Source organism: Castor canadensis, chromosome 11, assembly GCF_047511655.1.
Source record: "Castor canadensis chromosome 11, mCasCan1.hap1v2, whole genome shotgun sequence".
Lineage (NCBI taxonomy): Eukaryota > Metazoa > Chordata > Mammalia > Rodentia > Castoridae > Castor > Castor canadensis.
In genome coordinates, this window is record NC_133396.1 from 25,778,412 (window position 1) to 25,902,347 (window position 123,936).

At 44.9% G+C, this 123,936-nt stretch overlaps 1 protein-coding gene and 1 pseudogene across 1 annotated transcript; both read left to right on the forward strand.

Annotated features, from left to right (window-relative positions):
• The first annotated feature begins 7,027 nt into the window (after positions 1–7,027).
• On the forward strand, positions 7,028–45,717 carry Igf2bp1 (insulin like growth factor 2 mRNA binding protein 1). The gene is made up of 15 exons (XM_074048921.1): positions 7,028–7,466; positions 8,643–8,703; positions 30,982–31,030; positions 31,460–31,511; positions 34,341–34,404; positions 36,673–36,954; positions 37,730–37,864; positions 38,772–38,894; positions 39,614–39,749; positions 40,678–40,800; positions 41,166–41,285; positions 41,963–42,037; positions 42,811–42,942; positions 43,267–43,380; positions 45,252–45,717. The coding sequence occupies exons 1-15, from the start codon at positions 7,292–7,294 to the stop codon at positions 45,342–45,344; spliced, it is 1,734 nt and encodes a 577-aa protein (XP_073905022.1). The 5' UTR covers positions 7,028–7,291; the 3' UTR covers positions 45,345–45,717.
• Positions 45,718–63,930: 18,213 nt separating this feature from the next.
• LOC109703158 (heat shock cognate 71 kDa protein-like) lies at positions 63,931–65,514 on the forward strand (annotated as a pseudogene).
• Positions 65,515–123,936: the final 58,422 nt, after the last annotated feature.

The following is a 123,936-nucleotide window of genomic DNA, read 5'->3' on the forward strand; positions in this document are numbered from 1 at the left end:
AGGGTTTATGAGGATCCCCTCTTGAGACTGTTTTCTGACTACATGACGCCAAGAGAACCAGGATGGCAAGTGACTTTGATGGTTGCCAATAACTACCTGGAACCCTGAATGGGAAGGACTCTGAGGCTGTCTGAGTAGACACAGGGTGAAGACGGTTGACATTGGGCACAAGACTGTCACATGCACAGAACTAGGGGGCAAAAGCCCAGCCAGCCCCCTTGGTTGCTATTCTTCATGTGGTCTTTTCAGGGACTGCATTGATGGTATTTTACCAGTGACTGTGGTGTACCATATCTACTTTTAAACAGCACTATCAGGCTGAACATAGCATTTTATCTAAGCGTACTGGCCATATCGTCTCAGCTAGAATCAAAAGATACTTATTCAATATGTTTTTGTTGGACACCTGTTAGTGCTGTGTTAAGATTCCTTGGGTGACACATAGTCTTTGCTCTCAAGGATTTGGTACATAAAACACTAAAAGCAAAATTAGTTTTAAGCAACATAACACGGGGAAAATGATACAAAAAAGTCCAAGTCTCTAGGGAATGTTCTGCAGTAAAAGCTAGGCTGGGAAACGAAGGGTGAAAGAGCCCTGGGGTTTGAAGCATCCTGGGGTTCTAAAAACTATACCGTGTTTCCCATTTTGGTGTATAAAAGAATTCAAGTATCCCTTCCCCCACCAGAAATAACAGAATGCTAACAAGTTAGTGATGGTGGGAAAGGAAAGTAAAGAAAAGGATAAAAAGTGTGGCTATTGATTAAAAAGAAGGAAGAAATGAGTTGAGGGGGTGGAGGATCAGGAGAATAATGAAAGGGGGAAGAGAAGCAACAAAGAAAAAAGAAAAATTGAAAAGAGGGTAAAGGTAAAGGGGGAGGAGGAAAGGAGTTGATAGTGTCGGGAGCAGGAAGAAAAATGGAGGAACAAAAGGAGAGGGGGAGGAAGAGAAAGGGGAGGGGCAGGGGGAGGGGCAGGGAGGAAGAGGAAGGGAGGGAGATGGGATTAGGAACCTCATTTGAAAGCAATTTAGAAAGAACTCTAATATTTGTTTCCTACACACTTTATAAGCACATTTTAGAAATGGAAAGAAAAATCATTAAATAAATTATCCAATAATTCATCAAAGAAACACTGATCAAATATTTTCAGGTTACGTTTAAAAGTAGAAATTCAGCTGTCATAATAATTTCTAAACATTTAGAAAGTTTATGGGAGAGGTGGTGGGTGAGTCAAAACTTTCTAGATTAACTCATGAAAATCAGAAATCACTTATCCTAATTTAGTCAAACAACCAGTGTTTAAAAAAAAGAATATATATGTATGAATATATATATATGAATATATATATATATATATATATATATATATATATGTTTAGGCTGGATTCTTTTTCTTTTACCATGATTAGTATATGAAGATAGATTGAAGTGTTTTTAATTATTTTTTTTTTCTGGTGATGAGATACTAGTGAAATAATAAGTGCATTAATTTTTTAATTAAAAAAAGCCATAGCAACATTTTTTTTCTTAAGAATTCTGAAGTATTTGAGGCAGCTACTGAAAAAAAAGAAGAAGAAAGAAAATCTACTAGGAGGAAAATAATTAAGCATTTCAGGAGAAAAATTTTAAAAAAGCAAACAAAAATAATTTGGTTTTTCACTAGAAAAATTCTTTTAGTCTTAAAATGTAAGATGTTGTATATCTGGACCTGAATTAACTTTATGCAGTTTGACATTGTAACAGATTCATTTTGAATTAAATTAATTTAGATTCTTAGAAGATATGTAGATTTCAAGTACAAAATTATTTCATTATTTCCGTCTTAAATATTATTGGGATATGGATTCCTTCTCCTTGCTTTTCATAATTTATTTTGAAAAATAACATTTGTCTTTTCTTGAATTGCACCATTTTCTCCCAAATGAACTAGTTTGCATTTTGTGCTGTAGGGAATAAAAAAAAAGTGTTCATTATCTTTTAATCAAATGATTTTGGACTTAAGAAATGCAAAAGGCAGTAACAGTGTATTGTGAAGATAGTTCTTTCTTTATTTGTCAACAGGAGCTGAGTGCAGTAAGTTTAATTTACTAACAAAATGAATCTGGAGATACACATTTTTTTAAAAGTTTAGAATAAAATTTGTCTTTCTTTGACTTAAAGTTTCCACATTGTAAACCTGAGCCAAAACAAAAAATTGAGAGCTTTTGTCACATACACTATGTGACCTACAATAAAACAAATGATTGTTTAAAGTTCTTTTTTCTTCTTGAGTCCCTCTATTTCAAGAATAAATGCATTTATTTTTAAGGTTTGAAACATACTGAATGCTTTTGCATCAGTAATAATTTGAAGGAGGAGAATTTCCTTTTCTGGTTATAGTTCTCTTACATTTTATGAGATATCCTAAACACGTAATTATCCTTATTTATTTGACAGGAGAAAATGCTGCATTTGCTTTTAAACTGGAACTAATTTACACTTTCTGAAAATTTATAGGCATTTAAAAGAACTACACTTCAAATTGCAGGAAGAAACAAAACATCCCAAGGCAGTAACAATGAAAAAAACAAGCAAACAACAAAAAATAAGTAAAATAAAATCCAAACAAACAAACCCATCCCCCCTCCAAACTCCTTTGAGAGCTTTGAAGTCAAGCTGTCAGGAAATGTGAAATTTTCTTTTACTCTAATTTCATAGCAATCATAGTTATTTCAAAATTGATTGACTCATTAGAAAACACAAAATAAAAAATTCTATTTAATGTATTTCCCTTCTGACTGCTTTTCAATTTCTGTGTCCTTTCTTTCACAAAATGTACTACAATTTTAAGACAGAAAAGTCACTCATAAATGTTAGATTTAAAATATAATATATATTTTTGGGGTTTATCCAAAGGAGTTAATCCAAAAGAGGAAGCAAAAAACATCCCTTTTGCCCCAAATCATCTCTTTTGCACTACTTACAAAAGTAACAAAGTTGTTGTAACATATGTATTCAGAAATAACTAGTAATGATTTACTTCTATGAGCCTGAATAAAAATAAGAGTTATGAAAACTTTGGGGCATGCCAAAGTATTATGATAACAGCAAGTGAAAAAATTCAGATAAAAAAAGATGACAAAATGTAAAACTATTACAAATGGAGGAATACTGGAAAGAAACATTTAAAAGTAAAATTGATTTTGTGTGACAATGGTGGAACTGCTGATTTTTTGTAATTGATTTTTTTCATTTTTTACTTCCAATTTTTAAAAAAGTTTTTATTTTCTTACATTTTTTTTCCTTGTCTGCTTTTATTTGTCTTTCACATTGGAGGAAAATGGACCAGAATCCTATCTTTAAAATGGAGTCAAATTTCAGGGTCTGTGAATTCAGAGGGAAGTTGAATTCTGTAACCAGAACAAACATTTCTCTAGAAAAAATGAAGGAGGAGAAGGAAGAGGATAGCAAGACAAAATATAATCAGTTATCATTCTGATTAAAGAAAGAACAAATTATCCTGTAGCTGTATTCTTAACTCTTACACAAACTAAATTTTTTAATATAGGGAAAAAAGCCAGAAAAAAATACAATGTTCCCCCCCCCCAAATAGTTGTCTTTGAAATGAAAAACAAAACAACACGAGAAAAGGAAGAAAAAGTGTGGAACTCCAAGTCTGCCCATTTATACCCCTAACCTAGGAATATGAGTCTTGACAAGAAATAACCCTTCTTTCAGGTTGGTTAATTTTAGTCCTGGGCACACTCAGAAGGGAGGGATGAAACGTCAATCAACACCACTTTAGTTCCCCCCCACCCCAGCCTAAAATAGCCAGGTCACTGAGACAAAACCTATGTGGGGGCTTCCAACTGTAGCTCACCCCCTTGCCTCTTGTGCTCCTTACATACAGAAGCCCTTTGGGGGAGGTAGAGAGGATTAAAATTCAGTGAAACAGCTGATTTTTAAAAAAGAATTAATCAGTTTAAACTGAGCAATAATTGGTACATTGTTAATTAAATAATTTTAAAGGATTTAAAAAAATACATTGTTGAAGTAAATTTATATTTTCTCCTGTACTGTCATTTAAAATACATTAAAAAAAACTGATTAGATTCAGCTAACATTTAGACTATTTTATATTTAAATGGAAAAAAGCCAACCTAAAAATGAGCTGAATTCAGTAATTATTCTTTAAAATTTTGACTCTAGGATAGTAAAAAGTAGGCTACATTTTGCAATATCTTAGAAGTCTGGATAGATGCTTTTCTTTCTTTTTTTTTTGGTGAGTTGTAACTTGCTTTTGTTTTAGGGAAATATTGATAAAGTAGTAGATATGTCCCCTAGGGAGATAACCTGAGAGGTTTTTAAATCAATACCTAAAGATTTAAGCTAAATAAAGGAGCTGGGGTGCCCTGCCTAGTTACCTTTTTTTTTTTTTTGGTCCCCAATATAACAGAAAAGATTAAGAGATTGGGCTACAAAGCCTTTTTGAGACTATCTTTTAGCTCTTTCAAAAATCCACTCACATCACTAAGAAAAGTTCCCAGGCAACAGGTCCACATACTCTAGCCAAGAAAATTTTTTTCTGCAGTGTAACTTTCCTGAATTCTTTTTGCTCTGCAGTTTATCTTGTTTTTCATTTAAAAAAGTGTTGAGTGCCTACTACGTGGCAAGCACTGTTTCCAGCTCATTGGTTTGGTTTATTTTAAAATTATGCTTGTGGTCCAGAGCTGACAAAATGTTAAGAGTCAGACACAGTGGGGAGGGTCGGAGGCGGCGTGGGGGCAAAGACGCAGATGTCTCCCTCCCATCTTCTCAGATAGAAAACATTCATTTTTCTACTCAGTAACTAACAGCTTACAGTATTTTAATTCCTGTTGCTTCCTGGGAAGAAAAATGTCACAAAAACAAGAATCCGTCAAACACGTGGCAGGGTAGAACAAAACGCTGATTTGGGAGGGTGGGTTTTTGAAGGTGGTGGAGATAAAGGAACCGAGTTGGAAGCTCTCCCCCGCCCCCACGTCCCAACCCCATTTCTTTTCAGCGCGCCGGGAAAATGGGGAGGGGGACAAAGGTGCTGGATATTGTCTTTAAACTCCTGACTTTTTGAACGCAATGATTTCATCCGGCAGAAGGGCGGTGAGCTGAAGTCCGAGTTGGCTCACTGACTCTGAAAACGAAAAATATTAAGAATAAAAAAATTCAAGGCATTCACATTGGTGTAGGCAACACGTGTTACGGACTCAGCCCGGGCCGCAGGCGACTGAGACAATGGGGTCGGGACGGGGGTGGGGTGGGGGAAGAGGAGTGACCCCCTTCCTCACCTGCCCTGGCAACACGCGTGTCCCAAGCAGAATCATCCTCCCTCCCGCAGATCCTCAAGTAAGATCCAGCACCCGCCCAGTTTAGGGGAACTCCAGCTTTCTTGGGGACAGACCCCCCCCATTATCCCAGCTCGCTGGGTGAGGGGGCTCCAGGGTCCCCCGGCCGCACTCTCTGCCACCCCCTGGCGCCATCGCAGCCCCCGCTGCTCGAAACTCGTTGGCCTCGCTAGCCCGGGGCTTGGGATCCCGGGATTGCGCGTGCAGCGCGCGTCCCGCGCTCCGCCGCGTATCCGGGACTCCGAAGCGCGCGGCGCGCTGCCCCCTCCCCCACCGCCCAGAAGGGGTGCGACCGCCCACGTGTCGCCCCTTGCCCAGTCCAGTCCTTCCCTCCGGTTCCCGGAGCCTGAGGATCCGGAATGAGTTGGTCAAAGCCGAGGGAAGGGACCTGGGCGCATTCGCTTCCCCTCCCCAAGAACGGCGGGGGGAGGGGACGTCGCCCCCTCCCCGAAGCTCCCGCCCCTCGCTTCCCCGAGCGCGGAGCGGAAATTACCCCCTCCCCCCCGCGGGTCTGACCTGGGGACGTGGGCGGGGCTTCGGCTCGGCCCCCGCCCTCCGCCCCTCTGCTGCCAGCCAGAATCCTGCCCAAACAAAGTTCCGAGACCCAAACCCAGCGCTTGGAGAGCAGCTGTCAGTGTACCTGGTGGAGCGGGCGCAGGGGACTCCACCTGTCTGTCCCCAGCATCAGGGAAGGAATGGGGGACCATTCGGATCTGCACCCGGTCACTCCCTCCCTGAGACCTCCCCCCTTCGGTTAGCTTGGGTTAGCCCTAGCGACCACCCCTCTTCCTTCTCTCCTACACTGCCTCTTTTCCTGGGGTCATCTCGGGCCGAAGCTGCGGGATCCCCCAGAACCCCGGAATGTTATCATTTAACAGCCTGACTCCGGGTGCGAGCCACCCTTCCTTTCTTGGGGATCCCGATATACGATTTCTAGGGATGCCTCGTTCCCAGCTGCAGTCCCCTCTCGTGTTCCCAGCTTCCCGGTCCCGCGCTCGCAGGGTCCTCGGGTCCTGGACCCCGGAGGCGGGGGAGTCTCCTGGGGGTGTGGCGGGGTAGGAGGAGAGCCCCAATTTTAAAAATCCTGGGAAAAGGCGCCTTTTTAAATCACCGCCTCATGCGACCCCCTCCTGAAGACCCCAGAGTCCTCGGCTTCTCTTTGTCTATCTCCGCCGTCCCTCGGCTGTCAGTCGCTAGCAGTTTATTGGGGTGGGGTAGGCAACTCAGTCCCCCAAAACGAATAAAGAATAATCTTGCATTTTACTCTTAAAGACAGGGGAGATTTGGGGCGCCACCACCCTCCCCCCAGTTCACATTAGGGTGGGAGATGGGTGGGGGCGGGGCGCTTCCTTAGGGGCCAGGTTCTTGCAAAGGGGGAGGGGGCGAGGAGAGCTTCGGGGACTCTGCCCCTACCGTCCTAGTTTACCCTTGGGGTGAATTGCATGTCCCCCAAAATGGGAGCTTGTTGACTTTGGTCTGGCTGAAGGGCCAAGGGGCCCGGTGGCGTCGGGGGTCTTCCCTTGCAGGGTGGGTGGGGGCTGTCACCACGTGGCTTCGCCTTTTTTTTTTCCGCTCCATTTTTTTCAAGTCGATTTTATTTAGAGGCGGCGCCAGGGCGGCCGCGGAGAAACGTGACACACCAGCCCTGTCGGAGGGGGTTTCGGACCGAAGGGAAGGAGCCGCGCTGCGTCGTCCGCCTCCCAGCGCGCCGCGGGCACTTCTCCCGGGCTCTCCCCGAACTCTCCCGCGACCTCCGTGCGCCCTCCCGCCGCCCTCCCCGCCCCGAGCTCCGGACAACTTCAGGGGTGGGGTGCAAAGAAAGTTTGCGGCTCTTGCCGCCGGCCTCCCCGCCTCTTGGCCTAGGAGGCTCGCCGCCTGCGCCCGCCTGATCGGCCTTGCCCAGGACCGCGTCCTGCCCCGAGATCGCCACCATGAACAAGCTTTACATCGGCAACCTCAACGAGAGCGTGACCCCCGCGGACTTGGAGAAAGTATTTGCGGAGCACAAGATCTCCTACAGTGGCCAGTTCTTGGTCAAATCCGGCTATGCCTTCGTAGACTGCCCCGACGAGCACTGGGCGATGAAGGCCATCGAAACTTTCTCGGGTAAGAGCGCAGCCACCTCCCCGGAAAAACCACAACGAAATCCCGGAACAACGGAGACCTGCACCTCCTCTTTCCTTGCCCGCCAACTCCTCTCTTCCCCCTGGGCCTGCGGGGCTCGGCCTCAGTACCCAGCCTCGACCGACCTCCTTCATCGCCCCCGCCCATCCCCCACTCTTCTCCCCTCCCCCCCTGCACAGAAATATTCGGGATTTCCTCCTCCCCTCCTTCTTCCTATCGCTGCAAGCTCGGGGTTCCCATTTCCCTCCTCCCCACCGACGGGGCGGGAGCCCCCATTGGCAGTAGTGGAGGCGGCGGTTTTAAGGGCACTTAGACCTCGGCCTGGGCTCTATTTCAACGTCCTGCACCTCCCTGTCCTCCGATGGACGGCCCCCCCAGCTTGAACACCCCCATTTCCCCTTCCTCAGCCCTAGGCCTATTCCAGGCGTGGAGGGAGTCATCGCACCGTCTCCGATCTCCCCGATTTCCGTGGGGGAGTGCAGCCCTCGAGCAGGACATGGAAGGAAGGGGCTCCCTTCTCCCGCCCAGGGCCTGGGGCTTGAGCCATTTTGAAAGTGGGGCGTGAGCGGGTGGCGCGGCTGCGGCGGCGGCGCCGGGTCGCCATGCTGCTTCCCGAGACGCCGAGGCTGGGCCGAGAGGCGCGCTCGGCGGCCGCGAGGGACCCTCCCCGCCCGGCCCCGCTCCTCTCCCCCCAGGTCCTCGGCTTCTCGTCCAGCACCGACAGGTGACCGTCCTGCCGCCTGAAGCCCTTCTCCGTGGGTCCACACAAAAATAAAAGTTTAATTCTGCACTCCCCACCCCACTTTCTGAGAAACGGGGTGCCCTCTGCTTCTGGCTCCTCCCCACGTTTGGGAGCCGAACAGGCAGCGCGTTTACACAAATGCGCTCCTCGCACCTTTCCCAAATCGGTCCCCAGAAGGATCCATTCAATTAGCCTCCGTGTTAAACAAAACAAAAATTAAGGAAACAACGAATTTATAGATTCCACCGTTCCTAGAGCAACCTTTTCCCATCCGGGTGGGGAAGCCACTGTCAGAATTCCTAGTAAGGTCTCGAATCCCAGTTCTCTTCAATTGCCTTAGTGTCTTTCCTTTTCCCACCCCCAATCCTGTGCACTCTTATTCATGTCTGTTTCTCCCCCCCCCCCCCAATCTTTAGGGAAAGTAGAACTGCAAGGAAAACGTCTGGAGATTGAACACTCAGTCCCCAAAAAACAAAGGTAGGAAAAAGCTCTTCTGGGGGGCTGAGAAGGCAGTGTTCAGGGGTCCATAGTGTCTCCAGTGGAAGAAACCCATTACTGGTTTTTCCACCCCCCCACCCCAACTCCGGATGCTGGGGGTTGGGAGGGAAGACTGGCCAAGATCTTGTAATGGGTGGTTTACAGCTTGTTTTAAAAAAAGAAAAGGGAAGAAAAGTAAAGGTTGGTGTTAAAAGATATTACTTGCAGAAATTAAAGGGAAAATAATCAATAGGCTAGAACCTTGCGGAGTTGGTTCAAAGTGTAGGGCCGTTTTTCTAGGAAAGCTTAAAATTTTTGAGCAAACTCATGGCGGTGGAGATTTCTGCAACTTCCTAACAGGCCTCATTTTCTCTGTTTTTCCTACCCTTTCCGCACCATAATTCTTAAGTGGATTTAGGGGAGGCTTTTTCCTATTCCCTAGGGGATGTGAAATGAGCTTCCGGCTCCCCCACCCCCAAGTCCCTTATGCTCGTGCTTTATGTATATTTCTGTAACAGGCAAAGACATTTTTTTGCTGTAGATTCCTACCCCCAGACCCTCACTTCTTACATCGCCCCCCTCCCCAGCTGGCTATTCCAAAGAATATGCTTAGGCTGTACTATCCTTTTCGAGCCCCCCTACTCCACTCCTTCAGCCCATTGTTACCAAGGGACCATCTGGGGTGAGAGCTTTGTGCTCAGGCTGTGAGCAGGGGCTCTTTGGAGGGTCTAGAACTCCGTGGATGAATGGTGTGTGTGTGTGTGTGTGTGTGTGTGTGTGTGTGTGCTGTGTGTGTGTGTGTGTGCTGTGTGTGTGTGTGTGTGTGCTGTGTGTGTGTGTGTGTGTGTGTGTGTGTGTTCGTTCCAATACCTCTATCCTCTCTTCAGCAAAATGGGGTATCTCCATCACGCTTCTTGAAAACTCATGGTGGATTTGAAATCTTCCATTGAAGTCTGAAATCTTTCTTGGAACTCTGGCTGGGAAGTGTAACAGCAGTCTTTCTCACGTCAGACTTTAAACATGTTGACAGTGGAGAGTCTTGTCTCTTGTGGCTAGTTGGAAGCAGCCCCCCAGGAAATCTTTGATCCCTTGACCCGAATTTCTGCTGTATTTCAGAACAGTTTCTGGCCTCTTCTGGGTGGGACGGTGGGGGGTGGGATGGCTGTGTTTTTTCAGGAGTGCTTAAGGAACCTATAAAGTTTAATGCAAAATAATTTGTTTGGTGGTCTAACTTGAGACATTTGCAACCATTGTACCTATAGATGATCAATATGTCTTGTTACTATGTTTATAGAGCTTGTGATTTAACCGCAAATGTTTGAAATACTCTTGTTATTGGAAAGGCAATTAGAGTTACAAGTAAAGAGGCAATAAAATTGGAAAGAAAAAAGAAGTCTTATTTATTATTTTGAAACATTTCCTAAGGCTAGGAATAGGACAAATGCATTGACAACAGTAGATTTATTGAGAAGATTATGGATATTTGAATTGAAAGCTGAGTGTTGGTAAGAAATGCCTCAACAACTGGAGTTCTGAAATATGGGGATTTTTTTTTTGCTCTTGGATGGCTTAAATTTTAAAGGGAATAAAGTGAAAGCAGGAGAAATGGCAAATGTGATGAAATGGAACTCAAAACATTTATATTTTAATTTTCATGGTGCTCTATATTTATGAATCTTTCTCCTCTAGCCATCTGCTTGCTTTAAAGCCATTTCTAGTCTCCTTGTTCCCTCCAAAATGCATTACTGAGAGCTCTTTTGAGTTGTAATGGGGAGGGGATTTATGAGAAGACTGAGGGGAAAAAAAAAATCTCCTTTCCACACCCATACTAAATTAGATCTTTTGTGTGTTCTCCTCCTTCCTGAAATAATTTTTGAGTACAAACATTGAGTCAATTGTCTTTTTTTTGGTCGGGGGGGGGGGATAGTGGTGGTGAGAAAGGGACTTCATTTTTCTAGCATGAATCAATTTTTGAAGTCCCAGGATTTAAAAAAAGAATTTGTTTTCATTAAGTCAGTTTGCTCTATCATTTTGTGTTCCTTGAGGAAGCATGTGGTATGTGTCTTTAGTCTGTGTCTGAAAGTGTTCCTTTCAGACAGTTTGTTTGTTACTGGCTTTCCAATCTCATGGATGTCCAGAAGAGAAACTAGTTAGCTATGACTAACATTCCAGGCAAAATGAGCAACTGCACACATGTAGTTTGTGTATATATACTCTGGTGTTTTCACTATTAAAATAGAACTCTTCTTGATACACTCAGTTCCAAATGAATTATGGTTTAAATTTTTGAAAAGACTCATAAAAACCCAATTACCTAAGGTTCTTTTTTTTTTTTAAATTACTTTTAAAAGAGGGAAATCAAACAAAAGATTTATTACAGAAGTTACCTCTGAGCAGCTCTGATTTAAAAGTATTGATATATTTTGTTCTTACTTTGAATCTATTTGATAAATATAATTTATACCTTTTTAAAAACTCAAGAGAATGGACATGGTATTTAAACTAGAAACAGCAAATAGTTTTGAATTTTTAAAATTTGTGAGATTAAATTTTACTGTCATCTTCCCAAACTCCCTCTTAGCCAGTGTTGGAATTTGGTTAACAATTTTGGTTTTTTGTTGAGAATTTGTATATGTCCGATGTCAAATGTTGGTACAAAGGAGAAGAACCAAAAGCAGTTTTTTAAACGGTTGTGGAGAGCTTGTATGTTTTCTTCTGAGAAAAAGTTGAGGCAAAGAGGTGCCATCTTGACTGAGACTTACTGTGGGGAATGATTTACTTTTTAAGAGAATTAAACTTGCTATACTTGCCACTGAGCTATGCCTTTTTTCTAGAGGAATGTGACCTAAAGACAATTTATTTACTATATCAACTGGTGTCATCAAAGGTGTTACTGTTAAAAGAAAAATGAAAGATGCACTATCTTTCTAAGTGAAATGTATTGAACTTAAACAGCTTTAAATTTGGTGATTGCTTTAGGCAGGTTAATGGTGATTCTTCTAAATTGACTTAAAAATGAATTGTGTTAACACTTTCCTAGATTTCCAACTATTAAAATGAGAATCAGTTATATACTCATTCATGTAAGTGAAACTCTCAAAAGAGAATGTTTTAACTTGGTTTCTATTTTATAGTTTATTTTTCTGCTGTTAGCAGCTTTGAAAACCTGTAAAGGGTTGTCTTGTAGATGGCAGAAAATATTTTCAATTTTATTTAAAACAAAGATTTGTAGAGAAATAATTTGAAAAAATACTTGGATAACCAGATCTTTTCAAAACAAGCTAACATTTTTGCTTTCAGAAGTAGGTTTGCATGAAAAACAACAAAATAAAAAACCCAACTGGTCTGTGTTGGGGTGGTCAAAAACAAGAGAGTAAAAAAATGCATGGTAATTATGGATTAGTATCCAAATCAAAAAGAAAGTTAACAACTCTTACAAGGTGAAACATATAGGTGACCAGTATTCAAAAAGTAAGTTTAAAGTTGAAACAATTTATGAGTCTTTAGTAAAAATGTTTTCAAAGTAGGTTAGCTTTTTTTTTTTTTTTTTGCTTTAAATGAAAATTTTCTGCAGTATTTGGAGGAATGGTGGAAATTGGGGTTCATTCTCTTCATTTTAATTTCTAGCTAGAAATTAAACTTTACAAATTAATAAAGTGAGTTTTCTTCATTGCTAGGAAAAAAACCCAAACAAACCAAAAAACCCTGAGTGTCTTAATTTGGTGGTCAGTTTTTCAAGACAAAACTTTTCTAAGTGGCATTTGACTGTCCTTTGGAAACTGGAGGTTTCCATAACCTCCGATTTTCTGACCCAAATTAGAAAGATGAAATTTTACTCTGATGTCTTCTCAGATGGAGAACTTTCTAGTAATGAAGGGGACAAGTGACACTTCTCATCACTGACTTATTCAAAGCGTACTTAGCTATTCCAAAGGCATAGTTTGATGGCACAGTCTTTGGTGGAAAAAGCAAAACATTCTATAATCATGTCTCAGAGATGAAATACATTAGCAATCGGAAGAATCTTGATTCAAAGATTCTGGGCTTCTAATCTTTTAAATTACCTTAATATGTGTTATTTAAACCCATTTTATCTGTGGGGGTACTTTTAAGGCTTTTTATTTTATTTTGTTAGAGAACTTATTATGTATCCTGTACTTTAATGTGTAACAGGCAGTTGACAAAGATGGCATTGACATAGGAGAATGAACATACACTTTTAAAAGCATTTTTTAAAATTTCAGATCTGGTGTAGTTGAGCGAGCAGCAAGTAAGTGCTACTTGTTGAAGTTTGAGATTTTTGCGTTGAAGAAATATCGTTTGGTCATACCTCTGTTGATGTGTGTGTGGAGTGTGTGTGTGGTGTCTTTAGAATGAATGAAGCAAAGGCGTTAAGAACTGACATCCCCCTTCTCGGTCCCAACTATTAGAATTTAAATTCGACCTTGTTCACTCCCCTTTCTCTTAAGAGTCTTAAAATGTGGCTAATATCTTCCAGAAAGGGCAAGTTAGATTTTGGGATGGGGGTGTTAGGGAGAGAAGAGGGGGAGACCCGGGAAAGAGAGAGCTAGACAGACAGAAATGGGTGATTAATTGGGGATTGGGGTGCACTTCCCACTTCCCTTTAAAGAGGAGCGACCGGAGGCTCACAGTTACCCTCGGAGTCTAGGTTTAGGAGACAGATGTAGAGTTAGCGCAAGTCAAGACTATTTTTGCTTTTGGAGTTGACTGCCTTCCCGTCCCCCTTTAAAAAAAAAAAAATGGGGGTGGGGTGGGGATGGGACAGGGAGGGTGAAGAGAGGCGGCGGGGCTGGAGGCGCTGAGTGGAGAGCTCTGCCGGGCTGACCCTGCCCCTGCCCGCCGGGTTGCCCAGCGCGCAGTCCGGGGTGGGTTCGCTCTGCAAGGGGCCGCCTGCCTTCCTCCCTTTAGCCCCCGGCGGAGAACACCCGCAGGCTTGCCTTCCCAAGATCCCCGCCTGCGCACCCTGGCGGCTTCCCCAGGCTCCTCTGCTACCGGGGCCATAGATCCTTTCTGAGACCTTTCCATTCTAAGGCAGAAGGCCAGCGGGTGTCAGTGTGAAGTGAAAAGAAGAGAGTGGTAAAGAAAATAGGAGAGAGGTGGAGAGAAAATGGAGGTGCACGGAGCTCTTCATCTCTCCCGGTAGCAGAGTCCCCTTGGCCTGGGGAATGGATCTTTGGAGAGCCAGCAGTGTCCATTTGTATAATTTGTAATCTTTGCAAAATGGGCTGTGGGAGTACACGTCCCAAGGGCTGGCCGAAACTAGCAGGGAGTTACAGTAAGGAGCGGTTCTATGGATTGCATTTATGTTGTACAAGATAGACAACAGGTCTTCCATTTGGCTTTCTGTTAGAAGAAACTTTTGCTCTCATTCATTTCCACTTCCCCCTCCTCCCTTATACCTTTTAAAAAGGCCTCTCAAAACAAAAACAGGAGGAAATGGTCTGAGGAAACATGCATCTAAGCAAATGCATGCTCATTTGGTTATTGATAATTCTACAAGATAGAACACATGGGTGCAAGAATGGATTGCCAGCAGGAGGATGTTCAGTCCCCAGTTGGGCACTCAGTCCTCCTAGAACTCGGAGAATCCTGGAGGCCTTGAAAGAGGACTATGTACTTGTTAGTAGATGGGAAGGGGTCATCCTAGTAGTGGAATGTATTGCACAGCCAGCTTTGGAAGACCTGTTTTCTACCTTTTTAATACAGTTCAGCAGGTTTGCAATGAATACAATAGACTGGAATGAGCTTTCTTCTCCCTAAGCACAGACCACTGAAATAAAACGTGTGTTGATTATGAGAAAATAGGGGAAATAGGTCTGGATCTCATAATTTTAATACAGTTGGAGGGAAAACCTACAGAGCAAACACCACAGAAATGCAGGTCTGTTGCAGAAGTCCCTCTCCCAGGCTCATGGCTGGCCATCAGCAAACTGCTTTCAAATGAAACACAGGGAAAACAGCTGGATGATTAAAATCATTTTTGGCTGGATTATCCAGTTACTTTCAAGACTGCTTGGGACAAGTGGCATTTTGGTGGTTGGAAGGCATATAAGGGACGAATCTGGTAAGATAGCTGGGAATTTTGCTCATAGACAAGGGTGGCAGGGCATTTCATTCTCAACAGAGGAGGCTAGAGAAGTGAGTGTCTCCATTTTGTCTTTCCCTCTCTGCCATATGTGTACAGTTCCTTAAGAAAAGAGGGTTAAGGAGGATTTTCAATTTTTTTGTTTAAATTTTGAATTTCAGTTTACAAATCAATCTTGAAATAGCAAATGTTAAGCTTGAGTGAAATAAGATTGCATAGTTTGGTTTTGTTGATTGGGTAGAGTTTGAATCTTTTAGAGGCAAAATCAGTTAACTCAGAAGTCTTTTTTTTTTTTTTTATTTTTGTGGTGCTGGAGGTCAAACCCAAGGATTCAGAAGTTTGTTTGTTTTTTTTTTTAAGATGTTCCTACATGTAAAAGGTGTTCATGAGGGTCCAAGTTCTTTGGATTTCCTCGTGAGATAATCTTTGTTTCACTGGGGATCATTCTTAGGATACAAGGAAGGAGGAAGCCATCCCTGGCCCCTCACTCCCCCTCTCTAGGTGTTGTCTAGAGGAAAGGTCTTCCTCCCTGGAGATCCAGCGTTTAAAAGCAGGACCTCGATTTCTGGCACTGTAGGTGCAAACAGTATATAGCAGCTATTATTATTGCAGTATTAATGTTTTAGACATTGACCTTGCTGCCACCTGCTCTGGCCGGTCTTTGTTTCAGGCTTTACAGTTCTCTGCTCCATAGAGAATTGGACTTCATGAGAACTGGAACCGATCAAGTGCATAGGTGCTTGAAAATGTTTCCATGAGAAGTTCTGTTATTGGACTATCTGTGTAGCAGCTGGGTGTACTTATCTAAGGGACAGGAAGGGTGTTTAAGTATACTTACATAAATTTAGCATGTATTTGATTTTTATTTATTTAGGTTTTTAAGACAGGATCTCACTATAGCCCAGGCTAGTCTGGAACTTGCTGTTTAATCCAGCTGGTCTTGAACTAAGGATCGTCCTAGGCATGTATTTTATATGGAACAATGATGGCTATCTAGTTGAAGGGATCCTTGCCTTAAGAACTGTACCTGTGTGCTGAAAGCAAAAGCCATCTTTAGGAAGCGGGAGATGCTCACCAGTGCAGCCCTCCACAACCTCTACATCCCCCACATCATGGACCCCTCTATGTACCTCTTCCCCATCCTCTCCCACAGAAGGCTTGGAGAGATTGGGTAAGCATGGTGGAGAATGCTAGATTGTTCATTAGGAGAAATGGGCCTTTTATTATGTCGTCCTTGACTCTCTTAACCTTGGGCTAGGTTCTTAACTGAAATTTTGGGCTGGGAGCATAGCTCAAGTGGTAGCACGCCTGCCTAGCAGCACAAGGTCCACAGTTCAATCTCCAGTGCCACCAAACAAAAACAAAGCAACAACAACAAAAAGTCCTGAAGTTTCACAGTTTAGTGTCAACGGTGTATGTAGGGTAGAGATATTGATACATGGGAAACCACCTAAATCTGCAGATGAGGAAGGTGTAGTAAGAATTCAGGATGATTAGGTATGTTGATCTTTTTTTTGGGCAGGACTGGGATTTGAACTTAGGGTTTCATGCTTGCAAAGCATTCGTGCTCTACCGCCGCTTGAGCTACACCTCCAGTCCAGTTTGCTCTAGGTATTTTGGAGATGGGGGCCTCTTGAACTATTATCCAAGATCTTCTGATCTCAGTTTGCCAACTAGCTAGGTTTACCGGCACAAGCCATCTGTGCCTGGCAATGTTCTGTTCTTGGAAAGTCAATAAAATGGGCATTCAGGAATTAGGGTGACTGAATATATCTTCCCCTCCTTCCCCAGCTCTTGTAGTGGTCTCACATTCTCTCCTGTCTCTTGGTCTGGAAATAGCCCCCAGAGGTGCACTCAACCTACTTTCATGCCATTTCCTCTTTTCAGCCCTCCTGCTTAAAGTGAGCAAACCAGTGCACATGCTGGTTGCCTACAGCCCCAGTCAGGGAATGAGGCTTGAACCTTCTCTTACCGGGGTGGGGAGGGGATGGGCTTCCAATCCGGATGTGGTTTTTGGCTCTTTAACAGGCTTGTGACTTTAATCAGCTACTATAAAGGGTTTTACAATTAGTTTATGCAGAGTGATGCATTTGGCATTGCTTGGGGCTCATCAACTTCCCATTAGGTTCTCTGAGGGGGAGAAAATGAGGGGAGACAGGAACTGAAATGGGGATTGCTGGGTGAAGGAAACTTGTTGAAGATGTCCATTCAGGGTTAGAAACATTTGTTCTACTTCCCCCTGGAGGTGTCCAAGTCACTTGGGAGGAGAAGTCCAACTGTAATAAAGACCAGTTGCTCTGGCAGGATTTGGAGACAGAGCCCTAGATTAAAGGACAAAGATGATTCTTCACAGAGGGTCCTGATTCTTGGTGTCTGCAGCTGTGTATTCTGAGCAAGGACAACAGAACTAGGATGTTGGCTGGGGAGGCAGCAGCAGCAGCAGCAGCAGCAGTAGTGTCATTGTCTGTTTCTTCCCCACGCCCCTCCACTGGGGTAGAACCCAGGGCCTTGACCTCAGCTACATCTTCAGCCCAGGGTCCACTCTTTGAATGTCCTGTCCATTCCATTCCAGCAAGTTTTTTTTTTTTTTCAGTACTGGGGCTTGAACTCAGGGCCTAGGCCTACACTTTGAGCCACTCCGCCAGCCGCCTCCCCCTTTTTTGTAATGAGTTATTTTGAGATAGGGTCTCGTGAACTATTTTCCGGGGCTGGCTTTGAACCTCAAAACTCCTGATCTCTGCCTCCTCAGTAGCTAGGATTAATTACAGGCATGAACCACCAGTGCCCAGCTCTAGCAACTTTTTATTTAATGTAAAAGAAAAATCAGGTCTGGGGGAGTGTAGCTTTTGTAGAGCGTTTGCCTAGCATGTACAATGTCCTGGGATCCATCTCAAGTGCCAGCAGGGAGAAAAAGAAAAATCTAGCTGATTGAAGTTACCTTCCTCTGTTTATTACCATTTGATCCAGAGATGATGCCACTTGGGGCTTTTTGGAATAGGGTAGAGGGATTCCTGTCTGAATGAGCCCTGTGTATAGGCAGAATGGTCTTCACAAACCCCATAAATCTCTGAAATAATCTTTGTTTCACTTTCCTACCCTTGCCCCTCTTGCTGGCCATCTTGAATGAGTAGTTTCCTTTCTTTCTACTTCTAACTATAACAGGAATGTCACCTATCTAGTCCCAAGTTCCTTTGCTCTCCTCTTCAAAGAAAAAAATTCCACTGTCAGCAACTTTTGCCTGAGGGTATGTGACGTGTACTTGCTTACCACTCAGTCATTGGCCATTAAAGAATTAAAACCCTCAAAACAAAAAGCTATAACCAACATCCCTGTGAGAAAATATTTAGCAAGATGGTGCTGACTTTGTGACAGCTTGCATATCACTGCAAAGATTGGGGCCTCTGACCGTGCATTTGCTCCTGCATGCATTCATCTACTTTTACGTGATATTTCCCTTGCCAGATACTAGAAGTATAATGAGGAATAAGTGAAAGACTTTCCTCTTATAGTGGATATAGAAAGGACTATATTTTATTAAGTAACTTTTCCCTGAAAACTTTAGGTTTTTCTCTATCGTTTATTCAATTTTGTGGGACTGGGGTTTGAATTTAGGGCTTTATACTTGTAAAGCAGGTGCTCTATCACTTGAGCCATACCTCTAGCCCATTTTGCTCTGGTTTATTGGAGGCGGGATCTCACGAACTATTTGTCCCTGATCTCAACCTTCCAAGTAGCCAGGATCATAGGTGTGTGAGCCACCACCTCTTGATCTTTTCTTTTCTTTTTTTTTTTTTTTTTAATAGATGGGGGTTGGGGGGCGGGCTCATGCCTATAATTCTAGCTACTCAGGAGACAGGAGGATCAAGGTTCGAAGTTACGCGGGCAAATAGTTCGTGAGACTATCTCGAAAAAAACCCATCATGAAAAAAGGGCTGGTGGAGCAGCTCAAGATGTAGGCCCTGAGTTCAAACTCCAGTACTGCAGAACAAACAAACAAAAAACCAGGGATCTTGTGGTGTGCTTAGGCTAGTCTCCAATTTCTGGGCTTTGGCTTCAGACTCTAGAGTAGGGACTACAGGCTCATTTTAACATTCCCAGGGGTGATGGGGGGAATCTGACTTTAAAAACATCACCAGTTTTGCTGTTTCCAACATGGTGTTCACCTCTTCATCGAAAAGGAGAACCTTCACCTGAGCCCTCTCCCGCATTGAATATTTTATTTATATAGGGTTTTTACTTAGCATATTGGGCAGGCATAGGGTTGGTTGAGAGGGAGTCTCACCTAAGAGGGAGGAACAGGACAAAGTCCTGGCCTTCCAGTGTTTTCCTTTTAGATCCAGAAAAGCTGTGGGGCTGCTGGAGGCCCTGGGGATTAGGCACTCAAATGAGTGGCACACAGCTCTGGAGCTAAGACACTGGAGGGAAGAGGAGAGGAAGGGAGGCAGCAACTAAGCTGGTTTTGGAGAATATAGCAGAAAAAATAGAGGCGGGAATTAGGGCGAGCCTGGAGGGCAACAAGGAGGTATTTGTGGGAAGAAAATTCCTCTCCAAGAGGGGAGTGGAAAAGTTACAGGTAGGTAGGGCAGACCCTATTTATTTCACCCCATTTATTTCTCTCATTGATGATCATCTTTGCTCCTGAGCACTGTGGGAGGTGGTGAGGATAAAAACACCCTCTATAATGATAGCAAGCTCCTTGTAGACCTTGGCCCCACGACTTTACCAAAGCTCCGTAAGAACCCCAAAGATATTCTTATTTTCACTAAGAAACCGAGGCTCTGTGTGGCTCTGCGCAGTGCATGAAACTCAGCCAAGGGTCTGAGTAGGAGTGCTGGCACTTAAAAGTTTGCCATTTTGTCTTCAAAGTGAGCTCTCTTAGAGGAGGGGCTAGGTGATCTCTTAACACTCACTCAGGTTGAGTCTTTTCTTGAGTTTTATTGAGGGAGCATAAGCTTAGCAAATAGAAACACACCCAACATGCATTTGTCCCTGCTCTGTGCCTCCTCCCTCTCCAGGCTGAAGGAACCTGAGATGGATGGGTCCCAACCTTCTCCCCTTGTGTGGGGGACTGAGATGAAAAAGGGGATTCTGCTACTGAAATAAAACAACCCAGAGTGGGTTATTGAAAATGCTGGGTTGGGCCCCACCTGCTCTTTCCCCAGATATATGAGCTGTGCCCCTTCGTGGGTCTGTTTCCTCACCTGGTCCCTTCCCAACTCATGAAATAAGGTGGGTAGCTATTTTGAGGTTGTTTTTGGTTTTTGGCGGTACTGGGGTTTGACCTCAGGGCCTTATGCTCCCGCTCTACCATACCCCCAACCCTTATTTTGAGTTTAAGAACTTCCACCCTCTAACACTTCTAAAAGGCAACAGGGCTGGGGCTAGAGTTTTTGATTGATTCACTACTCCTGCTCCCCCTTTTATTGGTTTGGGTTCAACCCTGGGGAAAATGGAACTTGGGTAGGGCAGGAATTGAGATGCTTCCTTTCAGGAAGGAACATATAGGTGACCTTTGTCACATGCCTACAGAATCATAATTCATAGCAGATACATGTTAGATTCTAAGGAGCAAAAAGCTAGTTACCTTTTTGTCTGGCAAGCAGGAGCAGGCTACATGATGTAGTGGCACTTACTGACCAGTGCCACCTTGGGTTAGTCCCTTGACCTTTCTGAGCCTCCTTTCTGACCTGTAGAATGGAAATAACAATATTCTTAGTCGCCCGTGGTGATTGAGCTGCCCAGATCGTGGTGATTGAGCTGCCCAGATCGGCCACTTTAGGTTGTTCCAGGTTCGTAGGAGCATGTGTGCAAAAAAAAAGTAAACTCTATAGTATTGTGCAAAGGTGAGTTACTAACAAAATCACTAATTGATGACACCCCAAAAGGGCTGTCGAGTAAGGTCATTCTCACCCCTAAACCTACAGGATGACTTTTCTGTTACAACTTCTCTGTAGAGCCTCCCGGAAGGCCTTGGGGACTTGGCGGGGCCTGCCCCTCTGCTCCGCGCCCCCGCCCCATCCCACTCCCAGGCCCCAGTTCCTGCCTTCTCAGTGGGAGGCCACCCCAGCCCGGCCTTGCCTCCTCCCGCAGCCCAGCCGAGGTCTCTAAGGAATGTCGCCTCCCGGGCCATTTTCTCCCCTCCAGCTTCTGCGGCCCCACTTCCAGCCCCTTCCCGGCTCCCTACCCCCAACCGGTTCCCACTTAAATGCTTGCAGGCCTGTTCACAGGCGGGAAGCCCCCTCCCCCACAGGACCACCTCAGTCACAGCCCTGACCACAGGGAGGTCGGGTCTGGATTTATTAAAGGACCCCGGAGGGGGAGCCTGCCCCGCGCTGGCTGCCTGGCTCGCTGTTGGGGTCGGGTTTCGGCCGGTGGCTCTGGAGAGTGGGAGAGAGAGAGACAAAGGGCAAAGTCCTGGTCCCCACCCCCACCCAGCAGCCCCTGGCGCGGGTCCCCTCCCCCTCTGGACCCTGAGCGGGTAGTCCAGGGCCCGTCGGGCCTCGCCGGACCCTCTCTCGTGGCGACTTTCACACCTAACGCGCAACCTTGTAGCGGAGGGACTTGGGGACAACCTCGTCCCCCTCCTTGTGCTCTGCACCCGCGGCCCACCTAGCGCTGGGGTGGGAGAGAGTGCCCAGCCTTCCCCCGTTAGGTGAGGGCTGGGGGAAGGGGCGCCCGTGGGGCTCAGGCCTGGCCTCTCAGCTGCTCGGGCCTTCTCAATTGCAATTGGCCTTCACCAGGACTCCCCTCCTCCCCCCCAGCTGCTGCCACCCTCCCCCAGCCTCAGCTGCTGCCGCCCTTCCCAGGCACCTCTTTCTCCTCAGTTGCCCTGACTGCTCGGCTTTCCATCTCTCGCAGGGAGAAAGGCTGTGTGTCCAGGCCTAGGTCCTCCTGGCTGTTACAGACCTGCCCCTCCTTCTGGTCAGGGTGGGAGAGAGCCATCTTGGAAGGCGCTGGCTGGTAGTCCTGGTTCACAATCCCTGGACCAGGGAGAAAGACCTCTACAAAGAGGGCATTTTTGCCCCCACCCCAAGCCAGACAGAACTCAGGGTGGATATCCCTGTCAGAATCTCTGATTCTGACTAAGAACTGCCCCATTAGGGCCAGGAGGAAATACCCAGCTTCCTGAAGCCTCTCACTACCAACAGGTCTTTGCTGGCATACTGGAGGAGAGACAACTGAAGCTCTTAGAATAAATAAAATTGCAATTATTATTATTATTTTTTTTATTGTACCGGGACAGTCTCATCCTTACACAGGGAGCAGGAAAGATTGTCAGCATTACTATAATCCCTTAGGGTCTTTTCCACAGGGTGGAGTTGTGAGTTGCAGAAACTTGATTTCTTTTGAGGCTGTCTGAGTTTCCATGCTTCTCAGAGCTCCACCTCAAAATCCTCATCTTGAGCTATGCTCTTCACACTTGCCTTTCCTCCTGAGGAGACTCCCACCTCTCTGCTTCCAGGGCATCCTCCATGTTGCCTTCCCAGCAGTAGCCCCATGCTTAGTCAGGTGCCAGCTCATTTGGCTCTTTGGCTGCCTGGTGAGGTGCTGACATATGCACTGGGTGGCTGGGAGGACAATAGCCAACCCAACATCTCCAGGTGTAGCAGGAAAATGCCCGAAACTCTTCCAATACCAGCCTGAGGATGGAAAGTAGCATCCCTGAGGGCTTGCCATCTTTGCCTTCACCAGGAAGGCTCTGCTTGTCGCTTCCATTTGTCCCTGTTCTTTAGGTTTCTTCTTCTTTTTTTTGTTTGGTTGTACAGGGTTTAAATTGTGGACCTCAAGCTTGCTAGGCAGGTGCTCTACCGCTTGAGCCACTCCACCAGCCATCTTCATCTTTTTAAAAATGGTTTCTTCTGCATATCTCACCCACAGATACTCTTCTCATTTTCCACTCTTTAGCTGCACATGGCCAAGTTAAGAAGCAAGATCTAGACAGAGAGCAAGGTGAAGGGAGGACTCTCCAGTTGGCCCATGCAGTCTTGGGATTTGCCTGCAAAGAGATTGGCTATCCCAGAGCTTCTGTTTTGGCTTCCTCTGGCACTGCCCAGATGGGCAAGGAAAACAAAAAACCTTCGGGTTTTCATGTCAACCCATTTACTCCTGAGATGAGTGAATTAAGCTAAGTATTAGTGGTCAACCAAGGCTTGCTCTCTCCACTGGTCACACCTTTGCTTCCTTGCCCTCCCTTGATCTAGCTGGTATGCTGCACGATAAGAACTTGTGGTGACTAATCTTTTCCCTGTTTAACAGATCTCTGACAGCCATCCAGCCATATTATAGGGTAGTTAGCTCTTCTGCAAATTAAATCTTGTGCCCAAATTAGAGCCGCATGCAATAAAAGCCAGTTGGCACGCATTTAGCCATACAGAATATGGGCATTTTTCCTGCTCCTGATGTTGGGCTGTACAGTCTTCTGCTGTGTATTAACGCTTCTCTTTGTACAGAAAGCAGTGCACTTTGAAATGAGCACAAACTAATGTGGAAGAGCTGAGTGCTAGTCCTAACCCCAACTCACCCAGTCTTTTTCCTTCTCTCTTTGCCTCAGTTTCTCTGTCTGTGAAATGAGTGTGTGTGGGGGGGGGACTGTTTAGGATCCTCTCAGCCTTGAGGGGCTGCCTCTTCACCTTCCTGCCTCAAAATAAGAATCTGATTTTCTTCAACTGAAACTTCTTGGTGATTAGGTGTGTGCGTGTGTGGTGGTGGTGGTGGTGGGGTGCCTGTAATAAGCCTGGTGATTCCCCCTACCCCCTCTTTCTTGACTCGATTAAACATAGGAAGAGTCCTTCAAGGAGACAGAATAAGGATTCAGCCCAGAGTAGCTCCTGGAGATGGCCTTTTCCTTCCCGTTTATTCCCAACTTTCTACTTGTTTGCACAGGAGTCAGGGTACACGTGGGATTGTGTGTGCCACATCCATTTAACAGACCATGTGCACAGGGTCATGGATACATTCCAGTGATGTCTGTGCTGCCTAGTAGCTGCTTCTCTCTGGCTTTCTTCTTGGTGGTGGCATCTACCCTGCCCAAGTCCTACACCTCCCTATAGGTCACCGTTTTTCAGTCTCTAGCCCTAAGCTTCAGCCACCCGACAGCCCGCCTGTCTGGCAGTGCTGCCTTTGGATCAGCCTGGCACTGAGCCCTAGGCATAGGGCCAGCTCCTCCTCCCTCCCGGCCCCGCCCCCTTTCTCAGCTACTGCCCTGCCTGAAGTGTGCCAGGCCTGCCCCCATCAGAAGTTTTACTGAACAGTTTATTTCCAGAAGATCCGTGGTGATCTTCTGGAAAAGGCAGAGGTGGGCATTTCAGCGCAACTTCCCAGCTAGGTGACAGCTGGAAGGGGTTCAGGTTTGGTAGGGTGCTTCTGCTCCCATGCCAGCTACATAGGACCTTTTTATTGAACGGTCATCTGAATCACCCCTTTCTCAAGGCAGGGGCCCAGTGGACAGTCCTCCACTCCCCAGTGAGCCTTGTCCATTCCCTCCTCATTCTAAGTTAAACCAAACTGGGGTCCCCCACTGGACTGGAAACCCCATAAGAGCAGGAGCCTTGCCTTGCTTGTCACCATGTGCTCAGCACCCACCGATGTGCAACTGCAAACCAGCCCGAGCCACACATGGAAGGGTTTTTGATTATTTTTTTTAAATCGGGTCTCACTGTGTAACCCAGGCTGGCCTCAAACTCTTGAGGCTTTTGTATCATAGATGTGTATCACCATGCCTGGCCAGGCATTCTCCCACTTGAGCCACTCCACCAGCCCATACTTTTTTTTTTTTTTAAAAGAAAGAAGCATGCACTACTGTGCCTACTTGAAATTAGTCTTAAAGATATTTTAAACTCAGTATGTCAAAAGATTATTCCAACACGAAATCAATATAAATAGTATTTATGGGAATATTTTCTTCTGTTTTTTGGGAGTGGGTACAAAGTCTTAGGAATCCAGTGTGCATTTTATTTTACACAGCCCATTCCAAAAAATCAGATGCTAAGTTGTGTGTGTGTGTGTGTGTGTGTGTGTTTGGTGGTACTGGGGCTTGAACTAAGGGCCTCACACTTGTTAGGCAGGCTCTCCACTACTTGAGCCACGCCACCAACCTGTTTTTATGGTGGATATTTTCAAAATAGGGTCTTAGAAACAATTTGCCTGGACTGACTTCGAACCTCGATCCTCCTAATCTTTGCCTCCTGAGTAACTAGGATTATAGGCGTGAGTCACCAGCACCCAGCAGAAATGAAAATTCTGTTGTTGGGCTGGTGGAGTGGCTCAAATAAATGGTGGAGCTCCTGCCTAGCAAGCATGAGACCCCAGGTTCAAACCCCAGTACTGCAAAAAAGTCTTTAGTTGCAGTAACTACATTATAGGTGCTCAGAGGCCACTTGTGGCTACCCAGAGGTGGACAGCACATCCTTAGTGCATGGTAGCTGCTGAGTTAACCTCTGTGAAGTGCATACGTACAGCAGCTGGACTCTTCCAGAAGCCTGGAGGAAAGTGATTGTAGCCAGTTTCTTGACTGATAAGTAGAAATTGGTACATGTGAGGTAAGTGAGCAGCCTGGTGTGTTCTGCAGGTTTGAAACATCTTTGATGTGCATTTGTTTTGGGCAGTACTGGAGTTTGGACTCGGGGTCTTGAGTTTGGCTAGTACTGTACCACGTAAGCCACACCTAGCCCCCTGTTAAATCACTCTTGCAGCATCCTAGTTGTAGCATCAAGCCCACTCGCAGTTTAGCATGTATTTTACTTTATTTTTTCTGCAGTGCTGGGGATTGAACACAGGGCCTGGGGCACACCAGGGAAGTGCTCTTTCACCCAGCTACACTCTTAGCTCCTCAGGTTAGCTGTTTCTTATTGCTTGGGGCTACATCTTCGCTTTTAGAGATACCTGTAGAGTTGGCTGAAGACTTGGACATCATTTAAATGAAGTTCAGCTGGGTGCTGGTGGCACATGCCTAGTTCTCAAGACCCTATCTCGAAAAAACCCATCACAAAAATGGGCTGGTGGAGTGGTTCAAGGTGAAGGCCCTGAGTTCAAGCCCCAGTATTGCCCCCCACCAAAAAAGTTCAATGTGCAGATGTGGGCCTTTTAAACCTTGGGCTCATAGATGGATTCAGTTTTCATTAACCCTCAAAGTCTTGAACTTCTGTGCAAATTGCTTGCATTTTTCTGGTGAAGAGTGTTCGTAACTTTCATCACATTCCTGAAAGAAGTTAATAGCCAGTTATTCAGACCATTAAGGCACAGAAAATCCCTCTAATTAAGAAAATTCCCTTCTTGGTAGACAGGGTCGATCCCTGTCTGGGGACACAGAACCTTGTAACATGGACTAATCCCACTGCTTGTTTCTCAGATGTGAGAAACTGAGGTCCAGAGACTGGAAGGCCTGACTTGCCGGAGAGCTGGGGAGCACAGGTGGAGGCAGAAGCCTGGCCTTGGAGGGGTGCAGATGAAGGCCCTAATCTGAAGATTCCAGTTTAATCCTATTTTTGCGGCAGCTGAAAGTTCAGGCTTGACTCAGGATTGGGGCCTGTGGGGATTGGGCCCCAAACTTGACAGGATTCCAAAAACCTGCCATTGCCTCCCTCCTCCCCACCTTCAACTGTCTTGCCCTGCCCTGGCCCTCAGGAACTCCTCAGATTAGGGAGGAGAAGCCATCAAAATGATTGCAAGTGGCACCTTCCCCCCTGGGGAAGCGGGGAAGAAAGAGGGAGGAGTAGGTTTGCGAAGGATAAGAACCTTACAATTCACAATATGACTTAAAAAGAATAACGATTCTGTCTTAATGATATCAAACCAGTTCATGTTGGGTGTACCATAAAATGAAAGTATGCTGTTGGAAAAAGATGCTAATAGCTTAAAGAATTGTAGGAGAAGCCGGCCACTGCCTATAATCCTAGCTACTCTGGAAGATCTGGTTCTAGTTCTGGAGACCCTATCTCGAAAAAACCCATCACAAAAAGGGCTGGTGGAGTGGCTCAAGGTGTAGACCCTGAGTTCAAGCCCCAGTACCACCAAAAAACAAACAAACAAACTTATAGGAAGGATATTTTGTTTTGTGGGATTGCAACACCCACGCGGCAGGCCCACTGCTAACTACTACGCTTAGTTTTTTTTTTGTGATATTGGAGTTTGAACTCAGGGCTTCACATTTTCGAGGCAGAGACTCTGCCACTCAGCCAATCCTGTTTTGTGTTGGATTTTTTTGTGACAGTCTTGTAAACTATTTGCCTGTGCTGGCTTTGAATTGAGATTCTGCCTCCTAATAGCTAGATTGCAGGCGTGAGCCACCAGTGCCTGGCAGCAACTCTTAGTAACATTACGTAGGTCTAACACTACTGTAGTTTAGCAGAAGGCTTTTTGTCTTCTATATGTCATCAAAAACATAGCACAGGCTCCATGGAAAGAGACTGGGCTCAGATGGGTTTTGAGTTCAAATCCTCACTCAGGCTCATAGTACTTGTGTACTTTGGAGAAGATATTCAGCCCCAGTTTCAGGGCCAGGGCCTTGGTCTGTGAAACAGGTTTATGGGAAATGAGAGGGTTATAGGAGATGATACTCGGAATCTTCCTGTAAGCACTCATAAATGTTCCCTTCAACTAAAGCTTAAGTGAGGCTCTTCCCCAGTCGTGACCATTTCCCTTCCACTGCAGTCTTAAGTTGGTGACACTTCTCTGAACCCTTGAGTGGAAGGATGAGAGAGCTTCCGGCCCAGAGAGAGCTCCCACCCTGGTCCCCTTCCTGGGGCCCAGCCCCCTGAGTTTCCTGAATTGCTTGCTTTCCTAAGTAGCTCCTTATACTGTTGCAATGTTTTTTGTTTGTTTGTTTGTTTTTGGCGGCCTTGGGGTTTGAACGCAGGGCCTCATGCTTGCTAGGCAGGCTCTTGAGCCACTTTGCCAGGCTGCAATGATGTTCTTCCTCTGCTCTTTCATGAATCTTCCCATTTCTGAAGAACAGCTGCTTGGTCTCCCTGGCCCTCCCATCGCCAGTTTGGTCTAGCAGCATTTGCTGTGTCTGGTGAGCCGCCCTCTGAGGAAGGGCCTGATCTCTGTCCTGTGGACCAGGGCAGGAGAAGGACACCCAGAGATCCACAGGCTGTTGGCACCCAGTGAAATAATTTGGCTGCTGCAACCATTGCTTTTGTGGCTGTTGGTGACAGTTTCACTCTTTCAGTCAACAGGTTTTCAGCTGCTGGAGGGTGGGGAAAGTTAATAAACCTGTGGGAGTTCTCTTTGCTGATTAGTGCATGTTGGGGTTTGGGTACTCTGCACAGGGCAGGGAGAAAGCATTCAGGGTGTGGTGCCCTGGTCTGGAAGGTGAAGTCAGGGGACTCTAGGCAGTGGCATTTTCCCATCAGTACAGAAGACTTTAGATTTTTCCCAACCCTCCTGCCAAGTGGCTTGGGCTGACGTAGTGGCTTAAGTGGTAAGAGTGCCTGCCCAGCAAGCGTGAGGCCCTAAGTTTAAAACTCAGTGCTGCCAAGTGGCTCAGGTCAGCCCTACCTCTTGCCTCTCTTCTTGCTGGTGGGGACAGCAGCCTTCTGAGGACTGGGACTTGGATGGAGCCTATTACACAGGCAGTCTGCTTCACAGACCTTCTAAGTGCTAACAAAAGCCTTAGTAGTTTTCACAGGAGGAAATCAAAGTAGAGGGAAGGAGTTAGGGAGATCTTAGCCTCCAGGATTCCTCAAGTTGTCAACACACCAGTGTAGCCCAGTCCACATTGGGACTCTCATACCTGTTTGAGGAATGAATGAATTACCCAAAGGGTCCCAGGCAAGGGGATGCAGGTTACAATTCTCAGCATTGCCTCATGTAATTTGGGCCTGAATTGAATCAGATTGCATTATACTTAATAGACACTAGCTAGGCCAAGGGTTTAGAAGACAAAGGCCCTTCCTGGACTCAGCTCTTCCAGGCCCTCCTTCCCTGTTGTGTTTTAATCAGGGCTGGGGGCTTTGCTGAAAGAAGACATGGGAGGGGCATAGAGTGGGTTCCCAGGGTGGGGTGTGTGCCCTAGAGGGGTGGAGGAGGGCTGCTAAGGATGTCTTTTCTTTCATTGGTTGGGTGCCCTGCCCTCCTCCCCCTCCCTCTCCTGGAACATTCCAGACATTCCAGACGATCTGCCTGCCATTGCTTTCAGGATATGGATTAACATCCCAGCAGAGATTTGATTTCACCACTGCCATCCCTCTCCCCCTGCCTTCACTGGAAGAACTCCCCTACTAGTGGGTGTTTGAAGTGAGAGGGAAGTTTTGACCTTTGACCTTAGATTACACTAAGGGACCATCTTGAAAGAGCACACTTCAAACTGGGCTCCTGCACTAGGGTTGCTTTAGGCTCTTATTTTTGGAACTCTCAGCCAGGTACCCCCATCTCCCTGCCCTTTGTCCAGAAGGGCTTATCCTGGGGGGAGGGGTGTCCTGGCCTAGGTGATTCCTGCTACCCTGTTGAGCCAGGTCAGAGCTCTCAATCTTCCAGTGATGCAATCATTTCTTTCCCCAGTTCTCTACCTGTTTGAAAATAGTGCATTTGGTCTATTCAGCACAGTGTGGGAAATTTCTCACAAGGGCAGATGTGGAACTTCCTCTTGGCCAATGAATTGATCCACTAGGTGGCCTGATGGGATCTGCGAATCTGGGATTGGACCAGTTTCTGATACTCATTATACTGTCTTACTGTTATCTGACCTTTTTTGGTTGGTCATGAACCAACCAAAGTGGAGGACTCTGTTCACCACACATCCTCTTTTCCCTTAACCTATTTCATTCCAGGAAGAGATTTTTCCTTCATGTATTTTGTGGATAAAATCTGCACACTCAGTTGCAAAGCTACAACGGATCTTAGACACCCTTTGCTTTTGTTTGACACCTGGAGACACTTGTGGTCACAGTGGTTGAGAGGACTGGCTCAGGACAGACAAGCTTGACACATTTACAGTTAGAACGTGGCATCTTTTTCTTTTCCCAAAGCTGGACAGAGCGAATGTGGTCCCCATTGCAAGTCAGTGGGACACTGAGGCTTGAGTATAAGTGACTTAATCAGACTGAACAATCAGGGTAGTTTGAGTTTGAACTGTACTTTCTTGTTTTCTACTACAGTTTTCCTTCAAGCCACTAGAATTCTGTTGGACTTTGTCCTTGAACTAATTTTGTGATCAAAGACTTAAATTACAATTGACTAACACATCAAGTCAATTTCAGTGCCTTCAACTCATGGATTAGATTATTGATTTGGGTGGGGGGCAGTTGCCCTGGGAGTTCAACCTTGAACCTGAAGGCTTTTCTCAGGGAAGATTACGTTTTAGGGGCATTTGAAAGGTGGGGAAGAGAAAGTATAGCTAACTGGGAGGGGAAGGTAGTCCTGATACTGTTTTGTGCCAGGGTTAATCACTCCCCCTTTAGTATCTACCCATGCATCTATTGTTACACTTGAAGGACTTACTTCCATGCCTTTTGCTAAGCTCTTTACAAATATTATCTAAACCACCTACCACCTGTGAATAGGTATTATCCCTGTTTTACAAAAGAGGAAACTGGGCCTCAAAGAATTTAAATAATCTTTTAAAGAGCAGAGCCAATAAGTGGTTTAAATCCACATCTGTGCCAGGCGCTTAACTGTGCTACATTACCTGGCTGTAATTCATTGCACAGTTCTGTTTCCTCACATCGTGAGCACCTCCAGCCAGACTCTTTGTTTTTGTTTATTGCGGTGTCTCCAACCTCTGAAGCAGTAAGGAGTATGAGGTAGGTACCAATTAAATAGTTCTTATATTAACTGTCTTATCTAGCTTTGTTTTCTAGTGCCTGGGACAGAAAGAACCAAGTGGGAAAGCTAGAGGCAGTTGGGAATTGTGCTCAGAATATCTGATTCTGAATTTTCTCTGGTAGTGTTGACAACTTGGTCTCTGAGGTGAGGCACCCCAACTCCAAATCTGTATGTCTAGAAGGTTGCCATTGTAAAGGATTGGGGTTTGGCTCATGGTAGAGTCCTTGGCTAGCATGCACAAAGCTGCCCTTGGGTTCAATCCCCAGCAATAGGGAAAAAATTACTAAGATTTTGGTGTTGATGAGTGTGAGCAGTAGGTTAGGGGGATAAAAACTGGTACAAGGGCTAGAAACTGCCAGGACACAGGCACCTAAGTCACCCAGAACTTTAACTCTGATTTCCTCTTTCAGGAGTCGAAAAATTCAGATACGAAATATTCCACCTCAGCTCCGGTGGGAAGTAAGTGCTTTTTGGGGAAGCTTTTTGTGGGGTGGGGTACTGAGCCTGGACAGAAAGTCTGGGTCAGCCTCAGTTGACAGAAATGACTGGAGAGCCCCCCATGGGTCTGAGGTTGGCTGGATCTCATCCTCACCCATAACCCAACTTTTTGGACTGTCCCTATTTAAGGAGTTGGGAAGGGTGTTCCTTGAATCCTAACATGTGGTGGTGTCAGAAACCGATACAGGAACCCAGTCAGTCCATGTGCTTCCAAAAAGGTCTGTAATGCAGAGCTCAAGTACAAAAGGACTGGCTGATGTCACCATTAGGGTTAGGACCTGAGAGAGCAAACTGAGAAGCGGTAATACATAGTCCCCCAGATGGTTCTGCCCATGTCCCCAAGGTTCAGACCTGGGGTGCTCAGACTCCCTCTCTTCTCCATGCTCTCAGGTACTGGACAGCTTGCTGGCTCAGTATGGCACAGTGGAGAACTGTGAACAAGGTAAGACTCCTGCCTCACATTGTTCCATGATGAAATCCACTGGAAAACCTGGATAGAATGGAGATACCAGGCTTGGGGACCTGGATTCCTGGCCCTAGTAATAGTTTAAGAGTGGAAGTTGTGCCAGGTGTTAGTAGCTCACATTTGTAATCCTAGCTACTTGGGAGGCTGAGATCAGGAGGATTGAGGGTCAAGGCCAGCCTAGGCAAATAGTTTTCAAGACCCCTCCATCTCCAAAATAATCAGAGTAAAATGGGCTGGAGGTGTGGCTCAAGTGGTAGAGTGCCTGCTTTGCAAGTGTGAAGCCCTGAGTTCAGATCCCAGTCCCACCAAAAAAAAAGGGGAAAAGAATGGAAATTATGTATTCAGCCTGAGCAAGTTCATAGCTCTTTTACTTAAATCTCTGCCTTTTTAGAGGCTCTGATTGGCAGGTACATATGACTGATCAATTTTTTTAAAAAGAAGGGGTTTTATTACTTAATACAATTTGATGAGTAGGCAAAATCTTTGAAGAGTGGGCCCAAAGAAGGAAAAACACAGAATTTAGGTCATAGAAAGCCATAATTTTGAGGTTTCTTCATTACTAAGATTATAAATTCTTTAAAGATGAACTAAGCTTGAATAAAATGGAGTGGTTTTGGTTGGACGTAGGTAGTTTTTTTTTTTTTGGCAGCACTGGGATTTGAACTCAGGGTCTCACACTTGCTTGTCAGCCACTCTACCACTTGAGCCATTCCACCAGCCCAACATAGGTAGTTTTTAGATAATTTTTAAGTCAATGCATGCATGCATGCATGCAAAAAAAAATTTGCCTATTTGTGGGGTGCTATGTGATAATTTGATACATTTTGTAATGGTTACATCAGGTTAAACCTATCTCCTCTTTTGTCACTTTATGGTGAAAACATTGGAACTCCTTAGCCTTTTGAAATCTCTAGTAGAGTTTCATTCTATGTGCAGTGACATAGACGATCTTCTTTCTACCATCTGACCATAATTAGGATCCACTCACTGTTCAACCTCTCCATCTCTCCTTCCCCTACTATTCTCCCAGGCCTCTGATAAGCACCATTCTACTCAATTTATGTGAGATGAATTTGTCTTTCTGAATCTGCTTTGTTTCAGTTAACATAATCTCCAGTTTTTTTCTGTTGCCCGGACTGGTTTTGAACTACAATCCTTCTGATCTCTGCCTCCTGAGTAGTTAGCATTGCAGGCGGGAGGCACAGGCACCCAGCAGGACTGGAGTTTGAACTCTGGGCAAAGCAGGCGCTCTACCGCTTGAGCCACACCTCCAGCCCCTTTACACTGGTTATTTTGGAGATGGGTCTTGAGAATTATTTGCCTGGGCTGGCCTTGAACCTCATTTTGCTCAGGATTATTTTTGGAGATGAGGGTCTCACAAACTATTACCCTCAAACTGAGATCCTCCTGAGGTCTGGGTAGTTAGAATTACAGGTGTGAGCCACTGGTGACCGGCTGATCTCTAATTTTTTTTTTTTAACTCAAGACTTTTAGCTCACATTACTGGCACTCTACCTCTTGAACCACACCTCCAGTCCATTTTGCTCTGGTTATTTTAGAGATGGGGTCTGTTAGGCAGAGGTGTTTTGGTTAATTCTTGTATTCCCACTAAAGAAAGGATTTTTTTTTTTTTTTTGTGGTGCTGGGGTTTGAACCCAGGGCCTCACTTGCTGGGCAGGCACTCTACCACATGAACCATTCTTCCAGTTCTTTTTCTTGGGCATTTTCTATATAGAATCTCACAAACTATTTGTCCGGGCTGGCTTTGAACCCCATTCTTCTGATCTCTGCCTCCTAAGAGGCTACGATTCCAGGTATGAGCCACTGGCTCCCAGCCTCCCAAAGGATTATTATTTTTGCAGACTTTCACCTCTAAGCTAACAGACCCTAGCAATGAAGTCCTGAGAGGGGTTGTGACCAAGCAAGCACTTAATCCTCAGGATTGTAGAGCCTTGAATCAAGCCAGTTCCTCGGGAGCCCAAATTCACAAGACTGATGCTTAACAGAGGGCTAATTTTATCAAAGTGAAAAATATTTGCCCCAACTGCTTGGAATTCTATCACCAGATGGCCAGCGTCTTGTCCTGTAGGAAAGAGTATATAGAGAGATTACATGAGAGCCAAAAGTCTGCTCAGAATTACAGCTGAGGACTTTGATGGGAGTCAAAGTGTTTCGACACTGATGGTCCAAGTGTGTCCAGGTCCACTGCCAGCATGTTTGCAATACTCAAGGCAGGAAATCCTCCCCTAGCAAAGATGCAAACAGATTTTCTTCCCCCTTTCATCTAGAATCCACTCCTGTCAGCCTGTTTAGCCAGATCTTAGTACACTTTGGTCAGTGTGTCCTTGAGGCTATCTAGAATGGATTTAGGTGTTCCCAAGGCTCTTCAGCTCTATTTCTTGGGATATTTACCTCTATAAATCGCTAATCTCAACCAGTGTGTTGATTTTTAACTAGTTTAACTTTCCAAGGGTAAGTTTGCTTCCCCTGGTGGGGGTGTTTGCTCTGCTGATAGGGCAGCCACACCCTTTATTCCCACTTTTGGGGGGCTGGGAGGAAAAATTCTAGGAAAACAAAGGATATGCAAGGAAAGGTTAATTTGAGTTTTTCAGTGGCTCTGGTGAACGGGGCCTCAGGAAAATTGATTTTGACTTTTCCTTCCAGCGTTTCACAAACTCAGACAAGTCTGCTGGATGCCTTCTTGACCTCAAAACATGGGAAGCTGAGGTGGGGTGTGTGTATGTGTGTGGGGTTCATCCTGCAGATTTCATTGCTCTAATGCTGGCCTGTTTGTTGTCCCTGCAGTGAACACAGAGAGCGAAACAGCAGTGGTGAATGTCACTTATTCCAACCGGGAGCAGACCAGGCAGTGAGTGTCGGGGGTGGGGCGGGGGAGGGAGGATGGCTCCGTGTGGGGTGCTGGGAGCTGGGTGCCTCTGCTTGGTTGGACAGGAAGACAGGGGTACGGTGAAGGGCATGTGGTGGTGACTCCAGGCAGGCTGGAGTCCCCAGCTGGGTTCTGATACTGGCTCAGCTAACCCGACTCCCTCAAGGTCTTTTTGGGGTGCGTGCTTCCTTTATGTCCTATGTTTCAGAGAGCTCAATAGTTCAGAAACTCTTCAGGATTGATAGCAAGCATATGCTGAAGGGAGGGATCCCAAGCCCTCCCCAGCTCTACTGGGTCTCTGGTTGCCTGGGAAATGCAAGTCCTTTGCTGTGTTGACGGCGCCATCTAGTGTTTATGATGAGGAAACTACTGCATTCAGAAAAGGAGTCTCGATTTAATGCAGGACCAGACATCCTATTGCAGGCATGTGGGTGGGGGGGAGCCTAGCTGATGCTCTCCTAGGATCCTTTCAGTTCCACCATAATTACTTGGAACAACTATGCTTCTTTACCACGGGTACAAACAGCACACATTTTACACATTTCCCCTTTACATCCATCTCTGACACTTTATAGGGTTTTGCCACAAGTTGCTTTTGATGGCTTTCTTGCTTCTTAAGCATGCTGCCTCCTCCAAACTAGTGATACTTTGTGAAAACCCACCACTCTGTGCCTACTGTTTTTGTGTTAGATGTGTGCCTCTTGGGCTCAGAATTTTCTAGAAGTGCCTGCTCTGGCCTGACTTTACAGATCATGTCAACCCTGGCTCAATGCCTCATTGACTATTTTTGTGTCTTCCCCTCCGCCTCCTTCCTCAGGCTGGCCTTGCACTCTGTCCTCCTGCTTCAGCCTGTTATGTGCTGGGATTACAGGCTTGTATCACTGTGCCCAGCTTTCATTAACACTTCTAATAGTGCCAGTCTTGAGAATGGATGGGCTTGCCTTCTACTTTCAGTCTTTGTCCTGATTTATAGACCTCCCAGATATCCTTGGACTCCAGTCTCTAAGAAGTAAGCAGACCATCCTGTCACTAGTCCTACTTCTTTTGCATGGAGTTTCCGTAGCCACAAACAGTGCCAGACTTAACAAATGTAAAGAACAAACACCTTAGCTTGTCATGTGCTTTCACAGGTGATTGTCAGATGAATCCACTATGATAACTGAAATTGACAGGGTAATACTAAAATTCAGTGTGAGGAGATGTAAGGGATCCAGACTAACCTTAACAATCTTGAACATCCAGACTTGAAAAACTATTTTGAAGGTAGAGTATTCAAATCAGTACATTATGGGCATCAAGATAAGACATCAAGATTAATGGAACAAGAGATTACTTGAAGTTGCTTTTTGTACAGATTAAAGAATAAGAACATTATTGGAACAGGATCCAGAGCCTAGAAATAAGCCTGTACATTTATCACTAAGTTTTGTTTTTTTTTTTTTTTTAAATACAAAAGTGTTAAGAAAAATCGAATGGGAAAGAAAGTCTTTACAGAATGTTGCCAGGGAAGTTTGATATTTTCATGCAAAAAGATGAATTTGGACCCCCCCCTATTTTGTACTGTTCCCACAAGTTAACTCCAAATGGATAACGGGTCTAAATATCACAGCTGTAAGATAGGCAGGGCAAGCTTTTGAGACAGAACTAGATGAGGTTGTGAATTGCCTAATATAAAACTAGCAGTGCCATAACTCAATTGAGTGTCTTTGCTCCATGTCTCATTTGGGGGGAGCTGCCAGGTAGAATGAACACATTTGATACTTCATACAGAATTGTCAATCTCTTCTGACTTTGGTTTCATTATAAAATTAGGGTTTTGTAGTGATTAATACTTGGTTTCCTCAAGCCTTGGTAGAAGTACCCAATCTAGAAAGTGCAAGTGTCAGCTTTGTTTAGCCACTTCAGGTATGTGGTACTCTCCAAGTGACACAAGATTTGAGTTTTACAGCTTGGTCTTACTTTTTAAATCAGGACCACTCTGTGCTTCTTAGTGGATTGGAAGCCACCTTTCTGATCAATAAATCTCACCCAAATGTTTGGCATTGATGTATTAACTACTATTCTTTTTTGTCTTCTGCCATATAGACTGGAATGTTCCCTAAATAATAGGTGGGATGGTGAACCAGAAGTTATCTCCCTTTCTTCAGTGTGTTCCAAGTTGTAACGCAGTAGAGTGCTTTTGTACAATGAAGGCACCTGATGTGATCTGCTTGGGTTGGAGTGACCAGTGGTTGTTCTCTCTGTCCCCAGAGCCATCATGAAACTGAATGGCCACCAGCTGGAGAACCATGCCCTGAAGGTCTCTTACATTCCTGATGAGCAGATAGCACAGGGCTCTGAGAATGGACGTAGAGGAGGCTTTGGTTCCAGGGGTCAGCCCCGCCAGGGCTCGCCTGTAGCAGCAGGGGCCCCGGCCAAGCAGCAACAAGTGGACATTCCTCTTCGGCTCCTGGTGCCCACCCAGTATGTGGGCGCCATCATTGGCAAGGAGGGTGCCACCATTCGCAACATCACAAAACAGACCCAGTCCAAGTGAGTCTTGGCAGCTGGGAAAGGACGGGTGGGTGCAGGGAACTGGGTGGTAGCAGGGGAGGCCTCCTGGGAAGCACGCTTGGGGCATGAATACTTCCTCTTAAGAAATATTACTAGTACAGTCAGGTCACTGCTTCCGGTCCTGCCTCCATGGTAGGAGTGGGCAGACGAGAGAGGATTTGGGGTACACCATGGATGGCAGTTGCTGGGTTTTAGCAGTGGACTATCATTAGCAAGAAGGGTTCTATAGTTTCTCCTATAAAGTTTCATAGAAAGCCTCCTCAAGCAAATTGAGTATTGTTGAGTCAGCCACTTCTTGGTGCTCCATGGTGTCAGGAACACTTATTGGTGGTCCTCCATCACTGGTGTCATTATGCCCCATCTCCCGTCCTAACACAACCATCCCTTTACAGCTGACCATTGTGCTCTGTGGGAAAGAACAGGTCATGTGATGTCTTTACAGTTGGGGCAGTGTGGGACAATGTGTTTTCCTGCTATCTTCAAGGGGACATGATGAAATCAAGGAAAATGTGGCTTTCCACCCCCGGCCTGATAATCCCTACCCTAGTGTCCATGTGGCACATTGCACTCTTGTCCTCAACCACCACCTCAGAAAGACAGAGCCAAGAGTTCACATTTCCCTGGCACTTTTCTTCCCTTCCTAGTTGTGCACTTCCAAGAAGAGTGGATTCTATGCCTGTGACTGAGAGGTGGGGGAGCCTGAAGACCAGGGTTGCTAGTGACAACTAACTGACTTTGTCTTTGTGGTCCTCAGGATAGATGTACATAGGAAGGAGAATGCAGGTGCAGCTGAAAAGGCCATCAGCGTCCACTCAACCCCTGAAGGCTGCTCCTCAGCCTGTAAGATGATCTTGGAGATTATGCATAAGGAGGCAAAGGACACGAAAACGTAAGGCTCCAGGTTGGCTCTTCAGGGACTGTCATCTCCCTCCTCCAAACACACTAACTTTGTTCCCATGCTGTCCTTTTTTTGATGCTGGGAATTGAACCTAGGGCCTCTCACATGGCAGGCAACCACTGAGCTACATCCCCAGCCCTCACCCCAACTTATTTACTTTTTGGTGGCAGGAGAAATGGGACTGGGATTAAACACGTTCTCATTTTTGCTCTGGCTGTTTTGGAGATGTGGGCCTCTGCTTCCCAAATAGCTAGGATTACACGTGTGAGTTACCGGCAGTGGGCCAACTGACACTTTTAATAGCAATAATACAGAGATTAGAAGGCAGTCAAAAACTGTACAAAAGTAGAAACTGGGCTTGGTGTAGCTCAGTGGTAGAGGGCTTGCCTCCCATGCAGGAGGACTTGGGCTTGGTCCCAATCAATGCAATATTTACATTCAAAGATGCAAGGAATCTGTTTACGTACATTCCTTTGTGCACTTGCCCTTTTTTGATACAGCTTTATTAGAGTTTAATTGATATATAATAAATCATACTTTTTTTTTTTTAACCTGGCTTAATCACATGTGTTTTCACTACATTTTCCAAGCATACAGTTTGATGGCGGTACTGGGGCTTGAACTCAGTGCCTTGCACTCACTAGGCAGGTGTTCTACCTTGGAGCCACGCCTCCATCCCGAATTTGCATAGTACCTTTTGAAACCACAATCACAGTTTCTGCAATCCACCCTCCTCCTTCATTTCTCTGTCCTAGCAACTGCTGATCTGCTGATTTTTGTGAACTTCTGACACTTGCCCTGTAGTTTGTCCTGGAAACCCAGTGTCAGGAATGACCTGATGTTTGAGTCTCCTTGTTGCCAACATTAAAGGAGTTCTTGTCCCCCATTTCTTCCCCAGGGCTGACGAGGTCCCCCTGAAAATCCTGGCCCACAATAACTTCGTGGGGCGTCTCATTGGCAAGGAAGGGCGTAACCTGAAGAAGGTGGAGCAGGACACAGAGACAAAAATCACCATCTCCTCGTAAAGCTCTCACTGGTTCTTCTGTTTATGGGGAGCTGGGGAATGGTAGTTCATCATAGAGCCTTACACCTGCTTGGGGTGCTATTACTGCTTGTGTAAAAATAACCATAGAAGTGGCGAACATTTTTATCTGTAAGGGCTGGAGCTTACTCATCCCTGTGGCATATGGGATGGGGGCTGTTGAGGGGGCTGCCTCTGTTATCTTCCCATTCTTTTCCTCTGCATCTTGAGAAAAGCCTGCAGCTAGGAGCCTGGGCTTCAGGGCTTCAGGGCATCAGGACTTAGCCTGTCTGCCATCATGAGAAGTATATGGACCTCGGTCTTTTCAACCCATGTGGTGGGCTGCCTCTGTGGAATAACCAGTGAAGGTTGTGGACTAGCTGTCTGTGAGGGCTGTGCCTCTCCATTTCCCCAGGCTAGCCTGTTGGCGGAGTAACAGCTTGCCAAAAGGTACAAGCAAAGAAATTACCTTGAGACATCAGTGAAGCAGGTGCAAACCTCTTTCCTTCCCTTTGGGTCTCAATTGGGGTATTATTGTCTCCGTGCACCATCCTCCCTGCCCTGGTTACCAGAGGGCCCTGAAGGCCCTGAAGGAGATGGGGAATTATTTGCCAAAAGTTAGACAGCCTGTAGAAATGGCAGCCCTGGACCTTGGATGGTCTTGGATGGCCTGGTCCTGTGCTGCCAGTGAAAGCTTAACCTCCTTGCTCTTGTGCCAGGCTACAGGACCTCACCCTCTACAACCCTGAGAGGACTATAACTGTGAAGGGGGCCATCGAGAACTGCTGCAGGGCTGAGCAGGAGATCATGAAGAAAGTTCGGGAGGCCTATGAGAACGACGTGGCTGCCATGAGCGTGAGTGCTAGGCAGGGCCCCACTAAACACCCTTCCCTGAATCTGAGCAAAGCAGCCATGGGTGGGGTGATTAACCTGTGCCCTGTACTGTGTGGCTGGTTATGTTTTTGGACCTGAACTCACCTGAAATGGGCTTCCCTCCCCTTCCCCACTGCTGGGGTGCTGGGGATCAAACCTAGGACCTCACATACATATACTAGGCAAGTGCTCTACCTCTGTGCTACAGCCCCAGCCCCAGCCCCAGCCCCAGAAGCCTCAACCAACCTGGCTGCTTGTCATTCTTTTCCCAGCCTCATTCCTAAGTTGCATTTAATGATCAGGGCTTTTCACGTGGCAGTGGGGGTCCAATCTTTGGGGTTTGCATAGTTGAGATGCAGTTTGGGGTCTGGAGTCTTGTGATCGTCTTGTAGAATGTAGACCCTCATTTTCATACAAATGTGCTGATCATGTGTACCTCTCCCTTTCCCCCCATTGGAGATCGAAGCCAGGGTCTCTTCAATTCTAGGCAAGTGCTCTACCACTATGCTTCAGACCTTCATGTGCACTGTAGTAGAGAGAAGGCTCATAATTTAATCGAATTTTTAAAGGAGAGTGAGGGTGGGGAACCTGACAAAAAGCTCAGAACCACTGGAGTCAAGGGGAGCACCCCAGCATCAGTGGAGGGAACAACCAGAGAGGAAGGGCAACACAGCTGGTTGCTTTTTCTGATTGGAGGTGCCAGTTCTTATTTCTTTTGAGAACATCACTCAATTCTACACCCCAAGGAAGACCTTAATGTCAGGCAAGTTTTTATGCAAAAGCATATAATTCTTAGGGTTTTGTCCCACTCCACCTGGGGGTTTCCCTTTTTGGTTCAGCTAGGGTCACATACCAGGGACCTCTAGGTTCTGAGGAGCGAGCTGACCTGTTTCTTATCATTCTTCCCCAGCTACAGTCTCATCTGATCCCTGGCCTCAACCTGGCTGCTGTAGGTCTTTTCCCAGCTTCGTCCAGTGCAGTCCCACCGCCTCCCAGCAGCGTTACTGGGGCTGCTCCCTACAGCTCCTTTATGGTAGGTGGAAGATCTTACTACAGGGGGTCCCCATGGGAGTTTGGTGTTCTGAAAATTGGCAAGGAGAAGGAAGGGAGGTTTTGAAGTGCCCTCTTCTGCATGGCTCCCAGGCACTGTCTCTGACTGCTGTGGGGAGCCCATAAGGGGATGCTGCCTGGATGTTGGCAGCAGTTTCCCCTTCTTACCTGGCCTCTTTCTTTAGCCCTGCTGGACTTAGGAAGAGCCAAAGGGCTTATAGCATCCTTTGGCAGCCCAGGGTGAACGTGGGCACCTGCACCCCTTCCTTGTGGCTGCAAGGTAGCAGGGTAGAGGAGCTCCTGGGCCATGCCCTGGAGCCCTTGGTAAGGAAGCTGGTGTCTTGGCAGCAGGCTCCAGAGCAGGAGATGGTGCAGGTGTTCATCCCCGCCCAGGCAGTGGGCGCCATCATTGGCAAGAAGGGCCAGCACATCAAACAGCTCTCCCGATTCGCAAGTGCCTCCATCAAGGTAATTTGCTCTGGGCTCTTTCAGGATCCGAGACATGCTCCAGCTTCTGAGAGTGCTTCATGTTCAGTTAGGGGCCTTTCCCCATGGTGTCCAAGTCCTCTTTGCTTTGACTTGCTCAGACCTCTGTGGGCACCTTTAGTGCTTCTGGGTTTCCACACTGAGCAGGAAGCAAGACTGTAGTGTAGAAAGAGAAGCAGGTTCTGTTACAAACTAGCCTGGGTCCCAGTCCAAGCCTCAACCTGTTGCCCACCAGGGATACAGAAGGACCTGAGCCTTACTTTTCTCATCAGTAAAATAGTAGGAAACCATGTACACGTCACCTTTCCAGGATCCAGGGGATAGAGGAGAATCTGTCACCATACTTCAAGTTTAGCCATCTCATCTGAGTCCCTGCCTTTTGTCAGGATTCCACTGAACCACACTCTTCCCCCTGCCCCCCAAAACTGGGAGGGGCAGGGAGAACCTTCTGAAAAAGTGTCACTAAAGCAAGTCCTTCTAGTTAACCTGACTATGCCCTTGTAACAGTTCTGATGTTCACAGCAGTGATTTGGGTTTTGAGGTCATTGTTCTTCCTCCCCTGGGCAGTGGAAGGGAGGGTGGTGGGAGGAGACTGGGCAGAATGGAGATGGAGAGGTCTTCCCAGAGGGTCCCTCTTTGACCACCTCTTTGCTTTGTAGATTGCTCCACCTGAAACACCTGACTCCAAAGTTCGAATGGTTATCATCACTGGACCCCCAGAGGCCCAATTCAAGGTCTGCTGTGTACTGATATTCCAACTTGGATACAGGGGAACTGAGGTTGGGAATTTCCCTTTTCCCAAGGGCAGGAGAAAGATGGACAACTTTCATTAGCTGTCAGATTCTTGTCACATCATTCAGTATTTTCTGCAGAATATATACATGCAGAATTGCTTCCAAAGAGCATGAAACTTAATTTCTATTGACTAGGTCCACACCAGGAATATGGGATTGAAATCAGAGGTCTTTGCATTTGATGTCAAATTCCCTTCTCCTTTATGTTCCTAATATATTCTTAAATTCTTGAACATCCGATCAGACAGCCAGAACTAATAGTAGTCTAACCTTACCTGTGTGTACATAGAGAACTGGGATGGCTTTCTGGAATTGCCCAGCAGACCTGCACTCTGCCTGACTCAATTCGTTGCCATTCAGGGTCTTAACATGCTAGTCATTACCATGTCCAGATAAGTGCAGTCATCTCAAAACACAGAGGCTTGGTTTGTAGTTAATGAATTTATAGTCATTGGGAAATAATGTGCTCAGTTACTCACAATTCATTATGTCTTAGGGTGTCCTTTATACAGATATGGGGGGATGTTGACAGGTTTCCAAGCTAGGCTTTTCAACCACTTGCCTTAGGTGGTTGATCTATGTTGGGGGCTCAGGCCTGTGTGCCAGAAAAAGTTAGCCTGGTATGTGGGGCTGCACTTGTGTTGAGCTGGGGCTGCTCTTCCTTTGACTACAAATAGATGGCCTGCTGATTAACAATGGCCTCCTCTCCCCAGGCTCAGGGAAGGATTTATGGCAAACTCAAAGAGGAGAATTTCTTTGGCCCAAAGGAGGAAGTAAAGCTGGAAACTCACATACGGGTGCCAGCCTCAGCTGCTGGCCGGGTCATTGGCAAAGGTGGCAAAACGGTGAGTCCTGTCAGCCAGGTTGAAAGCTCCAGGCCTTGATCTCCAAACCCAACAGCTCTGCTCTGGCCTCTGCTCCTCTGCCCTGTTCCACTGCAAACTCACTATTTCCCCACTGGCTTAATTCTTCTCCCCATGCTCAGTGCCTGACTCTTCTCAGTCCCACGCCCCAGTCCCACCATGCTTTTTATTTGTGTGCTTTGGGAGTTGAACCCAGGGCCTTGTGCATGCAAGGCAAAGTGCTCTACTTCTGAGCTTCACCATCCCCGGCCCCCCAACCCCACGCTTGCATAGTAGCACCTTGAGCTCCTTTCTGGTCACCCCCAGGTGAATGAGTTGCAGAATCTCACAGCAGCTGAGGTGGTAGTACCGAGAGACCAGACCCCAGACGAGAATGACCAAGTCATCGTGAAGATCATTGGGCATTTCTACGCCAGTCAGGTACATGCTTTCTCCCATCTCCGGTGGTTTTCGGGGGCCACAGGCAGAGAAATGAGGACTCCAGAGGTTGATGTGTGTGACCTACACATTTCCTGTGGCTTCCCCATGTCTGCTTGTCTCTGGGCTGGATCGGACCCCAGGTTCAGGTGCAGGAGTGGACTGTGCAAATTTATTCCTCTTCAGATTCCCTAGGCAAAGGACAGGTTTCACGTATAGTATGTGTTACATATAGCTATTGTATGTATTATGTTATAGATAGCATTATGTATATTCATAGTCTGCTGTCCCTCTCTAACCCTCTTATTTTTAAGGCAGTACTGCGGTTTGAACTTATTAGCAGGCCCACTAGCTTTTGAGCCATGCCACCAGCCTTTTGCTTTTATTTTTAGAATAAGGTATTGGCTTTTATGCCTGGGCGAGTCTGGATCACGCTTCCTTTCCCTCAGAGCTGAGATGACAAGGCACGTGCTGTCACGCCCAGGTTTTTTTGTTTGTTTGTGTTTTAAATTAGTCTGGCTTTGAACTGTGATCCCCATCTCTGCCTCCTGAATAGCTAGGATTGCAGGTTTGTTCTGAGTAGTCAGGATTACAGGTGTGAACCACTGTGTCCTGCTCTTCTCTAACCCTTTGTTGCACTGGGTTTATGGAAGGAAGTCTGTATTCCGTGTCCAGCCTTGTTCTTGAAATAATAGCCATAGTAATGACTGTTTTCATATGCAGCCTCTTGGGTTTTTCCAGAATGACTGCTTCTTCCTTAGTTCCTGTCTTTCCCCTTTCCCTTCCCTTTCCCTCTCCCATCACCTTTTTGGAACTCCTCATCCCTGCCCTGGGCACCTGGGAGGCTCCAGAGCTTGGAAATCAAGGCCAATTGCAGGTTCAAATTTTGCTCAATTTCAGCAAGGTAGGGAAAGGGTGATTGACAGTTCATGGACTTCTCCTAAAGTTTAAAGCACTCCAGAGTTAAAACTAGAAACCAGGACTAAGACTTGAGCACAGTCCTTTGCCACCCTAGACCTACTTTCTCTTTAATCAAACACTCTGTTTATAGAAAGGACACATTCTGGTAAATTCCTATAATCTCAATCCTATTTTGCAGTTAGTATCTCTTGCACAGGCCTGCAATCCCAGTACACAGAAGGCTGAGAGACAGAAGGATCATAAGTTTGAGGCCAGGCCACATGGTGAGACCCTGTCTTAAAAAGCCAAAACAGCTGGGTACCAGGGCTCATACCTGTAATCCTGGCTACTCAGGATGCAGAAATCTGGAGGATCTCAGTTTGAGGCCAGCTCAGGCAGATAATTTTTTGAGACCCTATCTCAAAAATACTCAACACAAAAAATGGAATGGAATGGTTCAAATGACAGAGCACCTGCTTAGCAAATGTGAGGCCCTGAGTTCAAACCACAGAACTGCTCCTCCCACCAAAAAAAAAAAAAAAAAAAGCCAAAACAACAACAACAAAGCATTAAGAAGGAGAGAGTAAAGACTATTCATTTCACAATGGAGTTTATTATTGACACTTTCTTCCTGGATATTTACTTGACTAGTGGCTCATGATGGTATCTCCTAATTTATCACTTTGGGACAGAGCCCCAGGAGCTCCATTTGGGGTTAAACCTTATAAAGGTTCAAATCCCACTAGATGGGGCTATACTACGTTTGTCCTCCCTTTCCTGCCCATCTCCTCTTACTTGCTGTATTTCACAATGGATGCTCGGATTCTCTGGAGACAGGAACCAAGGATCACCCTGACCCTCAATCCTCCTCTTACCTGTATTCCGAGTCCTGAGTGCCAGTTCTGTTTGTTCCTGGTGTCCTGAGTCTCTCTCCTTAGAGGTCTCCCCTTCCCCCTTTCCCATTCTTTCTGCAGATGGCTCAGCGGAAGATCCGAGACATCCTGGCTCAGGTGAAGCAGCAGCATCAGAAGGGACAGAGCAACCAGGCCCAGGCACGGAGGAAGTGACCAGCCCCTTCCACTGACTCCAGTACAACAGGGGGAACTGGAGAGTGTGCTCTCCCAGCAGGCCTGAGAATGAGTGGGAATCAGGGGCCCCTGGGCCCGGCTGGAGATCAGGTTTGCCCACTGACTTGAGAAAGATTTTCCAGTGAGGAACCCTGATCTCCTGGCCCCATCCACCAAACCAATTGGCCCAACACAGTTCACCCCTTGGAATGTTACCATTGCAATTCTAGCTCAGGGTGCTTTTAAACGTGGATTGTAAGGAAGAGCTCTAGCCCCCCACCAAGAGGGTGGGTCAGACCCCAGTGGGGAAAAGAAATAAAATTTCCTTCAGGTTTTTAAAAACCTCAAAGGATGGTTTGTTTCTTGACGTTAATCTTTTCAGCCTTCTTCTCCCTTCTTGGTTATTGATTAAAATACCTCCATTCTCAGAACCCTGACACCACTTCTTTCTACATTCACACTATTTTATCTGAACTGCTATAGAAAAAAAGGGAACTAATACATTGCGTTGCTTACAGTATTGACTGTGGAGAAGACCTGTCCTATAGTTAAATTCCAAAGACCAGTCAATAGGAAGAGCAAGGATGATGAAAGAAGGGGGCAAAATGGGGAGAGAGTTGATTAAATATATATACCAATCCACGTTTAAAAGAAGTGCCCTTGGGCTGATTTAGTCCTGATCTGCCAGTTGGCAGAATTGGAATTTGCCTGCCTGCTGGGGCTTCCCCACCAAGATGGCCCACCACATTCACACCCCTCTAACCCTTCGGCTCACATCATTGTCAGGTGCATGTGGGTGGCACCGAAAGCTCAGCAGGGTAGGGGGCTAACCACTGTCCCTGATTCCCACCATTCTCAGGCGAATTTTATATTTTTTTAAAGTCTATTTTAATGATTGGATATGAGCACTGGGAAGGGGGCATGAACTCCCCTTGATAAAGTCTGAATTCCATGGAGGACTTGAGCGGCCCAAAGGTGCCCTCACCCCAGCCCGTTGTGCTCCTATAGGGCTGGCTCCCAGAGGCAAGGGTTGCGGGGTCCTCTCCCCCCACGGCACTGCTTTGCTTGGTGGTGATGGGACTTGGAACCCGACTGTGAGCTCCTGATAAAGCTGAAGTCCATCATCTGACCAGTTCGGTTTGTTGGAGAGTATCTGCTTGTTTTTATTCTAGAGGAGTATTTAACTGACGGCTTCTGCCTCCATGAGTTACGGTTGTGATGAAAGGTGTGCCTAGGGACGAAATTCAGAATGTCAGCAGCATTCTGCACAAAAGGGTAATAAGCTTAATTTATTAATTTACCAGGCTCAATAAGATCCCGTTGGAAGGAAGTTTAGCCCTTGTGGAAGAACAGCAGCCATCAATTAAATGAGGTTAGGCCTCCCCTCCTAATACTGTACTGATTGTTAATGCATATTAGCCAGGCGGTGCACTTTAGCTACCCTGGACAATACTATCAGGTGTGCTGGGAAGGGAGGAGGGCCCTTTCTGCATGTGGGAAAAGCTCATGCGTGGAGTCCCCCTCCTTTTGACATTGCAACAACAGTGACAACAAAACAACCATGACGTGTGGGCAGAGTCAGGCAATGCTGTGTGCAAAGTAAACTACCTCAAGGTATGAAGTTACCTCACAATTATTTTCCTTTTTGTTCCCCCAAACCCTGTTTTTTTTTTTTCTTCTTCTTTCTTTCTTTTTTTTTTTTTTTAATTTTTGATCTTTTTTCTTTGCGGCTTGCTGATATTTTATATAAAAAAAGAAAAGCAAAGCAAAAGAGAAGCTGATAGTCTTGAATATTTTATTTTTTTAATGAAAAGAAAAAAAACGAGAAAGTTATGTTTCATAATTTCTTACAACATGAGCCAGTAACCCTTCAGGAACTCCCTATGGAGAACAGGCCCTGTGGGGAGGGCAGCAGGGCTGGGCCCTGGGGAGGAGGCTGGGATGGAGAAGGAAGGCCCAGGTTTGAGGATTCCAAGGGGTCCAGCATGGAGCATTGCGAGGCTCTGATCTCTGACCTTGGAGCACCTGCTGGACTACTCTGCCTGACAAGATTAATAGACCTGGCAGAGCCTTGGTCCCCTTGGGACAAAACAACACTGTCCAAAAACTACCTGGCCCTCTGGCCTCCTTCTTCCCCACTTTGGTTAAACAGCATCCCAGCCGGTTATTACCATCAGTGGTGCTGTTGTGATGTTCTAAAATAGTGCCTCCGTTTTATCGAGGAGAGAAATAATAGCTTAAAAAAATATACCATTTTAAGAAGAATCTATATTTCTCTATCTAAATATGGGAGCCAAGATTCCGTTCATGGGAGAAAGATAAGGTCACCCTCTCACCCTCAGAGAGGCCTACCTGTTTTGTCATTGCAGTGTTTTTGTTTTTATTTTTTATTTGTTGGCAGCTGTGTCATTTCCACGCATCTTGCTATTCTTAGTGTATATCCATAGACCAAGAGCCACACAGATCCCTGGATAATTGCCTCCTCTCTGACTTCCTATCTTTTGTAGATTGATCTGATAGGTTCTAAAAATGGACCCACAATAGTTAGGGAGTTCTTGATTTTAGGGTGGTGGGTGGGCAGGATAAACAGGGACATGATGGGGACAACTTTGTGCTGTGGTATGATCTTAACCACTTTGTCCCCATGATGCTTCTTCATAGCCCTAGAACTACCTAGCCCAAAGAGAGGAGAAGCAAGAAAGCATTTAGGGATGATATCAGGCCAATAGGGTTACGCCTCCCTCCTGTGCCAAACACAAAAAGGGTCTCCCAGCTTTCCATCTCTGGCTCTATATGCTTTGTTCCAAAATGAAGCAGATAACATTCAGACATCGGCCATTTAGTGATTTAAAGTGGATTTCCAGCAGCAAGCATGCTTTGATATCTGGTTCAAAATGATCATTAGGAAAAGAAAAATCCCACAGTACTTGAAATGTGATTGTTGCAGTGTTGAGTTCCTGCGGGGCCTGCTCCCTTCATACCTTAAGCCTGAGTCCTTTTCCTGATTCAGCTCCCAGAGGAGCCCGGAAAGTGTGACAAGGGACTGGAAAGCTTACTTGGATTGGACAAGGCCCCAATCATCACTGATACTTGCCCAGTAGGAAGATCGTGGAAGTGAGGTTACCAGACAGCAAAGGAGTGTGTGCTGGTGGCTAAGGGGTAGTGGGAGGAAGAACCTGTCTTTGGTCCTCCTGTAATCCAAAGGCCAGGTCTGTGGGCAACTCCTTGCCTTGCTCAGCACCTCCTTTATTTCCCCATCCTTGGTGAGATAACAAGCTATTGTGAAAAGCACTTGGGAGATTTGGATGGTTTTGCGAAAAGCGACTTTTTTAAAGAAAATGCTTCTGTGCTTTAAGATATATATGTGTGTGTGTTGCATATATATATATTTTTATGAAAGGACCATCTCTTTAGGATCTATTTTTAAATTCTTTGAAATACATAAAACACCAAAATGGTTTGATTCACTGACTGACTTTGAGGCTGCATCTGCCAGTTACACCCAATGGCTTTAATCCCCTTTGGGGTCCAGTTGCCTTTTACAGTTTGGGTTGTGGACTCAGCTTCTGGGAGGGGTCTGGGTAGGAGAGAACCACTTTTCAGAACAGGGAGTTGTGTCACCCTTCTACTCTTAACTCTCCTCCTTCCAGTCCTTATCAGGCTTCCCCCGCCCCCGCTCCACGACTTTTTTTTTCCTGAGCTCTCTACTGGGGGAAGTTGGGAGCTATTCTCTTATTTATGCCTCACAGTTGGCCGAAAAGACCCCACCATAAAACTTGAGGACTCTGGAGAGGGATGCTCCAGTTAGTTCTAATGTGTCCGTTTTCCTCTGTGCCAAAGACAGACAGACAGAGGCTGAGAGAGGCTGTTTCTGAGACAAAGCAGTAGCCATCTTTCAACATCACCCCCAGCTGTCTGAGGGGGAGAGGCCTAAGGACTGTGTGAGCTAAAGACAGGTCTCCTCCCCTTTGAGTCTCCTGGGGGACTTGGGAATGGTGCTTGCCAAGGGGTAGAGAGCTGAGAAAAGGGGGTCCTTTGGCTCCCAGTTGCACTTTGGGCAAGGAGGGCAAGTTGAGGACTCTTGTGTGGGACTGCTCTTGTCCCCTTTCCCCACTGCAGAGAGCACTGCAGAGTTCCCTTCAGGCCTGGCAGACTGGCGGTGAGGAGGGGCCTCAGTTAGCTCTCAAGGGTGCCTTCCCCTCCTTCTACCCCAGACATACCCTCTGCCACACTGGGAACCAGCAGTGCTACTAACTACCTCAGAGCCCCAGAGGGTGCCGAGCCTGAGTCCTCAGAGGAGATTGCGCCTCTAGGTAGCCCCTGCTTCCTCCTCCAGTGGGGTCTCCTCCTTTCCCCTGAAGTGTTCATGGGGAGAGCCTAATGGCTTTGCCATTCAAACCACAGGACTGTTTTGCCTGTTTGTTGAAAACCAGTAGAAGGAAAACCACACAGTCTGACATGTAATTGCAGGAAGATTGAAGAAAAACCCTTACCAATGCCAGGGGACGTAAAAGCCATTTTCCTTCCAGATATTTGGAGGTTTAGATGCAGAACGTATCCTTGTATTCAGATGTAGAGTGACACCAGCTGAAACTTCCCTTTCTTTCCTTTGGATGCTTCTTGACCGGGGTACAGGGCAGGGAAGAGGCCTCATCACTCAAGGGGTCTGAGCAGATGGGCAAGAGCCCTGGCCCCCTGGCCCCTGCATACCTCCTCAGGCCATGGTCTGATGGCGCCATTACTGACGCCCTAGTATGGTTGAATCCGGACTGACAAGACAAAAAAGAATTTTTTTTTTTTTTAATGAAATAGCAGGATGCTCCCTGGAGCATGTGTTTTGAGCAACCACAGGTAAATGGATTAACTACCTCAATCCTTACAGTAAGATTGGAGTAAGGGCAGGAATTCGTGCATAAGGGTATGAATTCCAGCCAAGAGACGTTGAGGCTTGTGTGTGCCACAAAAGGTTTGTCTTGGGGGATCAGGCAGGCCTGCCAGGATCCCCACTCATATTGGTCAGGTTGGCAGGGCTGGCCGTTACGTCCCCTTTCTGCCTTCCTCACCCATGTTTCACCCCTTATTCTCCAGCTTGACCCTCTCACCTGCATTAGCTTTGTTGGAGGACCAGGTGGCAAGGAAAGGATCACCTCCCTTTGACATAGAGGACTGGCTGGAGGTGAGCTCTGGGGCTTGGCCTGGAGCCTGCCACCTAGCTTCCAAGTCAAGAAGCCTGGGGAAGCCAGAGCTGAGACCTCTTCCACAGGGTGTCTTGGAGTCTTCCACCTCCAGTGGATCCCTTTCTGTCTTCAAGGGGACAGCTGGCTCTGGGAGAAGGGAAGAGGTGGGACAGGATCTTTTTCCCTGGGAGAGTCCAGGGGCCTGGTGGATTCACTCAGGCGGTCTTTGTAGTAGGGGAGCTCCACTGGGCAACCCAGCCCCTCCCCACCCTCTAATGGACCTCCTCATAGAAACCCCATTTCACTTTTGTTTTATCTACCTCTTAGCAAAACAATAGAGAAATTAGGTAGTGGCAACTCCACTTGCTTAGGTTAGGGGGGAAAAAGATTTCTTTTTTCCAAAGGAAAAAAAAAATATTACCTTAAAAATACTTTCCAAAAAATTTAAAAAAAAAAAAAACCAAAAAAAATTTTTTTTTTTTTAAAAGAGGGAGACATTTTCCAGTGACCACTGGGTTGTTTTTCTTTCTTAAACTTTTCTCTTTTTTTCCCCCATAAATAAGTTTCACTCTGTGGCGATCTTCTTCACTTAAGATAAGGCAATAGCTGTGAACAGGTACAGCTTTTCCAGCCCGCCCCTTGGCTTGCCGCATCCTACCCCACCCATTCCCACCAGGGAGATCTACATGTGCTTCTCACCTCTATGCTCCCAGCCAGGTGACTTCAGTCCCTCCCCCCTTTCCTCCCCCACCAGGAACACATCCTGTGTGTTGGGGATGCTTAAGTCTTAACACATCATTTCCTCTGTGGAATCTGGGGGACCACTTGAGACATTTCTGTGCAAATTTTCTGTGAGCCAGTGCTGGTGAAACTGTTCAAAATGAATTTCAGCAGCCGATGAGTTAGCATAGTGGACAAACATCCTCTACCACCATTTGGATTCTCACCTTTCTCCAGAATCTTCATCCTGGTACCTGAAACCAGAGTAAGTCAAAGGAGCCCCTCCCCTAAGGGAGAGTGATTGACATGCAGCCCTGAGACATCACTTTGAATGAGAAATTGATGAGTGCAAACATTAGGGGGGGGCTGGAGGGCCATTACTGCTTGTGACTTTTAACATGAGTGTGTCCGAATTCTGTAATTGCGGCAACTTTGAGAATTGTATACTGAAATCTGTGCCCTTCCTCCTGCCATTTCATCTGTTCTTTGCTTTGTTTGGGGGGCGTGGGGGGCAGCTGGCTCAGACTTCTGGAGTTTGTTCTTTCGATGGATGAGCACTCCAGCTTTCTTCCCGGTGAAGGTTGTTTCAGCCACAAACCAATTCATTCTGTTTCAATTTCAAAATAAAAGGAAACTTCTATTGAAAGCTGTTTCTGTGTCTTGGGGATGGTTTTTGGGGTCTGGAAGCTGAGGTGCTCACATCCTCAGGTGTCTACCCTAGCATGAGAGCCCTGGTTCCCAGGGACCTGAGTCACACAAATACAAACTGGCAGTTTTCTTACATTTACAGAATGACAGGGTTTTGCTTTAAAATGCGCACACACACATACTGGGGTTTGAAGGCAGAGCTTTGCACTTGCTATGCACTTGTCCTCCATGCTCCCAGTACCAAGGCTGTGGTCCCAATCCAGCTTGTCCCACTTACAGTGCTGACTTTCCATTTCCTACACTTGAACCTTTTGAGGAAGCTCTCCTTTAATCTGGAATCTTGTCACCAACAAGGGAACTTTCCCACATTTCCTATCTGTGATGGTTAGCCTAGATTGGGTTGAGAGGCACCTAGGAGATGAGTAAAGCACACCTCTGGGTATGTCTGAGGGCATTTCCAGAGAAGACCACCCTGAATGTGGGTGCCACCATTCCAGAAGCTGGGGCTTTGGATGGAATAAAGGAAGCCATTCTCTGCTTTCTGGCTTGCCATGATGGGAGCACCCCTGCCTGGCTACACCCGCCTGAGCCATGATGGATTGAAGTCTGAAACCATGAGCCAAAATAAATCCTTCCTTTTAAGTTGTTTTGTCAAGTATTTTGTCACAGTTGCAAGAAAAGTAATTAATACACCATCTCATAGCGAAAGTAGCCTTCCTGTTCCTCCCTTGCCAGGTCCTAAGCCTTCAGTCTCTCACTTGTCACTGCACCATTCCAATGTGCCAGGTAAGACTTTGATTTATTTCCCATTTTTTTTTCCCCCATGGATTGTCTGGTTTGTCAAATCTCAACCAAAACTGCCAATTACACCGTGCCATTCCAATTAGGTCCACTTTTGAGTTTCTACTCACTGGGCTGGTTCCTGGGGCTCATCCCCGTATATGCTTCACCTGTGGGAGTGGGACTTGAGGCCACCGAAGAAGTGGAGTCAGCTTGAACCTGATACAGAAATGGTGCTGGTTCTGGGAGTTGTGGTATGTGTTATCTGGGCTCCCTGTTGAGGATGTGCAGCGAGGACATGACAGTACCAGCAGGTTTCTTGGTCCATCTTCATCTTTGGATAATCCTGCAAAGGGAGGGAAAATGGATGAAACTTGTGATTGTCATTTAAGGGTCACAGAAGTACGGACTACAACATGAACCATTTGTGTAGGTCCCAAACTAGACAAGGGGGAGGTGTGCTCCCAGCTCTGGAGGGGTGGGGGTGGGGGCAAATGGTCAGCAAACCAATCAGTCCTTTTGGGGAAAGAAAGTGCCTCTACTTGTGCAGAAAGCATGGTACATGGGTGTGCTCTGGAAGCAGCCGATAGCAGTAGCTAACAGCCCCATCCAGCTGCCTCCCAACTTCTGTACTGCAATCTGCCACTTGCTGCCAGCCCAAGAAAATAATGCTACCGACAGTGGAGGGAAGCCATCCAGAGGTGAGAAGACCATTTTTTGCTGTTGATGCCATCCATTCTCACCCTGTCCCAGGAGCAGTTTAGCCACACAGCCTTCTTAACCTTTTTAATCCTTAACCTCTGGAAAACAGCTGCATCAGGGAACTACTTCCTAAGCTATGCTTTCGTACTGCCCTAACTTCCTTCATGCCTTCCTTTGATGTAGCTGAAACATAAGTTTTGGGCTATTTATGGCATCCAGAAATGTTACCTGCCCACAAGAAGCTTAAGAGTCTCACGGATAAGGACAGCTAAGGAAACCTTTGCATGTCCCAACCTGCCAATGCAGACCTATTCACACAGGAGTGAGTGATTAACCACCTGGGCAGGTGGGTTGGAATGGCTGAGTGGGCCAAGAGTTCTCTAAAAAGAAGAGAGTGATTCATCTTTGTACTGGAGAATTTAGCACATGGCCTGGCAGGTAGAGTAGGTGAACAACCCATGCTGAATGGAAGGTACATATGGATCAGAAGTTGGTTATAGCTGGAGAAGAGAGAAAAGCTGAGGCAAAGGAGGATGGCAGAGGACCTTCAAGGCCTAGTGCTCTAGGTTATGGGTTGTCAACCAGCTGAAGTATTGGAAGTCGACACAGGAGTTTATATCAAAGATCCTTTGGCACGTGGTGGTGAAGTGGAATGGTGGAAACCTGAAGAAGGGAGGCCCGTTAGTTGCCTCTTACAGAGGCAAGAGATGAAGGGGCTCGAACTACAGACATTATAGGCAGTTGAAGAGGCAGGAACGTGTTGAAGAGACTGGAGAGGGGACATTTAGAGGTTTAAGAAACATGAGCTGGGCACACTAGTGGCTCATGCCTATAATACTAGCTACTCAAGAGGCAGGGACAAGGAGGATTGTAGTTCAAAGCCAGCCTGGGCAAACAGTTCTCGAGACCCTATCTTGAAAAAAAAACCATCACAAAAAAAGGGCTGTTGGAGTGGTTCAAGGTATAGACCCTGAGTTCAAACTCTAGTACCACAAAAAAAAGAAAAGAAAAAAAAAAAAGAAACAGATGGACTACAGTGGTGAAAATAGGTTTATTGGAAAAGCTAAGTTCAATTTTGAACACAAATGAAGATAATCTTGAAACAATGGAAACTATGAGTTCCTATTATATTTTTCTAAGTGCCAGGAAGTATGCTAAAAGTTTTCATGCATTGCCTCATTTATTGTCCAGAACAAATCATGGACTAGTTAGCTTTGTCTCAATGCTATCTCTCTACCTCTCTGCCTCTATAGTTTTTTTTTCTTTTTCCTTTAAGATAGATTTTTTTTGGGGGGGTAGTAGGGTTTGAACTCGGGGCCTACACCTTGAGCTACTCCACCAGTCCTTTTTTGTGAAGGGTTTTTTTGAGATAGGGTCTTACAAACTATTTGCCAGGAGCTGGCTTTAAGCCATGATCTTCCTGATCTCTACCTACTGCTCCTGAGTAGCTAGGATTATAAGTGTGAGTGCCTGCTTTGCAAGTGTGAACTGTGTTCAAACCCCAGTCCCACCAATATATATATATTTTTTTTCTTTTTTTTTTTTTTCCATGGTAGTACTGGGGTTTCAACTTAGCCTCATGCTCAGATGCTCTACCACTTGAGCCACTCTGGCAGCCCTTTTATGTGTTGGGTATTTTAGAGATAGAGTCTTGTGAACTATTTCCTTGAGGTTGGATTTGAACCTCGATCCTCCTGATCTCTTTCTCTTGAGTAGCTAGGATTATGGGCATGAGCCACAGATGCCCAGCTCTTTTTTTCTTTTCTTTTTGTGGTGCTGGAAATGGAACCCAGGGCCTCATGCATGCTAGGCAAGTGCTCTACCACTGAGCTACCCTCCCAGCCTTTTCCTGTCTCTTATAAAGACACTCATTGTGTTGAGTCATGCCTCAGTGGAAGAGCACTTGTCTAGCATCCATGAGGCCCTGATTTGGAAGCCCACCTTGTAAATGAATAAATGAATGAATGAATGAATACACTCCTCTCTGGATTAATCCCCAGTCTAACCCAGAATGATCTTGACCTCCCAATCTTTACCTTGATTACATCTTCAAAAACACTTATTCCAAATCAAGTTGCATTCCAAAGAACCGAGGGAGGTGTGTCTTTTGATCTTTTGACTCTAGGTACTGAAGCGTTTGATGACAAGGGATGCAAGATATCTAATGGTTTGTGTTTGTGGTTAGAATTAGAGAAAAAAAATGACCTCTTAAAGCTGAAGAAAAGCACACTGTACTGTGGTTGTCATTTTCTGACCTATACTATTGGGAACATCCTCTGACCATGGCCGTGGCCACAGTTGAGGTCCTCCATGGGGATCAAGAGTAGTCAGTTATACAAAGATGTGCTGAAGTCCACTCTTGCAACAAGTGGGAAAGGAAGGACATTAGAGGTTTGGCCAAAAGTCCCATCGGCTCCCCAGCTGTAGATAAGGTCACATCAGTTGCGTTATGAGGAGTAGAAATCACTCAGTTGCTTAATGACTGATCCCTGTTCTGAGCCAAATAGCCACATCCTAAGCATTGATGACACAGGTTTGGAGAATAACAGGTAGGGCAGCTCAGGCTTGCTGCAGTCGGCAGGTCTGTATCTGCACAGTGGAAGATAGCTTCCCCAAGAGGCTTCCATTGCCTGACAGGCCTCCATGGGCACCAGCAGGGGGAGCTTTAACTTCCCTACTAACCCTACTGTGGTAGGTCTACATTTTTTCTTGTGATTTGGATGGAACCCAGCGCCTCTTGCATGCTAGGCAAGTGTCTACCACTAAGCTATAGATCAGCCCCTGGCCTGGATTTCTAATATATGACTCATCAGATGATGGGAATCACCAGGGTTAAATTGACCAATTGAACAATTGGCACCCCCGGACTATCAGGGAAAATTAAATCCAGGAAGCCATTGAGCTACTGAGCAATAAACTTTGAGATAGAAGCCTGGATATAGGCCAAGGTAAATGTTTTCATGCTATAAGGAGAAAAAGGAAATAAATTGGAAGTCTAGACCACAGGACAACATAGACCTGACAATTATTACAGGGCATCCTCCCAAAAAAAGAGATAATGAAAAAGACCTTCTCATGTGGGAAAACTATCAGAGCATAAGGGGCTACACCATTTAAAGGTCAGGGCTGTAGCAGGGGAGGCTACCTGTGGCCAGCTTTGGTGTTTATTGTTGATCAGGATGGCATAGACCTCTTTGCTGACTCATGCTATTTGGATAGGACTGATCTAATGGTTTTATGTTATCTCTTTACCCAGACATCAACTCCCTTCAAGGACAAGCAGGACTAGGGCAGAAGCTGGGTTCCCTTCTCTAAGGAGAGCCAAGGCCTTAATGTTGGTCAAGGTGGGAACTTGACTGCAAAAGGTTGCTGAATCTTTTCAGTCCTGTTGGCACTGAGATTCAAGTCACTTTGGGCTAGGAAGCAACCATGGACATAGATGGAAAATTACTTTAACTGGATTTTTAACTAATGTTCAGATTGGGCAATGGATTGATATAATTCCTCTAGGCCAATGAACACTCAAGTGGTTGTCACCAACACTGCTTCTGATTGGAAGGGATGTTCCCAATGGACAGAAGCCAAAATCAGAATGGTGGTAGTGGGGTAAGTAGATTATGGGAGCCCACTAGGCTTCACCAGCCTGGTCTCACTACTATGAAGCAACACAGGATGCTGGGAGATGGTGGGGGAAAGGAAAAGAGGCTACTGTACTGACCAAAGAGCTAATGGAGGAAGAGGTGTTTAGGAATGCTTAAAAAATGAGATAGCTCAGTGGCACAGCATATGCTTAGCATGTGCAAAGCCCTAGGTCTGATTCCCAGCACCATAAAAAAAGAAGGAAGAAAGAAAGAGCTGTGGGCATGATGTAGACAAGGAATGGACTTTGATGTGACAATGGAGATGGGGTGAGGTACACAAATATTGAATTGAGACTATTTGGAGAGTGACTGGCTGTGACCATCCCCTTTGATAATGTCAGTAGGGATGAGTAGCAAGTTCTTGGTCTCATCAAAGAAGGAATTTAGGGGCAGACACACAGGAGTTTTTAACAGTGCAGCTATATTTAAGCAAAAGCTAGGTTTTATTGAAGCAGAAGTGATTGCATAGTGATAGTACACTCCCAAGGAATCCAACAGTGGGCAGATTAACAAAGTAGTTAAGTGGCCTGAGCTCCCAGTCTTAGGTATTTTTATGGATTAGGTTTAATGATTATGTTAATGATTGTGTACATAATTGGACTTTACCACAAAATTGGAGGGCATTGCCAAGAGCCAGGGAACGGAGAGTAGTTTACTTAATAAGGTATCCAAGATGGTGATTTGAGAGGAGATGGGTACATGAAACCACAACTATTACGAGATGCAAATGAGGCCTCTGGCTAGCCTTTAGAGTTGGGGAAGTTTCTGTTAGGGTTTTGCTGGGGACCATTGGCTGCCATACTAAAAAGTAACTCAGTTGTAGTCAGCTGTTACTCCAGAATAATGGTGGAACAAAATATTTAGCAAAATGTACCCAGATATGGTGCTGCACCTGTTCCCGGGCTCCTTTCTGTTATTATTATTTCCTTTCTACCTGCATACCCATATCAATAAGTTCAATAAGAATCTAAAGTTGACTGGGTGCTGGTGGTTCACACCTGTAATCCTAGCTGCTCAGGAGGCAGAGATCAGGAGATCACAGTTCAAAGCCAGCCTGGGCAAATATGTGAGACCTTATCTTGAAAAAACCATCACAAAAATAGGGCTGGTGTTGTGGCTTAAGGTGTAGGCCCTGAGTTCAAATCCCAGTACTAAAGAAAGAAAAGAAAGTTGTGATGGGCGTGGTGGTTCATGCCCATAATCCCAGCACCTGAGAGACTGAGGCACGAAGATCCAGAGTTCAAGACCAGACAGTTACAAGTTGGAGACCTGCTTGATCTATATAGTGAGACCCTGTCTCAAAAAAACAAAGGTTGGAGCTGTAGCTCAATGGTAGAGCACTTGCCTAGCACACACAAGGATCTGGGTTCCATCCCTAGGCAGACAAACGACATGATCACAGAGAACTGACTATTGCACTTAACAACATGAAGTTCTCAGTGGCATCTCTACCACCTGAGTGTCCTTCCTGCGTGCCCACCTCAGTATTCACAAGACCCTTCCTTTTTTCATCCTCCTCCACCCTCCGTGGTGGCTGGGAATCTTCCTTAGCCCTCCTCCTGGCTGTAAAAAGTTGGGGCGTGGAGCTTATTTTACCTCATCAGTCTCTTTCAGGGCAGGGTGGAGGTACTTTGCCAAGATAGCTCTCTCAAACAAAGCGTTTTCTATGTATTTGATTTCAGACAATTTCATGGCCCAAAAGCCATGTCCACAACCCTTTGATGCTTTTTCCTGTAAACAATATCAGATACAGGACTTAACAAAGGGCACATTATGAAAGAATGGCTAGAGTGGTAGAGGGCTTGTCTAGCAAATGCTGGGCCCTGAGTTCAAGCCCCAGTACCCAGTACCACCATCACCAAAAAAACCCGGCATATTAGATTTCCGTGGGATCATGCAGTCAATCAGGCTAGCAACCCTTTGTCTAGCTGAATAGATCTGCAGGCACCACTTTAATCCTTCCAGACTTCTGAAAGTGGTGTGATAATTACACTTTCCATTTAATCTTTGTCCTAAGGCCACGTGGTAGACTGTTAAAATGGCCACAAATTCCTCCAGTTGTTCTCTGCACACTCCTTTGCATTGCCCTTTCTGATAATCCTCATAATGAGAAGTGGATTCTATTTCTCACCCTTTTTTAAATACAGGTTTAACCAGGTGGGTTGTTCTACACTAGCTTAGTGAAGAAAGCAGAGACTTGAAAAGGGCTTGCCAGCCAGACACCGGTGGCTCACCCCTGTACTCCTAGCTATTTGGGAGACTGAGATTGGGAGAATCTTGGTTTGAGGTCAGCCCTGGCAAATAGTTTATGAGACCCCCATCTCCAAAATAATCAGAATGAAATTGACTGGTGGTATTGTTCAAACCTTGAGTGCCAGCTTAGCAAGGTCAAAGCCCTGAGTTCAAACCCCAGTCCCAACGAAAAAGAAAAGAGAGAGAGAAAGAAAGAAAGGAAGAAAAAAGAAAGGACTTTTCTTGTCTCCATTCACTCATGGTAGATCGGCTCGTTGACTTTTTTTTGGCCTGGTCTGAATAAAAGTGACTTCTTTTCCTTGTGAGTTTCTTCCTGCTTGCAGGGCTGATTTACAGACAAGAACTTGGTCATATCTCAAGTCACAGTCAAACATGTTTGATGGTGGATGACAACTTGCTCTTCATCAAAGAGGTTAACATTGAGGTGCTGGTGGAAAAGACTTAAGTAAAAGAGGTGAGGAACTCTTGTCGCTGTTTTCCCGCTGCCAGTAAGAGAAAGGGGAAGCTGAGGGTAGGGGAGTCCGATCACGTGGTTCACCAGAAGGTCTGAGCACAGTGTGAGAGAAAATAAGAAGGTAGGAGTTATCACCACAACAGACCAACCCACCAATCCGAATTGACTTTGGCAGTACTGGGGTTTGAACTCAGGGCCTCACACTTGCTAGGCAGGCACTCTACCACTTGAGCCATGCCCCCAGCCCTCCAAACTGACTTTGAATGGCAAGATGTACTTCTTGCCAGAAATGCTTTGCCCTTCTAATTCCCATCAGCCTAGATTCAAACGAAGGTAGAGGTGACAATGAGTCCAAAGGAGAAAGTCCTTCATTAGCCCAGGGCAGTTTCTAATTGATCTGGGTGTGCTGACACTTGGTGGTGGAGAGAGGCCGGGCAGGTGCAGCTCAAGGCCATCCTGTGGACAGAAGGCCCCAGTTTTTGCCTGCATGCTCTCAAGTAGTATTTCCTGCCTATAGGAGGGGAGCACACCTTGACTAAGCAGGGTATGGAATCAAGAGATCTGTCTTCCTTCTGGACTCTGTAGGTGTTTTTCTCTGGGTGGGAGGAAGGTTTTAGAGAAGATCAGGAATTGGTTACACGGGGGTCCGGCAGATATGTGGCTTCAACCGCTGCAGCAAAGTGGAAGACCTCATCAGCTGCTCGATGGTGTCATCACCATCCCCTGGGTCAGTGCCACAAGTAGTTTCCAGATAGTTTTTGGACATGCTGCTGACTTTCTGCATCCCCTTGCTGGCTGTGGATGCATGCTATGCCTGTGTGTAGGGCAGGGCTCAAGGGCCGGGAAACACCCTCCAGAGAGACCCTCAACCAATGAAGGATGGGAGTTGGAGAGAGATACCCCAATTTTCTTGCTGTTTGGTGTAATTTTTTTTGAGACAGTCTCACTGTGTAGCCCAAATTGTCCTCAAACTGAGATCTTCCTGCCTCAGCCTTGTCCAGTGAAGTTCTGAAGTTTGTTGCACACATTTTCTCAAAGGGACCCCAGCGAGACTGAGTTCCATGCATGAGTGTGTACCCTCCTTCGGCTTCACTCCCTTCCCAGTCTCCCCTCCCTACTTTCTCACAGTTTTTTCTGACTGCTTCCCAAATAAGTCAAATGCAATCAAATCCTTACCTCAAGAGTTTGCACTTCAGGAACCCAAAGTAAGTCAGCAAGTGGTACTGCAAGTGGCTATTCCATCTAGAGATGGAATTCTGGTCCTGTGGCTGGAGGTGGGCAGGACAGTGAGATCCTGTCTACCTCAGCATTATATGGACAAAAACTCAGCTGTGGTGGGTAGGTGGGATGAGAAACAGTCATGCAATCCTTTGGCTCTTGAAAGATTGGAAGGCAAAGTGAATGTCTAGATTGGTTGGAGCTGGGTGCTGGTGGCTCACACCTGTAATCCTAGCTACTCAGGAAGCAGAGATCAGGAAGATCAAGGTTTGAAGCCAGCCCTGGCAAATAGTTCGTGAGATCCTAGCTCAGAAAATCCATCGACAGTGCATATTCCATAGGCCCAGTTGTGAAGTGACCACAGTGGAGACAGTCCTCTCTTCCCCGGGTTGATTCTGCTACTGTGTTTGCAAAGTGCTTCACCTGCCAACAAAAAAGAGTAATAGTAAGCTCCTGAAATTCCCTGGGGAAGCAGCTGGGTATCCGAGGGCAAGTGGCTTTCACAGGACCCTTTTCCATCATAGGACAACTGGTGGGGCAGCATTTTGTCCATATGGGAATAAACACAGGTCTGGGTTCAGATTCACCTACCCTTCAGGTCGTCAGTCTGAGTTCCTTTTTATGGTCTTATAAAATGCTTCATCCGTCACCACTGTGCCCCATGACACATGAAGTGCCAACAGTGGGCACACTAGGTGGAAAGGAAGCATGAAAAGGACCCGCTCACAGAATTCCTGGTCTTTGCAAAGGATGTACATACCACTGGTGGCGGCACACACCTCGTGTTTTAATCCACTTTCTGCTGTTATATCCAAATATCACAGAGGAATAATTTATAGACAATAGAAGTTTACTTAGCACACAGTTCTGGAGGTCAGAAAGTCTAAGCGCATAGCATCTAGAACGGGCCTGGTGCTGAGGAAGGGCTATGGAGCGCATGCAAAACAGAGAGAGGAAGTGAGGCCCTTATCCTTTTGATCAGGAATCCACTTCCACAAGAACAGCATTAATCCATTACATAGTTTGGATCAAAAGCCCATGTGGTAAAGGATTGGTCACCAACACTGCACTATTTGGGAGGTGATGGAGCCTTTGGGAGGCAGGGCCTAAGTAGAGGGATTTGTGTGTGTGTGAGGTACTGGAGTTTGAACTCAGGACCTCACGCTTGCTAGGCAGGTGATCTACCACTTGAGCCACTCTAACAGCACTTTTTTGTGTTGGGTGTTTTTGAGACAGGGTCTCTGGAATTATTTGCCTTGGGTGGCCTTGAACCGTGATCCTCCTGATCTCTGCCTCCCAAATAGCTAGGATTACAACCATGAGCCACCAGTAGTGGTCTTTAGAGCATTGTGGGCATGACCTTGAAGGGGACAAAGGGAACCCCAGTCCCTTCCTCTGGAAATCAAGATATGGTGGGTGGGAGAAAAGCAAATATCAAAGTTGGCTGCAGCCTTGTTTGTGCCTCTCACCTCTGCACCTGTGCTGCCCTGACTTTTCTTCTGGGGACACTTGGATCAGATAGGTTGCCACTGCTTGAGGCAGGCACAATTTGTCCCAAGGCAGGTGTCAGGGCAAAAGAAGGGCAGAACTCCAACAGCTCTTCTTGTAGAGGGCTGGCCCTAGCCAGGCTCCTCCCTCCACCCTGCAGAACCCCTCAGCCTCTGAGCTTTTCATAATTTTGCCATTTCATGGTGTTTTTCCTTAATAGTTATCTCAGCATATTGATAAAAACCAGACACACCATAGCTCATTTGTAAATACTTAGCAATTACGATTGAGAGTCTCTCTTTAAGGCATGCATTATTTAGGAGTATGAGTCTCAATTTTCAAACCAACAGGGGTTTCTAGTCGTGTGTGTGTGTGTGTGTGTGTGTGTGTGTGTGTGTAATCCTAAATGCACTGCACTATGGTTAGATGGACTGTGGTTAGAAAATATGATCTGTAAGATACCCTTTTTTTTCTTTTTTGGTAGTAGTGAGGTTTGAACTCAGGGCTTCACCCTTGCTAGGCAGGTGCTCTACCACTTGAGCCACTCTGCCAGTCCAAGATAGCCATTTTTTGGTAATCATTTTCATTTTTATTTTTTGGTGCTGGGGACCAAACTCAGTGCTTCATGCATGCTTAAGTGTGAGCTCTACCACTGAACTATACAGCACTCCCACACCCTCATCCAAGCCATCATATCATTTTTTTTGAAATTCCTTTTTTTTTTTTTTTTTGGTGATACTGGGTTGGAACTCAGGGCTTCTTGCTTGCTAGGCAAGTGCTCTACTGCTTGAACCACGCCTCCTTTTTGTATTAAATATTCCATTTTGTAATGCATATGTGTATGCTTAAAAGGCTGGGGATATAGCTTAGTGGTTGAGTACTTGCTAGTGTATGTGAGTCTGTGAGCTAGACTCCCAGCATCACAAAACAAAAATCTTCCTACTTGGAAACTTGTCAGTTTCTTCTTAGAATTCCACTTTTTTGAGGTTCTGTTGTAAAGGATAGATGATTTCCCGACAGCTAGATATCCTTGTAAAAGTATTCCTTTTTGTTGTTTTTGGTTTTTTGGTTTTTTTTTTCAGAAGCTCAGGGACTTCTGCTTGCTAGGCAGTTACTCTTTCACTTGAGCCACGTCCTCAGCCCAAGTATATTCCTTTTATCACTATAAAATATTACTCTCCATTCCTCTTAATAGTCATAAAAATAAAAATAGAATCTAATTTTCTGGTTTTGGTATTGCTTTACCAGCTTTAAGTTGCTTGTTTAGTAAATATTTTACATCCTTTCATGTGGACTGCATGCTTTTTGTTTGTCTTTTTATTTTATTTAATTTAATTAATTAATTTATTTATAGGCAAGGTGTCACTATGTAGACCATACAATTAACACTGAACAATTGATTGACTGGTGATGCTGCAAAGAACCAGGTTTCGATGAACCCCCCCACCAACGTGGGTTTTGATGCCAAACATCTGATTGGATACACATTTGGTGATATGAAATAGGTTATCCAGTCAGATATGAAGCATTGGCCCTTCGCGGTGGTGAATGATGCAGGCAGTCCAAGGAGAATACAAAGAGGACGTCTCCGCTAGGGTTCTAACAAAGATGAAGGAAATCACAGAAGCCTGTCTTGGGAAGACTGTTACCAGAGCTGTGGTCACAGTGCCAGCTTACTTCAGTGACTCTCAGCGTCAGGCCACAAAAGATGATGGAACCGTTGCTGGTCCCTGTGTACTTCGAATTATCAGTGCGCCAACTGCTGCTGCTATTGCTCTGGCTTAGACTAGGAGATTGGTGCTGAAAGGAAGGTGCTGACTTTTTATTTGGGAGGTGGCACTATTGAGGGTGGGATCTTTGAGGTCAAAGTGGAGACACCCACTAAGGCAGAGAAGACTTTGACAACCAATGGTCAACCGTTTTTATGGCTGAATTCAAAGGCAAGCATAAGAAGGACATCGGTGAGAACAAGAGAGCTCTCTGTACTGCTTATGAGCGAGCTGTATGTACCCTCTCTTCCAGCACTCAGGCCACTATTAAAATTAATTCCCTGTATAAAGGAATCGTCTTCCATACCTATATCACCCATGCTCGGTTTGAAGAGTTGAATGCTGACCTGTTTTATGGCACTCTGGACCTTGTAGAAAAAATCCTTTGAGATGCCAAATTGGACAAGTCACAGATCCATGACATTGTCCTGTATCCCCAAGATTCAGAGGCTTCTGCAAGACTTCTTCAGTGGGAAAGAGCTACGTAAGAGCATCGACCCTTATGGTGCAGCTGTCCAGGCAGCCATCCTATCTGGAGACTAGTCTGAAAATGTCCAAGATTTGCTGCTCTTTGTTGTCACTCCACTTTCCCTGGGTATAGAAACTGCTGGCAGAGCCATGACCGTCCTTATCAAGCACAATACTACCATTCCTACCAACCAGACACAGACCTTCACCACCTGCTCTGCTAACCAGCCCGGTGTCCTCGTTCAGGTGTATGAAGGTGAGCCAGCCTTGACCAAGGACGGCAACCTTGTTGGCAAGTTTGCACTCACAGGCATCCCTCCTGCACTCCATGGTGTCCCTCAGATCAAGGTCACTTTTGATACTGATGCAATGGCGTCCTCAATGTTTCTGCTGTGGATTGGAATGCAGGACAAGAGAACGTGATTACCATCACCAGTGACCAGGGTCATAACAGCAAGGAGGACATTGAACAGATGATCCAGGAAGCAGAGAAGTACAAAGATGAGAAACAGAGGGACAAGGAGTCGTCCAAGAATTTGCTGGAGTCCTATGCATTCAACATGAAAGCCACTGTTGAAGATGAACTTCGGGGCAAGATCAATGATGAGGATAAACAGAAGATTCTGGACAAGGGTAATGAGATCATCAACTGGTTGGATAAGAATCAGACTGCAGAGAAGGAGAATTTGAGCACCAACAGAAAGAGCTGGAGAAAGTCTGCAACCCCATCATTACCAAGCTGCACCAGAGTGCAGGAGGCATGCCAGGAGGAATGCCTGGGGCTTTCCTGGTGGGGGAGCTCCTCCCTCTGGTGGTGTTTGCTCAGGGCCCACCATTGAAGAGGTTGAGTAAGCCAACCCAAATATAGATTATAGCATTGTTCCACTCGGTGAAACATTGAAGGACCCAAACTTAGCAGTTCTGTAGCAGGTTTTCTTGTTTTTGTTCTTGTTTCCGGTACTGTGGTGAACTCAGGGCCCTCACCTTGAGCCACTCCACCAGCCCTTTTTGTGATGGGTATTTTCGAGATAGGGTCTCACAAACTATTTGCCCAAGCTGACTTCGAACCACAATCCTCCTGATCTCTACCTCCTTAGTAGCTAGGATTACAAGTATGAGCTACCGGAGTCCAGCAAATTCTGTAGCAATTTTAAAGTTAAGTTGCTGTACTGGGCATTCTTAATATGAACATGAAACATGGGATATGCACAGGAAAAGGGAATAACATTGTACTTTATAAGCACTGCATTGTGAGTGGAAAATGTGATGTCTTTGTAAGACACAGATAAAAAACAAATTAAAAACATAATAAGCCAGGAGTTATTGCTGATGCTTGTAATCCCAGCATTTGGGGATTACAAATCCCCAAATCCCTTTATTGACCAAGCTATGTCAGTAAAGATGACATAGCTTGGTGTGTTTCCATTCCCCTGGTTGTTGGCAATTATCTCCACCTTTCCATGCTGAAGATGCCCACACAGGACAGGTTGTGCAAGGTCAGTGCCAATCACAGGTCCCTTAGGCAAGGTTGCTTGCCTAAGAGTGTAGGTCCAACTCTGCCAGGGAAGAATCCACACAAACTCCAGGAGCTGCCTCAGTGGAGCCCATTAAAAAAAATCCAAATTGATGGATTTTTTTTTTTTTTTTTTGGCATTCTAGGGCTTGAACTCAAGGTGTCATGTTTGTTAGGCAGGAGCTCTACCACTTGAGCCACTCTTCCACTTTTTTTTTTTTTTTTTGAGATGGGTATTGCCATGTTGGCTAGGCTGGTCCCCAACTCCTAAGCTCAAGCGACTCTCTTGCCTCCCAAGTCGCTGGGATGGCAGACATGTGTCACCCTTCCCGGCTCAGCCACCCTTTATTTTTTACTTTCCAGGTTGGCTTATACTACCATGACTTTAGTTCTGGAAAATTCTTAGCCATTAACCCTTTGAATATTGTGATTCTCTGTTGGGGTCCATTATGACTGAAGGTTTGGGAGGTAGTGGAAACTTTGGGAGGTAGTGGAAACTTTGGGAGGCGGACTTAGTAGGAGATCCTTAGGTGACTGGGGTGTGCTCCTGCAAAGTAGATCTCTACCTTGATGTACCCTAAAATTCTTTTTGGCAACAACATCATGAACTCAGTACTCAAAAGCCAGGTGGAGATCTCCTCCCTTTTGGAGACCCCCTTCCTGGAGCCTCACTGATATTGGTGACAGAAGTCCCATTAATATCCTGGGCTATAAATATCCGTATGGTATCTTTTAGAGTCATACAGAAACCCTGTGTTCTGAGTCAGTTTTTACATTAATTTGACAGCTGGGGGTTCCAACAGGGAAGCAGTGGAAACTCAGGCTGTGAAAGCAACTAATCAAAGTCAGTTACATCTTTGGCTTTATAGAAAAAGTGTGAAGGTCAATAAAAGGCTCAAGTTCAAACCCTGCCTTGGGCAAAAAGTACTCAGCTCTCATTAGGCGAGTTAGAATGGCTTCCTTCCCTTAGGTGTTGTATGTACCCCCAACTCCAAGGTCATAGTCTTTTCTTAGTGGGCAGTGACTGCTGAGTGCCTTCTGATTCATCTAGTCTCCCTTCTTTCTTCACAACAGAATCTCAATTTTTTTCAGGGTGTCAACAAGATCAGCTAAAACCCCCACATTTCCCAGCCTAGCTTGAAGTTAGGGTGGTGACGTGACACAATTCTAGCAAATGGCATGTCAGTGGGCTTTGCTAGCTTCTTAAATCACACTTAACTGGCAATGTCAGCCTTCACACTTGGTGCTTTCTTTCTCTTCCCCTTTCCCACTGCTATGAATTCAGGGCTGCTTCAGTCTTTGCAGCTGTGAGGTAAGCTAGAGGGTGAAGACTTGCCCTAGGAATAAGAGTGGAAAGTTGGAGGAACCTGGGTCCCCTCCTGTTGTCAGACTGCCATCTCAGTTCTGGATTACCTCTCTCTGGATTTTTTGCTATATGAAATAAATAAAACTGCTAATTTGGCTAGGTGTGGTGTTATGTACCTGTGACCTCAGCACTTAGGAGGCTGAGGCAGGATGATCGAGAGTTGAAGGCCAGCCTGGGCTACATAGTGGGATCCTGTCTCAAAAACAAAAAACAAACAGCACACACACAAAATACAAAAACAAAATAAAATTTCTTATTTATTCAAGCCACACTTTTTTAGATTCAGGATTTTTTGACAGTACTGGGGCTTCAACTCAGGGCCTCATCTTGCTAGGCAGGCACTCTACCACTTGAGCTACTTCAACAACCCTTTTTTGTGTTGGCTGTTTTTGAGATAGGGCATGGAGAACTATTTACCTGGGCCTGACTTTGAACAGTAGTCTTCCTGATCTCTGCCTCCTGAGTAGTTAGGATTTTTTTTAAATTGTTTTATTATTCTTATGTGCCTACAAGGCTTGGGTCATTTCTCCCCCCTACCCCCACCCCCTCCCTTACCCCCCAGTAGTTAGGATAATAGGCATGAGCCACTGGTGCCCAGCCCAGATTCTGTTTCTTATAGACAACCTGAATTCCAAATAGATAGGCAGTATATAAAAATTTCCTGATGACTGTATGTGGAGGGCTTGGCTAGGACTGAAATCCTTAAAAGGACAGCCCCAACTAATATTTCTCAGCTCAAACAGTGTGGTCACAAGAGCCTCCTAGCATTTCCTGTGACCATGTCTGAGCAATGCACAGCCCCAATCCAGCTCATCCCCTCTACTGACCCCAGGTCTGGGGCCTCATGGCACTGCACTAGGTACCCAGTCAAATCCTCTAGTATCGGGCACACGGAGGCTTAAGCAGTGCCATCTGGTTGGCTGAGGGCACCTTTGTAAATTATGCTTTGCAAATAGACTCACAGAGAACAAACAAGCTCTGCACACTTATTTCCTGGCTACCCATGGTCTCAATGGAGCCTTTGAATTGACTACACCATGAATCCAAGTGTGTGGCATTCCCAGAGGAATCAGATTACAGGTTTAGATGCCCTTCGGCGGGGGAGGTCATTTTGTTCCTTGGCATCGAGACCCTGGAGAAGTTAGTTGGGAACTAGTAGGGGCAGTGCTTTGTAATGGATGAGCAGTTGCAAACATGGGTAAAATCTGCCATGTAGCTTTGATGGTAATTGTGACTGGTTTGCCTGATACCATGTTCCCTGTAAGTACTTTAGAGGGATGGCAGGTCCAGGTGATAAAAACACAGTACACCTACAACATCTCTGGCCTTGCTTTCTATCTGGGCCAGCGTCACAGGGCAAAACAAAGCCACTTAAACGAGTCTCAGTGCTGAGAAGCCACGAGAATTTCTTAACGTGTCTGGGGGCTGTGAGTAGTACCCGGAGTCAGTGGTATATGGAGGGTTAAGAATTTATGAATGGAAAGTGCTATGGTTTGAATATGAAATGCTCCCCCATAGTCTCATCTGTTCAATGCTTGGTCCCTAGCTGGTGGTGCTATTTTGGGAGGTTCTGGGAACTTCGGAAGGTGGGGCCTAATTGGAGGTCACTGAGAGCGTGCCTTTGAAGATTATATGCAGTCCCCTGTTTCTTCCTCCCTTTCTGCTTCCTGTTCTCCATGATGCAAAGAACATCGTCTGCCACATGCTCCTGCTGCTATGATGTTCTGCCCTGGTCCTAGGGGCCAAGCAACCATGGACTGAACCCTCTGAACCCATGAACCAAGTAAATCTGTCCTCCCTGTATGTGTCAGGTGTTTTTGTCACAGCCATGCAAAAGTAACTGATACAGAATGGATATTTAATAAGAATTCCAAATCAAGAAAATGGTCCTGAAATTCATGGGCATGATGGTATGTGGTGTCACAACACAGGACCAGGGACACACGTGGGACCTGCAGCCACTGATTAGAGTGTTTTGAGTTGGTCAGAATCTGAAATAATAAATAGAATTAAACAAAAGAGGGCACAAGGATAATCCTGTACTAAAATTTTTGTGGCTGCTGACTGCAGTGGAAGCTGGAAACTTTGAGATTATTGATCTGTGTTAAGGAGAGGAAAACAGATATCAAAGAACACTGTGGTCTTTGACTCAGGTATTATAACCCAGTATGATATTTAAAATCCTCATCCATGCTAGGCACCCACAGCCACACCTGTAATCCTAGCTACTCAGGAAGCAGAGATCAGGAAGATTGAGGTTCGAAGCCAGCCTGGGAAGGGTCTGCAAGACCCTATCTCAAAAAGCCCATCACAAAAAAGGACTGGTGGAATGGCTCCAAGTATAGGTCCTGAGTTCAAACCCAAGTACCACACACACACACATGCAATATATATATATATATATCCTCATATAGTCATGGAAATTTCCTTTGTATCCAGACAATCATGATCACATATATAAGGAGGCTTCCACAAGGAGTCAACTGAACTCTTTGTTTCAATTTTTCATAGATGGGCCATACAGAGAAAAAAAAAAGATCACTAAGAAAGGTGCTAGCTTGATATTGTGAAGGTGGAATAATTGAGAAATAAAAATGTTGCTGGGTGCTGGTAGCTCATATCTGTAATCCCAGCTACTCAGAAGGCAGACATCAGGAGGATAGAAGTTCAAAGCCAGCCCAAGCAAATAGCTCATAAGACCCTATTTCGAAAACATCCAACACAAAAAAGGGCTGGCTCAAATGGTAGAGTGCCTGCCTAGCAAGTGTGAAGACCTGCCTGAGTTCAAACCCCAGGACTGCCCAAAAAAAAAGTTATAGCTGTAAAATATGGCAGAAACTCCTGCTGTTGCTACAACTCGGGCTACTACCAAGGAGGTACATAAACTCAGAATCCAGAAATTATTGCAGGGGTGTTCAGAAATTAGTAATGATCATTTTACTGTTTTCAGAAATATAGGAAACGATTAATGTTCATAAATTATCAACCAAGAAAAAAATATACATATTTGTAGAAAACTAACACAAAATCCACTTAATGCACTGTTGTGACATAGGAAGAGGAGCCCTAAGGAAGCCATTGCTCAACAGCTCTGATTTCCAGACTGTCCACCCCTGAGGGTCATGACTGTCTTGTGAGGAGGGTGTGGTATACCAGGCTACTACTGCTGCAGAAAAGAAAAGAGGAACAGAAAATAATCAGCGTGCAGGAAAGATGTAAAAAGGTAAGAGGGCATGTTTTTGAGAAGAAAGTTAAAGGGAAAAGGAAATGCTTTTGCATGAAAAAGAATTTTGTAGAGTAAAGTTTGTCCTAAAGGATTATTCCAAATTAGAAAAAATGATAAGACAGCAAACCAGAAGTCTCAAAAAGTTGTGCAAAGTGTCTGAGTAGGTCTCAAAAAGTATATAAAAAACTGGAAAAATGAGACATGTTGAAATTATTCCAGGAACAGAGGGAGGGAGAAACAAAGGAGAATGATGGAGGGGGTGAATTTGACAATGATATATTGTAACAACTTTTGTAAATGTCACAATGTACCTCCAGTACAACAATAATATTATAATTTTTAAAATGTGAAAAAGTATATATAAGATAGTGCTTATGAAAAGCTTATATGTGTGATTAAGTTGGTTATAATTGTTCAAAATTTAATGTACTGGTGTCAAATTAGAAACCTAATTCTCTATGTTTAGAATAACAAGGTAATCAAAAGAATATTGTTCTGCTCTTAATAGTATTTCTAAAAATTGGCTTCAAAAGATTCTGGGTTTTATTAAGATAATTGCTTGTGGGCTAGGGATGCAGCTCAATGGTTGAATGTTTACCCAGCATACATGAGGCCCTGGGTTTGATTCTCAGAACCATATATAAAAAAAAAAAGAAGAAGAAAATTTCTGGTATTTTCTGATGATCTTGCCAGGTTTTTGAACACTTAGGAAACTAGGAAACTAAACCTTAACTGAATTAGAGTTCATTTAAGTATCTACTTAAGTCAGTCTTTTATTGCTAGTACTGGGGTTGAACTCAGGGTCCCACACTTGCTAGGCAGGCGCTCTACCACTTAAATCACTCTGCCAGCCCTTTTCTGTGTTGGGTATTTTCGAGATAGGGTCTCGTGAACAATTTGCACAGCTGGACTTGAGCTACGATCCATCCTCATCTCTGCCATTGAAGTAGCAAGGATTACAACCATGAGCCACCAGCACCAAGCTATTTATGTGAATCTTTTATTTATTATTATTTTTTTTTTGTGGTACTGGGGGTTGAACTCAGGACCTCACACTTGCTAGGCACGTACTCTACCACTTGAGACACTTCACTAGCCCTTTTTTGTGTTGAGTATTTTTAAGATAGGGTCTCAGAGACTATTTACCTGGGTCTGGCTACAAACCATGATCTTCCTGATCTCTGCTCCTGAGTAGCTAGGATTACAGGCATGAGCCACCTGCTTATGTCAACCTTTTAAGTGTTCATTTATATCTGTGGTAAAATATACAACTATTATTTCAAGTTATCCAGTACATTTGGTGCATTCAATGTATTGACTAAAAGTGTGTAAAGCTGTGTCTAAACTCTAAATGTTATGCAAACATTTGCCAAGGTAAAGTGTTTAAGTTTAGCACATGTAAAATGACCGGTATATACTCTATGTCTTTCATCAAAAATGTATTGCAGTTAACCTTTTAACATAGAAAAATGGTCACTGAAACCTCTGCATTCCTGCTATTTGCAGTCAGTACAATTCAGATGAAAAAGACTCTGCTATTTGGGCAATCCTGCTATTTAAAAACTGGCCTACATCTCTGTCTAAACTAAGTGAGTGTTATTGTATATATAAAATGCACTAGTACATTAAGAAATAAGTCTAATTGAGGTGATTGGCACTGTCCCCCCTAACTTGTAAGAGATCCAAAGTTTTGATTTCTATCAGTGCTGTATACCTATAATTTTACCTAGCCAAAGATTCAAAATTTTACCCCAAAAGATAAAAGCTAAATTAATATGTGTGGGTGACATCTGTGTAACTGTGGTTACTCCTTTATATATTAAATGTATTTATGCTCTCCAAATATATAAGCCTTCCAAAATATAAAGCTTAGAAAAGCACTTTAACAAGCTGGTGTCCTCTACACTAAAAATGTTAGTGGTAAGAGCATTTTACAGGCTCGTGTCCATATGGTCCTAATTGTAACAAGGAGAACTTAACGGTGCTGACATATGCTGTCAACCATAATTACTATCCTAAGATTCTGTATGCAATGCAAATACATTTTCTAATTTTTTTTTTGCCATTATAATATTCATCCTTCTGGAGCATTTACAATCAAACCATGAAAAAATGACTCCAACAAGTACTTGTCAAATGAGTCAGCCTCTTAAATATTTGCTTTAGTTGTGTTGTGTTTTGTATTTGTCTTGTAAAATTTGTATCTGTTCTCTGTTGACATTCTACAGCATTTTAAGATGCTAGGAGACCCCCTGTAGAACAGACAGAATTAGACTTAAAAACGGACACCAGGTAAGCCCAGCATAAGAGCCACTCCTTCTAAGCCTCTTTGTTGCTTCAATTTGATGGTGCTCACTCCCACCTGACCTGTCTGTCACTTCCCTTCCAATGTGGGATCAGGTCAGACCATCTGGGGAAAAGTTCATCCCGGAGATGAGGAACTTTCATTAACTACGTGGTGTTAATGGGTTTCACGAGTGACTATGATAACACTGTCTGGAGAAACACTTTTCAGAAAGGGGAGGAAGTTGTGAAAATCCAAATGGAGTCACTTGTGCCAACCCTTCCAAAAGTAACCAAAGCCAAGAGGCTGTAAAGAAAGGGCTTATTAGGCATGACTAACCAAACACTTCCAGGTATCTTTGACAAAGGTAAATGCATATTTTTTGGCCAAAGTCTTCTATTTACACAGAGACGGAAATGACTATTTCTGCTGACTCCAAATGTATCTTTTAAGTCACCTGTGTTCATGGAGTTATTTTAAATGAGGATCCCCTACACAATTTATTTAACTGGGTATCTTCTGACTTTTACTCCCTCTGTATTCTGCTTTATAATGGTGTTTCTAGTTTCTGGCTTAAACAATGTGTTCTTTCAACTTATATACTTCAGCTCTTTCCCCCTCTCATGTATTAGTTTGTCATAGCCAAGAAACCTGCAGATTGGCTAATACCCTAATTCTCTCAAGACTGAAGAATGTTCACAGAAGTGGGGAATTGTAACAAATACTGAAGCTACTTTTGCTGAAGAGCACTGACTCCTTCCGTGGGCCCACAAATTAACTAAAAGCAGGAGGAAAGCTTGGCATCCCTGCCTCCATTTTGTATGTGTCTTTGTTCTAAGCTGTTCTCTTTGTAGTCACTATGCAGTCACCTTGAATTCCAGGAAGGATACTACAAACAGAACCCCTAAGGAATGGTAGACCTTCTCAGGACAGACCACCTGCTGGAAACAATGACTCTAGATAACAACCTCTCCAGAATCACTCCCAAAACAAGGACTGAGATGATGATCCTCTACAACACACCTGTGACCAGGACTGGTTAGTAATTACGCACATCTCCCTAGGGATAGAAAACATGGGTGACGCCATCTTGCCATCCTCTAGGAAAATTATAACTAACTTGTGGTTAAGCTCTCTAAATTAATATGATTTTACTACCTCAATCTGCTATGGATTGGACAAAGAATAGAGTATTTGTGTTAGAGATCTGTTATAAACTACTTAGGAATCTAGCTGACTAATCTACTAAAAATAATAACAAAAATTGATTTGCTTAAGCGTGTACTCTGAATTAATGTGATTGTTTTGTATGTGATCGTGTGCTCTCTGTGTATGTCTTAGTCTGTCTCCTGCCTATTACTGTGGCCACTAAATTTTTGAGCTCATATGTGTGCACTTCTATTTGATATTCTTTAACATGCTAGGTCAAAACATCTGTGTGGGACTAGAGGTGTGGCTCAAATGGCAGAGTGACAGCTTTGAAATGTGAAGTCCTGAGATCAGACCCCAGTCCCATTAAAAAAAAAAAAAAGATGAATGACATGTAATAAAAATATACAATAAGTAAAACATCTGTGTCTGTGTGTGTGTTTAGATGTTTTTAAGATGGTTCTTAAGCTACTTTTATAAAGTTACTGTGCACAGCTGTCTCAAAAATTATCTAAAGTTCTCATCCCAACCAGGCCTAACTGTCCTCTGCATTAGGACTAAAGAAAATTAATGGACAGTAACGTGTTTCATTCTATCCGGAGTATAATTTACATTTAACTCTTTTATGACTAAGTTTATCCACCCATGTGTTCTTGCAGATTAATTTAATTTTCTTCCTGAGTCTTTTAAGTTATAAGTTTGCTAAGAGTTTTATGGGAAATAGTGTCATCTAAATTCAGGTTTTTACAAAGGTTGTTTTCAGATACACATTAAGGTTGTAAATCTTATAAGTTTATATATGTATGATTAGGTTGGCTATTGTTTAAAGTTTGCTAATGTCAAAATCTAAGATACTAAAATGTAATTAAAAATGGATTTCTATTTTATCAAAATAACTGTAGGGTATTTGGTGCTATAGGGTGATGCAAAATTTTACCAAAACAAGCAAAAGTTCACTCTCCAGATGGGATGATAAATCCTTATTTTTATTGGGGTCTACTAAAAGGTGTTTAATCTTAGAATACTAAATTACGTGTGTCATTAGCTCTCAATGACTGAGCCTGTTATTCCTGGGCTCCAGGGGCTGCAAGCAGGTCAACAACCCTGCTGTGTGTCCCAAGCCATCTGTTAGTTAGTATCAGCAGTCTAGGATGTGATTTCTTATCAATATCCAAGCCATGACTCTCAGTCATTGGGTTTCCTAACTTTATGCTTACTCCCTTACCTCTGTTTCTGTATCTAACCACTTGAGACATTAATCTTATTGGTTTATTATTATCTTTTTGGATAATGTGCTTATTCCCCCATTCTTCTCAATTTACAAGCTGACTGCAACCCCATGGCCTGACGTGTTCACAGGTTGCTGCTGGTTCTTTCCTCACATCACAAAATCCTGTGAGCACACCTGTGAACATACCTGTGAGCAGCAGGGCTGTTTAGTAATTATGCATACCTCTCTCCCCCTGTCCCTAGTTCTTTATCTATGTAAACCTATATCTCATGCCTACACCAAGGTGGCTGAAATTGAACTGATGGGCTATCTTCTTGTGGCATGCCTGTGTCACATAACAAAACTTCCTGTGTCCTTCACTGTGTCTCTTTTATTTGGCGTAAATGGTCAAGTGGCCTGAACTAACTTGTGAAGTCCCAGTTTTTGGGCCTGGGGTCTAAAACTCTGGTTTCTTTATATTATACTAAATTAAATAATACTCTTTAAATATTTAGGTTATTTCTAAAAAGGATAAAATACTAAAATATCAGTTAGGGCTGTCTTGAGAAGTCCCACCCCTATGGTCTTGCCATTTTCAGCTCTCATGGCTTCTCTCTTGGGATGGCCACTTGTTGCCTGTGGCTTTTCTCCTTAGACTTTGCATATCCTTGCATCTCCAGAGTCCCGGAGTCTACATTGCAGGTTAGGTGTCATCCTCCCAGCTTCATGCACTGCCCTCCCAGGGGCTGCATGGAGGGATCCTGGCCCTGCCACATATTGCCTGGCCTCTCCGGCCTTCCTAAAGAATTGGTCTGTTCTTTTTAAGGAAATTGTTTTTCTTTTTCTGTTCTTCTATAACTTACTAAAAAATAAAGATTCTATTGTTGCTTGTGTTCCATATTTAAATCTTTATTTATTTACTTTTATTTTATTAGACAGAGTCTCATATTGCATCCCAGACTGGCCTGGAATTTTCTAAATTACCCTGGCCGACTTCAAACACTCCATCCTCCTGTGTCTGTCTCCAAACTACTGGAATTACAGGTGTGAGACACCAGACCTGAACTTAAAATTTCTTCCATTCTTGCATTCTGTTAGTTTTGGTCTAGAACTAACATGGGGATTCCAGAGGACCAGTCCTTGTTTGTGTTGGGTATTTTTGAGAGAGGGTCTCACTTTTTTTGCCCAGGCTGGCCTCAAACTTCAATCCTCCAGATCTGTGCCTCTCAAGTAGCTAGGATTTATAGGTGTGAGCCACTGGCACCCAGCTGGGCTTCTACTCTTTGCTCAGTGTTCTTGGGAATGATGCCAGCTCTACCATCTCTTCACAATTCTGAGTCCCTCTGGTGCCAGAGCATCACTGGGTCTAGTCCCCTTTAATTTCATCAGAAGAGACTCAGTCACTAGAAGATGGAGTCCACACTCCTCTTGATTTTATCAGTTAGACACCTGCCTAGCAAGTGTGAGTACTGATCAGAAAAAAAGGTCAGAATGAACTGGGGCATGGCTTAAGTGGTAGAGCTCTTGTGTATCAAACACAAAGTTCCAAGTTCAAACCCTAGTACAAACAAAAAACAAAATCAGGACAGGAACTGGTGGCTCACAACTATAATCCTAATTACTCAGGAGGCAGAAATCAGGAAAAACACAGTTCAAAACCAGCCCTGGGCAAATAGTTTATGAGTTTATCTCAAAAATATCCATCACAAAAAAGGGCCAGTGGAGTGGCTCAAGTAGTAAGAGCCTGCCTAGCAAGTGTGAGGCTCTGAGTTCAAACCCCAATGCTGAAAAAAAAAAAGTAGTTTTCATGTATATTTATATTTCAGTCTCTCCCATTATAGGTGTTTCTATGCTGTCAAAGAATCGTGATTCACAAAAAAACACATAGTGATTAAGTACTCAGAAATAATGAGTACTTAATGAAGCAGAAAGAAAATCTTGGCTAACTGGTTTGTGCTGTGTGCACAGAGGCAGGCTGACACTAACATGACTGCCCTGGGCAGGAATAAAAGGAAGCACCGTCCACAGGCTCAGGTTCCAGTATCAAAATGAAGTCATTTTGTGTCAGTCCTACCGATAAAGTATAAATCTGGAAGGTTATGAAAGGTGGGTTCTTACAGACACTAGAAGCAAAAGACATTCCTCCAGGGACCCTATACAGACAACAGAGTCACAGCTTTGAGAAGGGCTCTCTGTTTAGGGAAAAACGACAGAATGACTATTTTCACTGATCCCAAATGCGGTTTTCTCGGTGGCTCATGTCCATGGAGCCATTTAAAAAGAGAGAAGACCCCCACGGGTTTATATGGCTGCACACCTTGACTTTAGCTCCCTTTTGTGTCTTGCCTTACAGATTTATTGGTACTTTTACTTTTAGGGTGAGCTTTGAATTAGTCAGACTACGCATCATTGTGACAAACTACCTGACACAAACAACTTAAAGAGAGGAATTATTTATTTTGACACCCCGTTTCAGAGGCATCAGTCCAGAATCGTCGACTCCACTGGTTCTGGGTGTCAGTGGTGAGGCAGAACACTGTGGCTGCAGGATCATGTGGCACAAGCTTCTCACCTGCTGGACAGGAAGCAGAGAACGAAGAAGGGACAGGTTATAGCCTTTAAAGGCAGACCCTCAGTGATGTACCTCCGCAGCAGGGCAGAGGATCAGAAGAAAACAGTGTAGGTCCAAGTCCTGAGAAAGTAGCAGGGAGGCAGGGAAGGCATAGCGGAGAGGTAAAACCTGAGCAATCTGAACATGAGGAAGGGCACGTAGCACCAGGGAGGGGAAAGTCACGTAGCACTAGGGTAAAGTACCCTATAAAGTTAAATATAACCAACCATACATATATGGACTAGACCTTGCTTTTTGCTTCCGTATCCTGCTCGTAAGGGCGAGAGCCCTTTGTTCTTGGGGCTCAGCCTTTGGACACGAGTCCTCTGGGTCTGTGCTGACACAAATACAATGCTGCTTCCTGCTAAATTGCCTCAGTGTCTCGTATCTCAGCTAGCAACTTCCCGTAACACTTCCTCCTAAAGTTTCCACCAAAATAACACAACAGCTGGGTACTAGGACTCAATACATGAGCCTTTTTTGCGAGGAGACTTCATATCCAAACCAAAACATTCCACCCCGATGCCCAAAATGGTAACTCATAAGGCAAAATTCATTCAGTCCCTCTCCAACAGTCTTAACAGTTCCGACATTGTTCAAAAGTCAAACTCCACAGTCTCCTCTGAATCTTAAGGTAAACGCTTACCTATGAACCAATTTACATACTTCCAAGATACAGTGCTACAAAGTAACATTTCCATTCCAAAGGGAGGGAGGGAGGCATGGAAAGAAGGCACAGGACGAAGGAAAGTCTGATACCCAGCAGGGAAATGATTAAATTCTATAGATCTACGACCAGCATCGTGGGTACATGGTGGTAGGACGTGGGCCTCAGAGGCTTGAGAAGTCCCACCCCTATGGTCTTGCCATTTTCAGCTCTCATGGCTTCTCTCTTGGGATGGCCACTTGTTGCCTGTGGCTTTTCTCCTTAGACTTTGCATATCCTTGCATCTCCAGAGTCCCGGAGTCTACATTGCAGGTTAGGTTGTCATCCTCCCAGCTTCATGCACTGCCCTCCCAGGGGCTGCATGGAGGGATCCTGGCCCTGCCACATATTGCTTGGCCTCTCCGGCCTTCCTTTGAAATCCTGGTAGAAGCCTCCATAATGCCATCTCTTGCATTCTGCATGCCTGCAAAACCAGCACCAGATGGATGTGCCAAGCTCTGCCATCAACTCAGGCAGTGGCTGAGCCAATGCTGTAGTGGTAACTGAATGCCTGGGAAGCAGCACTAAGGAACCACTTCTAGGTGGCTCTGTGGGTGCTGTCTTCACAGGGGAAATTCTTTCAAAGAAATTTATACATTGTTACTCTTGGCCTGGCTATAGGTGGAGTCTTGTTGATTTCTGAGATGTGCTAAAGGCGTTTTCCTATTCCCCTAGTACAAAATACTCCCTTCTTTTAAATGACCCTAATCTCTTTAACCACCACACCCTCCTTGTCCAAATGTTTAAACAGGCTCTTATTCTAGGCAAATTACAAAACCTTTCTGCTTTGCTTTTTGCTCCCAATTCTCACTATAAATCTGGCTAAAGCAGCCAGCAACAACCATGCCTCAGTCTGAGTGCTAGGACATCTTGAAATTTCTTCTGCCAGCCAGGCATGGTGATGCACAACTGTAATCCCAGTTTTAGAAACAGGTGGATTGAGAATTTGAGGCAAACCCACACAAAAGTTAATGAGACCCGATCTGTAAAATACAAACAAAAGGGCTTGGGGAATGGCCTAAGTGGTAGAGCACTTGCCTAGCATGCACAATGCCCTGTATTTAACCCCACATACTGCAAAAAAAAAAGGAAATTTCCTCCACCAAAAATTGAGGTCCATATTACTTTAAACTCAGTCCCCCACAAAGTCTTATGACAGGGACAGAATGTAGACAAGCTCTTTGCCTCCATGTAACATAAATGGCCTGTAGTCCAATTCCCTGTGGAGTCCTTGTTCTATTCTGAAACCTCATTAGTACAGTTTTTCTTGTCCCTCTGCTTTCTGTCTTGAGCTTGCTAGTTAGGCACTCTACTACTTGAGTGCCCTCAATCCTAACACCTCAGTCCTCTGAGCTCCCCAGAATCACCCATTAAGCTCTGCCTACAGCATTCTAGGGATTGTCTTCCCCACTTCTCCTACCTTTCCCAAATTCCTTCCCTAAGCACATTTCAAATACATAAGAATCACATGGGTGTGTAGTCACAGCATTGACCCCCTGCCTTGTCTGGTACCAATTTTCTGTGTAAGTCCTTGGGTCTCTGTGGCAAAATATCTGAAAAAAAACAACTTAAAGGAAGAAATTATTTATTTTGGCTCATGATTTCAAAGGTTTCAGTCCATAACCCTTAGCTTTGTTGATTCTGGGTATTGGTGGTGAGGAAAAATTTCATGGTGGAAGGACCATTTGGCAGACAGGAAGCAGAGAGCAAGTTAGGGACCAGGGACCACATATAACCTTCAAAAGCTCACCCCAACTGAGGCGGACTAGAGTTAGGGAGAGTTCAGGACTCATAGAAAATCTATGACTTAATATTGCATTTCCGATTGACCACGCTCCAGCTAAGGGATCACCCTTATCTGGCTACGTTGAAAGGAATAGGAGGTCTCAGCGGGCCCCAACCCCCTTGTTGGAGAAACCAGTACCAAACACCCCGTGTAGATAAGATAAGCAATGCGGCAGGGCTCGGTTAGGGCATATAGAATGTGAGGAATGTGAGCGGGAGGTACGTGCAAGATGTGAGGTAAGTGCAAGATGTGAGGTACGCGCAAGATGTGCTCTGCCTGCTTGCCCAATGTTGATAACGAAAATATGCACGCCACCGCGGTCTATATAAGATTTCCCCTAAAGAGGCTCAGGGTCGTGTTTTCCTAACCGGTCCTGCGTGTCTGTGTGGGAGCTCGACCCTGGCTAGCCAGCCCAATAAACTCTGCTTTGTTGATTGCATTCATGCCTGGCTCTCTGTCTCTCGGGGGAATAGGATTCCGGGTCCTAACATTTGGAGGTCCCACCGAGATTTCATTTTCTCGAGAGACAGAACCTGCCTGCGAGAAAGCAGGGGCGATCCCAAGTCCTAGGCGTTGGGAGGGGATCCCAGACCCTCATTTGGAGGAACTTGAGTGTTCCATTTGGGCCGCGGCGGGGATTCGGCCAATCCCCAGGGAGATTCATTCTGGGAATCTCACAAAGAGGACCACAGGGTCCTATTGGGAGAGGCTTTCCTCTCATTTGGGCTTGAGCATTTTAGGAACCCTGGCGCCAGGTGAAGAACTAATTGAACTAGTCGACCGACCACCCGTCAAGTGGACGCCTTTCGGCCTGATATCCCAGTTGGACGGTGAGGAGGTTGAATGGGGTGCGCACCAGTGTGAGAGAAGGACCGGTCCGAGCGAGTGCTGGAGAGTGTTTTGTGTGTGTGGAATTATTGTTGTCTTCACCCTTTTTGTTCTCTCTCTCTTGGTGTTTGATTCTCCTTCCACAATGGGACAGGGACAAACAACCCCAAAGTCTTTGATCCTTTCTCACTTTTCAGAAGTTAAAGAAAGGGCCTTAAATGCGGGTCTGGTCATCAAGAAAGGTAAGTTTGACACCTTTTGTTCTACAGAGTGGCCCACCTTTGGAGTCGGGTGGCCCATTCAAGGTTCCCTCTCCCTAGACATGATCACTAAGGTTAAAGCAGTCATTTTTCAGCCAGACAATCGAGGCCATCCAGACCAAGTTCCTTACATTTTGGTTTGGGAGGATCTGGTGAGGAACCCTCCCCCTTGGTTAACAGTTTTTCTGACCCACCCCTCCAGTTCGGCCCCCGGGGCTAAAACCCCAGTCACGCCCGCCTTGGTCATAAAGGAGGAGGAAAAACTTCCTCTTCCCACCTTGACCGGTCCTCAAATTAGGGCATCTCCTTCACCATCTCCGGTCTTACCAGAGAGTTCCCCCCTTTACCCATCCCTCGCAGGGGCAGAGGAAGATCGGCCGCCTCCATATATGACTCCCCCTAGCCAAGCCAGTGCCCCGGGGGAGGAAATTTCCTCATCCTCCTCAACAGGACTGGCAGCAGGAGGAGGAATGGGTCAAAGACTTCGCCCCCGAGGGATCCGGGAAAGGGAAGGGGAAGACGGGCCCTCCTCATCAACACAGGGGGAGGAAACTGTCCCTACACTTCCAGTCCGGATGGTGGGCCAAGGGGGACCGGGAGGAGGGCAACAGTTTCAGTACTGGCCATTCTCCTCCAGTGATCTATATAACTGGAGGACGCAGAACCCGCCCTTTTCTGAAGACCCCAAGTGTCTCATAGATCTCTTGGAGTCCATCATGCATACACACCGTCCCACTTGGGATGACTGTCATCAGCTGCTCAATACTCTTTTTACGACGGAGGAACGAGAGCGCATCCTCAACGAAGCGAGGAAGAATGTCTTGGGGGATAATGGGAGACCCACAACTCTCCAACCGGCCATAGATGAGGCTTTTCCCCTACGCCGCCCTGATTGGGATTTCGGGACCGCAGAAGGTAGGGAGCGTCTTCGGATCTACCGCCAGACTCTTATGGCCGGTCTCCGAGCGGCCGCCAGAAGGCCCACCAATTTTGCAAAAGTGAAAGCAGTCGTCCAAAGGGAAAACGAAAGCCCGGCCGGTTTCTTAGAGCGCCTCTATGAGGCATACCGTCAGTACACCCCTATTGACCCTGAGGCGGACCTCCACTGGTCTGCTGTGGTACTCTCATTCATTAATCAGGCAGCTCCAGACATTAGGAAAAAACTCAATAAACAGGAAAACTTAGGGGAGATGACTATAAGGAAAATGCTACAGGTAGCGGAAAAGGTCTTTACCGCTAGGGAAACTCCAGAAGAAAGGGAAAAAAGACGGAGAAAGGAAGACAGGGAGGCCCAGGAGAAATTGAGAAAGGAGGACCGGGAGTTCCAGGCTAAGGAAAACTGAAAGCAACAGAGAGAAACGGCCCGTATTTTCCTAGCAGGTGTCCGGGACCAACCCAGGGGAAGGGGCCACACCAGGACCCTGGATAAGGAACACTGTTTTTACTGTAAGGAAACTGGACATTGGAAGAGAGAATGTCCTAAGTTAAAGGAAAGAAGAGGGTTTGGAAGGAGACCGGGGGAAAACAGAGAAAGGGAATGAGCAGTAGAGCAGGCCAGAGTCCTCCTAGCCGGAGAAGAGGACTAAAGGAGACGGGGTTCGGACCCCCTCCCCGAGTGCTGGGTAACAATACATGTAGAGGGGAAGCCGATGGGGTTCATGGTGGATACCGGCGCCCAATATTCGGTTTTGAACAAGGCACATGGACCTTTAAACAAGGCACGAACAAGTGTTGTTCAGGGGGCCACCGGTACGCAGTTATGTACATGGACTACCAAAAGAAAGGTAAACTTAGGAAAACACCAGGTCACACACTCCTTCTTGGTCGTCCCTGAGAGCCCTGCTCCCCTGCTCGGACGGGACCTACTCACCAAAATAGGGGCCCATATCCATTTTGAACCAGATAAAATAATTGTGACTGATCGAGAAGGGAGCCCGATTCATGTCTTGTCCCTATCATTGGCTGACGAGCATCGTCTGTTTGAGAGTCAACAGGAACCAGGAGGGAACATGACTCATTGGGTAAAAAGATTTCCCACGGCCTGGGCAGAGACTGCGGGAACCGGCCTCGCCAAACACCTCCCGCCCGTAGTTATACAATTGAAGGCTTCTGCTCTCCCCATTCGGGTGAAACAGTATCCTATGCCTGAGGAGGCCCGAAGAGGCATAGCCCCTCATATCCACAGGCTAATAAAGGAAGGAGTACTGCGGCCTTGTCAGTCTGCCTGAAATACTCCTCTGCTCCCCGTCCGAAAGCCGGGAAGCGGGGACTATAGGCCTGTACAAGACCTACGAAAGGTAAACGAGCGGATGGAGGACATTCATCCCACCGTTCCGAATCCCTATACCTTGCTCAGCCACCTACCCCCCTCGCAAGTATGGTATACAACCCTTGATTTGAAAGATGCTTTCTTCAGCATTCCATTGTCAAAAATTAGTCAGCCGCTATTTGCTTTCGAATGGCAAAAAGATGGGGGCCAATCCGGACAGCTCACTTGGACCAGACTGCCGCAAGGATTTAAAAACTCTCCCACCCTGTTTAATGAGGCCCTGAGCCAGGACCTGAAACCTTTTCGCCGGAGCCACTCTATTACAGTATGTTGATGACTTACTGTTAGCAGCAGAAACCCGAGAGGAGTACATCAAAGCTACTGAACACCTGCTAACGGAATTAGGTGAGCTGAGGTATCGGGCAAGTGCCAAGAAAACTCACATCTGTAAAAGGTCAGTGACATATTTGGGTTATTGGATTACAGATGGGGCAAGATGGCTGACTGATGCCATGAAACAGACTATTCTGGCTATCCCATCCCCGACATCCACTAGGGGGGTGAGAGAATTCCTGGGCTCCGCGGGGTTCTGTAGACTCTGGATTCCAGGATTTGCGGAAATAGCCAGACCCCTATATGAGGCCACCAAAGAAGCTCCAGATTGGAGTTGGGAAGAGAGAGAACAACAGGCCTTTGATCAGCTAAAAGACGCTCTTTTGCAGGCCCCTGCCTTAGCCTTGCCAGATCCTACAAGACCATTCACTCTGTTTGTAGATGAGAAAAAGGGGGTAGCCAAAGGAGTCTTGACCCAACAGCTAGGTCCCTGAAAGAGACCAGTGGCATACTTTTCCAAGAAATTAGACGCAGTAGCGGCAGGATGGCCCCCCTGCCTCCGCATCATAGCGGCCATTGCTGTGCTGGTGAGAGAAGCCGATAAACTAACCTTTGGACAGGCCCTCTGGATAACGGCCCCTCACCCGGTGGAGGGAATCCTTAAACAACCCCCTGGGAAATGGATGACGAATGCCAGGCTCACCCACTACCAGGGGCTCTTGTTGGATTCCCCTCGGATCACATTCACAGATCCCGTAATCCTAAACCCTGCCACCTTGTTGCCTAACCCAAAACTGCAGACACCTGTCCATAACTGCAAAAAATTCCTCTCCAAAGTTACACAGGTACGGGCTGACCTAAAGGATACCCCCCTGTCCGGCTGCAAATTAAACTGGTACACGGATAAAAACAGTTTTTTCCAAGATGGAGCCTGAAGGGCAGGGACAGCTGTAGTCAACCAAAAAAGAAATACGGTATAAAACAGCGCCCTCCCACCCAAAACATCAGCCCAAAAAGCGAAATTAATTGCCTTGACAGAGGCCCTGGAGAGGGCAAAAGAAAAGCGAGTCAATATCTACACCGATAGCCGCTATGCTTTCGGTACCATCCATGTCCACGGGGCCATCTATCGCAAAAGAGGATTCCACACAGCAAAAGAAAAACATCTAAAAAACCTAGCCAAAGTCCAGTGTCTATTAATGACAGTAAAAAAACCAAAGGCAGTGACAGTGATGTATGTCCCAGGCCACCAGTCTGCCAAGACGCTGGAAGCTGTCAGTAACAACAGAACAGATCAAAAAACAAAAAGAGTAACAATGGTGAGTCCTCCCATAAAGACAGGGCAACCTTCCACGGTTGCGGCGATAGACGTGCCGGTCCCAGAGCTCCCTCCGCTACCCCTCCGACCAAAATACTCCACAGAGGATTTCACTTGGATAAGAGCCCACTCCCCCTTTAGAGAAGGGAAAGACGGATAAAAAAGTGACTTAAAAGACAAGTTAATTCTGCCTAAAAAACTCGGACGATTCCTGTTGGCTAACTTACATAAGTCCACCCATTTGGGGCGAAAAAAATTACTAGACTTGTTGACATCTGCGCAACTCCGATTTCCAAACCAGACCATAGCAGTCCGCCAAATTGTAAAAGATTGTGCCAGCTGCACAATCATAAAACCAGGACGAAGAGAGGGACACCATACAGGTACTCGGAAACGGCGGAGGGCTCCGAAAAAAAGTTAAAAAGTGGATTTTACTGAGGTAAAACCGAAAAAGTTTGGGTACAAATATTTGCTGGTATTTATAGATACCTTTTCAGGCTGGGTAAAGGCTTTTCCTACAAAAAAAGAGATGAGTCAGATAGTGACAAAGGCTTTGCTAGAGGAAATCATACCCAGATATGGGGTGCCCAAGACAATTGGGTCAGATAACGGTCTGGCTTTTGTTAGTAAAGTCCTACAGAGACTAGCCCAGACTATGGGGGCCAATTGAAAGCTACACTGTAAATATAACCCCCAGAGCTCAGGACAAGTAAAAAGGATAAATAGGACACTAAAGGAGACTTTAGCCAAATTGGCCCTGGAGACTGGCGGTGATTGGGTGACGCTCCTTCCCTCGGCCATCTTCCAAGTCCGAAACTCCCCTTATGTCCATGGGCTAACTCCCTTTGAGATCCTGTATGGGGCTCCACCCCCCATCATTCAGAAAACCTTAAGCCCGGGACTAGGTGATCTGGCCCCAAATTACCTGACCATGTTACAGGCTCTAGCTAAGGTGCAACAACGGATTTGGCCCTTAATTCAAACATGCCACGCTGTTGAAAGGGTCCCGGCTCCGGAACATGACATAGTCCCGGGTGACATGGTATGGGTTAAAAGTCATCAGTCCAAAACCCTAGAGCCTAGATGGAAAGGACCTTATGTTGTACTGTTTACTACCCCTACCGCCCTCAAGGTTGATGGCATCGGACCTTGGATCCATTACTCCCACGTGCGTCGAGCCAATCATCAAAAACAAAAAGGGGTCAAGGAGTAGACTGTACGGCGACACCCAGACAACCCATTAAAGCTAAAGCTTTTGTGGCCCCGAAAACATACAGAGTCTTCAGGAGCAGCCACGGATGGGGTGGCTGATCGCTCTAATCTTGCTCAACGCCCAAAGCAAAAGCCTCACAAAAACCAACCCTCACCAGCCCTATAAGCAAACCTGGATACTCACCGATGGGGAGACTCATACCACCCTCAACGAGACTACTCGCACTGCCCCATTAAAAACTTGGTGGCCAAAACTACAATTCTGCTTCAGAGACATCAATCCTGCCTACAAGTCTACTGCCCCGGAGTCAGCCCGACGTTATGGGTTTTATGCCTGCCCCGGCCACAAAAAAAACCAAAAATGTGGGGGGATACAATACTCCTTCTGTAGGTCATGGACATGTGTCACATCCAATGATGGTAAATAAAAATGGGGGATATCAAAATCAGACCTAGTCAAATTTGCCTTTGTAAATGGGATATTAAGGGGGCACAAAATTCCGATACCCACCCATAAATGCCAGCCCACAGATCTAGATAGAATCAAGGTCACTTTCACTAAAACTGGCAAAAAGGACACCCCTGGGTAGATACAAGGTAAGGTATGGGGACTTGTGTTTTATAAATATGGTAAACATGCTGACTCGACCATAGTGGTCAGATTAAAGATTGAGCCCATAGGGCCACTGTCCACAGCAGTAGGCCCTAATAAGGTACTTAGGCCACCCAATGTAAAGCCATCTCCCCAACCTTCCACGACTCACCACCTTCCCTCAACCGTAGCTCAGGCTAATGTGACAACTCCAAGACCATCAAAAACCAGCCCTCCCTTGGTGAGACCCAGTCTCATGACCGGATCTAAAGACCCCCTCTGGGACCTAGTAGACGCTACATTCCTGACGTTAAACCACACCAACCCTAACATGACTAACTCATGTTAGTTATGTTATGATGTGAGGCCCCCATTCTATAAGGCAATAGGGCTAAACACCACTCACAATACCTCATCTGAGAAAAACCCTACTCAATGTTCCTGGGGAGACCGTAAGAGAGGTCTGACCATACAACAGGTAAGTGGCCAAAAAACCTGCTTAAAAAAAGTGCCAAAAAACAGACGGGACTTATGTACTGTTATTAACGCCAGTTCTACCTAAAAAAATGCTATTAAATGGGTAATTCCAGAGGACAATGGGTGGTGACTATGCTCGCGGTCCGGACTCACCCCATGCCTATCAACTAAGGTGTTTAACAGCTCTAAAAAATTCTGTGTTATAGTGGTTGTGCTGCCCCGCATCCTCTATCATTCGGAAAAAAGTCTATATTCATACTAAAATATAAAAACAGGTAAAAAAAAAAGAGAGAGCCTATTTCTACACTAACCATTGCTACCCTACTTAGCCTAGGGGTGGCTGGGGCAGGGACCGGCATAGCCTCCCTGGCTACTCAACATAAAGGGATGTCTTCGCTGCGTACAGCCATAGACAAAGATATAAAAAAAATAAAAACCTCCATTAACCACCTAAAAAAATCCCTCACTTCTCTGTCTAAGGTAGTACTTCAAAACCGACGAGGTCTAGACTTGTTGTTCCTCCAAAAGGGGGGACTATGTGTTGCTCTAGGAAAAAAATGTTGTTTTTACGCTGACCATACCGGAGTTGTTCGTGACTCCATGTCTAAACTCCAAAAGAGCCTAAAACAAAAAAAACGAAAAAAAGAGACAAAAAAAAGCTGGTTCGAGTCTTGGTTTAACCAGTCCCCATGGTTGGCTACCCTTTTATCTACACTGGCAGGGCCAATAATAATCATCCTATTACTTGTTACCATAGGACCCTGAATTCTAAACCGACTTATGACTTTTGTCAAAAGTCAAATTAATACTATCCAACTTCTGGTCCTCCGCCAACAATATCAGGCTCTTCATCCCCTTAAAAATGATTCCTCAATTTAGGCCATAAAAAAAGGGAAAAATAAAAAAAAAAGAGGTCTCAGTGGGCCCCAACCCCCTTGTTAGAGAAACCAGAACCAAACACCCCGTGTAGATAAGATAAGCAATGCGACAGGGCTCGGTTAGGGCATATAAAATGTGAAAAATGTGAGCGGGAGGTACGTACAAGATGTAAGGTACGTGCAAGATGTGAGGTACGCGCAAGATGTGCTCTGCCTGCTTGCCCAATGTTGATAACGAAAATATGCACGCCACCGCGGTCTATATAAGATTTCCCCTAAAGAGGCTCAGGGTCGTGTTTTCCTAACCGGTCCTGCGTGTCCGTGTGGGAGCTCGACCCTGGCTAGCCAGCCCAATAAACTCTGCTTTGTTGATTGCATTCACGCCTGGCTCTCTGTCTCTCGGGGGAATAGGATTCCGGGTCCTAACAAGGTAACCACCCATGACTCACCCCACTCATTGATTATTGGGTGGGAATCACCTGGTTCCCCCTTCCCATAGGTTAGCATAGGTTTTAAAAGCACCTGAAGAAGAAATGCATGACCGTCTGCCTCCAGATTCCACCTGGGCCTCACCATGCTCCCTAGTGTATTTCTCTTCTCTGACTTTTAATAAACTTCATTTATACACATGCGTCATGCTATGGATTCTTCTCAGTGGGACACAAAGAATTTGGAAGTCCTCTGATAACCTGATAACAGACTGCACTGTGTTGCTCATATGTGGCAAGGCCAGCCAGGAGAAACAGTGAGCCCCCAGACCCTGTATTTTAGAGGGTCATTTCTACTCTCTTTTCTTTTCTTTCTTCTGCACAGCCAAGGGAACAGGCTGAGCTCTGCCTTCAGGAAATGCAGCTGGGAGATGCTGAGTCCTCAGTCCCAGCAACGTCTGTCTGTCCAGCGAACACTCCCCCCATGGCTTGGAGTTCTGAGAACATTCATGCCAAGGTTCCTGCATCCCGTGGTTTCCTTCTGGGGTAGACCACCTTAAAACCTCAATGCCTTTCCCCTTTCCCCTTCTCCCTTCTGCCTCCTTCCCCTCTCACCCCTGGCCCAGCAGGCACATGGTCCGAAGGGCAAATGAGAGGCATGCCTCATCCGACCCAACTGGCCCCAGGCTTTGAACTGCCTCCAGAGGGGCCGGGAAATTAGAAGCACCAAGCACAGGGGAAAGACATGAGCCTCCACACGTCTGTGCCCCAGGTTTCTGGCCCTGCCTCTCAGCACTGGCCCGGGGCCTGTGGCAGCCCATGGTGCCACTGCCAACCTGACCTGGATGGGGAGGGTGGTCAAGGTCACTGCCACTGAGAGGGCTCAGGGAAGCTAAAAATGCCAATTCTGGGGACCGAGGTCTGGGCTCAGGTCAGATTCCTCTTTCCTGTGGCTGCCACGCATCCATGCTCTTCTTCCTCTTCTTCCCCTGTCCCACTCCCTTGCCTATCTACCTGCCATACCTCTGTTTTCCCTTGGCAAATAGTCTCAACTCTGGCCCACACTGTCCTTGTCTCCAAGGCCTTCAGGGGTCATGGACCTCACCCTGAGGTCAAATTCCCCTGTCCCAGAGACATATGACCCGGGTCACCGGCAAGTAGATTAATGGATTATTTACTAGATTCTAAAGATGGTTTCTAAGTCTCCTTTCTTTAGGGAAGCTAACAAGGACTTGCAAAATGACTCAAGTGGTAGAATGCCTCCCTAGCAAGTGTGAGGCCATGAGTTCAAATGTCACCTTAGTTTGCTTTGATTATTTGATCTTTTCATTAGGATAGTAGTTGAACTAGCATTCAGAATCAGCATCCCATTTAGGAACCCTCATGCAGGGATATAAGAGACTGGTCCTTTGGAGAATAGTAGGATTGAAGTCGGGGAATCCTGCCTCTTGGTCTTACATGGAGACGTTCACTGATGGCCTAAAGGTGAGCCATGTTGGAAGGACCTACAACTGAGACTTCCTTGATATAAGAGGGACGCCTTGAGGATCTTGGAAAGCTCTCACTCTCTCTCAAAGGGTAATTTTCCTCCTCCTCTTTCCCTCTGTCTCTCTCCACCAGCCAGCATAGGGAATTCCATTCAGGTACCCTCATGCAGGGGTGGAGAATGGTTCTCTCTCTTAAAGGGTAGATTCCCCCTTCTCTTTCCCGCTCTCTCTCCACCAGCCAGCATTGGGGAAGCCAACAGATTCACTTGATTTTATCCTTAATTAGTGGGAGTACTTTGATCCTGCTTATTTTAAAAAGATTACTAACTCATATGTGCAGTAACGGCTGTCTCTCAGGGAGAGATATCCTTTATTCCTATAAAAGATTGCTATTTTGAGCCTGTATGTAGCATGACTCTATGTTCCATCAGAAAGCCCCTTGGAGAGACCATGTGATCACAGGAAATGCTGTCACCATGATAAAGCCACCATGTGTCCAGTGCCATCTCAACACTCCCTAAGCATAGGAAACTCATGGATGACACTATCTTGTCATCGTCTAGGAAAATTATAACTAACTTTTCAAAATTCTCTAAATTAATACAGTTTTTATACATGTTATTTAAACTATATTAATCTGTTAAGGATTGATAAAAACAGGGTAGTTGCGTTAGAGATCTGTTATAAACTACTTAAGAACCTAACTGACTAACCTACTAAAAACAGTGACAAAGAAATGATTTGTTTAAGAGTGTTCTGTGAATTAATGTGATTGTTTTGTGTGTCATTGTGTGGTTTCTGTGTATGTCTTAGTCTGTCTACTACCTATGTACTTGTGGGAATTGAATTTTTACATTTTTGAGCTCATACATGCCTGCTTAAATTGACATTTTTTTGGCATGCCAGGTCAAAACATCTGTGTGTGTGTTTAGATGTCTTTAGGATGGTTTTTACACTACTTTTATAAAGTTAATGTGTAAAACTGTTGTTTGGAAAGTTATCTACAGTTCTAAACCCAACCAGGCTTAACTATCCTCTGCTTTAGGACTAAAGAAAATTTATGGACAATAATCTCAATCAGTTTCCTTCTGTTGTGAGTGTAATTTATATTAACTCTTTTACATGTTGAACTCTTTTCTATGTGTTCTGTAGATTGCTATTATAAAAAGCATAGCTTAATTTACTCTTCTTCCTGAGTCTTTTAAGGTATAAGGTTGCTAAGAGTTTTATTAAAAACACTGTTACCTAAATTTGAGTTTTTACAAAGGTTGTTTCAAGATACACATTAAGGTCTTAAAGCTTATAAGTTTATATATGTGTGACTGGGTGGGCTAGAGTTTAAAATTTGCCTGGAAAGTTTTCTGAGGTGAAAATTTGAGGTACTAATGTGTATTTTAAAAAGAGTTTCTGTTTTATCAAATAACTGTCAAAGATTTTAGTGCTATAGGCTGATGCAAAATTTTACCAAAACCAAACAAAAGTTCACTTATTTATTTATTTATTTACCATACTGGGGCTTGAACTCAGGGCATACACCTTGAGCCACTCCACCAACCCTATTTTTGTGGAGAGTTTTTCGAGATAGGGTCTCACAAAGTATTTGCCCGGGTTGGCTTCAAACCATGATCCTCCTGATCGCTGCCTCCTGAGCAGCTAGGATTACAGGTGTGAGCCACCAGTGCCTAGCAAAAGTTCATCCTCTTGATGGGATGATGAAACCTTAAGTTTTTATTAGAGTCTACTAAAAGGTGATTAATCCTAGAATACTAAATTACATGTGTTATTAACTCTCAATGACTGAGCCTGTTATTCCTGGGCTCCAGGGGCTGCAAGCAGGTCAACAACCCTGCTGTGTGTCCCAAGCCATCCGTTAGTTAGCATCAGCAGTCTAGGATGTGATTTCTTACCAATATCTAAGCCATGACTCTCAGTCATTGGGTTTCCTAACTTTATGCTTACTCCCTTACTTCTGTTTCTGTATCTAACCACTTGAAACATTAATCTTATTGGTTTATTATCTTTTTGGATAATGTGCTTATTCCCCCATTCTTCTCAATTTACAAGCTGACTGCAACCCCATGGCCTGACGTGTTCACAGGTTGCTGGCTCTTCTCTCCCAGCCACAAAATCTTGAGCTTTCTGCCCACATCTTCTCACTGCAGCAAGCAAAGGACACAGGTCTTAGGGAACACTTCCCATGGGCTGTGGGTTTGTATCAGCTAAGCTTACCTTGGTGAAATTTGGATTTGGTAGTTGGTTACAAAAATTCCTATTAAAATGTTTCTGTTTTAGCATGCAACAGATTGTCTTCCTTTATATTGTTATCTTTGCACTTTGCATGTTTTTGCCATCAGCTTTTTTGCCCAGTGTAGATAGTTCCGATGTTTTATTGTTTATTGTTAAATATATTTTAAAAGTTTAAAAAAATTCATCAAATTCAGTTAGCTCTCTTCATAACCCATTTGAAATGATTTACTATTCTTTGCATCCTGCCTCAATTAGTCTCTTCCCAGATACAAGAACCCTAAGGTATTTTTTCTGGTAACTCTGAGAAAACTAAGTTTAACTAAGTAAAGATTCTTTTAAATGGTTCCAATACTGCTAGTGCCTTGTATGTGTAGCTAAATATTATAAAATCATTTACAGAGTTAAGAGTGAATATGTGTAAACAACTATAGATCTTTTATCTAAGGTACATTCAATCTAAAAAGTTTTTTTGACATTTGTGCTACTTATGACAAATGCTAAAAGTTCTGTCATTTAGGCCTGACATTTGTTTGTCAGATAAACAATAGTTTATCTGACATTAGCTAGATAAACATTGATATATATATATATATATATAATGCAACTGATCATTAAACAGGAACTGTTTGAGATTACTGATGCTGCCTTCCCCTAACCACTGGAAAATTTAGAATTTTTAATTGTCAGTAGGGTATTGACAGTACTGATAACCACTAACTTGTTACTTTACCTAACCAAAATTCAGGGTTTAAACTGTGATGCTGCTACTGGCTCCTTTGTATGTTAGGGATGATTTGTATTCAAGTGTATAAGCCTTCTAAAATAGAGCTATAAAAAGAAAGTATGCCAAGCTTGTGTCTTAACTTATTTTACAAGTTAGTGCATATGTTCCCAATTGTAATAAAGAGAGGTTTAGTAATATTATATTCTATTAAAAGTAAATAGACTGTTATGTTAATTGCTAAACTGTTAACCATGGTTACCTTAAGTTTTGTCATTACAGTTCTAATCCTACTGGGACATTTACAGACAAGCCCATGGATAGTGACTCTGACAAGTGCTTATCTGTCAAATAGGACAAACATTCTTAAGTATTGGGGTCGTTTTGTATTTTCCTTGTAAAACTTTGTAACTGTTGTTTGCACATACTTTATAATAATTTAAAGGGGTCAGTACATCCCCTATGGACAGACAATTAGATTTAATTACGCCCAGCCTAAAAGCCATTTTTTTAAATGAATGTCTTCGTTGCTTAATTTGGCCAAAAATGTTGCATCAACACTGACTTCTGATCTGTTTGATGTGTTACTGTCCCCTCCATGGGACAAATCTGACTTTTAGCTATAACTTTCCAGGAGAGCTACTCTTGGCTCCAAGGGACAAAACTACCAAAGTGGAGACTCCTCAGAGGTGACTGTTTGGAGAAACAGTTTTAGAGGATATGACCCCCCAGCGGTTGGTACCCCACCAACTTCTTAGAGGGACACGTGGCATTCGGTTACCCAAGACAGTTCAAGAGAAGTACGCAAATGAGGAGACGTCCTCAGATCTAGATAAAGTCAATTGTGCTAGACCTCTAAAAGTAACCAAAGCTGAGAGATTTTATTAATATTTAGGCCTTCTAGGCTTCTAGCAAAAGGCAAATTCATGTCTTTGGCCAAGGCCTTTTGTTTAAGCAAAGGTAATAAACTTTCAATGGTATCTAACTTCTGCTCAGGGATACTGTGAGTTTTCTTTCTGTACAGAACTGACTCCTATTAATGTTTACCCTCTATTTGGACTGGCATCTGCCCCCTGGTACACTTGGCCCCTAGAGTAAATATTGCCCAATCAGTCCTCAACTGCCCACTACAGTAGTAGTCCAAACAGAGAGCCATCCAAGGGTTGACAATAGCTACAGATACAAACACCTACAGGAACAGTAACCATAAGACTGTCTGTCACATTTCAAAATGAAAAGTTAGATTCTTTAACCTTCCTGTTACACCTGGCAGGACTTCTTCTGATGCTACTGTCATTGTTCATGTTTGGATCATGCCTTCTAAACCTGACTATCTCTCCCAGGATAGAAGCCTTTAAGACTCAAATCATGAGGCAACAGGGTTAGTGATCTCTGCAGATGAATGAGATCTCCATGAACAACCCAGATCTCTATGATTGTGCTGGGCAATAATTCAGACACCTTGTATCCAAGTGAGCCCTAAGGGAAAGAAGTAGGAGAGACAATTTCAACTAATAAGTAGGGTCTGCTGCCCCTTGTCAGCTTGAAGCAGATACAGAAGAGAACTCCAGCCTCTCAACAACCTCAAAAAGGATCTTGTCTCTCAGGGGGAAATGAGACAGCTAGATTTAGAGAAAGTTCAGGACTCATAGAAAATATATGACTTAATATTGCATTTCAGATTGACCATGCTCCAGCTAAGGGACCACCCTTTGCCCCAGGGACACTCATACACTCTTTGCCCCTCCACACTCATTGCTTATTGGGTGGGAGTCACCTCGTTCTTCCCTTCCCAAAGGTTAGTGTAGATTTTAAAAACACCAGGGGAAGAGAATCACATTCTCCTTGCCTCCAGATTCCACCTGGGCCACCATTCTCTCTTTTGTATTTCACCCTGACTTTTAATAAACTCTATTTTTACCCATGCGTCCTGCCATGGACTCTTCCCAGTGGGACAAAAAGAATTTGAAAGTCTTCTGATCACAGACTGCACCATGCTGCTAACACATTGACTTACTTCCTCCAGCTTGGTTCTGCCTCCTAAAGTTTCCACCACCTCCCAAAATAGCACCACCATTTGGGTACCAAGATTCAACACGTGAGCCTTTTTGGGGACCATAACAAGCACCTCTTACTTATTATGTATTTCAGCTCTTGTTTAAGGACCTGCTTAATTAGGCACGGTAGCACACACTTGCAATCCCACTACTTCAAGGCTCCACAGGAGGACCACAAGTTTGAGGCCAGCCTGGCTACATAGTGAGACCCAGCCCCCCCCAAAATTTTTTTTTTCTGAAAAGTCCTAACATTTCCCCTTCTCACCTGCTACTTCTTACAAGTTCACTGCTAAGCCAGAGAACATACAAATGTTCCAAATGGGTTCTAACCAGTTTTGTTCCTCTAACCCAGATTCATGCCCTGGTTCATCAGGAACTAGCCTTACATATCATGTTCCAAATCCCTCAAGATTGAGAAATGAAGAAAAACAAGGGGAAGTTGTTACACGGTTGCTCCTTTAGAGCAATTCTTGGCGGAATTACTCCCTTTGTTCTGTAAGATCATTACCTGTCCCTAATCCTTTTAGGTCCTCTTCCTTCTGTCTGGTGTTCTAAACTCTATGGACAAGCCCCACCTAAATAGTTAAAATGTCAGTGCTAAATCTTTCTTTAGATTTATAGATCCCACAATATCGGACTCCACTTACTCTTCTGTTTTATGCATGGAATAATACAAAGGATGCAAACTGATGAGGTTTAACTTTCAGAAAGTAATAGGCCTATCATAAAACACCTACAGGAGCTAGCCTCAGATCAAGGTCCATTGTGGTATTCTAGAAAAAAAGAGAAAAGGGACAGACCCTGGATGATGAAGGCCCCACTCAGCACAAAGACTTCCTACCCTGCTCCTCTTTTCCCTCCCTGTTAGAGCCCTTTGTACTCCTGAGTCACCCAAGATGGAACTTTAAGGAGATGACCCCTCCATTGCCTTCAGGGACAGCACTTGAAAAACTGATTCCTTCCTACCAACTGTCTTCTCCTAAGTATTGATCTTCAAGCAGCAGCCAGCCCCGTCTTATTGTGGTGACAAATTTTCTTAAAAATCTCATTTGAGGGGCTAGAGGCATGGCTCAAGCAATAGAGTGCCCCACTATCACAATTTTTTTCTAAAAAAAAATCTTATTTGGACCAGATATGGTGGTGAAATGGGAGAATTGAGACCAAATTCTTGTCTCAGGAAGCAGAAGAATGAGCTTCAAGGACAATAAGAGAAGTGTAAAGCAGGAGAGTTTATTGAGATAGAAAAGTGTAAACTGGGAGAGAAGAGCCCCCAGAGTTGGGGGGAGTGTCCTAAGAGATTATACCCAAGAAGTGATGTATCTGAGGTTTTTAACCATTTTCTCCAGGGCGTTGCTCAATCTCTGTGCTACTTATGTGTGCTAATTATGTGTGAATAATTACCAGCATTTTGATTGGCTGGGCCTGCACCATTCTCAGTGGTCAGTCCTGATCCTCACAGGGTCCATCCTACCTTTCCTTCTTTCCATCCTCCAAGGTCACAGAAGTCATATGGAGGTTTCCAGGGGCCCTTCCTTCTGTTTCAGTGGTACATGTCTTAATGCCAGCACTTAGGAGGCTGAGGTAGAAGGAGGATGATATCGAGGCCAGCCTAAGTTACATAGAAAGACCCTGTCTTTAAAAAATATCTCATTTGCAATAAATTGTTTACTCATACATAAGTTATTCCTTGAATATGACAAAAGGTACTAGAGAAATCAGCGTTTTGGATCCAAGGCCCAAATGCCTGAGATTCCATATGCCAGGTCCAGCCACCCACCCCTAAAGGCGAAATAAGGAGACATGGTGAAGGGCAGAGAACAGAGATTTATTACCTTGCTCTGGATATGCAGTGGACAGAGGCAGAGTAAGCCCTTAGCTCATCCTCAGCCATCTTTGGGGTACAGACATGAGCTACAGGTTTAGATAGACAAAAGAACTGCGGGCAAGGGACAAAGGTATGCTAGTTAAACAGTTCTAGTCACAGGTGTTCTGGTTGACTATTATCTCAGTCTAAGGGTTCCCAGAGGGTTCCAGAGAAGATGTTACCACGTGAGGGGAGCAATCAGTTCCCATGAGATGACTTTTGCTCCAGGGTGCAGCCTCATCATTATAGGTAATTGTCCTCATTTAGAGGGGTGATCTGTCCTGCAAGTCTCCACTGTTTCTTACAGGAAGTTTCAGTCCCTTGTCCAAGGTGATTGTGAAGTGACTGCAAAGAGAATGGCTTAGAGCAAAGACAGATACAAATGGAGATAGGGATGCCAAGCTTCTCCTGTTTTTAGTTAATTTGTGTGCCCAAATAAGGAGTCAGTGCTTTTTAGCAAAAGAGTTTGAGGGCCTCTTATACTAATACAATGTATTTCATTTATTTTATCATCTCTATACTTAACTCTGAATAGACCAGGTGCTAAATTAACTTAATGACTAAGAAAATAATTTCTACCAAAATCAGTGGCTCATGCCTATAATCCTAGCTACTTGGGAGAGTGAAATAAGGAGGATAGTGGTTCTGTTAGGACCCGGAATCCTATTCCCCCGAGAGACAGAGAGCCAGGCGTGAATGCAATCAACAAAGCAGAGTTTATTGGGCTGGCTAGCCAGGGTCGAGCTCCCACACGGACACGCAGGACCGGTTAGGAAAACACGACCCTGAGCCTCTTTAGGGGAAATCTTATATAGACCGCGGTGGCGTGCATATTTTCGTTATCAACATTGGGCAAGCAGGCAGAGCACATCTTGCGCGTACCTCACATCTTGCACATACTTCACATCTTGCATGTACCCCCCGCTCACATTCCCCACATTCTATATGCCCTAACTGAGCCCTGCCGCATTGCTTATCTTATCTACATGGGATGTTTGGTACTGGTTTCTCCAACAAGGGGGTTGGGGCCCGCTGAGATCTCCTATTCCTTTCATTCCCCCCTTTTCTTACGGCCTAAATTGAGGAATCATTCTCAAGGGGATGAAGAGCCTGATATTGTTGGCGGAGGACCAGAAGTTGGATAGTATTAATTTGACTTTTGACAAAAGTCATAAGTCGGTTTAGAATCCAGGGTCCTATGGTAACAAGTAATAGGATGATTATTATTGGCCCTGCCAATGCAGATAAGAGGGTAGCCAACCATGGGGACTGGTTAAACCAAGACTCGAACCAGCTTTCCCCGGCCTCTTTTTCTCGTTTTCTTTGTTCCAGGCTCTTTCGAAGTTTAGACATGGAGTCACGAACAACTCCGGTATGGTCAGCATAAAAACAACATTCTTCCCCTAGAGCAACACATAGTCCCCCCTTTTGGAGGAACAACAAGTCCAGACCTTGTCAGTTTTGAAGTACTACCTCAGACAGGGAAGTGAGGGATTTTTCTAGGTGGCTAATGGAGGTTTCTATTCTCTCTATATCTTCGTCTATGGCTGCGTGCAGCGAAGACATCCCTTTCTGCTGGGTGGCCAAAGAAGCTATGCCGGTTCCTGCTCCCGCTAACCCTAGGCTGAGTAGGGTAGCAATAGTTACTGTGGAAATAGGTTCTCTCTTTTTCCTTTTTTCAACCATTTTTGTATTCCAGTATGAATATAGACTCTCTTCCGAATGATAGAGGATGCGGGGCAGCACAGTCACTATAACACAGAATTCTTTAGAGCTGTTAAACACCTTAGTTGATAGGCACGGGGTGAGTCCAGACCACAAGCATAGCTACCACCCATTGTCCTTTGGAATTACCCATTTAATAGCATTTTCACAGGTAGAACTGGCGTTAATAACAGTACATAAGTCTCGTCTATTCTTTGGCACTTTTCCTAAGCAGGTTCCTTGGCTGCTTACCTGCTGTATGGTCAGACCTCTCTTACGGTCTCCCCAGGAACATTGAGTAGGGTTTTCCTCAGATGAGGTATCGTGAGTGGTGTTTAGCCCTATTGCCTCATAGAATGGGGGCCTCACATCATAACATAACCAACAGGAGTTAGTCATGTTAGGGTTGGTGTGGTTTAACGTCAGGAAGGCAGCACCCACTAGCTCCCAGAGGGGGTCTTTAGATCCGGTCATGAGACTGGGCCTCACCAGGGGAGGGCTGGTTCCTGATGGTCTTGGAGTTGTAACATTAGCCCGGGCTATGGTTAAGGGAAGGTGATGAGCTGTGGAAGTTCGGGGAGGTGGCTTTACATAGGGTGGCCTAAGTACCTTATTAGGGCCTATTGTTAGAGTAGAGACTGGTTGTTGCACACGCCGCAAAGTAAAAAGGGCTCCTGGATGATTTGTTTTGTAGAGTCTGACTCCCCAGGATTTACCCAATTCCCAATTCGTTGCCTTTTTTCCTAAATCAGTGAAATTTATCATAATGGGATTACAATTGGGGGGAGTTGGGCATCCCTTATTTATAGGTCTAGGTTGGTGGTATGTAATGCCAGATTGAGAGACTCTACTTAATTGAATAAGGTCCCCCTGTTTGGGGGGTGGCCACCATATATCCCCTGAGCTCTCACAACCCCATGACTTACAATAATAGTCTGCGATTCCTCCACATTTTTTTCTGTGGTTGGGTTGGGGAGCGGGGCAGACATAGAAGTAACTTTGGCGCAAATCCCATTGTCCCCTGCCAGTGAATAAGGCCCTTAAGTCAAAGTATAATTCTGGGAACCAGGTGCTGGGAGGGGTCACCTTGGAAGTCTGGTTAAGAATGTCTCCTGTGGATACATCTACAATCATCCAGGTCAGGTTAAAAGGTTGATGTGGATTTGTATGCCCCCAGCAAGTGGTGGACAGGGTTAGAAAAAGGAATAAAGTTACCGAGGTCCAGTATGAAGTTTGAGTTTGAAAAAATTTTCCTTGTGGTGGGACACCCTTCTTGTTGGCAGGAAGCCTTTCTTCATAGCTACCGGATCTGCCGGTCTGATGTGGGTGTAGTGGACCCAGGTGATAATCCCATTCTAGGAGGGCTGCGGAGCATCTGGAGTGTTCTAGTTTTTCGGAGCATCCCGTATCAGCCGGAGCTTGAGTGGGTTTGTTGGATGCTTCCGTGCGGACCAATTTTCCTGTTTTTTCTCCGGAGGGTGAGCCCGTCTTACATGGGAATGGTGTACCCATGCTGCAATCCCGTCGACCTTGAGGGCGGTAGGGGTAGTAAACAGTACAACATAAGGTCCTTTCCATCTAGGCTCTAGGGTTTTGGACTGATGCCTTTTAACCCATACCATGTCACCCGGGACTATGCCATGTTCCGGAGCCGGGTCCCTCTTAACAGCGTGGTATGCTTGAATTAAGGGCCAAATCCGTTGTTGCACTTTAGCTAAAGCCTGCAACATTGTCAGGTAATTTGGGGCCAGATCACCTAGTTCTGGGCTTAAGGTCCTCTGAATGATGAGGGGTGGAGCCCCATACAGGATCTCAAAGGGAGTTAGCCCATGGACATAGGGGGAGTTCCGGACTCGGAAGATGGCCAAGGGAAGGAGCGTCACCCAATCACCGCCAGTCTCCAGGGCCAATTTGGCTAAAGTCTCCTTTAGTGTCCTATTCATCCTTTCTACTTGCCCTGAGCTCTGGGGGTTATATTCACAATGTAGCTTCCAATTGGCCCCCATAGTCTGGGCTAGTCCCTGCAGGACTTTACTAACAAAAGCCGGACCGTTATCTGACCCAATTGCCTCGGGCACCCCATATCTGGGTATGATTTCCTCTAGCAAAGCCTTTGCCACTACCTGACTCGTCTCCTTCTTTGTAGGAAAAGCCTCCACCCAGCCTGAAAAGGTATCTATGAATACCAGCAAATATTTGTACCCAAACTTTCCCGGTTTTACCTCAGTAAAATCCACTTCCCAACTTCTTCCCGGAGCCCTCCCCCGTTCCCAAGTACCTGTATGGTGCCCCTCCCTTCGTCCTGGTTTCATGATTGTGCAGCTGGCACAATCTTCCACAATTTGGCGGACTGCTATGGTCTGGTTCGGAAATCGGAGCTGCGCAGATGTCAACAAGTCTAGTAATTTTCTCCGCCCCAAATGGGTGGACTTATGTAAGTTAGCCAACAGGAATCGTCCGAGTTTTTCAGGCAGAATTAACTTGCCTTCCAAGTCGCTTTTCCATCCGTCTTCCCCTTCTCTAAAGGGGGAGTGGGCTCTCATCCAAGTGAAATCCTCTGTGGAGTATTCTGGTCGGGGGGGGGGGGGTAGCGGAGGGAGCTCTGGGACCGGCACGTCTATCGCCGCAACCGTGGAAGGTAGCCCTGTCTCCATGGGAGGACTCACCATTGCTACTCTCTTTGCTTCTTGATCTGCTCTGTTGTTACCGACAGCTTCTGGCGTCTTGGCAGACTGGTGGCCTGGGACATACATCACTGCCACTGCCTTCGGTTTTTCCACTGCCATTAATAGACGCTGGACTTCAGCTAGGTTCTTTAGATGTTTTCCTTCTGCTGTGCGGAATCCTCTTTCGCGATAGATGGCCCCATGGACATGGATGGTACCGAAAGCATAGCGGCTATCGGTGTAGATATTGACTCGCTTTCCTTTTGCCCTCTCCAGGGCCTCTGCCAAGGCAATTAATTCCGCTTTTTGGGCTGATGTTTTGGGTGGGAGGGCGCTGCTCCATACCGTATTTCCTTCTTGGTCGACTACAGCTGCCCCTGCCCTTCGGGCTCCATCTTGGAAAAAACTGTTTTTATCCGTGTACCAGTTTAATTTGCAGCCGGACAGGGGGGTATCCTTTAGGTCAGCCCGTACCTGTGTAACTTTGGAGAGGAATTTTTTGCAGTTATGGACAGGTGTCTGCAGTTTTGGGTTAGGCAACAAGGTGGCAGGGTTTAGGATTACGGGATCTGTGAATGTGATCCGAGGGGAATCCAACAAGAGCCCCTGGTAGTGGGTGAGCCTGGCATTCGTCATCCATTTCCCAGGGGGTTGTTTAAGGATTCCCTCCACCGGGTGAGGGGCCGTTACCCAGAGGGCCTGTCCAAAGGTTAGTTTATCGGCTTCTCTTACCAGCACGGCAATGGCCGCTATGATGCGGAGGCAGGGGGGCCATCCTGCCGCTACTACGTCTAATTTCTTGGAAAAGTATGCCACTGGTCTCTTTCAGGGACCTAGCTGTTGGGTCAAGACTCCTTTGGCTACCCCCTTTTTCTCATCTACAAACAGAGTGAATGGTCTTGTAGGATCTGGCAAGGCTAAGGCAGGGGCCTGCAAAAGAGCGTCTTTTAGCTGATCAAAGGCCTGTTGTTCTCTCTCTCCCCAACTCCAATCTGGAGCTTCTTTGGTGGCCTCATATAGGGGTCTGGCTATTTCCGCAAATCCTGGAATCCAGAGTCTACAGAACCCTGCGGAGCCCAGGAATTCTCTCACCCCCCCTAGTGGATGTCGGGGATGGGATAGCCAGAATAGTCTGTTTCATGGCATCAGTCAGCCATCTTGCCCCATCTGCAATCCGATAACCCAAATATGTCACTGACCTTTTACAGATGTGAGTTTTCTTGGCACTTGCCCGATACCCCAGCTCACCTAATTCAGTTAGCAGGTGTTCAGTAGCCTTGATGCACTCCTCTCGGGTTTCTGCCGCTAACAGTAAGTCATCAACATACTGTAATAGAGTGACTCGTGGGTGGCTCCGACGAAAAGGTTCCAGGTCCTGGCTCAGGGCCTCATTAAACAGGGTGGGAGAGTTTTTAAATCCTTGCGGCAGTCTGGTCCAAGTGAGCTGTCCCGATTGGCCCCCATCTTCTTGCCATTCGAAAGCAAATAGCGGCTGACTAATTTCTGACAATGGAATGCTGAAGAAAGCATCTTTCAAATCAAGGGTTGTATACCATACTTGCGAGGGGGGTAGGTGGCTGAGCAAGGTATAGGGATTCGGAATGGTGGGATGAATGTCCTCCGTCCGCTTGTTTACCTTTCGTAGGTCTTGCACAGGCCTATAGTCCCCGCTTCCCGGCTTTCGGACGGGGAGCAGAGGAGTATTTCAGGCAGACTGACAAGGCCGCAGTACTCCTTCCTTTATTAGCCTGTGGATATGAGGGGCTATGCCTCTTCGGGCCTCCTCAGGCATAGGATACTGTTTCACCCGAATGGGGAGAGCAGAAGCCTTCAATTGTATAACTACGGGCGGGAGGTGTTTGGCGAGGCCGGTTCCCGCAGTCTCTGCCCAGGCCATGGGAAATCTTTTTACCCAATGAGTCATGTCTCCTCCTGGTTCCTGTTGACTCTCAAACAGACGAAGCTCGTCAGCCAATGATAGGGACAAGACATGAATCGGGCTCCCTTCTCGATCAGTCACAATTATTCCATCTGGTTCAAAATGGATATGGGCCCCTATTTTGGTGAGTAGGTCCCGTCCGAGCAGGGGAGTGGGGCTCTCAGGGACGACCAAGAAGGAGTGTGTGACCTGGTGTTTTCCTAAGTTCACCTTTCTTTTGGTAGTCCATGTACATAACTGCGTACCGGTGGCCCCCTGAACAACACTTGTTCGTGCCTTGTTCAAAGGTCCATGTGCCTTGTTTAAAACCGAATATTGGGCGCCGGTATCCACCATGAACCCCATCAGCTTCCCCTCCACATGCATTGTTACCCAGGACTTGGGGAGGGGGTCTGAGCCCCGTCTCCTTCAGTCCTCTTCTCCGGCTAGGAGGACTCTAGCCTGCTCTACTGCTCGTTCCCTTTCCCTGTTTTCCCCCGGTCTCCTTCCAAACCCTCTTCTTCCCTTTAACTTAGGACATTCTCTCTTCCAATGCCCCGTTTCCTTACAGTAAAAACAGTGTTCCTTATCCGGGGTCCTGGTGTGGCCCCCTCCCCTGGGTTGGTCCCGGACACCCGCTAGGAAAATACGAGCCATTTCTCTCTGTTGCTTTTGGTTTTCCTTAGCCTGGAACTCCCGGTCCTCCTTTCTCAATTTCTCCTGGGCCTCCCTGTCTTCCTTTCTCTATCTTTCCTCCCTTTCTTCTGGAGTTTCCCTAGCGGTAAAGACCTTTTCTGCTACCTGCAGCATTTCCCTTATAGTCATCTCCCCTAAGTTTTCCTGTTTATTGAGTTTTCTCCTAATGTCTGGAGCTGCCTGATTAATGAATGAGAGTACCACAGCAGACCAGTGGAGGTCCGCCTCAGGGTCAATAGGGGTGTACTGACGGTATGCCTCATAGAGGCGCTCTAAGAAACTGGCTGGGCTTTCGTTTTCCCTTTGGACAACTGCTTTCACTTTTGCAAAATTGGTGGGCCTTCTGGCGGCCGCTCGGAGACCGGCCATAAGAGTCTGGCGGTAGATCCGAAGACGCTCCCTACCTTCTGCGGTCCCGAAATCCCAATCAGGGCGGCGTAGGGGAAAAGCCTCGTCTATGGCCGGTTGGAGAGTTGTGGGTCTCCCATTATCCCCCAAGACGTTCTTCCTCACTTCGTTGAGGATGCGCTCTCGTTCCTCCGTCGTAAAAAGAGTATTGAGCAGCTGATGACAGTCATCCCAAGTGGGACGGTGTGTATGCATGATGGACTCCAAGAGATCTATGAGACACTTGGGGTCTTCAGAAAAGGGTGGGTTCTGCGTCCTCCAGTTATATAGATCACTGGAGGAGAAGGGCCAGTACTGAAACTGTTGCCCTCCTCCCGGTCCCCCTTGGCCCACCATCCGGACTGGAAGTGTAGGGACAGTTTCCTCCCCATGTGTTGATGAGGAGGGCCCGTCTTCCCCCTCCCTTTCCCGAACCCCTCGGGGGCAAAGTCTTCGACCCATTCCTCCTCCTGCTGCCAGTCCTGTTGAGGAGGATGAGGAAATTTCCTCCTCCGGGGCACTAGCTTGGCCAGGGGGAGTCACATATGGAGGCGGCCGATCTTCCTCTGCCCCTGCGAGGGATGGGTAAAGGGGGGAACTCTCTGGTAAGACCAGAGATGGTGAAGGAGATGCCCTAATTTGAGGACCGGTCAAGGTGGGAAGAGGAAGTTTTTCCTCCTCCTTTATGACCAAGGTGGGCGTGACTGGGGTTTTAGCCCCGGGGGCCGAACTGGAGGGGTGGGTCAGAAAAACTGTTAACCAAGGGGGAGGGTTCCTCACCAGATCCTCCCAAACCAAAATGTAAGGAACTTGGTCTGGATGGCCTAGATTGTCTGGCTGAAAAATGACTGCTTTAACCTTAGTGATCAGGTCTAGGGAGAGGGAACCTTGAATGGGCCACCCGACTCCAAAGGTGGGCCACTCTGCAGAACAAAAGGTGTCGAACTTACCTTTCTTGATGACCAGACCCGCATTTAAGGCCCTTTCTTTAACTTCTGAAAAGTGAGAAAGGATCAAAGACTTTGGGGTTGTTTGTCCCTGTCCCATTGTGAAAGGAGAATCAAACACCAAGAGAGATAGAACAAAAAGGGTAAAGGCAACAATAATTCCACACACACACAACACTCTCCAGCACTCGCTCGGACCGGTCCTTCTCTCACACTGGTGCGCACCCCATTCAACCTCCTCACCGTCCAACTGGGATATCAGGCCGAAAGGCGTCCACTTGACGGGTGGTCGGTCGACTAGCTCAATTAGTTCTTCACCTGGCGCCAGGGTTCCTAAAATGCTCAAGCCCAAATGAGAGGAAAGCCTCTCCCAATAGGACCCTGTGGTCCTCCTTGCGAGATTCCCAGAATGAATCTCCCTGGGGATTGGCCGAATCCCCGCCGCGGCCCAAATGGAACACTCAAGTTCCTCCAAATGAGGGTCTGGGATCCCCTCCCAACGCCTAGGACTTGGGATCGCCCCTGCTTTCTCGCAGGCAGGTTCTGTCTCTCGAGAAAATGAAATCTCGGTGGAACCTCCAAATGTTAGGACCCGGAATCCTATTCCCCCGAGAGACAGAGAGCCAGGCGTGAATGCAATCAACAAAGCAGAGTTTATTGGGCTGGCTAGCCAGGGTCGAGCTCCCACACGGACACACAGGACCGGTTAGGAAAACACGACCCTGAGCCTCTTTAGGGGAAATCTTATATAGACCGCGGTGGCGTGCATATTTTCGTTATCAACATTGGGCAAGCAGGCAGAGCACATCTTGCGCGTACCTCACATCTTGCACGTACTTCACATCTTGCATGTACCCCCCGCTCACATTCCCCACATTCTATATGCCCTAACTGAGCCCTGCCGCATTGCTTATCTTATCTACATGGGATGTTTGGTACTGGTTTCTCCAACAAGGGGGTTGGGGCCCACTGAGACCTCCTATTCCTTTCAGTTCAAAGCCAGCCCAGGCAAATAGTTTGAAAGACCCTATCTTGATAATAACCAGGGCAAAATGGACCAGTGGTGTAGCTCAAGTGGTAGAGTGCCCGCTTTGCAAGCACAAAGCCCTGAGTTCAAACCCACAGTCCCACCAAAAAAAGAAAATCTTATCATCATCCCCTAGGTGCCATAGCACCTGTAGGCCCTGAGTTCAAACTCCAGTACTGAAAAAAACAAACAAACAAAAATCAATCCTTGGGCAATTCCCACAAATGAGATTTCTGGATCAAAAAACCCCAACCCAATACACACACACACACACACACACACACACAAAGGGCTGGTGGAGTGACTCAAGTGGTAGAGCACTTACCTTGCAAGTGTGATACCTTGAGTTCAAACCCCAGTACCACCACCACCAAAAAAAAAAGTGAGAACCTGTTTCAGTCCCCAATACCATACGGGGTTGGGGGGACTTGAGGGGCCCATTTCTGACTGATAATGCAAGCTGTTCCCTGGGTCTCTCCCTGCCCCCTTCACCTTTCTGTCTGTGGTATCTTCAGCTTTTCCCTCTCTGCTGGGCTTACAAGCAATGTTTAAATATGCTCCCCTTTCTCATTAAAAAATGAAAAATCTGTCCTGGTTCTGTACTCCCTTCACTTCCCCCAGGAAGCAGGAGGAGTGACTCAAGTGGTAATGTTAACAAGGCTGGTGCATTCTGTGATCAGAAGACTTCCAAATCCTTTGTGTCCCAAGGGAAGAATCCATCATAGGACATGTGGGTGTAACTCGAGTTTATTGAAAGTTAGGAAAGTGAAATTTAATGGAAGCATGGTAGGGCCCAGGTGGAATGTGGAGGCTGAGAGCGTGTGCTTCTGCTCTTCAGATGCTTTTAAAACCTATGATAACTTATAGGTAGGGGAGAACCAGGCGATTCCTATCCAATAATCAATGGATAGGGAGGGGCGTGTGTGGTTCTTGGCCAGGTAAGGATGGTTCCTAAGCCAAAGCATGGTTGATCTTAGATATATTTTTCTATGTATTCTGAACCTTTCCTAATTTTAGCTTACCTCAAATTTCCCCTGAGAAAAAATATTCAAAAAAATTCTTTTTTGAGGGGGGGTGTTGCTGAAGGTGAGTGGTCCATCTTCAGTACATGCTTTGAGCTGACAAGGGAAGGCAGACCCTACCTACAAGGGGAAATTGTCTTTCCTATTTCTTTTCCTTGGGGCTTATTTGGACACAAGGTGTCTGAATTATTGTCCAGCATAGTTAACGTTCCTCCTGGAGATCTGGTTTGCTCATGGAGATCTCATTCATCTGTAAAGATCGATGCCCTGTTGCCTCTTGATTTGGGTACTAAAGGCTTTTATCCTAGAAGAGATAAATCTGGTTTAAAAGACACTACCCAAACATGAACACTAATAGAAGCATCAGAAGGGGTCCTGCCACGTGTAGCAGGAAGGATAAAGAATCTAACTTTTCATTTTGAAAAGTGACAGAGAATCTTATAGCTACTTTGCCTATAAGTGTTTATACCTGTAGCCAGTTTTAATTCTTAGATGGCCCTCTGTTTGGACTGCTCCTGTAGTAAGCAGTTAAAGACTGATTGTTTGGGGTAATATCTACGTTATAGGCCAGGTACACCAGGGGCAGGTGCCAGTCTAATTAGAGTGTAAACATCAATGAGTCAGTCCTGTTCAGAAAGAAACTCACAGTGTCCCTATAAGTTAGACACCACTGAAATGTATATTGCCTTTGCTTAAACAGAAGAGCTTAGCTAAAGACATGAGTTTGCCTTTTTCAGAAGCTTGGAAGGTTTAAATAGTAGAGCACATACATAAGAGCCCCCTTCTTTTAAATCTCTTGATTTTGGTTACTTTTTGAGATCTGGCATAATTGACTCCATCTGGATCTGGAGAGGTCCCCTCAGTCATACAGCCCTTTGAACTGTCTTGGGTATCTGAACACCACTTGTTCCTCTAAGAAGTTGGGGGATGCTGACTGCTTGGGGGTCATTCCTCTTAAACTGTTTCTCTGAACAGTTGTCTCCGAAGATTTTGCCAATTTGGTAGTTTTGTCCACCAGAGCCAGGAGTAGCTTCTCCCAAAAAGTCATAGCTTCTTCCATAAAGTCGGACTTGTCCCAAGTAGGAGGGAAAGTAGCACATCAAACAGTACAGAGCTCAGTGCCAATGTGACTTTTTCTGGTCAAATTAAGCAAGAAAGAGATTAATTTTTTTTAAAAATGGCTCTTAGGCTGGCCTTAATTAATCTAATTGTCTGTCCCGAAGGGGACGCACAATACCCTTAAACTGCTGTAAAGTGTCAACAGACAACAATTCTAAAGCTTTACAAGGAAAATACAAAATGACCCCAAAACTTAAGAATGTCTGTCCTGGTTAACAGGTAAACACTGTCAGAGTCATTTTCCATCGGCTTGTCTGTAAATGTCCCAGTAGGATTAGAACTATAATGACTAAACTTAAAGTAATTTTGTGATTAATAGTTTAGCAATTAATAATATAGTACTACTAAACCTCTCTTATTACAATTGGGAACACATGCACTAACTTGCAAAAGGAGTTACAACACCAACTTGGTACAGTGTCTTTTTATAACTCTACTTTAGAAGGCTTATTTATATACATGAAGAACATAAAGACACCTAACATATAAAGGAGCCAGTAGCAGCATCACAGTTTAAACCTTGAATTTTGGTTAGGTAAAGTAACAAGTTAGTGGTTGTCAATACTGGAAAATCCTAAATTTTCCAGTGGTTAGGGGAAGGCAGTGTCAGTAAATTCAAATAGCCCCTATTTTAGTGTTCAATTGCATATCATATGTATAAAACAATGTTTATCTAGCCAATGTCAGATAAACCAACATTTATCCAATGAACAGATGTCAGGCCTAAATGGCAGAACTTTTAGCATTTGTCATAAAGACCAGAAATGTCCAAGACCTTATTAGAGAGAATGTACCTTAGAAAAAAGAACTATAGCTATTTCCATGTATGCACTTTTAGCTCTATAAATGATTTTATAACATTAGTTACACATACTAATATTAGAACCACTTAAAAGAATCTTTACTTAGTTTTAACTTAGTTTCCTCAGTGTTACCACAAAAATACCAGGATTTTTGTGACAGGCAAGAGACTAATTTGGGCATACTGCAAAGAATAGCAAATAATTTCAAACGGGCTATGTAGAGAACTTGTCATCTTGTTTTTGGTTGGCAGAATCAAAGCACTCTCAGTATTTAAGGATTCAGTCAAGTGAATATGTTGGCTTCTCCTATGCTGGCTGGTGGAGAGAGAGGAGGTAAAGGAGACGGGGAGAATCAGACTCTCCACCCCTGCATGAGGGCTCCTGATTGTTGGCTAGTAGAGAGAGAGAGGAAAAGAGAAGGAGGAAGATTGCCTATGAGAGAGAAAGATCAGTTCCAAGATCTTCAAGGTGTCCCTCTTATATCCTGGAAGTCTCTTGTAGATCCTTCTAGACCTGGCTTGCTTTAAAGGCCTTCAGCAAACATCTCTGTGAAAAAGTAGCAGGGTATTCTTAGCTCCTACTGCTCCAAAGAGCCAGTGTCCTACCCTCCTGCATACGGATTCCTAAATGGGACGCTGATCCTGAATATCAGCCCAACTATTAAAACAACCAAACTATTATATACTGGACAAAGAAGCCGATACCAAAACAACAAGTAAAAGGAAAAATAACAAAGTCAAGGAAGACAATCTGTTGAGTGTTATAAGGCAAACATCTTAATATTAGCTTTTTCATCAGTACAGAATTCAAATTACACCAAGGTAAGCTTAGCTGATACAAACCCACAGCCTGCGGGAAGTGTTCCCTAAGACCTGTGTCCTTTGCTTGCTGCAGTGAGAAGATGTGGGCAGAAAGCTCAAGATTTTGTGGCTGGGAGAGAAGAGCCAGCAACCTGTGAACACGTCAGGCCATGGGGTTGCAGTCAGCTTGTAAATTGAGAAGAATGGGGGAATAAGCACATTATCCAAAAAGATAATAATAAACCAGTAAGATTAATGTCTCAAGTGGTTAGATACAGAAACAGAAGTAAGGGAGTAAGCATAAAGTTAGGGAACCCAATGACTGAGAGTCATGGCTTGGATATTGATAAGAAATCACATCCTAGACTGCTGATGCTAACTAACGGATGCCTTGGGACACACAGCAGGGTTGTTGACCTGCTTGCAGCCCCTGGAGCCCAGGAATAACAGGCTCAGTCATTGAGAGTTAATAACACACATAATTTAGTATTCTAAGACCCCAATAAAAACAAGGATTTGTCATCCCATCTGGAGGGTGAACTTTTGCTTGTTTTGGTAAAATTTTGCATCAGCCTATAGCACCAAATACCCTACAGTTATTTTGATAAAACAGAAACCCAATTTTAATTACATTTTAGTACCTTAGATTTTTGACATTAGCAAACTTTAAACAATAGCCAACCCAATCACACATGTATAAACTTACAAGATTTACGACCTTAATATGTATCTGAAAACAACCTTTGTAAAAACCTGAATTTAGATGACACTATTTCCCATAAAACTCTTAGCAAACTTATAACTTAAAAGACTCAGGAAGAAAATTAAATTAATCTGCAAGAACACATGGGTCGATAAACCTAATCATAAAAGAGTTAAATGTAAATTACACTCCAGATAGAATGAAACACGTTACTGTCCATTAATTTTCTTTAGTCCTAATGCAGAGGACAGTTAGGCCTGGTTGGGATGAGAACTTTAGATAATTTTTGAGACAGCTGTGCACAGTAACTTTATAAAAGTAGCTTAAGAACCATCTTAAAAACATCTAAACACACACACAGACACAGATGTTTTACTTATCGTATATTTTTATTACATGTTATTCATCTTTTTTTTTTTTTGATGGGACTGGGGTCTGATCTCAGGGCTTCACATTTCAAAGCTGTCACTCTGCCATTTGAGCCACACCTCTAGTCCCACACAGATGTTTTGACCTAGCATGTCAAAGAATATCAAATAGAAGTGCACACATATGAGCTCAAAAATTTAGTGGCCACAGTAATAGGCAGGAGACAGACTAAGACATACACAGAGAGCACACGATCACATACAAAACAATCACATTAATTCAGAGTACATGCTTAAGCAAATCAATTTTTGTTATTATTTTTAGTAGATTAGTCAGCTAGATTCCTAAGTAGTTTATAACAGATCTCTAACACAAATACTCTATTCTTTGTCCAATCCATAGCAGATTGAGGTAGTAAAATCATATTAATTTAGAGAGCTTAACCACAAGTTAGTTATAATTTTCCTAGAGGATGGCAAGATGGCGTCACCCATGTTTTCTATCCCTAGGGAGATGTGCGTAATTACTAACCAGTCCTGGTCACAGGTGTGTTGTAGAGGATCATCATCTCAGTGCTTGTTTTGGGAGTGATTCTGGAGAGGTTGTTATCTAGAGTCATTGTTTCCAGCAGGTGGTCTGTCCTGAGAAGGTCTACCATTCCTTAGGGGTTCTGTTTGTAGTATCCTTCCTGGAATTCAAGGTGACTGCATAGTGACTGCAAAGAGAACAGCTTAGAACAAAGACAGATACAAAATGGAGGCAGGGATGCCAAGCTTTCCTCCTGCTTTTAGTTAATTTGTGGGCCCACGGAAGGAGTCAGTGCTCTTCAGCAAAAGTAGCTTCAGTATTTGTTACAATTCCCCACTTCTGTGAACATTCTTCAGTCTTGAGAGAATTAGGGTATTAGCCAATCTGCAGGTTTCTTGGCTATGACAAACTAATACATGAGAGGGGGAAAGAGCTGAAGTATATAAGTTGAAAGAACACATTGTTTAAGCCAGAAACTAGAAACACCATTATAAAGCAGAATACAGAGGGAGTAAAAGTCAGAAGATACCCAGTTAAATAAATTGTGTAGGGGATCCTCATTTAAAATAACTCCATGAACACAGGTGACTTAAAAGATACATTTGGAGTCAGCAGAAATAGTCATTTCCGTCTCTGTGTAAATAGAAGACTTTGGCCAAAAAATATGCATTTACCTTTGTCAAAGATACCTGGAAGTGTTTGGTTAGTCATGCCTAATAAGCCCTTTCTTTACAGCCTCTTGGCTTTGGTTACTTTTGGAAGGGTTGGCACAAGTGACTCCATTTGGATTTTCACAACTTCCTCCCCTTTCTGAAAAGTGTTTCTCCAGACAGTGTTATCATAGTCACTCGTGAAACCCATTAACACCACGTAGTTAATGAAAGTTCCTCATCTCCGGGATGAACTTTTCCCCAGATGGTCTGACCTGATCCCACATTGGAAGGGAAGTGACAGACAGGTCAGGTGGGAGTGAGCACCATCAAATTGAAGCAACAAAGAGGCTTAGAAGGAGTGGCTCTTATGCTGGGCTTACCTGGTGTCCGTTTTTAAGTCTAATTCTGTCTGTTCTACAGGGGGTCTCCTAGCATCTTAAAATGCTGTAGAATGTCAACAGAGAACAGATACAAATTTTACAAGACAAATACAAAACACAACACAACTAAAGCAAATATTTAAGAGGCTGACTCATTTGACAAGTACTTGTTGGAGTCATTTTTTCATGGTTTGATTGTAAATGCTCCAGAAGGATGAATATTATAATGGCAAAAAAAAAATTAGAAAATGTATTTGCATTGCATACAGAATCTTAGGATAGTAATTATGGTTGACAGCATATGTCAGCACCGTTAAGTTCTCCTTGTTACAATTAGGACCATATGGACACGAGCCTGTAAAATGCTCTTACCACTAACATTTTTAGTGTAGAGGACACCAGCTTGTTAAAGTGCTTTTCTAAGCTTTATATTTTGGAAGGCTTATATATTTGGAGAGCATAAATACATTTAATATATAAAGGAGTAACCACAGTTACACAGATGTCACCCACACATATTAATTTAGCTTTTATCTTTTGGGGTAAAATTTTGAATCTTTGGCTAGGTAAAATTATAGGTATACAGCACTGATAGAAATCAAAACTTTGGATCTCTTACAAGTTAGGGGGGACAGTGCCAATCACCTCAATTAGACTTATTTCTTAATGTACTAGTGCATTTTATATATACAATAACACTCACTTAGTTTAGACAGAGATGTAGGCCAGTTTTTAAATAGCAGGATTGCCCAAATAGCAGAGTCTTTTCCATCTGAATTGTACTGACTGCAAATAGCAGGAATGCAGAGGTTTCAGTGACCATTTTTCTATGTTAAAATGTTAACTGCAGTATGTTTTTGATAAGAGAGAGAATGTTAACCAGTCATTTTACATGTGCTAAACTTAAACACTTTACCTTGGCAAATGTTTGTATAACATTTAGAGTTTAGACACAGCTTTACACACTTTTAGTCAATACATTGAAGGCACCAAATGTACTGGATAACTTGAAATAATAGTTGTTTATTTGCAAAGCAGGTGCTCCACTGGCTTAGCCACACCTCCAGTCCATTTTACTCTGGTTATTTTGGATCTCTTGAACTATTTGACTGGGTGGCCTTGAACTATGATTCTCCAGATCCCAGCCTTCCTAGTAGCCAGGAGTCCAGGTATGAGCCACCAGCACCTGACAAGACAAAAACAAACATAGCTACTCAGGAGGCAGAGGTCTGGAGGATTGTGGCTCAAAGCCAGCCCAGGCAAACAGCCAGAAAACTCTATCTTGAAAAATCTAAGCCAAGAAAGGTCTGGTGGAGTGGTTCAAGTGGTAGAGCACCTGCCTAGGGAGTGTGATGCCCCAAGTTCAAACCCCGGTACCACCACCAAACACTCAGTGCTTTTTTTTTTTTTTTTTGGTCTGGTGCTGGGGACCAGTCAAGCACTCTTTCACTGAGCTAAATCGCCAGCCCCTTAAACTATATTTGATTAGTTATATCCAAGAAAGCAGAATTGAAGCAGCATGTGACATTTAGGAAGTTCTCTCTTTCTTGCATCATTCCTAATTTTTTTTTTTGGTGGCAGGCTTAAATGGCAGAACTTTTAGCATTTGTCATAAAGAGCAGAAATGTCAAAGACATTATTAGAAAGAATGTACCTTAGATAAAAGAACTATAGGTGTTTATATGCATATGATATATATATATATATATATATATATTTTTTTTTTTATTTATTTGTTTATTTATTTTGGTGGTACCAGGGCTTGAACTCAGGGCCTACATCGTCAGCTGGCTCAAAGGGAAACACCTTAATATGAACTTTGTAACTAGTACAGATTCAACTACAAAATCGACATTGCAAGTTAAGCTTGGCTAATGGAAGTCAGGGGTCAATAATGGGGAAGCAGTTTCTCAGTGCAAGAAACCGAATCATTTTGGAGCATTGGCACAAATAGTAATAGAAAAATCCTTTTGGGGGAAAATGTGCATTTTCTAAAAAGATAACAATAAACCAACAAGATTAATGTCTCAAATGATTAGATACAGAAACAGAGATAAGAGAGTAAGCATAAAGTTAGGAAACCCAATGACTGAGAGTCATGGCTTGGATATTGATTAGAAATCACATCCTAGCCAGGTGCCAGTGGCTCACACCTGTAATCCTAGCTTCTCAGGAGGCAGAGATCATGGGGATAGTGGTTTGAAGCCAGTTTGAAGCAAACAGGTCATGAGACCCTATCTCGAAAACACCTAACACAAAAAGTGCTGGTAAAGTGGCTCAAGGTGAAGGCCCTGAGTTCAAACCCCAGTACTGTAAAAAAAAAAAAAAAAAAAAGAAATCACATCCTAGACTGCTGATGTTACAGATGGCTTGGGACACACAGCAGGGTTGTTGTTGACCTGCATGCAGCCCCTGGAGCCCAAGAATAACAGGCTCAGTCATTGAGGGTTAATGACACACGTAATTTAATATTCTAGGATTAATTACTTTTTAGTAGACTCCAATACAAACTTAACGTTTTATCATCCCATCTAGAGGGTGAACTGAAGTTTGGTCTTGGTAAAATTTTGTATGATCTTATAGCACCAAAAGTCCCTGACAGTTATATTGATAAACAGAAACCCATCCATTTTTAAATATACATCAGTACTTTAAATTTTGACCACAGAAAGCACACAATGTCACACAAAATAATCATATTAATTCAGACCACACTCTTGAACAATCTTTTTTCTTTTGTTATTATTTTTAGTAGGTTAGACAGCTAGATTCTTAAGATTTTTTTTTTTTTTTGATACTGGGGTTTGAACTCAGGGCCTTCACCTTGAGCCAGGCCATCAGCCCATTTTTTTTGATGGGTATTTTCAAGATAGGGTCTTGCAGAATTATTTGCCTGGGTTGGTTTTCAACCATGATTCTTCTAATCTCTGTCTCCTGATTAGCTAGGATTAAAGGTGTGAACCACCAGTGCCCAGCTAGCCAATATCAGTCTCTAACATAAATATCTTTTTTTCCAATCCTTAACAGATCAATGTATTAAAAACAACATGTACAAAAACCATATTAATTTAGATAATTTTAACCACAAGTTAATTATAATTTTCTTAGAGGATAACAAGATGGCGTCACCCATGAGTTTCCTATTCCTAGAGAATGTCAAGATGGCACCAGACTTGTCGTGGCTATATCATGGTGGCAGCATTTCCTGTGGCCACATGGTCTCTCCAAAAGGGCTTTCAAATAGAACACAAGGACGTATTACATGCAACATACAAAACAACAATCTGTTATAGGAATACAAGACATTTCCTCCTGAGAGACAGGTGTTACTGCCCATATGATTTAATAATCTTTTTAGATAAGCAGGATCACAGCACTCCTCGTATTTAAGGATAAGATCAGGTGAATCTGTTGGCTTTTCCTATGCTGGGAGAGAGAGAGGGAAAGAGAAGGGGGAAATCTACCCTTTGAGAGAAAGAACCATTCTCCTAAGTGTCATGACTCCATCCCTGCATGAGAGTACCTGAATGGAATTCCCTATTCTGGCTGGTGGAGAGAGACAGTGTTGTAGGATGCTCAGACAGAGAGATGGGGCACCAAAGCCTTAGGGAGGCAAGTTTATTAAGCAGGCCAGCAGCGACTCAGCAGACTCAAGTCCAAAGGCTGAGCCCTGAGGACAAAGGGGGCTTTCCTTATATATCATTTAGAGCAGGTTACAGAAAGGGGGGTACAGCTTGTCCCATAAATGGTCACATATGATTTCATTGGTCATTTTAACATCGAGAGCGAGGTGACCCTTCTCTAGTTTCCCCCCAGGTGCTATGTGACATTTCTCAAATCCGGTTTTTTGTTTCACTGTTGCACTCATTGTCTCTCATTATCTCCCTTCCCCCTCCCTGCCTTCCTGCCACATTGCCCCCTTTGATGCTCAGAACCTCTTCTGGGTCAAAGAGAGAGGTTTGAAATATCTGATCTAGGGGTTTATATTTCCACAGGGTCATTATATGAGCAGATGTCTTCCTGTCACATATGCTTATCATTTGACATACAAGATTTCTCCCAGGCTAGGCCTCCGCAGGTGTTTCCAATACCCTGAGGTCAGTAGACAGAGTTTTTAGCTACTACAATGCACACATCAAAGTGTATAGATATTGGCCTTTTGGGGTTGTAAACCTGTGTCTGGCTAATAAGCTCCCCTGTGCTGGTGAAGCTTCAGACCTCTAGCTGTTGCTCCCAAGGGCGATAGATGGCGTTAAAACAGATATATTGACTATCATGAGAGCACACTGAGTAGGTGGTATGGTTGTGGGTACATGACCCAACAACTGTGCCTGCACAAGAATAATACATATGGAAAAGCAGAGTTTTGGTGGCAACAATTCCTGTTCGGGTAGAGTGAGTGCATGAGTCACAGTCCAAGGCCTGGAGGTGTTCAGGTAGAGAGCTGACCAAGAAGAAAAAATAGAAGGGATTTATCCTCAAAGGTGAGATGGGCAAATCCTCAAGCTTCCACCGTGTATAGACTAGTCAGCTTCCGGAGTGACTAGAGCAAGGCTGATGTCTCATTGTTCATGGTTTCCTGCTGTCTCCTGGGAAGCAGGGTCCTGCTGGGGAAGGGTGCAGGCATTCCAGAGGGTGATCTTGCATGGTGAGGCTGGGTCAGGGATGCACTCCCACTCAAGGGAAGCTCAGCTGTAGTGGATCTAGGGAACCATCTCTGCTATCTTAACTGCAGTGGGAGTGGATAAACAACAACAAAAGGGCCCATCCAGTGGGGCTTTAGCAGGCAAACATTTTATCTCTTTATCTAAACAGCATCCCCTGGTTTATAGGGGTGTGTGGGAGTGGTAAGGCTAATGGAGAGTCTCTCACTTACCCTGTCATTGATTTTTGAGAGTCAACCCTAGGGCCTGAGTTTCCTTAAGGTCACACATTTCCTTAAGATCCCCTCACAGGCCCTTGACTAAAGGGGATGGGTACCCAAAAAGAATTTCAAAAGGGGAGAGACCCATCCATTTGGTGGGGCTAGACCTAACCCTGTGCAAGGCTATGGGCAGTAACTGATCCCATTGTAGGTGGGTCTCCTGGCATAGTTTTTCTAATTGCTATTTTAGAGTCCTGTTCATATGTTCTACTTTCCCTGAACTCTGGGGTGGTAAGCTGTGTATAGCGTCCAAGTTATTTCTCAGCCCTTAGCCACCAACTGTACCATTTCAGCCAAGAAGACTGACCCATTGTCCGATCCAATAGACACAGGTATTCTGAACCAAGGGATGATTTCCTTTAACAGTCACCTGGCCACTTTGTGGGCTTTCTCAGTCCAACTAATAAGAAAGGCTTTCACCCATCCTGAGAAGGTACAAACAAACAGCAGCAAATATTTACATCCTCTGGCCCATGGCATCTCAGTAAAGTCCACAATCAGGTTTTCAAAAGGAGTTCCTCCAACACTTAATCCTAGGGTGGCACTCTGGCCCTTGTTGGGGATTGGCTTTGGCACACAGACTGTACCTCTCATATATGCCAGGGAGCTTGGGGACATAAAACGCTGGGCCAAGTTGGTCTCCAGAGCTGTCTGTCCTGAGTGAGTTTCTTCATGGAACTATAGCAGGGAAGAGGGCCAGAAAAGAAACAGGCAGGCTGCGTTCTGATAATGAGGCAGGGGGAAGGGATGGCAAAGCAGAGAGATAAAACTTAAAGAATTAAAACACGAAGAAGGTCACATAGCACTGGGAAAATGAAATAGCCAATGAAGTCACATGCAGCCACAAGTGGGTTGAGCTTTGCTTTTTGCGTCTGTAACCTGCTTGCAAGGGTATTTAAAGGGAGACCTCTTTGTTCTCAGGGCTCAGCCTGTGGACATGAGTCTGCTGGGTCTGTGCTGGCACAATAAAATGTTGGTTCCTGCTAAACTACCTCAGTGTCCCGTAACTCAGTTTGAGATTACTGCCACATTTCTTGGGGACTCATCTGGGATTGCGGAGATGGCGATTTATCACCTCCCTTGCCACCGGGATGCATCCCCTGGACCACCAGGAGAAGATCCCACCAGGCGCCAACGGACAGCTTGATCTGAAGGAGAGATTCATCCTCCTGCAAGTCAGGACGAGGGCCTCGGATGGACAAAGGAGCACGGTGAGGCGCAGGAACCAGCCAGCGGAGAGGAGCACTGCTCATCAGACTGGTAAGAATCCGGGTTCAAATTCAGGCCTGCCTCAGAAGGCAGAAGGGAAGACTAATTACCTCCCAGAGACCCCTAATAACCCTATTTGGGGTTAAAACAGGTCTCTCAGGTTAAGGGATTGGGACAAAATTGTGTAAGACACCTCCAGGAGTTGGGCGGGGGTTTGAGCTTTTCCTGGAAAATAGTCACAACTGAGGTTAAGGGATGGATAACAAAAAATTCAGTTCCAAAGGGGGGAAACTCCCATGAGAACACATGCATTATTCACCATTTGCACCAGATAGCCCTCTGGGTATAATTTAAACGTTCTTTCTTTTTTTTGAGAGTGCACTGTAATTGTGTGTGTGTGTGTGTGTGTGTGTGTGTGTGTGTAAGCATCTTTAAAATAGTTCTTAAACTGCTGTTGTAAGGTTAATGTGATATTAAAGGTAACAAAAAACTGGGTGTTTGTTTTAAAGATCTGTTACACACTGCTTAAGCTTTTTACATTTAAATATTTAAACATCTTGAGAATAGTTCTTATTATAAAGTAAATGTAAATAATTATTACTCTGTTCTACTGCTACTTAAAAAAAAAACAGGTTTTTGAACTTATTTCAATCAGGTCTCACTAGGATGCAGGCATTCAGAGGTTAACATTCTGGCTTAGACCAGAGGAGAGAAAAAAATGAAAGGAGGCTACAGTCTGCAACAGAAATCTTAAAATCTAGGTAGTTAAAATGACCTTAGCCTGTTACATTCTGTCATAAATAAAATGTGGGATTTAATTCTGTCTTATGATACATGGGTCTATTAACAAATATTAACCCAAATACATGGGTTTTCTATAAATTGTTTTTATACAAAAAATAATTTTAAGGTTGCTTTCTTTCTGTTTTTTTTCATACAAATATAAGGTTTTAAGTTAAATAGTTTTATGAGTTAATTTCAACAAGTAATAAGTATATATATGTATATAAAATATTAAAGATATGGTTTTTAAAATAAAAGGATAAAAAAATACTTTAAAAAAAAATAAAGACAAGCTCCCCCAGGGGATACAAAATAAGTTGTCATAAAAGGATTGAGCTTATGAATGCTTATGTAAGTGACTGAGCTGGCTAAAATCCAGTTACATTAAAGGTTTTGTAAGGTCAAAATTTAATGTACTGATGTTAAACTAAAACTTAATTCTCTAAGCTCATAACAACAAGGCTATCTTAAAAATATTGTATTGTTCTTGATAACATTTACCAAAAAACTGTCTTAAAATGGTTTTTGTTTTGTCAAGATAACTGTCAGGAATTTTTGGTGCTACAGGTTAATCCACAAATTTGTCAAGACAACAAGAGTTTATTAAAACACAGAAAGACAAGAGACAGCTGAACACAAGGAGTACTGCTGGACTGATATGAGGGTTAAGACAGATTTACTTATGTAAGCAAACTAAAAAAAAGAAAAAGGCAAAGTGCACCCTCCAAATAGGATAAAAAATGGAAACTCAAAAAGGAGCACTACACCGAAAGTCATGACCTCCCCTTCCACAGGGCTCCTGCCTAAAGAATAAACCCTGTACTGATGTTGAGCTGTCTCTCTGCCTCTTCTATGCCTCTTATTTTCTAACATTTTGTATAAAATTTTCTAGATGACCTCATGGTTAAATGACTGCTGACTTGGGTGATTCTAATATAGTCAGTACCCTTTATGTGTCTGTGACTGGGCTATTTGGGTTTACTAAAACTATTCTTTCCCCCTACAACTGATAAAAATCTAAGGTTTTACTTCAAGAACAACTAAAGTAATATGTATATATAACATCTATAGATCTATGATGCTATTGCTGGTTCCTTATACTAAATATATTTATGTTTTTCAAGTATATCAAGCCTTTTAAAGTCAAAATTTAGATAAACATGGTAACAAATGTTAATGGTACTGATATACTGTTCTGTTAGTTGCTAAATTGTCCATCAAAATTTTAACCATGGCTCTTTTAAGTTTTTGTCATTATAGTTCTGATCCTTCTGGGGCATTTACAATTAAGTCCATGAAAAATGACTCTAATAAATGCTTATGTGTCAACCAGGTTAACTTTTTAGACATCTGCTTTTGTTGGATTTTGTTTTATATTGTCCTTGTGTAAAAGCCCATTGCCTAAGGGCCACTCCATCTAAGCTTCTTTGTTGCTTAAATTTGACCAAAAAGGTCTAGTTGGCTCTGACTTCCACCTGATCTTCTCATTATATCCACCCCCCCATCATGGGACCAAAACCAAACAAACAAGGTCCAGGAAAGAACAAATCCTCACGATGAAGAAAGAAAATGACCAATCAAGAAAGATCTTCACTCTACGGCCATAACACCCTAAACGTGCTCAATCTTGTCTGGTCTCAGAAGCTAAGCAGTGTCAGGCCTGATTAGTATTTGGATGGGAGACAAATCTTCAAAAGAGACTGCTCAGTGACAAACAGTTTGGAGACAAGTGGGGAATGCCATCAAAGTTCAGATGAAGTCACTGGTGCCAGACCTCTCAAAAATAACCAAGGCTGAGAGGATTAAGGAAATGGTTCTTATACATGTGTGGCTATTTGGCATTAAAGCCCATCCAGACACAAACTCATATTTTTAGACAGGGTCTTCTACTTAAATAGAAAAGAAATAACTATTTTTGCTGCCTCTAAACATGTCCTTTAATACTTAAAGATGGTGGATTTAACTTTTTTTTTTAAAACAACACATTTTCTTGGACATATAGACTGATAATGTATTGTTGCCATGGTAATTCTACTCAGTTAAAAAAAAAAGATACTGTCTGGGTAAAAGAATAAAATGCCCAGCTATTAAAACCCATTAGAGGAGCCCTTTTGTTGTTGTCCCCCCACTACAGTTAAAATAGCAGCGATTTCTCCCTGATCCACCAAAGTCGAGTCAAGCCAGCTTCTCTCGAGTGGGAGTGCATTCTAATCCAGCTTCACCATGTAAGACCACCCTCCGGAACCTGAGTACCCTCCCTTGGCAGGACTCCGCTTCCCAAGAAACAATAGGGGACCAAGAATGGTGGGCTGACAGCCCTGCTCTAGTCACCTCAGGAAGCTGACTAATCTACGTATGGCTGAAGCTTGAGGAGTCAACTCTCCAATAGGACAAATGGACTGTTTTCCACATCAGTTGTTTTACTGTAATGTATTGTCACTCCTTGTCTGTATCTGTTGCTGTAGTTCTCACCCTAGTCTTTGCCATAGGTTTGGAAAAAATTGCCCCTGCTGACTGGAATTATTAGCTCTCTTCTATCTCTTTTGGGCAGGATGCGTAATTACTTTTTTTTGTTACTGATATGATCTCCTTTCATAGTCTCAGAGCCCTCATCCTGTGACCTATGTATGCATACTACTTGGGCAGAAATTGTTGCCACTAGGATTTTGCTTTTCCATACTTACTATTCCTATGCAAGTCTGTCATCAGGTCATACACTCACAACCATACCACCTACTTAGTGTGCTCCCATAGTAATCAGCATATCTGCTTCAACCCCACCAACCACCCTTGGGAGCAATGGTTAGAGATCAGGAACATCCACAACCCTGGGTCCCTTGCTAGGTGTTTAGCCCTGCTAAAGCAGTGTCTATGTTCTTTGATACACGTGCGGCCATAGACTAAGGTGGGTGTGGACGTATAGGCTGTGGCTGTGGAGGCCTAGGTTGGGAAAGAGCCTATATGTCGAATGATAAGTATATGTGCAGGAGAGACAACTCTTGGCCATGTGATGATGTGGGTTGTTATTATTGCCCTTATTGGAGTTGTATTTTGTGGGCTACAAAACACGCAGCCCTCCTTCACAAGGAGGACAGCTGCCCCAAACTGCATTCCTGGTACCTGTAATCCTGTAAATTTCCCTGTACTTAAGCCATCTGATTGGACACAGGGACATGTAATTGGTATAAGGATAGATGAAAAGGGCCTTGACCCTAGACTCTGATGCACCTCAAATTAGTAACTGATACCCATGAGAGTTCCTCATACCAAGTTATTCACTCCATTTATGAGGGGATAAGGAGTGAATTTTCTATCTCTACCAAGGCCAAAAACTTGTTCCTCTCACTGGCTGAGTCTATAGCCCAGACACTAAATGCCACTTTGTGCTATGATTGTCAGGGGACCAACATGGGAGACCACTGGCCTTGGGAAGCAAGGGAGTTGGACCCACAAGAGCCTTTTAGTGAAACTGCTTTCCCAAAACACAGGAAAGGCATCTGGCTCCTAAGGACTTCCATCATCGGGAATTACACTGCCCAAGAGACCCAGTGATGGGGAACTCCTAACCATACAGAACCCCTGCCCCACCCACTGGCCAGCTGCTCTAATTTCAGGAAAGCTTGGGACAATCTTACTGCAAATATAGATTGGTGGGCACCCAGAGGGCTGTACTGGATCTGTGGGAAGCAAGCTTATACAGTGCTGCCTAGAAGGTGGTTTGGGTTTTACATGCTAGGCTCAATAAGACCATCATTTTTCTTTCTTGCCCTCAAACAACATAGTAAACTGGGAGTCCCCATATATAAAAAAAGAT

Coding starts and splice junctions, on each gene's coding strand:
- Igf2bp1 (XM_074048921.1), top strand. CDS start 7,292: ATGAACAAGCTTTACATCGGCAACCTCAACGAGAGCGTGACCCCCGCG. Junction 38,895..39,613: donor ACAAAAATCACCATCTCCTC/GTAAAGCTCTCA, acceptor CTCTTGTGCCAG/GCTACAGGACCTCACCCTCT. Junction 42,038..42,810: donor CCCCAGAGGCCCAATTCAAG/GTCTGCTGTGTA, acceptor TCCTCTCCCCAG/GCTCAGGGAAGGATTTATGG.